General features: G+C 47.5%; 1 protein-coding gene and 1 long non-coding RNA gene across 2 annotated transcripts; both read right to left on the bottom strand.

Annotated features, from left to right (window-relative positions):
• Positions 1-30,827: 30,827 nt before the first annotated feature.
• On the bottom strand, positions 30,828-62,085 carry LOC138283395 (uncharacterized). Its single transcript, XR_011201234.1, has 3 exons — positions 62,021-62,085; positions 57,228-57,296; positions 30,828-31,891 (listed from the first exon to the last, which is right to left on the bottom strand). It is a non-coding gene; the product is annotated as an uncharacterized lncRNA (long non-coding RNA).
• A 4,859-nt stretch (positions 62,086-66,944) lies between these two features.
• On the bottom strand, positions 66,945-67,424 carry LOC138283611 (protein LDOC1-like). The gene has a single exon (XM_069221548.1). The coding sequence runs from the start codon at positions 67,422-67,424 to the stop codon at positions 66,945-66,947; it is 480 nt and encodes a 159-aa protein (XP_069077649.1).
• Positions 67,425-144,179: the final 76,755 nt, after the last annotated feature.

The raw sequence follows: 144,179 nt of genomic DNA, 5'->3' as shown, positions 1-144,179 counted from the left end.
TGGCGGTCTGTGTTGGCGGTTCCCGCCAGGGTCAGAATTGCATTTTTTGGACCGCCTGCCTGTTGGCGGGTTGGCCGCCGCTTTATCACCGACCGCCAGGGTTGGAATCACCCCCATAATGTCTGCTGCAGAAGAGATAGTGATGGAACTCAACCTCACCCCTTCCCTGCATCTTAGGATGTCAGAGTTAAGGTCTCTCTGCAAAATAAAAAAGATAAAGACAGGTTCAAACTCTACCAAAGTACAGCTCCAGGAGCTTTTGGCAGAGTTTGCTAAAAACAACCCCTCTGAGGATACCCTCCCAGAGGGGGAAGCTAGTGATGTGAAGGATTTCCCACCCCCACTCCTAGTTAGGGAGACCAGGGTTCCTCAAACCCTGTCTCCACAAGTGATAGTCAGAGATGCTGCTTCTCTCACAAGAGAGTCCAGCAACTCTGGAAGCATCGAGGGCAGCCTCAATGAAGATGACCTCCTGTTAGCCAGGATGGTCAAAAGATTGGCTTTGGAAAGACAGATCCTAGCCATAGAAAGGGAAAGACAAGAGATGGGCCTAGGACCCATCAATGGTGGCAGCAACATAAATAGGGTCAGAGATTCTCCTGACATGTTGAAAATCCCAAAAGGGATTGTAACTCAATATGAAGATGGTGATGACATCACCAAATGGTTCACAGCTTTTGAGAGGGCTTGTGCAACCACAAAAGTAAACAGATCTCACTGGGGTGCTCTCCTTTGGGAAATGTTCACTGGAAAGTGTAGGGATAGACTCCTCACACTCTCTGGAAAAGATGCAGAATCCTATGACCTCATGAAGGCTTCCCTGATTGAGGGCTTGGGATTCTCAACTGAGGAGTACAGGATTAGGTTCAGGGTGGCTCAAAAATGCTTGAGCCAGACCTGGGTTGATTTTGTTAAAACAACTGACTCAGTTAAAACACTGGATGGTTGGATTCATGGCAGTGGTGTAAATGATTATGATGGGCTGTACAATTTATTTGTGAAAGAACACCTGTTAAGTAATTGTTTCAATGGTAAACTGCATCAGCATCTGGTAGACCTAGGACCAATTTCTCCCCAAGAATTGGGAAAGAAGGCGGACCAATGGGTCAAGACTACGGTGACCAAGACTTCCACAGGGGGTGATGAAAAGAAAGGGGTCACAAAGACTCCCCAGGGGAAGAGTGTTGAGATATCCAAGGGAAAAAGTAAAGAGTCTTCTATAGGGCCCCAAAAACCTGCTCAGGAGGGAGGGTCCAAAGCCTCTTCACAAGCCAATTTTGGGTACAAGGGTAAAAACTTTGATCCCAAAAAGGCCTGGTGTCGTAGCTGTAATCAGCAGGGACACCAAACTGGAGACAAGGCCTGTCCCAAGAAAGGTTCCACTTCTAACTCTACTCCAGCTAACACTGGAATGGTCAGTCTCCAAGTGGGATCAACAGTGTGCCCAGAGCAAATCAGGGTTCACACTGAAGCTACATTAGTCTCTGAGGGTGGGGTGGACTTAGCCACACTGGCTGCCTGGCCCCCTAATATGCAAAAATACAGGCAGCAACTCTTAATTAATGGGACTAGTGTAGAAGGCCTGAGGGATACAGGTGCCAGTGTCACCATGGTGACAGAGAAACTGGTTTCCCCTGGTCAATACCTGGCTGGACAAACTTATACAGTCACCAACGCTGACAATCAGACTAAAGTACTTCCCATGGCTATGGTAACTTTAGAGTTGGAAGGGGTCAATGGCCTGAAACAGATGGTGGTCTCCTCAAATATCCCTGTAGGCTGTTTGCTTGGAAATTACCTGGAGTCCTCAGCATAGGCTGAGGTAGAACTCAAAACCCATGCAGCCATGCTGGGTATCCCTGAACTGGTGTGTGTCAAGACAAGGGCACAGTGCAAGGCTCAGGGTGAAAAAGTGGTGTTGGAGCCTGGAAAAAGGGCCCAGCCCTCCAAGAGAAAAGGAAAGAAGACTGGGGAACCAGCTTAAACACAACAAGAGAAAGAGAACCTCTCTTTCCAGGAAGACGTTCTGCCCTCTGAGGGAACTGAGCCCATGGAGTTAGAACCTTATCAGGTTGAGCTCCTAGGCCCAGGGGGACCCACAAGGGAACAGTAGTGTAAGGGGCAAGAAACCTGTCCCTCTCTTGAAGGCCTTAGGCAGCAAGCTGCTGAAGAATCCAAAGGAAAAATCACTGGAACACATAGAGTCTATTGGGAAGATGGACTCCTCTACACTGAGGCCAGAGATCCCAAACCTGGTGCCACTAGGAGAGTGGTAGTGCCTCAGGAGTTTAGGAAGTTCATTCTGACCTTAGCTCATGATATTCCACTTGCTGGGCATTTGGGACAGACCAAGACTTGGGAGAGGTTAGCCAACCATTTCTATTGGCCCAACATGTCCCAGAAAGTAAAGGAGTTTTGTGTCTCCTGTGCCACCTGTCAAGCCAGTGGTACGACAGGTGGACACCCAAAGGACCCCCTCATTCCACTTCCAGTGGTGGGGGTCCCCTTTGAAAGAGTGGGTGTGGACATAGTGGGTCCACTTGAACCTCCCACAGCCTCAGGGAACCAATACATTCTAGTAGTAGTGGATCATGTTACTAGATACCCTGAAGCAGTTCCCATTAGGTCCACTACTGCCCCTGCAGTAGCTAAAGCACTCATTGGTATTTTTACCAGAGTGGGATTTCCTAAGGAGGTGGTGTCTGTCAGAGGTACCAACTTCATGTCAGCATACCTGAAGCATATGTGGAATGAGTATGGGGTGACTTACAAATTCACCACACCATACCATCCACAAACCAATGGTCTTGTAGAAAGATTTAACAAGACATTGAAAGGCATGATCATGGGGCTCCCTGAAAAACTCAAAAGGAGATGGGATGTCCTCTTGCCATGTCTGCTTTTCGCCTACAGAGAGGTGCCTCAGAAGGGAGTAGGGTTTTCCCCCTTTGAACTTCTGTTTGGCCATCCTGTCAGGGGACCACTGGCTCTTGTAAAAGAAGGCTGGGAGAGACCTCTTCATGAGCCTAAACAAGATATAATGGACTATGTACTAGGCCTACGTTCAAGGATGGCCGAGTAGATGGAAAAGGCAAGCAAAAACCTTGAGGCCAGCCAACAGCTCCAGAAGATGTGGTATGACCAAAAGGCTGCTATGGTTGAATTTCAGCCAGGGCAGAAAGTCTGGGTTCTGGAGCCTGTGGCTCCCAGGGCACTTCAGGACAGATGGATTGGCCCTTACCCAGTGCTAGAGAGGAAGAGTCAGGTCACCTACCTGGTAGACCTAGGCACTAGCACGACCCCCAAAAGGGTGATCCATGTGAACCGCCTCAAACTCTTCCATGACAGGGCGGATGTGAATCTGTTGATGGTAACAGATGAGGACCAGGAAGCTGAGAGTGAACCTCTCCCTGATCTCCTCACCACAGACCCTAAAGATGGCTCAGTTGATGGAGTGATCTATTCAGACACCCTCTCTGGCCAATAGCAATCTGACTGTAGGAAGGTCCTACAACAGTTTGCTGAGCTCTTTTCCCTAACCCCTGGTCAGACACACCTGTGTACCCATGATGTGGACACAGGAGACAGCATGCCTGTCAAAAAACAAAATTTTCAGACAGTCTGACCAAGTTAAGGAAAGCATCAAGGTGGAAGTCCACAAGATGCTGGAATTGGGAGTCATTGATCACTCTGACAGCCCCTGGGCTAGCCCAGTGGTCTTAGTCCCCAAACCTCACACCAAAGATGGGAAGAGAGAGATGAGGTTTTGTGTGGACTACAGAGGACTTAATTCTGTCACCAAGACAGATGCCCATCCCATTCCAAGGGCAGATGAATTGATTGATAAGCTAGGTGCTGCCAGATACTTAAGTACCTTTGACTTGACAGCAGGGTATTGGCAAATCAAAATGGCACCAGGAGCAAAAGAAAAGACAGCATTCTCCACACCTGATGGGCACTATCAGTTCACTGTGATGCCCTTTGGTTTAAAGAATGCCCCTGCCACCTTCCAAAGGTTGGTGAATCAAGTCCTTGCTGGCTTGGAGTCCTTTAGTGCAGTTTATCTTGACGATATTGCTGTCTTTAGCTCCAGCTGGCAGGATCACCTGGTCCACCTGAAGAAGGTTTTGAAGGCCCTGCAAGCAGCAGGACTCCCTATCAAGGCATCCAAATGCCAGATAGGGCAGGGAACTGTGGTTTACATGGGACACCTTGTAGGTGGAGGCCAAGTTCAGCCACTCCAGCCGAAGATCCAGACTATTCTGGACTGGGCAGCTCCAAAAACCCAGACTCAAGTCAGGGCATTCCTTGGCTTGACTGGGTACTACAGGAGGTTTGTGAAGGGATATGAATCAATAGTGACACCCCTCACAGAACCTACCTCCAAGAAAATGCCCAAGAAGGTAAACTGGACTGTAGAATGCCAACAGGCCTTTGACACCCTGAAACAAGCTATGTGCACAGCACCAGTTCTCAAAGCTCCAGATTACTCCAAGCAGTTCATTGTGCAGACTGATGCCTCTGAACATGGGATAGGGGCAGTTTTGTCCCAAACAAATGATGATGGCCTTGACCAGCCTGTTGCTTTCATTAGCAGGAGGTTACTCCCCAGGGAGCAGCGTTGGAGTGCCATTGAGAGGGAGGCCTTTGCTGTGGTTTGGTCCCTGAAGAAGCTGAGACCATACCTCTTTGGTACTCACTTTGTAGTTCAAACTGACCACAGACCTCTCAGATGGCTAATGCAAATGAAAGGTGAAAATCCAAAACTGTTGAGGGAATGGACTTTATAGTGGAACACAGACCTGGGACTGCCCATGCCAATGCAGATGGCCTTTCCAGGTTCTTCCACTTAGAAAATGAAGACTCTCTTGGGAAAGGTTAGTCTCATCCTCTTTCGTTTGGGGGGGAGAGGTGGAGGGGGTGGGGTTGTAAGGAAATGCCTCCTTGGCATGGTTACCCCCTGACTTTTTGCATTTGCTGATGCCAAGTTATGATTTGAAAGTGTGCTGAGGCCTGCTAACCAGGCCCCAGCACCAGTGTTCTTTCCCTAACCTGTACCTTTGTTCCCACAATTGGCACACCCTGGCATCCAGGTAAGTCCCTTGTAACTGGTACCCCTGGTACCAAGGGCCCTGATGCCAGGGAAGGTCTCTAAGGGCTGCAGCATGTCTTATGCCACCCTGTAGACCCCTCACTCAGCACAGACACACTGCTTGCCAGCTTGTGTGTGCTGGTGGGGAGAAAATGACTAAGTCGACATGGCACTCCCCTCAGGGTGCCATGCCAACCTCACACTGCCTATGGCATAGATAAGTCACCCCTCTAGCAGGCCTTACAGCCCTACGGCAGGGTGCACTATACCACCGGTGAGGGCACAGGTGCATGAGCCCTATGCCCCTACAGTGTCTAAGCAAAACCTTAGACATTGTAAGTGCAGGGTAGCCATAAGAGTATATGGTCTGGGAGTCTGTCATACACAAACTCCACAGCACCATAATGGCTACACTGAAAACTGGGAAGTTTGGTATCAAACTTCTCAGCACAATAAATGCACACTGATGCCAGTGTACATTTTATTGTGAAATACACCCCAGAGGGCATCTTAGAGATGCCCCCTGAAACCATACCCGACTTCCAGTGTGGGCTGACTAGTTTTACCAGCCTGTCACACACCAGACATGTTGCTGGCCACATGGGGAGAGTGCCTTTGTCACTCTGTGGCTAGTAACAAAGCCTGTACTGGGTGGAGGTGCTTCTCACCTCCCCCTGCAGGAACTGTAACACCTGGTGGTGAGCCTCAAAGGCTCACCCCCTTTGTTACAGCACCCCCAGGGCACTCCAGCTAGTGGAGTTGCCCGCCCCCTCCGGCCACGGCCCCACTTTTGGCGGCAAGGCCGGAGGAGATAATGAGAAAAACAAGGAGGAGTCACTGGCCAGTCAGGACAGCCCCTAAGGTGTCCTGAGCTGAGGTGACTCTGACTTTTAGAAATCCTCCATCTTGCAGCTGGAGGATTCCCCCAATAGGATTAGGGATGTGCCCCCCTCCCCTCAGGGAGGAGGCACAAAGAGGGTGTAGCCACCCTCAGGGCTAGTAGCCATTGGCTACTAACCCCCCAGACCTAAACACCCCCCTAAATTGAGTATTTAGGGGCTCCCAGAACCTAGCAAGATAGATTCCTGCAACCTAAGACGAAGAAGGACTGCTGACCTGAAAGCCCTGCAGAGAACACGGAGACACCAACTGCTTTGGCCCCAGCTCTACCGGCCTGTATCCCCACTTGTAGAAAACTGCAACAGCGACGCGTTCCACAGGGTCCAGCGACCTCTGAAGCCTCAGAGGATTACCCTGCATCTAAAAGGACCAAGAACTCCCGAGGACAGCGGCTCTGCTCCAAAGAAGAAACATCCTTGCAACAAAGAAGCAACTTTTAAAGACAACACGTTTCCCGCCGGAAGCGTGAGACTTTGCACTCTGCACCCGACACCCCCGGCTCGACACTACAGGGAGGACTCCCCAGCGACTGCGACCCTGTGAGTAGCCAGAGTTGACCCCCCTGAGCCCCCCCAGCGACGCCTGCAGAGGGAATCCAGAGGCTCCCCCTGACCGCGACTGCCTGCTTCAAAGAACTCGATGCCTGGTAAAGCCACTGCACCCGCAGCCCCCAGGACCTGAAGGATCCGACCTCCAGTGCAGAAGCGACCCCCAGGTGGCCCTCTCCCTTGCCCAGGTGGTGGCTACCCCGAGGAGCCCCCCCCTTGCCTGCCTGCTTCGCTGAAGAGACCCTTGGGTCTCCCATTGAACTCCATTGCAAACCCGACACCTGTTTGCACTCTGCACCCGGCCGCCCCGTGCCGCTGAGGGTGTACTTTTTGTGCTGACTTGTGTCCCCCCGGTGACCTACAAAACCCCCCTGGTCTGCCCTCCGAAGACGTGGGTACTTACCTGCTGGCAGACTGGAACCGGGGCACCCCCTTCTCCATTGAAGCCTATGCGTTTTGGGCACCACTTTGACCTCTGCACCTGACCGGCCTTGAGCTGCTGGTGTGGTAACTTTGGGGTTGCTCTGAACCCCCAACGGTGGGCTACCTTGGACCTCTTGGTGGTTTACTGTAGGTGGTTTACTTACCTGCAAAACTAACAAACACTTACCTCCCCCAGGAACTGTTGAAAATTGCACTGTCTAGTTTTAAAATAGCTCATTGCCCTTTGTGTGAAAACTGTATATGCTATTTTGCTAATTCAAAGTTCCTAAAGTTCCTAAGTTAAATACCTTTCATTTGAAGTATTACTTGTAAATCTTGAACCTGTGGTTCTTAAAATAAACTAAGAAAATATATTTTTCTATACAAAAACCTATTGGCCTGAAATTGTCTTTGAGTGTGTGTTCCTCATTTATTGCCTGTGTGTGTACAACAAATGCTTAATACTACCCTCTGATAAGCCTACTGCTCGACCACACTACCACAAAATAGTGCATTAGAATTATCTCTTTTTGCCACTATCTTACCTCTAAGGTTAACCCTTGGACTCTGTGCATGCTAATTCTTACTTTGAAATAGTGCATACAGAGCCAACTTCCTACAGACAGTATGAGCCAATTCTACAGAACAGGGAGAGGGTGGGTCAGTGAAGAATCTGTGATTAAAAAGAGTACTAAAAGTAAGTTCTTCTGAACGAGACTTCTAACTGCAGATTCCTCACCTTGTGAATAAACACCAAAGCAGTATCTCGCTATGGATGGTTGTCCAGCAATAGTTCTTTGTGAACGTTTGGAGGGACGCACACTCAGTAGCCTGGTAGATGTCCAAAACATGCACGCCATCCACCAGTACAGTGGTAGCAGCCTTCACTCTGGTTGGATGAGCGAGCAAGCCTTCTTGGGGCTGTTTCTTGGCTAGTCTGTAGTGGGTCTTAATGAAAAAAATCCATTAGGAAATGGTTCTCTTTTTGACCGCTTTAACCTTTTGTTATGAGAGACAGTAGTTTTTGGTCCACTACATGCAAAAACTGGTCCACTACATGCATAAACTGGTCCACTACATGTAAAAACTGAGGGCCTCCTTAAGGTCAAGATGGTGAAGGCATTCCTCCTTCTTAGAGGGATGATGTGGAGTGTAAAATGGCAAAAGGGTGATGTATTGCCTGATATAAAAGGTCATAACTACCTGTGGCAGATATGCTGCTTTTACTCTGAGAATTTTGCTTGGAAAGAACAATGTGTATGGCTGTTGAATGAACAGGACCTGGAGCTCACTCATTCACCTTGCAGAGCTAATGGTGATGAGAAGACAGTCTCAATGGTCAACAGTTATGGAGGACAGCTGTACATCAGTTAAAAGGAAGTGCACATAAGGCACATGAGAACCAAATTAAAGTCCCACTGCAGCATCACAAAAAGTGTTTGTGGGAACATGTGGATCATTCCTTTCAAGAAGTTGGACATTTGAAAAGTAATGGCTGATCTGGCAAACACAAAAAGATCGAAAGATAAACTTTAACTGTTGCCACAGCAAGGCATTTGTGGGCTAAAGATAGATAAAACAACATGATGTCAGACAATTTTGCATTCAAAAGTTGGATGTCACAGGCGGAACACTATGCAGCAAACTTCTCCCAGAGACCTGCATACAGAGTTTTGGTGGTTAGTTGTATGGATGCCAAGATGACACCAACCACATCGGGATGGAGATAAAAAGATATCAACTGTTGCCATTCATTCTGCAGACATGGAGGTGTAAATTGTGTAGGCCTGGACGTAGGACCCGGTCCTGCTGCTGTGACAGGAAGTCCTCCCAAAGAGCAGTATCATAGGTGGGCAAATGCCCTTTGCCAGATGTTCTGAATGCCACACTCTCCTCACCCAGCCTAAAGCCACTAGGACAACTTTGGACCAGTCTTTCTTGATCTTTTTCAGTACTTTGTGCAGGAGAGGCAGGGGCAGAAAGGTAGACAGGAGTCTTGCGCTACAGTTGAAATGGAAGGTGTCTCTGAAGGAGTAATGCTTTGAGAAATCCAACATGAAAAATTCTGGACAATGAACGTTCCCTGCAGTGGTGACTAGGATAAGCCAGGGTTCTTCCCATTGCTGGAAGATGCTTTGCGCCACTTTTGAGTGCTACTGCCATTCATGACCCGCTAGACATTAGCGGGCGAATTTGACTGCCGTGAAATTTAAACATCCTGTCAGGTGCTGAGCAATCAGGGAAATGCCTTAAGTAGTGTTCAGCCACTTCCAGAGACAGAGGGCCTCTTGGCACAAGACCCATGACCCCCAACCTGCCCTGTTTGTTGCAATACCACATGACTGTAGTGTTTTCCATGAGAACCTTCACCCATTCACCCTCTTGATGATCAGGAGGAACACCTTTAGGGCCAATGAGAGTGCCTGCAACTCCAGCAGGTTGATGTGCAGGTGAGCTTCTTCCAGAGAACAGAGTCCTATGATCTACACCTCTCCCAGGTGGCCTCTTTAACCCAGTAATAATCCTTCAGTCACAATCTGTAGCTCGGGGTGGGGTAGGGAGAGAGGTCTGCCACTAATCCAATTGTGCTGAGCAGCCACCACTGCATGTCTTTTGCAGTCTCCTATTACACCTGAATGGATTGTGGTAGATTCCCTTGGTGCTAAGCCCACTGAGAATTCAGATCCCACTGCAGAGCCCACATGTGCTACCTGGTGTGGTACATGAGAAGAATACAGGAGGGAAAGAGGCCTGGAAGCATTAGAGACAGTCTCACTGAGTGCCAGTCAAGTGTTGAAATATTGGGATCATAGCTCAAATGTCCTAAACTCATTGAGGCAGAGAGAAGGCTCAGAAAAGCATTGTGTCTAGGATGGCTCCAATGAAGGGAAGCTGTTGTAAAGGAGTCAGGTGTGACTTCAGTAGGTTTCTGAAAAAGCTAACAATGTCAACAAGTTGTCTGGTGGTGGTCTGCAACTGCTTGAGGTAAGCTGGCCTTCAGTATACAGTTGTCGAGGCACTAGAAGAGTGCTATTTCCAACGTCTGCAGAGGAGGATCTAAACTTGGGCCCATATGTATACTTTTTGACGCTGAACTGCACTAACACAGTTCAGCATCAAAAGGTTTACCACCGGCTAGCGTCATACCAAGATGCCGGCTAGCGTAGTAGAAAAGGACGCTAGCCAGGTGGGGGAGGCGTAGGGGGAACAGGGGGTTTAGCATCAGAGGCAAAAAAAATGCCTCTGCCCAGACTAGCATCATTTTCTGACGTTAAAACCCCATGGACATGATTCCTGTCTCAGTTAAGACAGGAGTCATGCCCCCCAGCCCAATGGCCATGCCCAGGGGACAGCCCCTGGGCATGGCCATTGGGCCCAGTGCCACGTAGGGAGGCCCAAGTTTGCCCCCCATGGCACTTCAAAAACTAAATATATATATGTACCCATAGCTACCTCTACCTACCTGGGATGGGGTCCCCCCCATCCTTAGGTGTCTTCCTGGTGTGGGTGGGGGTGGGAGAGGGTGTCCCTGGGGGCAGGGAAGAGAACCTGTGGGCTCTTTCCATGGTCTCTGCCAATGGAAAAAGGCCCCCAGGTCCCCTAACGCCTGCCCTGACCCAGGCATTAAATAATGGCGCTAAGCAAGCTTAGCGCCATTATTTAAGGCCCCCGTGCTAGATTTTAGCACAGGGGGATAACTATGGCACAATTGCCATACCGTCATTTTCTGGATGGGAACGCCTACCTTGCAACTCATTGACGCAAGGTAGGTTTTCACGTCCAGAAAATGACGCTAACTCCATAACTTTGGCGCTAGGCATGTCTAGCGCCAAAGTATAAATATGGAGTTAGGTTTGCGCTGAATTAGCGTAAAAAAAAAATGAGGCGAATTCGGCACAAACCGAGTATAAATATGGGCCTTGGTTAGTGGCTGCTGTGGCTGGGAGGACTAGAGTATGGGTAGAACATTGCCACTGGGGGCCTAGACGCTGTTGGCTTGCTCCCTGGCCTCTTCCTTGAAAGGTCTGAATGACCTGTTGGTCAAAGGGGCGATGCTGTTAGGGGGTCTGCTGAACAGGTGGAACAGGTGGAGCCAGGCCCAAGGAGTGATTAGTACCTTGTCTCTCCTTTAATCTCTCCAGGGATGAGTCCACCTTTGCTCCAAAAAGCCTTTAGCCATCAAAGGGCATTTCCATGTCTAGGCTTGGCCAAAGCACCATGCTGATTACGACTGCCCTACCCAGACAGTCTGTTGTGTCCAAGCCCAAGCGAATGGAGATTTTGCTGCCTGTTGGCCATCTGTAATTAAACATTGGAGGGTACATCTTATATCATCTGGGACAGCTGATAAGATGTCCACTATCCTGTCCCACAATGCATACCAATATTTCCCCAGGAGGCAAGAAGTGTTGACGGATCAGAGGGCAAGGCTGGTAGAGAACACCTGCTTTGCAAATGTTTCCATCTGTTTTAACTCCCTGTCACAGGGAGTAGTAGGGAATGTGTTGGGCTTCAGGTGGCTCGTGGACGCCTGCACTACCAAGCTGTCCAAGGTGGGGTGCTGGAGTAGAAAATCAGGATCCTCAGGATCAGGCCTATGTCAACTTAACACCTATCTATTCACTAAGGGGCAAGATCCTTGCTTTTGCCTAGGTGCTCATTATCAGTTAGGACCTCATTAAAAGGCAGTAGAGATTCTTGATTAGTTTGTCCAGGATTGAGAACCTCCTTAAGGATGTTTGTCTTATATTCCATCCTCCAGATAACAGTTGCAAAGGAGACAAACTCCTCTATTGCCATGGCTGAGTTTGGGGAAGAAAGGACAATATCTGGTGAGCTGCCTAAGCCACTGGCCTTCTCTAGATAATCAAAAAGGTTGCTATCATCGAAAGGGTCATCAGTATTGTCCTGAGAAGCATCGTCATCATCATGATAAGGATAAGTTTCTGGGACTGAATGGACACACTGAAGTGGTCCTAGTTGTTTTCAGAGTATGACAGAAGTATCAGCTCCGTTTCTGGCATCGGTGAAGTCGGAGCTGCTGCTGGGGTGCAGACTGGAGGCGTCAGTCACAGCATTGGGGATGGTGTCAGACACTGTGCCGGAGTGAGATTCGGTGGAGCCAAGCTCAAGGAGGGGACCATAATCGAATCAAGACTATGTGGTGCTGTCAGCATCAGGGACAGATCTGCTGGCGGCAACCTGATTGGAGGCTATCTCAGACCCTTGTACACAGAGATCCTATTTTCCTAGCCCTAGCTCCCAACACATTACAGGGGTAATCAGCCCTTTGGTTGGAAACAGGCCACTACCCTTTCCGGTGTAAATGTTAGCTCCTCTCTCATACCCTGCCCAGAATGAGCCATCAGGATGCAGATGGGCACTCAGGCACACCTACTCTTCCTTTGTGGGTGGCTGTCTAGAGGGGATACACGCTGTCACCTACCCCATAGGTGGACTGGAGACATACTACAGTCACACAGAACTTTAACAGCAGAGAAATGCCAACTTTCTAAAAGTACCATTTCAAAAATAGTAATGTTAACTTCAACTTTGCCAGAAATGAGGATTTATTATTACCATTCTAATGATATGAAACACGAAAGAGCTACTCCTTCTCAGTCAGGAATCACAACTTAAAAGTGCAATAAGGAATTCTCAATGTTAACCAATGAGAGGAATAGCCCCCCCCAATAGTAAAAAACTAATTTAGGTGCTTTTCACTACCAGGACATGCAAAACCTAAAAGTACTTGTCCTACCTTTTACTTACACAGCACCCTGCCCTACCTAGGGCCTACCTTAAGGATGACTTATATGTATGTCACATGGTCTGACAAACAGCTCGGTAGGCAGATAACAAAATGTATTGCACGCCTTAGTTATTTGCTTATTGGTCTCTTTATTATTCTCTATACGTCCTGTGTTTTCCTCCTTTGACTTTTATTTTGTCACAATCGTCTTCGTTTTCCTCTTCCCTCCAGGATCGACTGGACCGGTCCACCATGGTTGCGTGTCCCTCAGATAGAAGAGGAAAGAACCACAGGTAAGTGGATGTTCCTTAATGTTAGCTATAGTATGGGGGTGGGGGTGAAGGATATAATCACCGATTTTCCCTATCCCATCACCATGTTGTGGTGCATTCCTTTCTTTGCATTCTATTGGTTACAAGTGGGGCATGGACTCTTATTCCCATCTCCTACACAAGATGGGGAATCCTCCACTTAGACGAGTGACCCCTCTCTGGTTAAAACATTTCCATCCCCGCAGCTACACCCACCAGTTAGTCCCAGTAGATGCTCACGTACCTGGGCTAGACACGCTCCTCCGGGAGCATGACAGGGCGATATAAGAAACGGTGGCCTCACGGCTTACTCCGTTGACTCTCGTCTGGGCCCCTGGTGCTCTCAGATGGAAGGCTGCGGCTTCTCGAGGCTTCCTGCCCCGGTTGGCATTGTTCTGGGTCTATTTCCTCCGGTGTCTTCCTCTGGTGCTCCTCTCTCCTGCACTCGTTGGTACTCCTCACTTCCGGTTAGTCCCGCTTTCTATTTCAGGCCACCATTCATCAGGGGGCTGATCAGCACCACACACAATACCATGCTCTTCCACCTCCTGTATCCCTATAGCAGCTTTAAAGGGACAGGCGTCCCAGGTAGTACACAAAAAAAAAACACAGGTGCATCTTGGGGTACAGAAAGAGAAGGGAAGGGCCAGGTTAAAGCCCCATCAATACTGTCGTCCACATCACGCAGTAATACAAAAGGAGGTTAAGGCATGGTGAGAGGTTTTAAACTGCACACAGACGCTGCACTGGCAGGCCTGAGACAAGTTTAAAGGGCTGTGAGTGTGGGTGGCAAAATCAGTGCTGCAGGCCCACTAGTAGCTTTTAATTTACTGGCCCTGGGAACAGGTAGTGCTCTCTACTAGGGACTTACAGATAAATGAAATATCCCAAATGTGGATGAAGCAATGTTACCATGTCTTAGAGGAGATGCACATGTACTTAAGATGTGGTCAGCAGTGGTAAAGTGCTCAGGCTCTAAGGCCAATAAAAAGAATCAGCAAAAAGAGAAGGTAAACAGGCAAAATGTTTGGCGGAAGACCACCCTAAGGCGGGCAGGTCTAACAACTCCCTTCTTCTAGTCTCAGAGAATCATGCTGGTAGAGAGAGATAAGTTGATAGTATTGATCAAAATAGGTACAGGTGTCTGAGTGCAGCACTATAAGGTGGACACCAGGCAGAGCTAATAAGGGGAGCCAGACTTGATTATTTTTGTTAAGGATGTAACTTCTTATTGATTAATGGAGGAAAAGTTGAAGAAGTAACTTCATAAGTCACAAAGGCCCTCATTATGACTTTGGTGGTAAATCCCGCTTACCGCCACACTGACGGCCGCCAACATACTGCCGCGTGGCAGATATCAGTTAACCATATTATGACACACACACACCAATCTGGCAGAATAAAGCCACACACACAAATCCGGCAGAACAAAGGTCAGTGCTAAAGTGGCAGTACCAACACCCATACTGTTACGCCAACAAAACGCCAACAAAACAATGCCCACCACATTATGACCCACGAATCACCACAGTGGACATTCAACTGCGGTAAACCATTGGCAGTATATACCGCCACGCTCACAATTGACACCCACATACAAAACAACACCACATTGACCAATATGAAAAACAAACACCTGGCATCCATACACACACCACACCTCGATAAAACATACACCTACAGTACCCACAACCCTTTGCCAACACCAAAAGACTCTACAAACACATCATTGACACCCATACATCCCTCACGCACCCCACATCACACACCCCACCATATCACCCAACCCAGTCTCACCAACACACACCATACAGCACCCATAGAACCACAAAGGCACCCCCGTTTCACCGAGGAGGAGTTAAGGGTCATGATGGAGGAAATTGTCAGGGTAGAGCCACAGCTGTTCAGAACACAGGTACAGCAGATTTCACCTGCTCCGAAGATGGACCAATGGCAGAGAATCATGGACAGGGTGAACGCTGTGGGACAGTATCCAAGAACAAGAGAAGACATCAGGAAGATGTGGAACGACCTACGGGGGAAGGTACGTTCCAAAGCTGCAGGACTCGCCATACAGATGACTGGCAGTGGACCCCCGCCTTCTCCCCCACAGCTCAGTACATGGGAGAAGCAAGTCTTGGCATTACTGCATCCTGAGGGACTCGCTGGAGTTGCCGGAGGACTGGACACTGGTAAGTCAACATTTAACACTTATCACCCCCCATACCTGCATGCCATTTCACACCCTCACTTCCGACACCACTATAATCCATGCACTGCACCTACACATATGACTAACCCCAATGCCAAATCCTGCATGCTATACCAATGCATGGACACCCCTCCCAACCCTGCATGGACACCCATCATCAAAGCATGCACAGCATAGGGAAACTAACAATCCCACAATACATCACCATACACAAACAGAAGGTGGCAGGGCAACAGAATCCATAGAGGGGAGGATAGGGATGTACAATATGTCATACACATGAAGCATAATACATCACTTACATTCCCACAGGTACCCCTGCCAATGTCAGCGGAGAGGAGGTGCCACGTCTATCCAGTCCCCCAACAGAAGATGCCCGCAGTGATGAAAGTAACTCTGGACTTTTGGATCTGGCCCATCAGAGACCACTGGACAGCTGGTCGCCCAAACCCACTCACAGACTACCACACAGCCTCCCCCATCAGGATCCAACACCACAGCACCCACCCAGCATACCCACACCTCTGTCCGCAGGACATGTCAATCAACAATGTGCCCACCTGTACAGGGATCCCAGGCCAACACCACAGCACCCACCCAGCGTGCCCAAACCTCTGTCCCGAGGACACGTCAATTAGCAGTGTGCCCACCTGTACAGGGATCCCAGACCACACCTCGCCCCCAAGACAATCAGCGACCTGGGGTCAGTGGCAGTGGGCACACCGTTCAGGGGACAGAGGCACAGGCTAAGAGGGACACTGGGAGGACTGCACCTGTGCTACAAACAGACTGGAACAATACCCTGGACTTTCCTCCATCATCACCCCATTCCATTGCGCTTTCCCCTCAATTTTTAGCACTACAATAAACACCCTTGGACACAACTCGACTACTTGTATGTCATGTGTTGAAAATGTGCATTCATGGAAACAGTTACATCCATTGCAATGTACTGTACAGTGTGAGAGCATAGACATAATTACCTGTAGCTGGCTGTAGTCAGGACATCAGTACACAGTTGTTATATCACCAACATCTGCAATATGACAAACCACAGGTGACAGTAAGTAGAGGTAAAAGGAAGTGAATGTCATCTTGCCACACAGAATACACCAATAGTCATAGAAATGTTAATCTACACTGTCTCACCTGTGTGTTATTGGCAGTACTGACGGATTACTGATGTCCTGTTGTCCTCATCCTCATCCTCATCCTCAGCATCTTCATCCTCACTGTCCTCAGGATCCACTGCTGCCACAGGGGCATCTCCAGTCTCCTTCTCTTGCACAAAAGGTACATGGTGTCTGAGGGCCAGGTTCTGCAACATGCAGCATGCCACTACTATGTGGCAGACCTTCTCAGGTGAGTAGCACAGGGATCCACCTGTCAGATGGAGGCACCTGAACCGGGCCTTCAGGAGGCCGAAGGTTCTCTTGATTATCCATCTGGTTTGCCCATGTGCCTCATTATAACGTTCTTCAGCCCTTGTCCTGGCATTCTTCACAGAGGTCAGAAGCCAGGATAGGTTTGGGTAGCCAGAGTCACCTGCAAGTATTGAGGGACAACATTAGCCATACACATGGGGTTGACACCAGAGGCATACACTAACATACACTGGGTGGGGACCAAGGCTCACCTATTAGCCACACCCTGTGGCTCTGTAGTTGGGCCATCACATTTGGGATGCTGCTATCCCTCAGAAAGAAGGCATCATGCACTGACCCAGGATACTTAGCATTGACGTGGGAGATGTATTGGTCTGCTAGGCACACCATTTACACATTCATTAAGTGGAAATTCTTACGATTCCTGAACACCTGTTCATTCTGGTGGGTGGAGGGACAAACGCAATATTTGTCCCGTTAATCGAACCAATAATATTGGGGATATGTCCCATTGCATAGAATCCGGCCTTCACTGTGGCCAAATCTTACACCTGTGGTAAAGAAATGTAGCTGCACATGTGTTTTACCAAGGCAGACAAAACTCTTGCCAGCACAATTCAAAACATTGGCTGTGACATGCCTGCTGCCAAGCCCACTGTCACTTGGAAAGACCCAGTTGCCAGGAAATGGAGCACTGATAGCACTTGCACAAGAGGGAGGATTCCATTGGGATGACGGATAGCTGATATCAGGTCAGGCTCCAACTGGGCACACAGCTCTGTGATTGTGGCCTTGTCCAGTCTATAGGTCAGTATTATGTGCCTGTCCTCCAGTGTAGCCAAGTCCACCAGAGGTCTGTACATGGGTTTATGTCTCCACCTCCTATTCATCCGCAGTGGTAGATATCTAAGGGACACAAGAGTGAGTAGGCTGTCACAGTTGGAACAACAAAACCATAAATGCAGTCCACATGGTGCACTTATCTATTGGGGCAGTGTAAATGGCGAAGTATGTGGCAATATAATCTGTGATGCAGTAATTGTCGATAGGCCTGACCCCCCTCCCCCCCACCTGAAATGCGGACTGCCTGTCCTGGATGGAGGGACAGGTGGAAGTGAGGTAATTCTGCCGACATTGGGCGTTGTGGCAGAAGGCGGTCTTGCACCGCCGTGCAATTCCTCAATGGATAATATGGGTCTCTATGGAGTACAGTGGCCAATGGGGATCTATGCCGGCGGTGACGGTGTACACCGCTGCGGATGTGACCGCCATTTTCTATCTGATTCCTCTCTTGTTTCCTGACCTTCAACAGGAGAACACCTACACTGCGTGTGCTGCTGTGACCTGTGTCTGGAACCTACCATGGATCGTGTGACCGGGGAAAGGGCCCCAGCCTTCACTTTGAATGAGTTGGAGCAACTGGTGGACGGGGTCCTACCCCAGGACGGGCAGCTGTATGGGCCCCCAGACCAACAGGTGAGTACACTCTGGCCACGATGCATGTGGCAAAGATGCATGGAGATGTGTGTGTAAGCATCGTGTAAGGGTGGGTGGGGGTGGGGGTGGGGGCATTGTCAGTTGGCGGTGTACATGTTGTACGCTGGCCTATGTGTGTGCCAATGGTGATGGAAAGGGGTATGGTGGGCCATTTGTGTGACAGGCTGGACTGTCTGTTTAATGGTGTTCTCTTGTCTGTCTTGCCCCTGCACGTCAGAGCCCATCAGTAGAAGGGACTATGGCGTGCCATCGCCAAGGACGTGCGGACCCTGAGGGTCTATAGCAGGCAGAGCACCCACTGCCAGACCGGTGGGAGGACCTGAGACGCTGGGTACGGAAGACCGCGGAAGCCCAGCTGGGCATGGCCTCCCAACGAGGAAGGGGTGCCCGTCGGACGCTGACCCCCCCGGTGGCCCGCATACTGGCAGTAGCCTACCCTGAGCTGGATGGGCGCTTGAGGGAATCACAGCAGCCACAAGGGGGTGAGTACAATGGATTTCATAACATATTTTTGCTGGTGGGGTGGTATCCGGGTGGTGGATGTGTGTTAGTGGGTGCCCCTAAGGCCGGCCAGACATTGCAGTGTGGATCAACTGAAGGGTAATGGCTGCATGGCAAATACAGGTAACCTGCTTGTTAGTAGTACATTTCAGGCAGGCATCGTGGGTTCCAGGTGTGCTGCAGTTGGCGGTGTGTGGTCCTCATCTTGCCTTAGTGACTAGCCTTATCACTGGTAGTGCAATGCATAGTGCTTAAGCCTGTTCCCTGTGTGTGACGGTGATGTGCATGCCAATAGTGGTATTGGTGCAGTCATTGACCAAGTGTATCCTTTGTCTCCCCCACTTTCTTATTTTGTCATCCTGTCCTTGTGTGCATTAGCATCATCTAGTGGAGGAGCAGGAGCACGGGTGACAGAGGGATCTGCATCCCACAGGACCCTGGAGGCAAAGTCCAGTGACGCCGAGGGAACCAGTAGGACGGAGGGCGAGGGGAGCACCGCGGCGGAGACTGCAGGAGACAACACAGACTCAGATACCTCCTCCGATGGGAGCTCCCTGGTAGAGGCAGACACCTTTGTGACCACCCCAGCTGCAGGTACAGGCACCACCCCGTACCAGCACTGCCCTCCCAGTAGCCCCTCAGCGAGTTGCCCATGCCCACTCACCCAGGAGGGTGGGCATCACCTTCGCCCCAGGCACCTCAGGCCCTGCCCCAGTGAGCCCTGCTGCCCTGAGTGAGGAGGCTATCGACCTCCTGAGATCCATCTCTGTAGGGCAATCAACCATTGTGAATGCCATCCGGGGGCTGACATCCTAGATGCAGCAATGCAATGCATTCCTGGAGGGCATTCACAGTGGATTGGTGGCCCAACAGGGATCGATTCAGGCTCTGGCCTCCTCTCTGGTGGCAGCCATTGTCCCTGTTTCTACCGTCCCCCTCCAACTACCATTTCCCAGTACCATTGTCCTCAACCACAACCCATCACAGGCACACATACAGACGAGCATCCACACAAGACAACACCCAAGAGTGGCACAGGCAGACACAAGCACCACATTTGATCCCACAAGCACCCACGCAAACACCATACAGTTGCGGACACAACCACATCCATTACCTCCACTTTCTTCCCCTCCCCCTCCTCCTCCACCTCCCTCCCAATCACATCCATACTCACACCTGCATGCACTGCCTCAACATCCACCACCAGCATCACCACACCAAGCAGCACACAAACCTCACTAGCAGGCACCTCCACAACATCCATCCACTTGTCCCCTGTGTCCTCTCCCACCGTGTCTGTCCCCCCCTCCTAAGGGACACAAACGCAAGCACTCAGACACCCAACAGCCATCCACTTCACACATGCACACTGACCGTGCACCTGCACCCGAGTCCAGGAGACGTACACCTCCAACAACCACTCTCTCAACCTCCACTCCCATCCCACATCCCTCCACTCGCCCTACTGTCCCTAAAAAGCATTTCCTTGCCCAACTTAACCTCTTCCCTACCCCTACCCCTGTCCTGCCCATAGAACCAGGGTGCCAACCAGCCAGCCCAGCACCTCAGCCAAACAGTCCACGGGGACAGTGAAGGCACTTCCTGGTCGTGGAGGCTGGACTGTGAGGGATTCCACTGCAACAGCCAGAAAGGGGAAGGAACCCACGTCACCTGCAGCCAGGAAGAGAAAGGAGCCCACAACACCCACAGTCAGGAAGGGGAAGGAGCCCACAACACCCAGAGCCAGGAAGAGAAAGGAGCCCACAACACCCACAGCCAGGAAGGGGAAGGAGCCTACAACAACTACAGCCAGGAGGGGACAGAGTCCACAACTACAGCCAGGAAGGGGAGAGAGTCCACACCTCCTGCCATGGAGGGAATGAAGCACTCAACTCCAGCAGAGGCTGGGAGGGTGAAACCACCAACACCACTACCACCACCTGTGGTAAAGAAGCACTAACCGCCAGCAGAGGCAGCCCAGGAGGCACCCTCACCTGTTGCCACAGAGCAGCACTCCACACCAGCTGAGGTAGTGCAGCTATCACGGCCAGCAGAGGGAGGCCAGGAGGCACCATCACCTGTTGCCACAGAGCAGCACTCCACACCAGCTGAAGCAGTACAGCTATCACCACCAGCAGAGGACATGTAGGCCACCCGCCAGGGACTGCTGCACGAGGGGCCCCCTCCAGAACCAGTGGGCATGTTCCCCAGCTCAGAGACTGTAACCTTGCACTCCCCAGCAAAGAGAAATGGGCATGAAGCCCCCTCCAGAACCAGTAGGCATGTTCCCCAGCTCAGAGACTGTAACCTTGAACTCCCCAGCAAAGAGAAATGGGCATGGAGCCCCCTCCAGAACCCGTGGGCATGTTCCCCAGCTCAGAGACTGTAACCTTGAACTCCCCAGCAAAGAGAAATGGGCATGGAGCCCCCTCCAGAACCCGTGGGCATGTTCCCCAGCTCAGAGACTGTAACCTTGCACTCCCCAGCAAAGAGAAATGGGCATGGAGCCCCCTCCAGAACCAGTAGGCATGTTCCCCAGCTCAGAGACTGTAACCTTGCACTCCCCAGCAAAGAGAAACAGGCATGGAGCCCCCTCCAGAACCAGTGGGCAAGTCACCCACTCCAGAGACTGTGGCCTTGCACTCCCCAGCACAGAGAAATGGGCATGGAGCCCCCTCCAGAACCAGTGGGGAAGTAGTTCCTGTATCCGGCTGAGGTGCCCCCCCCCATCCCCCTGAGGTGCCTGCCCACTTGCAAAATGATGCCCCTGCAGTGTTCTCTCCAGATGTGTCAGGATACAAGTTGGGCCTTGGACTGTGGCCTTGTGTGCCCTTATGACTTTGGACTGGGCATTGGCCCTTTATGAACATTTGTATATATAAGGTTCGTGTGGTGGGTTTTGCTATGCTAATACATTGTCAGTACTTCCGACATCTGATCCTTGTTTTATTAGTCTGTGTGCCATTGGTTTACGTGTGCAGCTGGTTGTGTGTATGGTGTGTGTGTGTCGGGTGTATGTTGTGCGTGTGTGTGTCACTCTCGTTTTCCTCCCTCCCTCCCTTGTGTGCTAGGCGGCTGTACTCACCGTCGTCGTCTTCATCGGCTTTGGTGTTCCAGGTGGAGCATAACATAGAAAATCATCGGGAACATTTGCAGTTCGAGTTCCATGGCGGCGTAGTTCCTCCCTGTATCTCCAATGGTGAGTCCTTTCACTTCTGAGCCCTGTTTCCACCAGGCTTTTGCTGGTGTTGGTACCGCCCCAGAAAAGGTGGTGGTTTGCAGTGTCTTAATATGGTGGGTGGTACTTTGTCTTCCGCCTGGCTGTTGGCTGCTACTGCCTTGGTGAGTGTTGTTTCCGCCCTGGCGGTTGAGTTATCACCGCCATGGTCATAATTTGGCGGAACTTACCACCAGTCTGTTGGCGGTATTACTGCCACTTTATCACTCACTGCCATGGTCGTAATGAGGGCCAAAATGTTTGAGAAAGAAACTATAGCAGGCTGTTACATGTATTGAAGGGCTAAAATGTCTTAAATAGGTCTCTGGTCATGTTAGTAGAATCCAGACTGTAAGTTCATAGGTAACCTGGTTTAGCTACAAAAAAAGGTTTTCATTTGGAGGTTTTAAATTGAAGTTTGGACATAGTGCGTCTTGTTTGGAATAGGAAGCCCTCCACTTGTGTAAGCTATTTTAAGGTTAGGCAGTGACTCTATAAAGCTTCTGAGAACCATTTTTAGGGGGTTTGTATGAAAAAAACATTGTGTGATTTGAATGGAATTTCAAGGTCCACTACGGTGATTTAAATGCAGTTGAAGAGTGACAGCGCTTCAGAGGCTGAGTAAAAAGTTAGGAGTAATGCACAAGAAAGATTCTAAACCAGCAACAGTGGTGCAGGTTTATGTTTCTTTCAGAGATGATTGCTTTAATCCTGTACTCAGTGGGTAACTTCTTACCAAGGTCAGTCTGAAAACAAATTACATTGTTGTCTGACCAAGGGAGAGAAAACATGTCTGAAATGCAAAGGGGATTATTTGACGTCTATATAGTGGCTAAAGTGTGGTCTTTAATGTATTTGGCTTGGGTATAATTATGAAGATCCCAAAGGAAGTCGTGGGGTTGCATTTTTCACACAAGGAGAACTTGAAGCGTATCAGTGTGAACACTGAAATCATCTAGTACGGGGTACTTTACAAATCGTCAAAGTACTTTAGGAAATCACAGGTCAGAAAATGTTTTACTTCATAACTGGGTAGGCAAAAGATCAATAGGAAGAACAAGGAATGTTCTGGAGAAATTAGGAAGATGCATATTAAAGCCTTAAAGTTTTAATTTGTAAAAGAATGTCATAGAAGCACCAACATGCCTTGATGCTAAGGGCTACCTTGTCTGCCCCACAGGATTTGTGGTCAAAGTGCTATATAGTATTTCATCACCAACAGTGCTTTCTAAACTAGGCACTGAGATTTCCCTCAACCTCATTTCGGTGATATAGGCGGAGAATCACCTGAGCACACAGATACATGGCCATCAATGACTTCAAGATGGTGGCTCGCACAGGTCCTAATGGGCCAGGTTACTTTCCAGCTGGCAGTACATAGGCACAGGGTAAGTGACACAATGCCCACCTGAAAACATTTTATGATGGAGAATTCTAACCACATATTCTTCACCTTTTGAATTTACCCAGACGCCAAACTCGATCAGCAGATCTTTAATAGCAATTCCCTTGTATGTCAGAAGGCAGCATTGTGCGGCTCTGTGTCAGATCCACCTCACCCCAGATATGACACCAGGTCCTCTAAATCGGCACCACCTCTGTGCCCTGACATCAGTCCCTTTCTTTCCATTGTTTCCAATGTGTATCTGTAGCCTCTAGAATCCTGTCTTCTCTGTGACAGAATTTTCCCTCAGAACTTCAGTATGCAGACAAGTCTCCCTCTAAAGCTACATGGTTTAAGTGGTTTAAATCATATCACGACTGTCATCAACAGATGCCAGTGACCAACATCTACAATGTCTGGGGTGTCTTGGATCCAGACATGACTGAGCTTTGTGCATGTGCTGGGCAAAGTTGAATTTTAAGGCCATCCATGACCTCTAAACCAAACTTGCCGTCACCAAACTCAGCAAGTAGTCCAAAAACTGTCCTGGTTAAAGTTGAAGGTGCCCTGTCCAGGCTAAACCCATGACCGCTCGTCATCTAAGTCATGGAGTTCGGGTAGGTCAGAAAAGTCAAAGCATAAGCAGTCCAAGCATGGATCTCTGTGATTCTGTCACTCCCACCACTTGGAATCACCCAATACCCCAGGCTCCTCAAAGCTAAGAAGCGCTCCCCCACTTCAGAAGCAGTTCCAGCATTGATTCTGATGTGCCCAGGTTTCCGCAGGCCATCAACAACACCTAAACAGCTTTGAAAGCTGAAGCATGCCTTAGACCCCATCTTCAGTGCCCCACCGGGACCCTCTGGTGCACCTTCACAGTTTCAGGAGCAGGATCGGCGCATTGATTCAGAACCAGCGTTTCACCCAAAGAACTGATGCATTGGAACCACCCTATCACCACCACTACAGTGTGGGAAGATCGACGCATCCCCTGGACTGCGTGGAGAAACCCGGCGCATCATCTACAGAACCAAAACTTCTAAACTCGGAACGGATACATCACCATCACTGCATGAAGAAAACAGATGCATCATCTTGACTGCGAGATCAACACTAACATGTTCTTCGGCTGTACCCGCCATCTCGGTATTGCAACCAAGATCAAGGTGCTGTGTTCAGCAGGCCTGTGTGGCTCCTGTATCTGGACCGTTTTCCATTGTGGTCGATATGAACTCTTGACTTTGCCCCGGTCTAGCACAACAAGATAACCCCCCACTGATGCGTATTGCTTCTAAGTTCTACAGACACTTTTATGCTTTAAAAATTCATATCTCAACTTCTACTTCTTGGATGTTTGTCATTTTGCTCTTGATTTATTTATAAAATCATAGTCTGATTTTCCAACCTGGTGTGGTGTCTTTTTGTGGTGTTTTCACTGTATTACAGTGCATTGTGTTGCACAAATACTTTACACATTGCCTCTTAAGTTAAGCCTGCTCTGGGCCAAGGTACCAGAGGCTGAGCACAGGTTAACTTTTAGTGTGTATCTGACTTACCCTGGCTAGGATTGTGGTTACTGCTTGGACAGAGTGCATACCTCTGCCAGCCAGAAACCCAACTTCTAACAGGGATTGTCACCCCCTTCCCTCAAAAAAGACAATATAGGGTGCATGGCTTAGCCAAGCAAGCTTGCATATGTGTAGCTCTGCCCAGATAGATTTTGTCCTTTGGTTACCAAGGAGGGAAGTGGGTAAAGCATCTGCAATTCTACTCTGGAAGACAGGGATTTCGCTGAGCTATCTGGGGTGCTTTATGAATGGCTTGATCGGCACTTCGACAGAGTGACTGGAGCCTCGATAGAGTGATTGGAGGCTCATAACCGGAGCCTAAAATTGCATCCTCCTTTTCTGCATGGTGGGCGGGCCCGGCATAGTTGGGTGTCTTCTGGCTTAAAGTGCCATTTCACTGGGCTCAAGAGACTGGCTGGCGACCTAGAGGCACCCTGGTGTCAATAACCAACACCTCAGGGGCCTGCTGTGACAAGGGACTGGTCTTGAGACAGGGCACCATCACGTCTGGATTTCATTTTAGCCTGAAACTGGCACCTACACTTCAGCCTGTAAACCTGGGGCTCTGACTCTGGGAGGCTACCTGAATTTATCTGGGCCCTCCACAATATCCTTACATTTCTTGAGAAGGCACCTTAAAAGAGGGACCTGAGGCTTGCCTCATCATCTTTGTTTCCCTGAGGCGATGACCAGTGCCTTGATGTGTTGTCACTACTTGGGCGCATCTATTTGGGCAGCCTTGCCTTGGGCCCAGAGGACTGACTGGCAGTGTTGAGATTGTATAGCCTTTTCAGGGGGGGCCTAAAATCCCTGAATTAGAGTCATACTTCTGCCAAAGTGGCAGTAATTGGCAGGGCTCCTTGAGGCTCAGCCATGTGGAGCTGGCACAGTGAATGTGTTGCAGGATCTCAGGCCCCCACGGTCTGAGATCTACCACACAAAGGATTGGCTGTCCTAGCTTTCATACATCGCTTTGAAGATTAAGAAGAAATAATGACTAAGACAGGGCAAGAGGATCCCCTTTCCTTTAGCAACATGCAGCTCCTTCTGTTCCAAGACCTTTTGGAAGCCATATTGGCAAAACGATGAGTCTTCAAACCTTCTATGGATTTTCTTGTCTCCCACGAAACAAACTACAGATGGGTCCACCCATTCCACATTACTTTCTCCTAGGAAGGCCGACCCACAAAATAGGCTCACTTTGAGAAGCAAGACCTCTTTGAGAAGCGAGACAAACCCTGGAGCTGTTGTTGGAGGACGTGGAGGGTTGGCTATGGGGCCTTTTGGGGAATGCCTCAGGCCTGGTGGCCAGAATAGCAGACTGTGACCAGATGCCCCAGAAAACTACGAGTTCTACAGAAATGGAAACCAGCAAGGCCCAGCTCCTGGAATACCTCTGTTGCATGAATGAAGATGGCAAGTAGGATGGTGATTAAGGGAGACATGGAATTGTGTTGTTCCCTACCTCAGTCTGTTGAACTCGACCCACTGTGTTTTTGGATAAGGCTTTGTTCTTTATCTCCTTGGTTAGGGGATGGGTAGGGGGCATGAGCCTATTTTATTGCAATCATAGCAGAGGCTCTATTTCCAGTGCTCTTACTGTAAGGGGCTATGAGTGCCTCCTTTAGAGGTATTACAATTTCAGTGTACAGTTGTGTGATATTTTGCTGCACCCACTGTTAGGTTTTAAGAATTGAGGTTTTGCAGTTTGGGGTTTTTGGGAGGAGGGAAATGTTAACTACTGGAGGCCACTCATAACTCCTCTCAGGGTTGATGTGGTGTCATTAGTAATGAGTGTAAAAGTTTTGCAGCTGCTGCTGCGGGCAGGGGTTGGGGTGGGGCAACCCTCCTCCGCCATAGCGAAGGAGTCACCCCTGATGATTAGGTGCGAGGTGCATGGTCCGTAAGAAGTGTAAAGGTTCGCCCACTGAGATAATAGCGCAATGCTTCAACAGCCCGTTTAATAGCCAAACATTCCTTCTCAATAGTGGGGTAGTGCGTCTCTCTCGGGAGCAGCTTCTACTAATGTACAATAAAGGGTGGATCGACCCATCCATCTGAGTTTGAGATAACACAGCCCCAAGTCCTACATCAGATGCGTCTGTCTGTAAAAAAAAAAGGTTTTTGGAAATCCGGACAGCATAATACCGGGTTGGTGGTTAGGGCGTGTTTTAGATGGTCAAAACTGTGGCGGCCAGCTTCGGAAAGCGAGGAGAAGGTTTTAGGAGTAGTATTTTTAAGTAAGTTGGTGAGAGGTTCGGCCACTATTGAAAATTGTGGAATAAACCGCCGGTAGTACCCCACAAGACAGAGGAAAGCACGTACGTCCTTTTTTGACTTTGGCACAGGTATCTGTTGGATAGCGTCTACTTTTTCTATCTGGGGACGAACCATTCCCTCCCCCAAGACATATCCTAGATACCTGATCGTTGTAAACCCTAGTCTGCATTTCTCAGGGTTAGCTGTTAAATGGGCTTCCCTCAATGCCTGTAAGATCGCCCTCAAGTGTTCTAGATGATAAGTCCATGTCTGGCTATATACCACTATATCATCTAGATACGCGGCTGCATATGGCTGATGGGGACGTAGTACCTTATCCATTAGTCTTTGAAACGTGGCGGGGACCCCATGCAACCCAAAAGGGAGAACAGTAAATTGGTATAAACCTGATGGGGCCACGAAGGCGGTCTTTTCCTTATCAACTGCTTTCAAGGGGATCTGCCAATATCCCTTTGTTAAATCCAGGGTGGACATGAACCTGGCTTGTCCCAATTTTTCCAACAGCTCATCAATGTGGGGCATGGGGTAGGCATCAAAATAAGTCAGTTCATTGACGCAAAACCGAGTACTCCCATCCGGTTTTGGGACCAGTACTACCGGAGAACACCATGGGCTGTTCTATGATTCCCGCTTTCAACATGGTTTGGACCTCTTGTTCTATTAAGGCTTTTTTTGCCTCTGGGATACGATAGGGTCTTTATCTCGATATTGACTCATTCTTAGTTTGAATTATGTGTTCAGCTAACTGGGTATGTATGGGCTGTTTGGAAAAAATATCCGTATATGCATCAATAATATTTAAGAGGGATACCAGTTGTGTATCCGGGAAGGAAGTATTATTTTGGGGTCTAGACTCCTCCTGACAGTGTGGGACGGAAAGGGCTGGGTATGGGATATCCTCTGTACTGTTATTTGTGATGTATCGGACTGGCTGGACACTAACGGGTTCCTCCCACTTTTTTAAGATGTTTATGTGATATATTTGTTCCCTACCGTGGCCGTGGGGAAGAGCCAGTTTATAGGTAGTGGGGTTGATCTGTTCAAGCACCTCGTATGGTCCCTGCCATCGTGCCAATAATTTGTGCTCACTACTGGGAAGGAGGACCAGTGCCTTATCCCATATTTTTAAACTACGGAGCACACTCCTGGTGTCATACCCCTTCTTCTGTTTTTCTTGGGCGTTGCGTAAGGTGGTGTGGGCCTTTTCCCAAACTGACTGTAGGCTCTCTCTCAATTCCTTGGTATAGGTAAGGAGGTCTTTAATCTCATCGTCAGTCTCTTCCCATTGTTCAGCTAGCATTTCGAGAAGGGTTCGGGGTGGCCGCCCAAATAACAATTCAAATGGACTATGACCTAGGGAAGATTGAACATGCGTGCGTATTGCATACAACACCAGGGGTCGTTTTTTTTCCCAATTCCGCCCATCTTCAGTGATGCTCTTTCGGAGCAAGGACTTAATAGTCCGATTATATCTTTCCACAAGACTGTTGGTTTGTGGATGATATACTGAAGTTCTGATCTGCTTTACTCCCAAGGTCTTGCTTACTTCACCCATGAGTCTGGACATAAACGGTGTGCCTTGGTCGGTTAAGATCTCCTTAGGAAAACCCACCCTCGAAAAAAACTCAATCATGGCTTGTGCGATTACTTTTGTGTGCATGCTGGGGAGGGGAATAGCTTCTGGATACCGGGTGGCATAATCAACCAACACCAGGACATACTGTCTTCCTTTACTGGATGGGTTGAGAGGGCCAATGATATCCATGACTACGCGGGAGAAAGGGGTCTCTATGATTGGTAGCGGCTGTAATGGAGCAGGTGGGTGTGCAACGGGATTATATAGTTGACATTTTGGACAATTCGAACAATGTCTACGGATATCCCCGAAAACCCCGGGCCAGTAGAACCGCTGGAGTACGGCCTCCTCGGTCTTCTCCCTACCTAGATGCCCTTCCCCTTTGTCCCCATGAGCCAGATGTAGGACTTGTTGTCTGTGACTACTGGGAACTAGCAATTGTTTCTGCCTTTCATCGTTAGACTGGGGAATTCTGTACAAGAGATGGTTCTGGGCGAGGAATTTTGGACCTACCACATGTTCCTCGTGATTCAAGGCCTGCTGCCATGCGTTCTTTAAGGAGGGATTGTCCCTCTGACTCTGTCTAAAATCTCCTGCCACCGTATATATACCTTGCCTGTGGCTCCTGGATCCATCTTGGTGACTTCATAGTCTTTTACCGCGTACTGTTGCCGTTGTATTGTTTTCTGTCGTTTACTTAGATGCTTTCTAGGTTGCTGACGAGCTGTCTCCCCAGCGTCATAAGGGATCTCTTTCCACCACATTTTCAAAGTGTGTTCTTGTCCTGCTTTTGTCAACAAAAGGGAAAAGGCCGCATAGTCAGTTCCAATGATAATGTCCTCCTCCAGGTGAGGTAACACACCCACCTTGAGGTTCTCTTTATCTTCTCTCCACTGGAAGTTGATGACTGCTACTGGATAGTACCTCTGATCCCCGTGGACACAGGCGATCAATACTTGTGCCTGGGGTAACCCTTGTCCGGGTTCGATCAATTCCTGATGGAAAACACTCTGGCTGCATCCTGAGTCCACCAGGGTCACCCTTTCCCTGCCATTGAGAAGGATAGGGAGGGTGTATGTAGGTTTGGTTTCCCCGGCACAGAAATCCCTTCCCTTTGCAACTCCAATCTCCATTGGTTCTTCCATGTCCTTTTTCTGGGGGCAATATCGTGCTATGTGACCCCACTCCGAGCAGTGGTAACACTGAGGACCTGTAGTGAGAAAAGTCGTTTGTACAGGATGGGCATCCGTATCCTTTCTGGATCATGCGTCCCCAGTGGTCTTGGGGCTGCTCATTTTCCTATGGTGGGCCGCACAGGGGAGGGGACTGGGGTTCTACTGGAGGTAGCTCTAAAGTCTGGACTTCTGTGGAAAGCGCAAGCCAGGTCAATGGCTGTGTCATTGGTCAACCCTGGGTGTTGGCGAACCCAATTACGGGTCGTGTTGGGTAGGGCGTCTAAAAATTGTTCCAAGACGATTACATCAAACATCTCTTCTCTGGTTTTTTCGGTGGGATGTAACCATCAACCAGCAGCATGTTGTACCCTGTAGTAGAGGGTACGTGGGTTCTCCTGTGGTTGCCACTTAGTATGGCGGAATTTGGACCGATAGCTCTCACTGTCAAGCCCTACCCTTTCTAGGATGGTCTTTTTGATCTCTTTATAGGGGAGAGTACCACTAGGATTGATTGTTTGGTATGTTGCTTGGAGATGCCCCGTTAGTAACGGGGCAATATATTGCCCCCACTTGTCTTCTGGCCAACTAGCCGTGCTTGCCACTCTTTCGAAATTAAGGAAAAAGGAGTCTGGATCTTCCTGGTCCTGATATTTTTGTAAGACACTGCTTGGTACTTTGGGATGCACCTTAGTGTGGGCTATTGTGTCAGTTAGTTTTCCTAGGGCTGTTTCATGGATTAGTTGGTTGTTTGCCATGATTGTGGCCTGGCTCTTAAGGGCTGTCTGTAGGGCCTCGCGTTCTTCTTGTGCTTCCTTCATCTGTTGTTCCCACATTAATTGGAGGTGTCGTTGCCCTTCCGCTAACTGCGCTATAACGTCCGCCATGGTGTGTTTTTCCTCCATTATGGGAGTCTTCCAGTTATCCCACTTCCGATACCACTTTGTCGTAGGCTGGCCGATATCAAGTACACAAGACTGATTGGATCTATAGGTAAGTATGGTTTATTTGTGTTCTACAGAGTACTTTATGGTGAGTAAGTCCGTGGTAGTTGGTTTCAGATGTCTCCTCCCGTCTTTGTGGACTAATCTCGTCTTCTTCTTTCTGTTCTCTCCATAGGCCTCTCGGGAAGCATGTGGGGACAGAAGAAGAATAGGCACAGTAAGTGTTTGAGTAAATCGCTCTCTTTTCCCTTCCTCTCTCTATTTCTCTCTCCTAGTCTCCGATTCTCTGCTCCCTCTTTTTTCCTTTCCCTGTCTTCCACTCTTTTCTCCTCTTTTCTTGCTTGCTCTTTCTCTCTTTCTTCCTTAGCCCTGGGTTCTGCTCTTTTCTTTCTTATTCTATCTTCTGTCTTTTCTCAGTCCTATCTGTTTGGGCTTTTCTTCTGGCTGTTTTCTCTTTATCTCCTGTATGTCTCTCCTCTTTCCCTTCTTCTTAGGCTCTTGAGTCTTCTTTTCTTTATATTTTTAGTTTTCTCTGTTTGGTCCTTCCTGCCGGTTGCTGACCCTGTTTCTTTCCTAACTGTCACCTGTTTTGTGCTCACAGTGCTTTCCCGTTCGTGTTTTCCCACCCTTTTCAATATACCTCCCGCCCAGTGCCCGTGCTCGTGTTCTTTCCCTGTGTACAAACTCCTCCTCCCCCTTCCCGACCTCCCGACCCGTCCCTAGCTCCGTACCTGGCTTGGCCACGCTTCTCTTGAAGCGTGGCGGGTCCTAGGCGTCTGCTTCCCGGGGCCGGCGGTCTTCGTCCCGGCTTGGGACCGTGAGGATTCTGTGTTCCAGTCAGGGTCTGTCCTCGGGGATTCCCGATGGTCGTAGACTCCTCTCCTCCTGGTTCCTTTCGAGCCTTTGGGTTCGCTCCGCTGCCGCTTCCTGGAAGTCTCCGCTCCGTCCAACCGGGCTCTTTTGGAACACCGGGACTTTCCCTTTTACATCCCTCGCGTCCCGTGGGTACAGTGCAGCACCAATCGGAAGGGCAGCCCTCTGGGTCGCTTCCGGGTCATCCCAAGCAGAGGTAACACTGGGCGCAATTGTGTGCGGTCTGATCGGTCCGACCCGTCACAGGGACCAACTTTCATGAGGGAGGGAACAAGCCAGACACCATGTTGGCACACAATTTATAAGCTTATCAGGCATGTGTATACATTAATGAAGCTAGAGACGGCACTGGCACCATACACAGCACCACCAAGGGTAAATTGCAAGCATTCTCGGCTTTCTATCAAACACTGTATGTAGCTCATCATAGCCTTCAGGAGGTAAGAGACACGTACCTGGACTGTATCACTCCCCCTAAACTTTCACTGAATCCCTTGTGTTGACAGATGATACCATCACCGCCGCAGCTATATTGGGCACCATTAACCAATTTAAACTTTCAAAGATGCCAGGCCCGGAGGGGTTGCTTCAACTATTTTTATAAGTGATTTTTATAAGTGATCAGCCCCCAGATCTTTCCTATCCTAACCGCCTCATTCAATGACCTGAACATAAGTAAGAGGTGTTCTCCGAATATGAGTGGTCTTTTACAGATTGATATCTGTCCTTCCTACAGGTCTATTTCTTTACATAATTTAGATCTCGAGCTCTTTGCCTTAATCATAGTTTTTCAGCTATTTAATTTACTTCCTGATCAGGGAGGCTTTATCTTCAAACAAGCAACCAGTGATAAAACTAAATAGGCCATACATATTATTAATATAGCCAAGAAGAATGGTAAGATGGCAGTGCTCATGTCACTTGAAGCTATGAAAGAGTTTGACAGAATGGACTGGGGTACGCTGTTTGCTGTCCAGAGAAAATGTTGTTTTGGTACTATGGACCTTCGTTGGATCACTGCCTCTGCTGCAATCTTCGGGTGAGAAGCAAGGTCAGTGGCCAAGCCTTGTGCTGTATACACACACAAGGGTCTTCGCCAGGGCTGCCCACTTATCCCACTCTTCTTTTTGAGCTTTAAGAACCGCTTCTACAGAAAACTGGCGATCACCCCAGGATACACGGCATTTCTTTCTGCTGTGACACATTTAAAGTGTCTGCCTTTATGGATGATATACTTCTCACCCTCACTGAGTCTACCCAAACTTTTACCCCTCCACTGGAGGAGTTCTGAGCTGTAGCAGGCCTCCAGATTAATGAAATCTGTATTTATGGTTTGGGTGGGGAGGTGGGGGCCTTGGGCAGATTCCCTGAAAAGCTAAATGTGATTTTGATGGTCCATGCATGATATCAAATATTTGTCAATCCAGTTGACACCTAGAGCCAGATTTAGAGTTTGGCAGATGGGTTACTCCATCACAAACATGACTGATGTCCCGTCCATAATATTGCGATTCCAATAGGATAAAATGGGATCGTAATATGGCAGACAGGATATCCGTCCCATTTGTGATGGACTAACCCCATCCGCTAATCTCTAAATCAGGCCCCTTGTATCCCAACGTGTGCCAGGATAAACTATAAACGTCTCTTGAGTAAGACCAAATTCACCCTGGCAGTGTGGAAAAAATCATGGACTCTCTGGGGTGGGACACCTAGCTGTGCTAAAAATGACACTGCTGCCAAACATTCTTTTTCTGGACCATGTCTCTCCCTCGTGGCAATGTGCATATCTTGCACCTAAAGGTGGCTTGCATGAATTACATTTGGGAATGGTGATCGAGAATTGCCTTAAAGACTTGCATGAAACACTTTAGAGAGAGAGGACTCTGTGTTCCCCACCTTCTACGTTATTGCCAAGCTGCACTGCTTCCCTATATGCTTGAATGGCTAAAAGGGGAAACAGACTAACAGTGGTGCTATGTGGACAACAATGTGGCAGCCAGGCTGTTAGTGGAGTTACTATGGGCCCTTTACAGAATCAGAGTTTGACTCCTTTAGGTTTCCCTAGTTACTTGGGCTATGCTTGAGGTCTGGGAATAAATTGCATGTTTTGGGGGATGGGGGAGGGGGCGTCACAATATCCTACTTTCTCCCTTCATGTCACTAATTAATAATATGGATTTTTCACTAGGAATGGCGACTTGTGACTTTCATATCCAGCTCTGATCAGATGAAGGTGTGCTTTAGCCTTTGGGAATTTTACTACAGAGGCAGATAGAAGTCCTCTGAGGAAATGAGACATGAGTACGAGATCCCTGAGACCAAACACTTCTGTTATCTATAGATTTGGCACTGTGTAACCCAGAGATGTATCCAACAAATTCTACTAAACCATTCAAAAACATCTTACAAAATCTTACGTTCCCTAAGCACCTTAGGTCATGTATACTGAGCCCTTGCATTACCCTGTGCCATGCAAGGTGATACAAGGCATTACAAGGGATGAAGTGAAATTTATTAAGTCATGCAAAGCCATCTTGCGTGGCTCTGCATAATTAAGTAAATCCAGAGCAACGCAAGGTAGTGGAAAGCACTGCCTGGGATCACTTTGTGTTCCATGGGGGGAGCATGGGCATTTTCATGCATCCACCCACGGATTTTGGCACATTCCCAGATTTACAGATAATTGTAAACCTGGGAATGCGTCCAAATGGTACGCCTTCCCAACAGAGGTGTAATGAGGAGAAATATATTTATTTCTCCTCTTTATTCCTTCCTCTATGTGTGGTAGACTCTGCAGCTTAGGGGAAAAAGAGGAAATGCTTCAAATGATTGTTTTTGGCAGGAAAGTGTCTCTCTTTGACAGAAAGAGAACATTCTACAAATGCAAATAGTTTCATACATGGTTCTCTGAATCCCACCACAGGGTAATGCTGAAACAATAGCCCTAACCATGCTCACCACAAGAGTATAGGCGCTGAAGAGAACAGTTAGTAAGAGGGTGTTTACTCTAAGATGGCAGCCAGATGATGACATTTTTGTTTCGAACATGCGGTATAGTCCTGCCGGTTACATGGCATGGTTTAAATTGTGGCGAGTTTGGTTAGCGTAAGTGCAAAGATTGGGTGAACATTGTTACGGCTGTTATTGGGGTCCAGAAAAGTAAGTATGTTTGAGTTTATGTTGTCATTTCAAGTAGTGACAAGTGAAGTTGCTATATGCTAATCGATTTGCACAATGTTGTCGTGGAGTGTTAGTAGCGTGCATCGCATACAATTTCAGTACACGTGTTCATCAAGGCATTCCAGTGTGCTGATCCATCATAAATGAGAGACACTATCTTATCCTTCGGGTGAAGGCATGGAGCACACATGGACATTGTTCTCTTACTAAAGTTTCGGCTTCACATTTCAGTTTACCACAGTTTGGTTAGGTAAGGTTTCACTTCGGGTGGGGATGGCACGGAGATACTATGAACTGGAAGGCTGTTGTGTGAGGGTATTTTGGCTTTGTGTTACGGGACGCACATAAGGAGTCTTGTCATTCCCAATCACAAAACAGGTGACTTCGAATATCTCTCTTGTATTCGGATGGATACACATGTGTATTTTTTTGTTTTTTGAAATATTTTTTAATTAACATTTTGCTGTTATACATATACGTTATGATTTGTGGTATCGTCTAGTTCTCCCTTCAGTATTTCGGGGTATTACAAGGTTCAAGAGGTTATTACATAATTCGTTACATCATTACTTTGCATTCAGATACTCTTAATTCAATCCTAGTAGGCCTCGTGTCTATACCTGTGAAACGTGTAAATGCCACACTATCAGTCTTTTTGTTTTCCCATAATTCTAAAACAGTCTTTAACTAATTTTAAACCAACTAATAATGTGATGGTACTTGTGTGGACCGGCGGTTGCACTTTCGGGGTTAGGACCGGGTTGATTCCTTTTGTGCTATTCGTCCCTATTAAAACAGTATCTCCTTCATGCCTTGCCCAACTCCATCTATCTTCGACCCCTCACCTTGTGCCCTTAGGCTTTATCTCCGATGCCTGTGGCGGTTTCCCTCCCATTGTTCGTTTAGGGTTAAGGTCCCCGGTTTGTTCCTTTCCAGTGTGGGTATTGTGTCTCTGTTTCCTTCTATTGCTGTCCCCCATTCAGTTCCTATGTCATTCACTCTGTAGTCATGTCTACTCCCTTTACTATCCCTTCCCATTTCATCAGTATCTCTTCCCAGGCTGGGGCAATGGGTGTTGGCAAATTACACGTTCTTCCTCTCTTTTCAATACCTGCAATTCAGCTCTAGACCATTTCTCCACCTCCCGCATCCACTCCGTCAATGTGGGGGGCCTGGGGGACTTCTGTCCCATTGCTATCAATCTCCTGTAGAGAACCAGAGCCAAGTCTACAAATCGACTCCTCACCTTCCCACGTGGCAGTCCCGTTCTAATACCCAGGAGGCACACAGTAAGTGATAGGGTCAATTCCTTTTCGATCACTCTAGTTAGATCTGCGAACACACTGCCCCAACCTCGTTGTATTTCGGGGCAATGCCACACCATGTGGTCAAAATCTGCATCTACGTTACTGCACCTGGGACACGTCCTGGGCTCTCCCCCATACTTTAAGAATAAGCAATGTGGGGTGAGGTACGTCCTGTGGGTATAATTATACTGGGCATATCTCAGCCTTTTTTTTTCTCGAGACCTCTTTAGAGTGCGCTAGTACCCTACTCCACTCTGGGTCTGTTATTTCGCATTCCAGGGATCTTTCCCATCTCTCTCTTAAAGGTTGCATTGGGTCAAGTGCCTCCTCTTGTTGGGCTCGGTACAAGTTTGTGATGCGGTGGGAATCGTCTCCTAGTGTCAAGAGGAGGTGTAATATTTGATGAGTAGTGGGTTCTGCATTCACTGTCTCCCAGTGTTCTCGTAAGTTATGTGTTAACGTCTGATATAGAAGAAATTGCCCTGGCGGGATTCCCTCTCTAACAACTAGGTTAGTAAAGGGTTTCAGCACCCCGTCTCGGAAAAGGTCACCCACCGTTTCCACTCCCGCTCTTTTCCAGATCCCGAGACCCGTGCCTATCAAGCCCTCTTCTCCCGAATCTATTAATAGCACGGTCAAAGGTAAAGCCGGAGAGCAAGGGGATCCCACCCCCACTCGTTTGGTGCACCTCCTCCAGTTTGATATGGCAACTTTCATCATCCTACTGTCCACCTGTTTGGCCACCTTCCTTTCAATCATTCGCGCTAGACCCAGTCCATACCCTTATCGCCGGTGGTGACCCATCTTTCCAGACATCCCTTCCCAGCGAGCCAACTGGCAACCCATTGCGGTTGACAAGATAGGTAATAAATCTCGAAGTCTGGGACCCCCAGTCCTCCCGATAGCGTTGGTCTACAGAGGGTCACGAGTGCAGTACGTCTGCGGCCATCGTCCCAGATAAGTTCCCTAAGTAATGTATTCAGTTCACGGAACCAGGTCGGAGAGATCAATATCGGTAGATTGGCAAAATAATAAAGGAGGCGGGGGAGCATAATCATTTTGGATAAGGAAATTCTGGCCATTATGGATAATTTTAGTGAGCGCCAGAACCCAACCGACGCCCTCAGGGAACGGAGCGCCCTCCCAATGTTTCCGTCCCGCAAATCCCCGATCTCATGGTATATTTGTATGCCCAGGTATTTTAAGGTGCATGGGGACCAAACCACGTCCTCTGGGCAAGAGGAGGGCCGCCCCAGGTTTTGTGTTAGAGGGAAGACACATGTCTTACTTCTATTAAGGTGTAGTCCTGATAATGCACCGAATCGGTCCAACATCATCAGGGCCCAGGCAAGATCCGACTCCCCATCTCTGGCATATATAAGATTGTCGTCTGCATACAGTGATATGATATGTTCTGATTGACCCCATCTTATTCCCCTGCCTACACCCCTGCATCGCATCTCAGCCGCAAGTGGTTCTATGGCCAGGGCGAACAGTAATAGTGACAGCGGGCAGCCCTGTCGCGTACCCCTATCAATCGGGTAAGTGTCCGATATCACTCTGCCCGTCCTCACCCTTGCCAATGGCGCCGAATACAGTAAATCTACCCATTTTATCCAGCTCTCACCCATGCCCATCCGATGCATCACTTTTCTAAGATAGTCCCATCTAATTGAGACGAAGGCTTTCTCAAAGTCTACTGCTAGCAGTACCCCCACCTTGGGTTTCTCTTCTTCTGGCATGTGCAAGATAGCGAATAAGCACCTCAGGTTCATGGAGGTACTGGGGTTCAGTACAAAGCCATTTTGATCTTTATGTACTAACCCGGTGATGTAACGTAATAATCTGTTGCCCAGGGTTTTACTAAGGATCTTAAAATCGTTATTCAGCATTGATAACGGGCGAAGGTCAGTCACTGAAACTTCCTTTGACTTCGACTTGGGTAGGGGGATTACCAGAGCTTCTCTCAATGAGTCTGGTAAAGCTCCTCGTTGCAGCGCTTCCATATACATTTCCACTAATTGGGGGGTCAATAGTGTGGAGTATTTCTTGTAAAAGTCCATTGGAAGCCCATCTGTGCCCGGGGTCTTACCTGGAGCCAACGGCTTAATAGCTTCTTGTACCTCATCTTCTGTTAGTGGGCCACCTACACTGTCTTGTTCCTCGGGTGGCAGTGTGGTCAGAGGAAGTGGACTCAAAAAATCATCCAAGTCATCCGCCTCAAGTTCCCCCGGGGCCCTATAGAGGTGAGAGTAATAATCCTTAAAGGCGTTGTTTATGGGTCCCGGTCTACATAGGCATTCTCCCCCCCTGTCATGCATGCATACTCGTAATGGGGGCATTCTCCCCCTCCGCTCTCACCAACCACGCCAGCATTCTGCCTGAGCGTCCCTCCTCCGCCTGGAGCGAAGCCCGGTACCTCCGGAGACTGTGACAACGAAGCTGCTCTTCCACTTGAGCATAGGACATTCGTGCCTGATCATACTTTTCCTGTTCTACTCCCCCCAGTCCCACTATTATGCTCCCCTCCATGCATTATCGTCTCCAAGTTATTTAATTTCCGTTCTAGGGTGCGCCTCACTCCAGCTGTTTGACTTAGACAGAAACCGCTGGTTGCCACTTTACGGGCCTCCCATTCCAGTGATCTTGAGGAGGCAGATCCCTTGTTAATTTTAATGTGGTCAGATAGGTATAGGCGCAGGGACTCTATGCATGCTTGATCTTCTAGTGAGCCAGGGGTCAATCTCCATGTTGGGACGGGGGGTCTGTCCAGTGTCACCCTCCAGGTGACCAGTAGGGGGTTATGATCTGATAGTGTCCGAGCAAGGTATTCTGAACGAGTCATGCCCTGTGCTAATTCCGCTGTGCACACTACTCTATCTATTCTAGTAATCACTTTGTGTATTCCCGAATAGAATGAGTAGTCTCTATCTGTGGGGTGCTGTTCCCACCATACATCTATAAAGCCCCATGCCTTCATCCACTCCCTTAAATGTTTCGCTACCCTATGTGTCGCTGCACCTGTAAGTGGTGGGGAGGAGCGGTCCAAATTCACATCTAATACTCCATTGAAATCTCCTCCTATTAATATCCCCCGAGCTGTTGATATGTGAGGCGGCTCGACAGTTGTGTTATAAAGGGGACTTGATCCTGATTGGGGGCGTACACACTGCCCAGCACAATTGGGGTTCCATTAAGCCTCCCCTCCATGATCACAAACCTTCCCTCACGGTCTACTTCTTTGGATATTAGTTCAAAGGGGACCCCCGCACGTATCGAGATCAAAGCGCCCCTAGCGTATGCTGAGTAGCCAGTAGCAAACACTTGCCCTCTCCATCTGCGTCTTCATTTCTCTACCTCTCCCATGGTTAAGTGGGTCTCCTGAAGCATTGCCACTTGTACCCCCTTTGTTTCAAGAAGGACAGTATTCTATGTCGTTTGGACGGGGACCCCATACCACGTATATTCCGTGTTAGTATGTTATGTTCCGTCATGGACATGTCTTATTAGCGTTACCCATTGCCAGTCCCCGCGCTGCTTACATAACCCCCTTCATTCTGAGTGCGTGTCTAAGATCCTCTCTCCAACCCGTCCAGTGTACCATCAAACTTTGTAACTGTAAACCCCAAATCCCTCTCCCAGGGCGCCTTGTAAACAGAAGGTTGCCCAGCAAACTTTGCAACAATGCAACATATTGAACAAAGTATCTGAGATTCTCGCCAGTCTAACTGGTTGGGCAAGAATTCAGGTGGGGGGGACACGTCCGGAGGGGCCGCATAAATATTCAAATCACCTCACCCCAGGGCCAGTGCACCTCTTCTATTATCCAAGTTCGTCTGATGTCTGAGGGGTCACCCTCGGGGCTCTCAATGAAGATTCCGAGCATCCTATGGAGGACACGGCCGTGTCGTCTGACTCCACCCCAGAGACCCCCGGAGGGACGCCTCTCTGCTCAAGGATGCCACCGCTTCCAGGGCCGCCTGCCTTCCGATCTCTTTCTGTGTCTGCGTTGGCATCCCCCGGGAGCGGCCTCCGTTTCTCCATCTCCTCGGTTCCCTGTGCCTTCCGTTCTCTTCGGTATTGACCCTTGTCCTCTGGGATGATTGACCCCCTTGGGCTTTAAGCCATTCCCACACTTCCTCCGGTTTCTGAAAGAACAGAGATTTACCCTCGTGCATTACTCTCAGGCGAGCCGGAAAGAGGAGTGAGTACTGGATCCCCTCCGCTCTGAGGGCCTTCTTGACTGCCATATATGAGTTTCGCTTGACCAGGACCTCAAACGTGAAATCCGGGAACAACGTCACCTCTCTGTTCGCCACTCTGAAGGGGCCCGCCTCCCTCGCTCTCTGGAGTAGGGTGTCTCTGTCTCTGTAATGCAGTACTCTGGCAATTACCGCTCTGGGCGGTCTGCCCGGGGCGAGGGGTCTTGAGGGTACTTGGTGCGCTCGTTCAAGTGTGAAAAACGGGGTCAGGCCCTCAGGTGCCACCACCGTGCGCAACCAGTCTTCCAGGAATGCCACCATGTTCGTCCCCTCCGGTAGACCCACTACACGCACATTATTCCTTCAGTTTCTCCCTGCCGCGTCCTCCGCTCTCTGTTCCAGTCGCTTCACTCTGTCGCTAAGGCTTTCTACAGTGGCTGTTAGTTCTCTTTGCTTGGGAGTAATGTCTGCCAGTGTTGTCTCCGTCTCCTTGACTGTGTCTGAGAGTTTCTGATGATCTGCTCTCAAGAGTCCCACCTCCACTGCTACTTGATTAATATCATGCTGCAATGTGGCTTTAGTGTCCTCAATTGCCTCAAGGATTTTATCAAGGGTATCCTGGACTTTCGTTTGCAATAGGTTCTGAGAGTCCCCCTCTTTGAAGTCAGTAGTTGTCAGACGCTCCATGGTTTTGGTCTTGTGTCGATTTTTGGATGACATCAGGGAAGCTGTGGTTTACTTTGACCGTGATAAAAGAGTGAGCCGCTCCGTTACAGTCCGTGCGGGTTTAGAAGTCTGTCCCTCGTCGTTCTCTTCGGCATATGGGATCAGGGCAGCCCAACCATCCAGCACTAGCTCTGCCCATTCAGAGAGTTCCCTCTCACCTAGTTCTCTCTCTCAGGGGGCTTCGCAGGCTTCGCTGCTGCCTTTTTCAGCTCCACGTCATGGTCTTTGCTGCCATTGGCATCCGGTATTACCTTGGTTAAGCACAGAATAGCTCTCGGAGCGATAGCTGCAATTCTAGGTCTTCCCTATGTTCTTCTTCACATTGCTCGCAATGCACTACCTCTTCTCCGTGCAGCAGGATGGGTCCCACTCCACCGCTACTCTCCTGCGGCCCCACCGGAGCAGGGGCTCTCAGCCAGTGTCTTCCGTTCCTGGTCAATGCGCTGCCACCACGTGCGTCAAGGTTACCTCCTTTGCCCTTGCCAGGGCACTGTCCCAACTTTCAGATGCCAGCTTGATCGCCTCTATGAGGGCCGGTCTCCCATCTCCACACTGTTCTGCCCGTGCTCCCCGCCACTGCCTGTCCATCTCCATACAGGGGGCCTCCCAAGTGGCAGAACACAGTTGCTGCAGGGTTGCCCCGGTGGCAGAGGGCACTTCCACACATCCTCTGGGGCCAGACTCTGTCTCCCGCTCCTCGGAGACTCTCCTTGTTGGGAGGGGGCCGGGTCCGCCCTCCGTTGTTTCACCGGCGCGCGGGGGTGCCACTCCTCATCGTTCGAAGCGTGTCCTTACTCGGGCCTGGTCCTGTCCCCCCCCCCCGTCCTCCACAGCCGGGCGCTGAGCCACCCGCCGGTCCGGGCCGTCACTCCGCCCCCAGCCGCAGTGCCGGCCGCGGGCCCAGCCAAGCCAGACCAGCCGCGTCCTTAATTCTCATGGAAGTGTCTTCACTTTAGTCCCCGGCTCCGGCGCCAGCCGCAGGTCCAGCGAAGTCGGCCAGCCTGCACTTCCCAGATTTCAGGGTCGGATCCCCACGTGGTTCTCCTGGGCTCAGCCCCCTCAGGTACTGGCCTTAGGAGCCGATGGGCCAGGGGTACGAGCAATATCAACGGATTAATTGTAGGCCCCTCCGGAGCCGAGCGCTTAAGCGTGCGCCATTTTAGCTGCTTGGCCACGCTCCCCCACACATGTCTATTTTGATTGTATCATTTTTGGTTTTACAGGAATTACCACAGAGGAAGGGCTCAGAGGCCCGAAACACCTTGGGGTTAGATGAGAGTGGCATTTGTGGATAATGTTAAAAGAAGGATTCCTTGTTTCATTCTTTCAAACAATCAAAGTTACAATGTGACCTTTTTTAGTGCATTGATTATTCAGAGAAATATTCTAAAAAAGTAATAATAAATTTCAACGAAAACAAACTCTGAAACCACATGTTTAATATACTATTCTTTAAGATTCAAAATGGTGGGAGTCTGTGGTTAGAAGTATCAATGAGAAGCTTGCTTTTCAAATACCCTGCACAACATCTATACAACATGTCTTTACAACTTCAAAACTGCCTAAATTTGCAGAACGAAGGCTACTTTTTTAGCTATCTTATTTGCTAATGGGGGCCACTTTTATTGTAGTGCCCAAGCCTATTTTCTATTCGGCCTTGGCAACTGGGAGGTAGAGGGGCTGTTTGCTTGCTTTCCTTGTATAGGTGGTTGTGCCATCTCTAGAGACTCGAGCATTTCATCTCAACACATAGCTCTAGTCATCTCATTTATACACTAGCGAAAAACACTGCAAACTGGGCTGTCTAGATGTAACCCAGCGTCTGTCTCTATGGGGTGTTATTTAGCTTCTTAACAACAATTTTGCCTTACTCTATAAAATAACCCATTTTAAGAGCATGATGACAGTTTGTGATGTGAAGGCATCATAGTATCACTTCACATCCTTTCCACTGGTATGATCTGCTATGGAAAGCAATACAGTATAAACCCTGGCTTTTAAAGACGGCAATCTTTCAGCAGTGGGGAGGGCAACTCCCTACCTTTATTCAAACTATTCAGGACAAGTTGTTAAGCCCTCAAAATAATATAGAAGCGATTCTGAAAGAAAAAAATACACATAGTGGAACTCTTTCCAGGTATAATTAAAAGGATGACTTGAGGGGTATCTCAATGTCAGAAGCTGTTCACATTCCAATGAAGTTCTGACTATGTGGCCACCAAGCTGCACAACGTATTAAAACAGCAGGCTTTCAACTGGACATAAATAGAAGATGTAATAAGAAGCAATAGTGTGGAATGAAAAAAGGAGAGGAAAAATATTTGGTTGCTAGCATTTCGTGCTTTGATATGTGTATAATGTAATTGAATTGCAGATATGCGTTTTATTGGACATAACTCATGTCACTGAGGTAACTAATGAAACATCAGATGGACCTTTTTGTCTTGAGCACTTTTTGGAGCAGGTGCATCCTCAAAAGGTCTCTCAGCTATGCCTTGTGGTCATACTCTGTTGTGCAACATTTCTAAAAAGGTCATCTTTAAAATAAAATATATATTTGGGAATTTATTACCAATGGATGTTTTGGCACTGTAGCCACATACACTATAAAGCAAAACCTACCTGGAGCACCTGAGTTCAGGAGACTTTACTTCAAAAATCTCTATTTGGCTCAAACAATTTGACCATAAACTAGCACAATAATATACAACAGCAGTAATTTAAATAGAGCCATAATTTGTACAATCTAATCATATTAGGTCGAATAAAACAAAGAACAACCATACCTTAAATTAAATACAGTATCAATAAAAAGAATCCATATCCATCTTCCATACTATCAGCTAAAATGTAATATTTTTCCCATTCCAACCACTCCCCAAATATATACAGCAATACAAACACATAAAAAGGCCCAGCAGTGCACACAAACATCTGAAAAGGGCAATGTAAATCCTGTTGATATTTGCTAGAGAGGATGTTTCAAGCAGTATTCCTTTGGCACATCATAAAAACAGCACAGTAAGAAAATGCGCTAAATGATTTGTGATTAAAAAAAAACGAAAATTGATACATTTCCTAATACGAACTGCTCTCCATATATGTGAAGCATTAAGCAGCATAAAAAAAGGATCCACGAGTGCATACAGAAATCTTAGAGCAGCATTATAATCCATAACATTATTTGATTTAAAAAAGATCTCAAATTGTATCTCCCTAGCACATCATAAAAACTACAAACTAGGATAAAGTTTTCAGGCTTAGCCCAGATTCAGCCCCAGAGCAAGATCAGCTTTAGTGAAAATAAATCCTCCAAAAAGGTTATCTCTTTGTGAGCAATATAAGTCAAAGCAAAGGTACAAATACAAAGCAGATGCTTAAGAAAGGCATTCTACTCAATCTGAAGAGGCATATTGCCCCATAGGCCCCCTCCATACATAGCACCTGACAAAGCTTTGACTTTGTAGCTGTTAATTAATTTGTTTAACTGCCTATTTTGCAGTGAAACCTGAAAACACCCTTGCACACTCTGCTCATTTTAAAGCCAGCGTTTTGTACATGATTAACCCATAAACCATTATTAGAAAATAAAATCCCCAAATAATTAAATGGGTCAACCCATACAGTATGAGAATCCTTAAAGTGGAATGTTCTGCACTTCTGGATCTTTTTGCCACATATTATCGTAAATGTCTTAGCATTGTTAATCTTCATCCATAAAATCAACGAAGGTATCCATCAGTCTCTGCAGGCTGAAGGCAGTTCTTGACATCAGTACTGTATCAATCAATCAGGGGTCTTGTATAGGGTGACTTGTGACCCGAGGGGTTTCCAGGTGCTGGTGGGTTGCTGCAAGCCTCGTCTGGAGGGTGATGGCGGTTGAAGAGCCAAGTCTTAAGCTGCATTCTGAAGTCCGTCAGAGAAGAGGAGGTGCGCAGGTGGAGAGGGAAGTAGTTCCAGGACTTGGCGGCGAGATGGGAGAAGGAGTGACCTCCGAAGTGGTTGCAACAGATACAGGGGAAGTGGGTCCGGATGAGGGAGGCTGAGCGGAGTTATCTTGTCGGTCGGGGAATGTGAAGTAGTTGTTGATGTAGGTGGGTCTGGAGTTGTGCAGGGCTTTGTGTGCAGGCGTGAAGACCTTAAAGAAGCATCTTTGATGGACGGGGAACCAGTGGATAGCCCTGAGGTGAGGAGTGATGCTGGTTCTTCTGGAGAGGTCGAGGATGAGTCTAGCTGCCGTGTTCTGGATGGTCTGGCGGTGGCTCAGGAGTTATTTCATCGTTCCAGCATAGAGCGTGTTGCGTAGTCCAATTGGCTGCAGATAAGGGCCTGAATGACTGTCTTCCTGATGGAGATGGGGATCCATCGGAAGATCTTGCAGAGCATGTGGAGGATGTGGAAGCAGATGGAAGAGACGGCATTGATCTGTTGCTTCATGGTCAGTTGGGTGTCCAGGATAATTCCGAGGTTGCTTGTGTGGCTGGGGGGGGCCGAGGGAGGTGGGCTACCACGTGTCGTCCCAGGAAGAGGGCTTTTTCCAGAAGATGAGGATCTCTGTTTTGTCTGAATTGAGCTTGTGGCAGTTGGTCTTCATCCAGGTAGCAACGTCACTCATGGTGTTTTGGAAGATGGTTGTTGTGGTGGCGGCATCGTCAATAAGGGATAGGAAAAGCTGGGTATCATCGGCGCAGGAGACAATGTTGAGTCCGTGGGTGCAAGCAATGTCTGCTGGCAGTGTCATGCAGGTGTTGAAGAGGGTGGGGCTGAGGGATGAGCCCGGGGGAACGCCGCAGATGAGGTCTTTGGGTGTGGAGACGAAGGGTGGTAGGTGGATCCTTTGTGTTCAACCAGAGAGGAAGGAGGAGATCCAGTTGAGTGCATTGTCTTGGATGCCGATGCAGTGGAGTCTGGTGAGGAGAGTGTGGTGGGAAACAGTCAAAAGCTGCCCATAAGTCGAGGAGGTTTCTGATGTTGGTTGCTGCGATCGGGGCGGTCTCGGTGCTGTGATTCAGCCGGTATCCAGATTGGGACGGGTCCATCAGGTTGTTGACCTGAAGGAGTTGAGGTTGGTGGGGGTCTTGTTGGAGCGCAAGTGTCTCTCTAGTTTCTTGCAGTGATAGTTGAGGGTCAGACGTTCTGGGGTGAACCACCTGTTTGCCTGGTGGCTTTGCTGCTGGTTGGTGTCGGCGCCTTAGGAGATTCAGGTGGTGAAGTTTTAATGATGAGGTCCGGTGTACTTGCGGAGATGGGTCTGGATTCTTTGAGGGCAGAGATCCAGGGGGGTTTCATGACTTTTCCCCAGTTGTGGCGTGGAAGGCTTCTGACTGTGCATCAATGGTGAAGCAGACGATGTTGTGGTCTGTCCAGGTTACCTTGGTGTGGGAGAATTTGGCTTAGCACTAGTGGAGAAAATGGGGTCTAGTGTGTGTGCTGCGCTGTGCGTGGTGGTGACCAATTGTGAGAGGCCAATGATTCTCATGTTTTGAAGGAGCGAGGTGGAGTTGACGTCATCTGGGTCTTCAAGGTGGAAGTTCAGGTCCCCTAGGAAGAGGTAGTGGCTGAAGTGGATAGCCAGGGGGGCAATGAAGTCCGAGCTGGAGTTGCAGAAGCTGTGGCGGAGGCAGGAGATCTGTTGGTGAGAGTTCCTTCATTGGTGGTTTTGGCATCAGGTTTGATCTGGAAGTTGAGATGTTGCAAGATCGATGTGTCATTCGAGGCAGTGCAGCTGAGGGAGTTCTTGTGGATGATGGCGATGCCTCTGCAGTGTATGTTGGGGCAGTCGTGGTGCGGAGTTGAGTAGCGCACATTGTAGTTGTGGCTTGTGACCGGGAGTCTTCTGGGTGGTAATTGTGGTGGTTCCTATGTTGCTGGAGAAGTGGCATTTGTGGCAGGAGAAGGGGCCTTCTGTGGATTGAGATGCTGCAATGCTGCAGTTGGTGTTCCAGGTCTTAGGTATGAGGTTTCAGATCTTGTCGGAGGAGGACCGGTGGCGGGCTGCAGATCCAGGCGTCCTGGCGCTGGGCCTGGTCCAGGCACGGACGGGGCAGATGGGCTTGTGTTTGGTGTGCATTTGGCACACCCGATGCCTGGGTGTGCAGCGACTGCCATTAAGTAGATCCTGGGGGTGTAGGGCTCAGTGGGAGGAGGGCATAAGGGATACACAGTAGAAAAATAGCAGGAAACAGGTGGCCGGGGAAAGTTACACATAGGAGCAAAACTAAGTTACACTAAGCCAGCAGTGACTACGAGCAGACAAATGAATGAGGACTAACAGTAGTGGGCGGCGGGGACATCTATGCGCAGGGAGCAACAATAAGCAAACAAAAGCAACACTAAGCCAAAAACAAAGCCAACAGCAATGATGAGCAGACTAGTGGACGAACGGATGGGGACTAACAATAGCAATGACAATCTTGGGAGACAGGAGGCACCACAACGCATCAGACCTGGGGAAGCTCAGCACAGAGTGAGCTGCAGCTGGGGGAACAGGGCTCAGCATAGAGTAACACGGGGACTGAAGAGCAGGCAGTGATAGGTGTCAGCCTGTAGAGCTCTAGGGACATAATCAACCCCATTAATGTATAATGAAAATAAAAATGGGGCCAAAACACAGCTTTATCTGATTCCTCTCTTGATTTTAAATGATTGAGTACATTTCACATTCAGACCAAAACGTACATTGGTAGACAGGCTCCGATACAGTTTGGATAGAAAAATAACAATATTCTCAGGTGCCCCAAGTGAAAAAAGTGTATGCCACAGAATCAAACGATCCACCAAATCAAATGCACACATATAGGGCACCTGGGTTAAAATTAGTGTATTTCCCAATTAGCAAGTTCAAGTTTTCACACTGTTCTACTTTCCCAAAACCACTCCTAAAACCATATTGGGCTAATCAAAGGATAGAATTATAGGTGGCCCACTTTTCTAATCTTTGTAAAGGGACTGTACCCATCAATTTTTCGGAAGAATCCAGGTGGGAAATGGGGCGATAACACTTCGGCTCAAAACCCCTTCTTGGAAATAGGCACTATGATAGAATTGACCGAACCGGAGTGATCATGCCCTCAGCAGCTGCATTAAGCACATGAGTAAGGATGGGGCCCCACAACTCACTTATTGCCCTAAAGACATAAACTGGGACACAATCTGGACTGGGCGCTTCACCCCTACACTACAGTCTAGGGCAAGAAGGACCTCCTCCAAAGTCAATTCCAAGGGTCTACTACAAGTTTGCTTGACTTTCGTTCCTATATCCCATGATACAGAGGCAAAAATGCTTGAAAAATTATCAACCCATGCATTGAGGGGCAAGTGTGAGATAAATTCTTGAGCAGTATCATCGTTTAGAAAAGGGGCATTGACAGTGTTTCAGAACAGAGTGGCATTGTTGGTCTCAACTGCCAGGGCCAAATTAGACCATGCCTCTTCCATGAGTACCTTTTTCCTAGTGGTTAGCACCAAGTTATAGCCCTTTCTTAGGTGCTTAATGGTGAGTTGATCCTTAGGTGACCTATGAAAAGGAATCCATAGCAAGTTGGCTGCCTTAGCCCAAGAGTTCAGGAGACAAACAGCATTTCACAGGAGGAGAACTGTAGTTTCAAGCAAAACTATGTGGTGTTTGAGGATTTGGTATTTTAGTACATTTTCCACATAGTAATCTACTGAAGTAGTAAATTCTTTCATAAATGACAATTATAGTTCATTAGCTGGTAACAACTGTGATATCTGGCCTTCTTATTGCTGCCCCAGACATGTTGTTTACCACACCTATATATACCATCAGTAAGAAGTTAACACTGCGGTATCCTGTGGACAGAATATGCAGGTGCACATGTAGCCTGTTTGAATTGAAGGGGCTCTGTAGCATGGGTGAAAGCTCAACAACGACAGAACAGATTGATTACACAGAGTCTCCTTCATCATCTCTCTGACAAATAACCTGCCATCGTCAGTCACCGATGTGACTCGATGCTCATCAGGAAAAATTAGCTGCCCTCTGCAGGAAATGATTACAACTGTCCAGGGCTCACCTTGCAGATGTATAGAGAGGTTTTTGGAGTTCAGTGTCACAGGCAACTGCACAGATAGGGAGAAGGAAAACCCTCATCTAATCAATGTTTTGCACACAATGAGACCCCCTAAGACTCCAAATTAGTTGTCAAACTTCAAAATTACAGTAAAATGCAATGGCCTGAAAATGCCAGACATGACTTGTTTAATGTTTTGCACAGTCCCAACAGGATTTTTCTTTTTTATTTCAACCAACAAGGAGATTGAAGTGAGTGAACATGTGAGGTGTTAGTCCCTTCTTGTGAGGTTGTATTATTGAGAGTCCCCTATGAAGAGTCTTGAAAAATGTGATGTGGGCGCCAGATCTATTCTTAGCAGCAAACACTTTAAGTGATGATGTACAAGGACTAATTCAACATAAGTACAGAGCAATGCTCTGTCCTTGTTTACATATGTAGTCGCTATTGAGTGGTGCTTGCAGGTTCATGATGTGTGTGTGTGTGTGTGTGTGTGTGTGTGTGTAAAAGGACCAGCCGTTGTATTATGGGGACCGATCCTCATAGTGTGTTTAGGCACTTTCGGGCAAGTGTATAGATAAACTAAAAGTGCACTTAAATTTGCCTCGGTCTGCTCTATAACCAACCCCAGTATCAAAGCGTGCTTGGTGTTAGAACAGTAAATACACACTTTATTACAGTCAGTAGCTGGTCCTCATAATGATACGTATGTGTATTCACACACATACACACACACACTTTCTACTCTCTCTCTCCCTCCCTTTACCTCTCCTTCTCCCTGGTATTCCTAGGAATCTTGATAGGTAGGACAGTATGATCGTAAAAATACCCCCTCAGAAGTATTTGAGAACAAAGTCGAACATTTAAGGTATCAATTAAGACTCATCACAACTGTTACTGTTTGATCAAATTATCAACATCGTAAAACTGAGTAAATTGAGAATTTAAAGAATGACCACCTCATTGCTTTAAATTGAGTTGATTTATATTTTCAATATAAGTATACAGAGGTAATAGTAATGATGTCCTTCTAGACTGATTTAAGTAACCCCTCACAAGTGCCATCCAGAGTCATACCTATGGTACTATACATAACTATTACCTTTTTTCTGCTGATTCATTGCATGGCGCTACCTACCATGACTAGATGACAATCTCCAGGTAAATGTTGGAAAGATTTATTCTTCAGTCACACAGTACACCAACCATTCCAGGACAGCTCCAACTTCAACTGCCATCCCAAGAATTCTATAGGGCACAGGGTTCTAGAGAACTGTACATGCTTCTGGAAGGTGGTAAACAAGTACACCCTTCCACTTTCATGAACCATAACACGTTCCTAAATGTTGTCTTATGCAACATTTGTGAAATTTTGGGCAATTTTATGTCAAGACCGGAGGCTCCTGTTATGCTGTACTTTTCTTGCTTTAATTTTAACAGCAGCAGTCAACAACAATAAAAAACTACAAATCCCAGATGGTAAAAGAAATAAGCCAATGGGAAGAGAATCATGGTCCTTAAGATATGACCAATCAGCAAGGTATGCACCTTATAATGACCTCCCTTAACTATGAACAGCCCTCTTTTCTTGCTGCTCGCAGTCAAGTTAAGTACTTCACCTTGTATTTATTTATATTTACTGGCATTACTGTTTCTTTATTACATTATTGGCATTCAGTGTTATCCTAGCTTTCACACGCTACGCGCTGCCCTTTTATTCACCTTTGTCTTTGCTTAGATAGCACGTTGCCGCATTGCCCCGAGCGCGCTTTCCCTTATGCCTAATTTGTTTTGTCCGTTTGGAGTTCGTTCCTCAGATAGCGGTCGCCATTTTATGTCGCTTCTGAGGAATGACTGCTGTTTACTTACTGCGCTCCATCGAACGCTTATTTAGTCAGGTGTTTCTCTCCTTTTATCGCTGAGCCTCCTGCTTTCAACTCGCAGTGAGGACTTGCTTGACACGCGTTTTTCAACTCCCCTTTTTGCCCTCACTCACTTTATAGGCTAGGGTTTGGCCTGTCAAGTCCACTCCCTCGGGTTTTAACCCTTTAATTACTGAATTATTGGATATTTCAACAATGTTTGGTTTGGTCATGGATATTGATAACTCTCCTCTGATTCAGAAAGCTCCAGAGGAGGAAAATAATATTAAAGGGGAATTGAATAATTTTATTCAAGCCTCAGTACAACAGGCAGTTTCTGCCTCAATGAATAAAATCTCAAACAAATTGGAAACTTCTGTTTTTAAGATGATGTCCAAAACAGTTTTGGCCCATTCTGCAGTGGAAGGCCGAAAGGGCCCTTCAGTTAATTTACAATCTAAAGAACATCATAACGTGGCGCTATTGGCTGTACAACAAAATATAAACATATTTCTGCTCCCATGTTGGTCTCCTCTATTCCGGATACAGATGAGGATTTGGCTGATGTGGATTCAGATGATGACTTATCTGATAATGATAATGGAGGACTTTTATCTCCACCTCCGGCAAAGAAACCTAAAATAGCGCATCAGGATGTTTCTAAACTTAAGGTTGTAATGGACTCGGATGGTGTCCCTATGTTTGATGCCATCCATATCCACCATCCAAATTCTACAGAGTGGGTTCCTGCAGATCATGTTGGTGAATACGTACCTACCAGACTACTTTTTCCCTTGGACAAACAAACCAGGTCAAAGTTAAGATCTGAATGCCCCCGTCCTTCTCTCCCTCCGTTACTGATTCAGCTCTTTCAACATTTTTTACTAAATATGGCAAAGATCCTCGCAAGGGTGTAGATAAAGCATGGTCCTTTTGTCAGAACAAACTTTTGGATGTGGTTGGTCCACTTACTCGAATTTTGACCTGGCAGAGGCTGCTAGGTTGGACAACATTGCCATCGATCCTGAAGAACTTTCACTTTCGGTCCAACGTGCTTTTTGTCTTCTGGCCAATTCTAATTCTGCCCTCACACATGAACGCAGGAAGGAGCTCCTGTTCAAATTGGATCCCAAATTGCTTAACCTTGCAACTGTGCATCCGAGTATCAAGGTGGAAGGTCTTCTTTTCGGCGACTCTTTTGTCAAAGAGTTGAGTAAATACGTCTCTACCTTCTCTTCGCTAGATAAAGCACAGCAATCCCTGAAGAAAATGTTTTCTCAACAGGTTTTTGCCAGGGCTGGCAGAGAAAAGAACTGCTTTGCCGGCCGTGGTTACAACAACCAAGGTTCCAGCGGATCTTACAATACCTCCTACCAGGAATATAAAGCTCACTTCTACCCACAAAGAGGCAGGGTTTTCCGTGGCAGAGGCTCCAGAGTTTCCAGATACTCTAACCAAACAGGTGATTGTACATTCTGGCCTTCCTCCTATAGGGGGTCATCTTTGTATTTTTTCTTCCAAAATGGTTGTCAATCACAGCAGACCCTTGTGTTTTAAACACGGTTCAAGGTTATGCTATCAAACTCTACTCAGAACCTTTTGAGTCCTCCCCTCCTCTTCCACCAAAGGTCTCAACAGAAATGTTTGGTCTCATTTCTTTAGAAGTTCAGTCCCCTAAAACAAGCTATTGCCCGTTGTCATCCCGACTCGTCAGGTTTTACCAGCTCCATCTTTTTAGTTCAAAAGAAAAACAAAAAGATGTGGTCAGTAATCAACCTCAGGTATTTCAATCAATTTGTAGTTTACCAACATTTCAAAATGGAAACGATTCTTCACCTCAGGGTCACCCTTCTTCAAAACGACTGAATGGTTTGTTTGGATTCGCAAGATGCATATCTTACTGTCCCGATTCATACAAATTACAGAAAATGTCTTCAATTTCAGTGGCTAGATCAATACTTCCTTTTTACATCCCTTCCATTCGGTCTTTTTTCAGTTCCTTGGTGTTTTACAAAGTTAATGAAGCCGGTGGTAGCTCTACTCAGAGCTCAGGGCGTCAGACTCATAATTTATCTGGACGACATACTCATAATGAACCAGAGTATTCCATCCCTTCAGTCCTACATCTCTCTTGCCTGCTCCCTTTTAGAGAATCTAGGCTTCGTTCTCAACAAAGACAAATCTTTTCTGTCTCCAACCCAATGAATAGAATTTTGGGGCTTGAAATAAATTTGGTTTCTGCCACTCTACATCTCCCTTCAGCAAAGGTAAAATCTTTAAAATCAGAAATTCTTCAGGTTCTACGCAATTCTTTTATTTCTCTCAGATCTCTTGCTTGAATAGTAGGTCTTCTCTCCTCTCCTATCCAAGCCATCTTTCCAGGTCCTCTACATTATCGGGCTCTCCAGAGGTTAAAAATCCTACATTTAAGAAAGGGCCTTGCGTATTCAGACTCCATTTCGCTAGATCAAGACTCTCGCGTGGAACTTCAATGGTGGATTCTCCATTTAGATGCCTGGAACGGCAGAACAATATTTGCATCAGACCCAGATCTTGTATTAGAATCAGATGCAAGCCTCACGGGTTGGGGGCCCACTGTGGTCCAATATCGACTGGAGGTACATAGTCACCAGAGGAGTCCAGATTGCATATAAATTGTTTAGAGATGTTTGCGGCTCCTTTGCAATCAGAAGCCTTGCTATCCTTCTCAGGATGGACAACATTTCAGCTGTAAGGTATATAAACAATTTAGGGGGTATGAAATCCAAACCTTTAGCGGAGCTAGCCCAAGCCTTCTGGGAATATTGCCTTCCAAACCAAGTTTCTGTTCATGCAGAATATCTCCCAGGCGATCTCAATACTGTAGTGGATTGGCACTCAGAACACTTTCTGGATACAAGCGACTGGAAACTCCATCCCTCGATTTTCCATTCTATTCAGGAGAAATGGGGTCTGCTGATAATAGATCTTTTTGCCTCTCGTCTCAACTCCCAACTTCCTCAGTTTTACAGTTGGCATCCAGATCCATTAGCATTAGCCTCAGATGCCTTCTTACAGGATTGGTCAATCTCCCTAAATTATGCCTTTCCTCCCTTTCTCATGATCGGCAGATTACTTGTGCAGGTCAGGCGTCAAAAGGCAACACTAGCGCTCATAGCTCCCATTTGGCAGTCCCAGGAATGGTTCCCAGCCCTTGTGAGTTATCCATAGATTTCCCCTTTCTCCTTTCTTCCTTTCCCCATTTCCTTTTGGACCCCCTGAATCGTCCTCACAACCTAATTTTAGACAATCTTCTTGTCTTTTCAACGTGGAAGATTTCCAGAGTAACCAATCTCTCCCTCTCATTTTGTCAGAAGCTTCAAAATATATCACACAGTCCTGGCCTCCAGGAAGTACAAAGGCCTACAAGTCAGCTTGTTCTTTATGGTACAGCTGGTGTTTGGGAAACAATATCAGTCCCCTTTCAACGGATGTAATCTTCGTTATCAATTTCCTCGCATCAGAACCTAGCAAAGGAAAATCTTTTCGTACTATAAACCTCTATAGGTCAGCAATTTCTTCAAATCATTTGTATATCAATGGAAAACCTGCAGGAGAACATCCTCTTGTTAGCCGGCTTTTGAAGGGAGTAAAATTCTCTAACCCCCCTCTTCCCAAATAGAGTAAGTTATGAGATGTCAATATTGTTTTGAATTTGTTTTTGTCATGGTCTGATAAATGCTCTTCTTTCCCTAAAAATGCTTTCTGCAAAATTAAAAATGTTGTTATGTCTCATTTCGATCAAACATTGTCTGATGTTAGAGCTTTAGACATTTCTTATCGTCAATTTACTCGAAAAGGGTGTTATTCACTGTGATTCGACGTTCCAAAACAAACCTCATGTCAGTGTTTTACCCCTATTTCCCCGATCATCCCATATTGTGTGTTGGGCAATGTTTAAAGGTTTATGCACATAAAACTGTTGATTTAAGAACGTCCTCTGTTTCTCAACTACTCATATCTTTTAGGAAACCTTACAAACCAGTGTCTTCTCCTACTCTTGCTCATTGGGTCAGATGGATCATGTCCCTTGCTGGTAGTGATACTTCCACTTTTGGGGCCCATTCCTCCAGGGAAGCCATGGCCTCCAAAGCCTTCTGGGCTGGTTCCCTCTTAGAGGATATTCTTAGATCAGCTGATTGGTCTAATGACAATGTGTTTAGAGTTTTCTTTATTGTAAACTGTTAACAATTCCTCTTCAACTGTTATTAATGTGCTTTAAAAAAGCATACTGGAGCCTCCAGACTTGACATAAAATGTAGTAATTTATGAAGGAGTCTTTATTTTATTAAAGACACGAGGCAAGTATTATCCCATCCACAATTTTATAACTTTATTGTTCTTTCGCACCCTCACATCGACTCGGACTCCATCGCAACAGGCCTCATAACGCTGAGGACCCTCTGCTTGCTTCTTCCTATGTAGCTACCTCCTCTTCAAACTGCCTTGGGAATCCAGTTTGTTCCGTCCCTCCACACATCTTACTATTTCCAGGATTGATGAACTTTTGTCATAAACTGCTTTCTCTCATTATGGCTCTTTTGATTTTATTATCTATTTTACCTTTATTTCATTCTTATTAACTTCTCGAGCAAGAAAAGAGGGCTGTTCACAATCAAGTGAGGTAATTATATGGTGCATACATTGCTGATTGGTTATATCTTAAGGACTACGTTTCTCTTCCCATTGGCTTATTTCTTTTGCCATCTGTGATTCGTAGTTTTTTATTGTTGTTGACTGCTGCTGTTAAAATTAAAGCAAGAAAAGTACAGCATAATACTTGCCTCTGTGTCTTTAATAAAATTAATACTTTCCATCATAAATTACTAGGAAAATCTACATTTTCACCCACAGGAGACTAGTTCATGGAAACGTCGAACCAAAAGACATTTTCTTCTTGAACCTGTCTTCTTCTGGTATCTTGTGTGACTTTACTATGTCAAGTATGGACTCGTGTGAAAAAGTCGGACAAGGTACTAACAAACTACAAATTGCTCCAAAAGAATAATTTTTTTTTTTTACTCTCTGATTTTAGTAAAAAGTATGCATCATGTGTTGTGCTGGCTTTCTGGAAACTGGATATTTCTTCCACATTTTTAGGATTTATGTACTCAACACAGTTTTGGCATTGACCTGATACAAATGAAGGAGAGTATTTTAATAAACCTTCATACTGACATGATACTTCGCCCTCTTATCATACTAGAGGAAGCAGATACAGGTCCCATTCCACTACTCGGAGCTGTACAGAGGACAAAATAGAATTGGTCATTAATTTGGGAAAAGTAATAAAGTTCAAATAATTTTTAGGTAATCTAAATTGAAGGCAAACCTTCAGTGAGTCTTCTCCAAAAATGTTGAGATACACCAAGCACTAATCTTCATCTAATACAGGAAAAAGTTAAAATGTCTTTTGTTCAAATCACATTTCAAGCTGTGTCCTTCACCGACCCTCTCTCTATAATATTTAACTGTCTGTGATGAGGCGGAGGGTTTATCAATCTGGGCAACACTTTCTCTTCCGCCTCCTGTGAAGTTGGGCGACAGCCGTCTTCTCACCCGCAGGACAAAGAGTACGGGCCTTTATCCCAGAAGAAAAGGGGCAGGAGCAGGAGGAGTACTGTCTGGACATCTATGCCCATAATCCTTTCGGCAGCTGGAGGAAGGAAGAAGAAGAGGAGGGCCCCGGAGAGGAGGGGCAGGGCGTGACCTGAACAAAGTGGACACAGAACCAGAATGCTGAAAAAGGACTGACGGGGGAGAGTGCTGAATGTGAAGCAGCCAAGGAGTTTCCCATACCTCTGGAGACTTACGAGCGGGAGAACACGCTGAACGACACCACTATGGAGGCAGCACAGGGAGGAGACCATCTAGACGCCCACAAACCCAGCCATGTTTCAGGAGGGACATGGCTTTCGGTACGTATGTACTAGGCTGCAAGCATGGAAAATACGGTTGGGTCTGGGCACAACAGTTCATAGCAGAAAGTTTTTTTGGGGGGGGGGTTATTCACTTTCAACTGCTTATTTCTCTGTGACATTGCCCCCCCCACACTTTTTAGGACTTTTAGTGAGTGAAAAAGTGCATCACTAGGAGAACCTATGATTTAAAAGGTTCCTAATAAAGATAAGGGGTGCACATTTTGGGGCATTAGGGTGTGTTCCCTGGATTGCACATATATGTTTATAGACACCGGGTGACTGATCTAACAATAACAAACCGAGGAGAAGGACTTACCTGCCATACTCTTGTTCTCCACCCCCCTTAAGGTACTCTGCGTGGTGTTTCTTGGCATGGAGCCCCTATCTGAAAAGAAAGAAGAAAATCACTAATGACCTCGCAGTCCCTTTGTTTACAAGAATCCTGCAACTAAAGTTGTTGAACATTTAATCAAGCTTTCGGTCCCTTATTTAAGGAAGACATACAGCCTGACATGTGGTGAAGAATACATGCAGTCTAGCCTTCTGCATAAGATGAAGCGTGTGGTGCAAGAACTTGAGGAAGGCCAAACAATATCCTATGCCCACCACCACAATACATTTACAGAAATATGTCCCAAGTGTGGACCCTTTGGCCTTCTTCCTCATCTTTAAACGTAGCGCGAGGGCCAGTGGAACGATGGCCTTTCTACCTTGCCCATTTGCTTACCGGAGAAGTCCAGGTTGCATATCATATAGCCAACATGGACGGAGCCTCCTCCTATAAAGACATTAAGAAAATGATCCTGGACTGGTTGGGAGTTGACGATGAGAGCTATTGCCTCTGCTTCCATAAGGAGAGAGGGATGCCCAGTGATACGCCCAAGATGCTGTTTTATAAGATTAAGGAAGTGGGGGACAGGTGTCTAAAACCCCAGGAATCAAACAAGGACAAAATATTCAAGAACATTTATCTTGAGCAATATCTAGAAGCTCTGCTCTTTCCCACCCAAAGGTAGTTAAGACAGCATGCGGGACTCACTCTGGAAACGACAGGGGAGATGGCTACCTCGTTTTCCTGAGTCCACACCAACAGCGGCTCATTAGAGCTAGATAAACATGAGAGGGCGCCTCTTGACCCTCATTCTAAAATGAAGAAGAAGCCACTTATGGTTCAAGAGGTTGTCATGAATAAGAACCCTCGTCAAGAGACAGTATCAACATCAGGGCCACAATGTTATGAGTGTGGGGAATGGTGACGAATAGCCCGTTTTTGTGCACAAAAGAAAGAAAGGAACGAAGAAGAACTGATGGATATTAGCTATGCACCCCAGTTAATTTTACTTACAAAGGAAATGGCAACCATCTATTATGTAAGTCTGCAGGTCAATGGTCACTGGGTAAGGAGCCCTGTTAGATTTGGGTTGCATATAGCCCATTGTCCACACTGATTGAATTCAACCCACGCAGGTAATTCTGCATAAGGCAGTTGGGATTCGTTGTGTACATGGGGACATAAAAACATATCCGCTGGCACATTTGCTGTTAAAAAATGCCTCAAGACAACAATGTCTCGTGGGGGTAGGGATATTGCCAGGTTAGCAACACAAAATGATGATGAACGGAGTGCTTAAACCTTTCAAACACTCAACCCCAGTCACAGATCTGGGTTTAATCCATTGTTCTTTAGTTCACCATACCCCCCCATTTAGGACCCAGCCATATGCAAATCAGTCTTGACCCTGTTACCCGTGGGAACAGTCCAGCCGGAACTGCCAGATCAGGTCTTCCATTGACCTGAAACAAGCATCCTGGGAACGATTTCAGGGTATCACCCTTCATCAGCCAGGCTAGCCGGAATCCAGCAGCACAGTCAGCACAGGACTCACGTCTGGGCATACCCTTACCACTTAAGGCAACTTTAGCAACACAAAATAATGATGGATGGAGTGCTGAAACTTTTCAAACATCACCCCCAGTCATATTGCCAACCTTACCTGAGGAACTCATTCTTGGTATTGATAATCCCTTCTTTTTAAACCTATTGCTTGCAAAATTGAAGGCGTTACCATCTGGTTATGGACCTACTAATGAATGCTTTTCTTACTCCCAAACCCTGGGTCCTTAATAGTAACTTCAGAACAGCTCAGCTGAATGATATTACCTTGACTAATGCCAAAACTCAACAAAACACGACTGATTCTCCCTACCATACATTTGATGTATAAGGGGGTCTGTTATATCAGATAGGTCATATTAATGAGGAAGCCCAGCTATTAGTACCCACTGACTTTATGGATCACGTGCTCTTTTTTGCTCACTCTCATTTGTTGGGTTGTCACTGCGGTGCTGAAAAGACCAGTAAAGAGATCCTGAAACATTTCTATTGACCACACCCAAGTAAAGACTTACTGTCAGACCTGCGATGAGTGTCAGAATAAGAACCCTTATAGACCGTCGGGGATTTCCTTACAACCCCTCCCCATCATTGGGAAACCTTTCGATAGGGTAGGGATGGATCTGATACGTCCCTTGCCGCGTTACACAAGAGGTTTCCAAAATGCATTGGTCCTTGTAGACTATGCATTGTGGTAGCCTGCGGCCATATCCCTGCGGGCCCCAAAACACCAAGGTCATAGCACAACATCTCATTGAAATATTTTCCTGCAGGGTTTTCTGAAAGAGATTCTTATGGATCACAGGACTCCCCTTGATTCCCGACTGATGAAACAGGCATGCGAACAACTGAATATAAAACACCTGAAAACCTCGGTATATCATCCTCACACCGATGGGCCGGTTGAGAGGTACAACAGGAACCTTAAGTTGATGTTAAAAAAAAATGTTGGCTGGGAATGGCCGGGATGGGGATCAACTTCTACCCCTAGCCCTTTCTGTTCTTCAGGGACAAATATAAAGCAGTCTCAGTACGTTCCCTTTCGAACTCCTGTTTGGACATCCCCATCATACCCTCCTGGAAATCACAAAGGAGGCGTGGGAGAAAGAAGCTGAAGGAGAAGCAGAATCGTTATTGGAATATTCAAAACACCTCAAATCTCGTGTAGGTAAACTACGAGCCCTGGCACAAGAAAATCTGGAGACGAGCCAACGGATGCAGAAACAGTTCTATGACGGGGCAAGAAATGAAGGGAATATCAGGTCGGGGACTGTGTCTCAGTTCTCATGCTTACTTCTTCTGCCAAGTTAAAAGGTGAGTGGCAGGGACCCTACAAAATTGTGAGCTGATTGAGTCAAACCACTTACCGTCTACAAGTCTCCCCCTAAGGGGAACAGGTGTATCATATTAATCTTCTTAAGAAATGGTTGGGTTCACTACCTAAAGCAATCCACACTACAACACCTACCTCTTCTACAATAACCAACCTTAACATCAACTTACTAAGGACAGAGAGGAAAAAACTGAACGGTCTCCTACAGGCCTTTGCTGAGATCTTCTCCGATTTGCCAGGGAGGACTCCTCTTGTGGTCCATTCTACCCCCACTGAAGATGGAATCATTAAAAAACAAAGACTTACTAGAGTCCCATGGGGCCCACCACCAGGCTCTAGAAAATTAAATACAACAAATATTACAGATGGGGGTTATCGTTCTTTCCACCAGCAACTGGTGTTCCTCAATTGTGTTGGTGCCTAAACCAGACAGCAGTATCTGTTTTTGTATTGATTTTCAGGCAGTGAACAAAATCTCTAAATTAGACAGCTATCCTCTCCCCAGAGAAGACAAAATGTTGGAACAATTAAGTGAGGCCCAGTATATCACCACAATTGATCTAACAAAAAGTTACTGGCACGTTCCCTTAGAGCCTTGCGATCAGGAAAAAACAGCCTTCGCAACCGCTGACAAACTCTATCATTTTACTGTGTTACCATTTGGGCTTCACAGGACTCCCACAGCATTCAAAGGCTCATGAATACTCTACTCCAGAAGCACAGTGGGTATTCCTCAGCCTACTTAGATGATATTATGGTCTGTAGCAAGAGTTGGTCGGAGCATCTCTATCACCTACAAGCCATTCTCTCTGAATTACGAGAAGCCAGATTACACATCAACACCAAGAAATCAAAGCTAGCCTATCGAAAGGTGAAATACCCAGGGTATCTCTTTGGGAAGGGCCTGATTGAACCACAGTCCACTAAAAGTAAACCCCATTGCTAAAACTCCATTCCCAGCCCCCAGAAGGAATCTCAGAGCATTTCTGGGGCTCCTAGGTTACTGTTGGATGTTGATACTCCAATTTTCAGACTTAGCAGCTCCTCTCACTGACCTCTTAAAGAAAAACAATTCTCCAAAGGCTCTGACGTCACCATCAGAGCTCGTCAGTGAGGCTGTTCAGAAACTGAAAGATGCCCTCACCTGCAGCCCAGGTCTTGTCTCCCTGGACTTTACCAAAACATTAATCTTGCAAACTGATTTTTTGGAGGACGAAGAGAACAGGTTCTTTAACCCAGGAGGAAAGGGGAGGAGTGTGAGAAGTCTCTTCTGGACTTGTAAGCCCCTAATCCTTTGGTCACCTGGAGGAAAGAAGAAGAAGAGCAGGGCCCTGGAGAGGAGGGGTGGGACAGGAATGATGCGGACATAGAATTCCGAAAAAGGACCTGCTGGAGAGAGTGCGGAACGCCAGGCAGCCGAGGACTTCCCAATACCTGTGGAAACTTACCAGCCGTAAAACACACAGAGCAACACCACTATAAAGGCAGCCCGGGGAAGAGCCCGTCAGAATGCCCATGAACCCAGCCATGTTCCAGGAGGGACATGGCTTCGGCAGGTGTGTATGGGGCTGCAAACCTCGAAAATGCAGGGTCGGTCTGGGCATAACAATTCATAGCAGGGCGTTGTTTCTTGAGGGGTTTATTCACTCTCACCTGCTTATCACTTTAATCTCTCTTTGAAACTGGTCCCCCCCACACACCCCAACCTTTTAGTGAGGGAATAGTTTGTGACTAAGACAACTTATGATGTAAATGGTTCCTAATAAAGATAAGGGGTGCACATCTTTGAGGCATTGGGTTGTGTTCCGTGGACTGCACATATAATTGACAGTGGGTGACTGGTGACGGATCTAACAATAACAAACCGAATAGAAGGACTTACCTGCCATACTCTTGTTCTCCCCCACTCCCCCGAGGTACTCGCCGTGGTGCTACTTCGCCTGGAGCACCCAGCTAGGAAGAAAGAAGAAAATGATGAAGGACCTCGCAGTCTCTTTGTTTACAAGAATCCTGCTGTAACATTTGTTGAACACTTTACCAAGCTGTTGGTCTCTCATTTATGGAAGACTTATAATGGAAGACACTGCCTGTACTCATTTTCATAACCATCGTTGCATTTGTATCTAGAATGTGCAATGCAAACAAACACAAGACTGGGGGTGAATGTTTGATTGGGTCCACATTCTGTCCATCATTTGTGTTTGTGTCACGACTTACGCGTTGCTTGAGCCTGGAGTCCGCTGAACGAGTGACAAAGTTCTTGTTCTTGAATGTTCTGCCTTGGCCCAGGTAGGGGCGACTCTTTCTGGTAGCCACGGTGCTGCAGGCGATAGGAATGCCAAGGGCAGTCCGTGTCCTTCAGAAGTAGTGCCAGAGGGAAAAAAAAACTAAAAAGGGGAAAAAACCTCAAAATAGGAAAATCCTGGAATAAGAGCAAAAGATCAATACTTAGAATACAAGACCAAAAATGAACAGGAAAACACTGGAACAAAAAGCATAACCAGTATCTGACACAAGGGAGAAGGAACAAAGACACCAACCAACATGAAGTGTTGCAGCGCAAGGAGGAAATTAATCACAGCCCTTAAATACTCATAGAACAGGAAGCGACCAGCAGGAAGTGCAAGGACACCATATTGGATAGGGATAAATACATAGAAAGCAGTGGACAAGGCACCATAGTGAGTAAGGAACCAAGGTATGCTGGGAAAAGAAGGGACTAATGGGAAAAAGGAAAAACATAAAGGGGAGAACAAACGAGGGCGACAGCAAAGAAGGACACAATAGCAGGTGAGTGGGGGGAGAGGTTATTTGTGAATGGAGGCGCGCCGCGCCAGAAAGAAACAAGGCCCCATGCCCAATTTGGGGCCTCGAGTACTGCAGGAGAGGCTGGGGGCGTGGCGCGTCTCAGCACCGCGGCCCGAGCCGAGTGTTCGGGTTGTTCTATGCGCCGCAGCGCGACAGTAGGTCCCCCCCCCCGGAGCACCAGGTTTATGTGGAAACAAGCAGATAAAGTGACGAATCAGAAGAGTGGCGTGAACAGAAGACGCATCTTCCCAAGAGCATTCGCTAAGAGGATAACCCTTCCAGTGAATCAGATACTGAAGACGGTTTCGAAAGACACGAGAGTCACAAATTTCTTGTACCTCATATTCAGGTTCATCATTCACCAACAAGGGAGGAGGACAAGGAAACTGCTGGGAGAAAAGATCAGGCATATAGGGTTTTAGCTGGGAAACATGAAAGACCGGATGGATCTTCCAGGTACGAGGTAAGTGAAGACGGACAGTGACAGGATTAATTAACTGAAGAATACGGAAAGGACCGTAGTAACTAGGTGTAAACTTATTCTGAGAGAGCCGCAAGGGCAGAAATTTCGAAGAAAGCCAGACTTTATACTGGATGTGATACACTGGAGTCTCACTGCGCGTTTTATCAGCCATTCTTTTCATGTATCTATTAGTGTCCAGCAGATTAGATTGAATCATTCTATGGATCTTCCGAAGTCACTTGGAAAAGGAAGTGATAGCAGGAAGGGAAGAGGTAGACTTAGGAGTAGTAGGAAAAGAGGTAGGATGATAGCCGTAGGAACAGAAAAAGGGGGTGATCTTGGAGGCTCTATGGACAGTGTTGTTGTAAGAGAATTCTGCGATAGAAAGGGAAGTGTTCCAGTTACTCTGAGTAGAATTACAGAAGCAGCGAAGGTACTGCTCTAGTACTTGGTTGAGACGTTCGGTCTGCCCATTGGTTTGGGGATGGAATCCAGATGACAATGCTACATTGATGTTCAAGGTCCTACAGAAATGTTTCCAAAACCGAGAGATATACTGAGGTCCCCTGTCTGATACAATGCTGTGTGGGAGTCCATGTAGACAAAAAATATGGTGGATGAATATCTGACTTAGTTCTTGTGAGGTAGGTAATTTCTTCAGGGCAGTGAAGTGAGCCATCTTAGTAAAGGAATCTACCGTTACCATGATAACCCGATTCTCTGCTGATGGAGGTAGTGAGCACATGAAATCGGTGGAGATTGTGTGCCAGGGAGCTGGTGGAACAGGTAACGGTTGCAGTAATCCCGCTGGCCTGGTACGGGGTATCTTTACTTGGGCACATATGGGACAGGCCTGTACATAACTTTTGACATCCGGTTTCCAAGTAGGCCACCAAAAAGATCACAAGAGTAATTCCTGCGTGACCTTGATACCTCTATGACCAGCAATCGGAGAATCATGGCACATCTGCAGCGCCCTTTCTTGTACTCTTTTTGTAGGGAGGAACAAAAGGTCCCTATAATAATAATATCCCTTCTGTTTATGTATTTGGGGGTTTAAGTCCTCAAGTTCTTGTTCAGAAAGGTTTGCATATTCCAGTTGTACCTCATCCAGGAATGATTGAGCTAAACCAATGATCTTGCTAGGCTCAAGTAGATACTGTGATGGGGTAAGAGTACAATCAGGATAACGGTAAGACAGGGCATCGGCCAGAATGTTTTGGGATCCAGGAATGTAGGTGACATAGAAGTCCTACTGACTAAAGAAAAAGGCCCAACGAGCCTGACGACTGTTCTGGCATTGAAAGTTATGTAAACATTGTAGATTCTGATGGTCCGTTCTCACCTCAAAAGGTTCTTTGTAACCCATAAGGAATTGTCTCCACTCTTGGCAGGCAGTCTTAAGGGCTAAATATTCCCTTTCCAATACTGAGTAATGTTGTTCAGACACAGAGAGTACATGGGACAGATAAAAAACTGGATGTTCTAAACCATTGTCATCTTGTTGTTGGAGTAATACTGCTCTGATGGCTCTTTCGAATGCGTCAGTAACAACAACAAATTGTTTGTTGGTGTCTGGATATCTCAGTACCGGTGCTTGAGTGAAGGCCTTTTTGAGACTTTGAAAAGCTGCTTCAGCCGCCTTTGTCCAGATAAATCCATTGCGTAGATTCTCCTTTTTTAATGTTTGGGTAATCTAGCTGGTCTGTTCCGCAAAGTCTAAGATAAACTGACGATAGAAGTTGGCCAGTCCTAGAAAACATTGGGTTTCCTTGATGGAGGAAGGGGAAGGCCAGTCTAGAATGGCTTGTACCTTTTCTGGATCCATTGATATTCCAGTGGGACTGATGTGATAACCCAGATACTTGACTTTGGTTTTATCAAACTCACATTTCTCTGGCTTACAGTACTGTTGATGTTGCCTGAGTCTTTGGAGAACTTGTTTAACATGTGTCGAATGAAATTCAGGACGTCTAGAATATATAAGGATATTGTCTAAGTATATCACTACTGTATGGTTCAATAAATCAGAGAACACAGAGTCCATAAATCTTTGGAATATTGAGGGGGCATTAGTGAGGCCAAAAGGCATAACCCTGTATTCATAATGACCAAATGGGGTTCGAAAGGCAGTCTTCCACTCGTCTCCTTTCTTGATGCGCAAAAGGTGGTAGGCTCCACGAAGATCTAATTTGGTAAATCGTTGTGCCCCTCTGAAAGCTTCCAGAATATCTTTGATAAGATGTAAAGGATAACGACCCTTTATAGTGATCTTATTCAAACCACGAAAGTCCAAGCAGGGACAAAGATTTTTTGTTTTTTTGGGTACAAAAAACAGGGGAGCCCCCGCCGGAGAGGAAGATGGTACAATAAGCCGGCTGTGAAGATTTTCTTGGAGGTAATCTTTGAGAACTTCCCTTTCAGGTTCAGTGAGAGAATACATTCTCCCAAAGGGAACGATCGCCCCAAGTTCCAGGGGAATTGTACAATCATAATCTCGATGTGGGGGCAAAACAGGTCTGGATGGTTTTTGGAATACATCTTGAAAGTCCAGATAGTGGTCAGGAACCCCTTGGACTGTATTGATGGAACAACCTGTAGTGGGTTCAGAAGGTATCATTTTCTTGTGTGACCAGTAAGTGTCTGAGGCATAACAATGTTCATGATAAAGCTGAGAGGACAAAGAAATAGTCCTGGTTTCCCAATTTACATAAGGATTATGTCTTATGAACCACGGAATTCCTAGAATTATAGAATGATTGGGAGATAATATTAAGTCAAAGGAGACGTGTTCTTGGTGGTTCCCAAATTGTAGACTTAGAATCGGGGTAGTAGTATCAACTGGACCAGAGGATATTAAGGACCCATCAACAGTGTGTACTTGTTCGGAACTTCCTTGGGTCGTGTTGGTATTCGTTGTGTTGTGGTCCAGGACATGTCCATATAAATGCCACTAGCACCACAATCCAGTAAGGCCATTGTCCTCTCCTCACGACCGTCAGGTAACTGCAGGGTCCCAGGTAACAAGAACAAATTGGTGGCATTGTTCTTGAATGAGCTGATGGAAGGTATAGCAGATGATCCCGTCTCCTCCCTTCTTACAGAGGACGGGAAGTAGCGTTTCCTGATGGCTTTAGAGGATGAACAGGGCATGTACAGCGCATATGACCAGCAGCACCACAATACAGGCACAATCCTTTTTTCCGTCTTTCTTCACGTTCACTGAATGAAAGTGGGCCATGAGTAGTACCCACCTGCATAGGTTCACCTTCGGTTTCTCTTACGGGAGGGCGAGGTTCCTCCGGACGGTGCACAAAGACACGTGAGGTGCTTGACTGGGAAGGTCCTCTATTTCTTCTTTTCTCCAAACGTCATTCTTGGAGACGATATTCGATGGAAAGAGCTAAATCCATCAGACCGCGAAGATATTCTACTCGGGTGGAGTGCACTAATTCGTCTTTGATCTCCTCTTTTAGCCCTCTACATAAAGAGTAACCAGAGTACGCTCCACCCAAGTTGTTTCGGCAGCCAGTTGTCAAAAGCGTGTTATGTATTGGAGGACATCTTGAGAGCCTTGTTGGATGTCACAGAGTGCTTCTTCAGCGGAGGCCTCTAATCCTAGACGACCAAACATCTGTTTGAAACGATTCACGAAGGATGGATAATCAAACAATACTGGGTCATTGGAGGATACAATCGGATTCGCCCAGGCCAAGGCAGGACCGGATAGGGCACTGATAAGATAACCCACCTTTGTCTTGTTGTGAGAAAACTGTGTGGGTCGGAAGGCAAAGTAAACAGTCAACGCATCCAAAAACTCTTGCAGCTTCGTTGGTTCACCGGAAAACCGAGGAGTTGAGGTGGAAACGGTAGGAACATCCGTACTGCGGAAGGCCAAAGCTTGTCGTATTGCAGCATTCTCGTTTCGTAATTGTTGCAGTTCCTGAGCCTGTTGCTTAATGGTTGCCAGAAGGGACTGGTCAGGGTCTGCAGCCGCCGCTACGGTATCATCCATTCTGCTAGACGAAGTTGGGTTTATTTGGCGCTGCAATCTGTCACGACTTACGCGTTGCTTGAGCCTGGAGTCCGCTGAACGAGTGACGAGGTTCTTGTTCTTGAATGTTCTGCCTTGGCCCAGGTAGGGCGATTCTTTCTGGTAGCCACGGTGCTGCAGGCGATAGGAACGCCAAGGGCAGCCCGTGTCCTTCAGAAGTAGTGCCAGAGGGAAAAAAAAACTAAAAAGGGGAAAAAAACTCAAAAAAGGAAAATCCTGGAATAAGAGCAAAAGATCAATACTTAGAATACAAGACCAAAAATGAACAGGAAAACAATGGAACAAAAAGCGTAACCAGTATCTGACGCAAGGGAGAAGGAGCGAAGACACCAACCAACAGGAAGTGTTGCAGCGCAAGGAGGAAATTAATCACAGCCCTTAAATACCCATAGAACAGGAAGCGACCAGCAGGAAGTGCAAGGACACCTTATTGGATAGGGAAAAATACATAGAAAGCAATGGACAAGGCACCATAGTGAGTAAGGAACCAAGGTATGCTGGGAAGAGAGGGGAATAATGGGAAAAAGGAAAAACATAAAGGGGAGAACAAACGAGGGCGACAGCAAAGAAGGACCTGGCCTGGCAGTTTGGGCTGGACTGTTCCCCTGGGGAACAGGGACAAGACACATTTGAACATGGCTGGGTCCAAACTGGGGTGGCGGGGTGAGCAAAAGAATTGATGGATTAAACCCAGATCTGTGACTGGGGGTGAATGTTTGGTTGGTTCCACATTCCTTCCATTGTTTGTATTTGTTTGCGTTTGTCGCCCTAAGTGCACCAGGTATGCACAGACGTGGGTCCCGGGCTCACTATGCCACTTGATTCAAGCTAGCCTGGCTAATGAATGGTGATACCCTGAAAACGGTCCCAGGATGCTTGTTTCTGGTCCAGGGAGGACCTGGCCTGGCAGTTCGGGCTGGGCTGTTCCCATGGGCAACAGGGTCAAGACTGATTTGCATATGGCTGGGTCCAAACTGGGGTGGCAATCTAAGCAAAATAATTGGTGAATTGGTGAATTAAACCCAGATCTATGACTGGGGATGAATATTTGATTGGTTCCACATTCTGTCCATCATTTGTGTTTGTTTGCTTTTGTTGCCCTAAGTACGCCGGGTATGCCCAGACGTAGGATCCGGGCTCACTATGCAACTGGAGTCAAGCTAACCTGGCTGATGAAGGGTGTTACTCTGAAACCAGTTCCAGGATGCTTGTTTCCGGTCCAGGGAAGGCCTGGCCTGGCAGTTAGGGCTGAACTGTTCTCCTGGAGAACAGGGTCAAGGCTGATTTGCATATGGCCGGGTACAAACTGGGGTGGCGTGGTGAGCAAAAGAATTGATGGATTAAACCCAGATCTATGACTGGGGATTAATGTTTGACTGGTTCCACATTCCATCCATCATTTGTGTTTGTTTGCTTTTGTAGAATTCGTAATAGACCAGTGTCTTGTGCTAGGAAGCACTGAATAAATACGGTCGTGGCATAAATGACAAAAAGGACCCTGCCTAGCACATATTAGACCATTTAAATGTCAATTAAAACTTGGGAAGTATTTAGAAAGAGAATATTTTGATTTTTGACTCCTTTCTGCTGTGAATGTTGTTTTTGGCAAGCACCAGAGAGCGTGGGGTACGAGACAAAGCTACTGATATGTGTGTAATTGTATTGCTAGTGTTGAACAAACTGCTGGCCTATTTGTGAGTGCAGCTAATATATTCACTTGTTATATTTTCCAGTGATATGGAGGTTTGTCTTGCCACATTGTCAGATGTTGTTTGTCTGAATTAGGTTTCTGCTAACCCCTATATAAAGATGCTTTTTATATTACCTATTCAGGCCCTCTCATCCTTGGTAGTAAGTATATCAACTTTTCTCAGTTCCGTTTCACAAAGACACTGATCTCTGATCAGGGACAATCTACCCCCCATATTTATACTTGCTTTGCGCCACATTTGTGTCATTTTTTAGTACGCAAATTCAGCTCAAACTTAACTCCAAATTTATACTTTGGCGCTAGACCCGTCTAGCGCCAAGGTTTTGAAATTAAAGAAATTTTTTGGTAGCGGGAAACTACCTTGTGTCAATGAGATGCAAGATAGGCATTCCCGGGCAAAAAATTATGAGATAGCCCTAGCGCCATATTTATCTTCCCATGCTAAAATCAAGCACGGGGTGAAGGGGGCCTTAAATAATGGTGCTGAGTTTGCTTAGCGCCATTGTTTAACGCCTGGGTCAGGGCAGGCGTTAGGGGACCTGTGCGCCTATTCCCATGGTCAAAGACTGTGGAATGAGCCCACAGGTTCCCTTCCCTAGCCCCAGGGACACCCCCACCCACACCAGAGGGATGCCATAGGATGGGGTACCCCATCCTAGGTAAGTAAGGTAAGTATAGATAAGTATTGTTTTTTTATTTTTAAAAGTGCCATGGGGGGCCTAACTTGCCCCCCCTCACATGGCACTGGGCCCAGTGTCCATGCCATTGGGGTGGTGGGCATGACTCCTGTCTTTACTAAGACAGGAGTCATGTCCATGTGGGTTTTACATCAAAAAATGACACTAGTCTGGTTTGAGGCATTTTTATGCTTCTGCCTATACTAGCGTCATCCTTTGACGCACAACCTCCTGTTCCCCCTAGCCTCCGCCCCCAGGCTAGCGTCCTTTTTTATGATGCTAGCCAGCCCTTAACGCTGGCTACCGGCCTTCCATAAATATGACACCCGGCCGGCGTCTTGGAATGGCGCTAGCCGGCAGTATATTTTTTCACACAAAATTGCGTTGGCACAGTCTTGCGTGAAAAAGTATACATTTGCCCCTACATGTCTACCAGGCTGTGTGGGTAAATACAATTTCACCACAACAAAAAATCAATCAAGCCAATGATTTGCTGCAGCCTTTTAAGAAAACTGCTGAAAAGCCTGATCACTGCCTTTTAGGAGGAAACGGTTTGTCATCCTGTTATGCTTGTTCTTTGTCTATTGATGGTGTCACACAGGAAGGAGTGGTTTTCAGACCATCTGCATTTCCATTTGCTTATCTCATCTATAGTCTCCTAACTTTAGTATAGAAGTCTTGAGAATAAAACCAGAGGTCTCCCACCCACTACCGATGGTCTGTGTGCTACACCATGAGCTAAAGATGGCCCACTTGATTTGTAAGGTAAAGGGCACACTTCAGGCAGTCAACAACTCCAGAAGCAACTCTTGCTAGCAGAGCCACTGGGACCTGATCCTTAAACTGATTAACCTAAGGGTTCTGAAAAACAAATGGTTTATTCCATATCACATGAAGAAAACGTCAGTGATGTCAACCCCGTAGTTAACATTGGTGCCATCAGGAACCCTGATTAATATTCCATGTCCATCAACTCAATTCATACTTCAAGACCTCAAGAAAGAGGATCTGGCAATAATGATTGTGGCCACTGAACAGGGTACAGAAGAGTGTGAGCCACTCCCTGGCTACTTCATAAATCTAAGAAAGATAGTTTGGTATAATCTTGCTTCTAAACCCATTCCTGAGCAGCAAGAAGATAATAGGGTACTGTTAAGCCACTTTGCCTAGGTATTCTCAGTGATTACGTTGCTGAGATCTGTCTGTAACCATAGCACTGTCTCAGAGGACAGCTGCCCTGTCAGATTGAGGTTTACAAGAAGTTGTAGAAAGAACAGAAATATAACAAAGCCAAAGTCACCAAGATGAAAGCCATGTGTAGAGTGACTCAGTGCCGCCATAGTCCATGGTCCAATCCATTTGAGTGATTCTTAAACAATATTCAATGGACCTACGCCTTTGCTTTGAGCATCATGCTTTCATACAGTTAGCAAGGTGAATACCCATCCTATTCTTACAGCTGCACATTGGCAGGATAAGTTGGTTGAAGCCAAGTGTTTAAGTATCTTTCATCGGACCACTGGAGGTGGTTTTGCTTCCAGGATCCATGAAGTAGTCAGTAGTCCTGACCCTTAAGGGACTCCACTGGTTTAAGAAAATGCTCTTTGGATTAAAGGAGTGCCCTTACAGATAATGAGATACTAGATGGCTTGGGAACTATGTGATCTGTTAAAGAGCAAAGCAGTAATTCATCACAGTTGGAAGGGCCACTTGAGGGGGATTGAAGTAAATCAATTTCCATAGTGGAGGTAATAAGGAAACATCTAGAACTGGTAGGGGTGTGGGAGAAGAATTTGGAGAAAATGCTAGGCACAATTATATATGTGAAAAACTGCCTTTATATGTACGACTGGCCTAGGTTTCAGATGTTTTGATTCAAATAATTTGTAAATCTGCACCAATGCAAGCAAGCAGATGTATGTGTTTTGCTAAGAATCAGGCCAATTGTCTTTGGACAGGTACCATATGGCACTGAGGGGGTCATTCTGACCCTGGCGGTCATGGACCGCCAGGGCCAACGACCCCGGAAGCACCGCCAACAGGCTGGCGGTGCTTCCTGGCCAATTCCACCGCGGTCAGAAAAGAGAAACCGGCGGTTTCCCGCCGGTTTTCCCCTGGCCATAGGAATCCTCCATGGCGGCGCTGCAAGCAGCGCCGCCATGGGGATTCCAACCCCCTTCCCGCCATCCTGTTCCTGGCGGTTCTTACTGCCAGGAACAGGATGGCGGGAACGGGTGTCGTGGGGCCCCTGGGGGCCCCTGCACTGCCCATGCCACTGGCATGGGCAGTGCAGGGGCCCCCTAACAGGGCCCCATAATGATTTTCAGTGTCTGCTTAGCAGACACTGAAAATCGCGACGGGTGCCACTGCACCCGTCGCACCCCAGCAACTCCGCCGGCTCCATTCGGAGCCGGCTTCATCGTTGCTGGGTCTTTCCCGCTGGGCGGGCGGGCGGCCTTCTGGCGGTCGCCCGCACGCCCAGCGGGAAAGTCAGAATGACCGCCGCGGTCATTTGACCGCAGTGCGGTCTTCTGGCGGGGGAACTTTGGCGGGCGGCCTCCGCCGCCCGCCGAAGTTGGAATGACCCCCTGAATGTCAATAATTTAAAGGTATAACAACAGATGTATAAAAGATTGCAAGGTAGAAACTTAACACTCATGACACCCAGCAGGGTGCTCTAGGTTTATTAGGATATATTACATAGGCGTCTCTCCATAGTCGTGGAATATGAAGATTGCAGCTGGTTTCCATGACCTCTTTTCAGGATCAAAAACCTTCCAATCAACCGAATATTGCAATTTCACTTGTGCAACTCTTGCATCCAAAATTCCTATGTGCCTCACACCTCTCTTGTGAATCAAACTCAAGTGACAGAATGTGAACAAAGACGTTTTTTGCAGGACAAGGTCTTAACAGTTACATGCAAAATTGGAAAGGTCTTCATATACGGTGGCAATTTCAACCTTACAGTTACTGGGTTCACGATTTGCCTTATTACAAATTTCTCCACAAATGTAGGCTGTCATTTAGAAGCTCTTTTCAACTGCATGTTCTTTGTAAGTAACCACACTTTCATCTCTACAACATACCGAGGAACAGGGTTAGAGTGCCTGCAGCTTTTTTATGGTCTTATGTGCAGATTTCTGAATCTCAATTGACTCATGCATAGAGGTTGATTTGGGCTGATCTATTGAAAATATGTGCAGATAATGACCATACCTTCAAAAGTAGTTAACAACATAATAGGTTATTGCTCTGTGTTATTGTATGTTTAATCAGCTAAATACAGGGTCTTGCTCCAATCATTCTTTTTTTGCTAATCCTCAATATCTTAGATACTGCTCAAAACACTAATTCAGTCATCCTTTTAACGATCCTTCTTTATCTAGGCATTGACTACGTACGCACTTTACCCAAAAATGAATCAATATTCGTTAATAGAACAGATTGATCATGCAGTCCCTTTGAAGACAAAATTAATGATAGATTCTCAGTCTCTTGATTTTCATTCTCTAGCGGATCTTTACTTGGTAAGGCATTTACATTCAAATTCTTAGGAGCTGGTCTATAGTTCAGCATAAAATCATAGTCAGAGAAAAACATAGTCCATCTGAGTTGGTCAGGAATGAATGACGAAACTGACTTCAAAAACTGTGGATTTGTTTGGTCTATATGTGCTGCTATAGTGGGCCTGGTTCAAAAAGGTAAACTTACACTTTTGAGTAAGTTTACAATTGTTTGGTATTCACAAAGGGATATACGAGTAGTATATTTAAGAGAGCTTAGTCTCCACACATTAAAAGATAGAACAGTCCTGTCTTTTTATGTGAGGAGACTGTGCAGTCCTAAAGATACTACTAGTAAATCCCTTTGTGAATACCAAACATTTGTAAACGTACACAGAAGTGTAAGTTGACCTTTGTGAATCAGGCCCAGTATGCTTACATCATAAGAGATCATCTCTCCAGTATTCAAAAACCTATATTATGGCCAACAGGTCCTCCTCAGTGATGGTATAATTATGCTCTGCTGTTGAAAATTACTTAGAAAAATAAGCTAATGGATGAAACTGGCCAGTATTTGGATATCTCTGAGACATAACACCTCGCATTGCATGATAAGAAGCATCCGTGTCCAAAAAAGAAAAGGATATACTACATTTGAGTTTTGCAAAATTGAAGCACCGGAAAAATATTCTTTTAAAAGAACAAAATGTCTGGTCTACTTCTGTCGTCCAAACAAAAGGCACTCCTTACTGCAGTAGCTTAGTAATGAGCCTTAACCTTTGAGAAAACTCATTAAAAAACGGCTATAAACTTTTGTAAAGTCTAAAAATAAAAACTCTTATTTGCTTGAACTGAAATGGGTGTCCTTTTGGTCCTGCACACTAAGTAAGCAAACTACACTCTACTCCAAGGAGTTTCTGGTATGCCTCTTCCCACTCTCTGGACCACAGTCCATTCTCTTCACTCACATTGACATGCCTCCAAAAGAGAACAAGGACTTCATAGAATAATTCTGTAATCTCATCCATCCAAAATGTCCACAACACCCTCCTCCGTGAATTGAACCCCACGGACAGCTTAAAGCATGAACAAAAATAAAAGACGCACTCCTCTTTTTTATCAACACAGTGTGGTAGAGCATATCACTTAACCAGCAGACACCAAAAGATAAATTTTCAACCACGTCTTCTTGACACTACCATCCATATGAGGCAAATTTATAAAATCCCTAACCATAACCTGCTCAACTCTAAACCAACATACTGCGATCCACCCCGAAGAGAAAAAAAACCTTCACATTATTCAAAGACGTCCCCTTTGACAATCTAATGTTAGGATGCAGGGGCTGGAAGTGAGGCCATCTGGAAGTATTAATGTCAGGACGCAGGAAGGAGGAGATGCGGGAAAGCGAGTCGGCCGGCTGAAAGGCTTTGGGAGTTGTTGACAGGCAAGAGCTGAGCTACAGCTTCGGGGCCATAGTGATGCTGAGAGGCGTGACGCAGGACGTGTCGGCTGCACTTGGCGGCTGCACTTGGTGGCCCAGGCGGCCAACAGAGCGGAGACACAGTGAGCAACAGTGAGCAGAATAGGAGTGGTAGAGTGCCTGCTCAGGTGGGGAGGCTTGACGGCCGAAACAAGTGCTGCCACGAGTGCCGCCATTCTTCTTTTGGTTTCTTGTGGCGGCAATGGGCCAGACTGGGCTACTCCACCAGTTCCATTCTGTTGCTGCACCTTCCACTCTGTCTGCGACACAGGGCCCAGCCCGTCTTCTGTGTGCGTGCCTCGGTGTGCTAGACGCTGTTGGTGCTGCAGTAGGTGGGCGCCATGTCAGAGACGGCAGCTCGCAGCTTGTGCCCCGCGCCCCTCAATCTGGTATCCGACCATTCTCTCCACACAGCTGCCTATACCTTCCTGTTGATTGTGTAAACCTCCGCACTCACTCATCAACTTTTTGAATACCTCTACTGGAGCTCTTTTGATTACTTCTGCGATACTGGGGGGCATCACATTCTTTTATTGGTTTCTTGCCACTCTGCAGCACTAGAAGATTGGGCTTGTTGCTGCTTGTTGATGTAGTTTGGAACAGTTTATTGTGGTTGATCATGTAAGCAAGGTAGATATTGTAAGCATCAGACCTTAATTTGTAAAAAAAAAAATGTAGGTACGAGTGCGCAAAGTATTTCGCAGGAGTGCTCTGCAATTGTTACTACCATAGCTCCTGCTACTGCCAGCATTAGCTTTCTAACCACCCCACTCTGACAAGTGTGACATTTTGGAAAAGTCCAGGTCAGCTCAATCAGTATGGGCGGCCTGGATGTGCTAGTTTTATTATATTTTAAAAAGTTATTGATGTTTTAATATGCTGCTGTGTCCCTAAATAGGGTAGACTGTGCCTCCATATGGTGTTTTTGGATAGAAAGCGCAGGTATTCAGAAAAAGGAGCTAGGGCCGAGCACCGAAGACACAAGCACAAATTAAGGACTGATACCAATTGAATATCGAACATTGAGCTTTTGCCTGAAGTACTTCCCAATGCTGCCAACAATAGCCCCCCAAGCTCCCCTAGGTAATCCTGTTGGCCACACAGTTGGATCACTGATGCAGGGAGGCATAGGGATGCCAGAACTCAGTTTTTGGTTGGACCCCGGTCTTGGACACTGGGAGACACCACTACTGCATTTGTGGTGATCTGTGGTGGTCCGGAGGGGACAGTGGAAACTGCTAGGGTGTTTGTGCCATGCCCCTGGGTCCCATGCTTTTGTATTAGTTTGGATCTGCCACCATGGCCTTCGGACTCCCCTGTTATTGCTGTCCCTGACCCTTACCCTGGGACCTTGCTAACAATGAAGATTACTGATATGCCCTGGTAGAAGATGATGGTGTAGGTGTGTTAAGTAGCGTGATGAAAGGATGGGACGCTTCAGTTTTGCCTTGTGATCACGAGGCATGTAAGGTAAGGGTGTCATGTCAGGCAGCCTTAGTGGGGCCTGCTGCTTTTCCGTGATCTTTTGAGTCTCACTGGGGCCTGTGGTGTTGCGAAGGGCCTCGTAGTAGGGTTGTAAGGAATGAACTGAAGTTTCTCTACAAACACATTATGGGGGTCATTCTGACCCCGGCGGTCTAAGACCGCCAGGGCCAGGGTCGGCGGGAGCACCGCCGACAGGCCGGCGGTGCTCCCAAGGGCATTCCGACCGCGGCGGTAAAGCCGCGGTCGCCGCGGTCGGACCGGCAACACTGGCGGTCTCCCGCCAGTGTACCGCCACCCTTTGGAATCCTCCAAGGCGGCGCAGCTAGCTGCGCCGCCGAGGGGATTCTGACCCCCCCCTACCGCCATCCAGTTCCCGGCGGTCCGCCCGCCGGGAACCGGATGGCGGTAGGGGGGGTCGCGGGGCATGGGCACTGCAGGGGCCCCCGTAAGAGGGCCCCTACAAGTATTTCACTGTCTGCTTGGCAGACAGTGAAATACGCGACGGGTGCAACAGCACCCGTCGCACCTTCCCACTCCGCCGGCTCGATTACGAGCCGGCATCCTCGTGGGAAGGGAGTTTTTCCCTGGGCTGGCGGGCGGTCTTTTGGCGACCGCCCGCCAGCCCAGGGAAAAACTTAGAATACCCTCCGCGGTCTACTGACCGCGGTGCGGTATTTCGGAGGGGGGAACTCTGGCGGGCGGCCTCCGCCGCCCGCCAGAGTTAGAATGACCCCCTATGTGTGTGTTTTGTCAAAATGTGCTGAAGCACCGTAATGATGACCAGAAAGCTCTGCTCTGGAAGAATGATTCTACAAGAATTAAGTAAGCTAACATAGTTAAATCTATTACTTAAAAAAAAAAAATGGAGGTATAAAGCAGTAGTCCTTAATTGTAAGTGATGGAAGATTGGTCCTGGAGTCCAAAAAAACGATGGAGTGTTCACCTGTTTCTGATTTATCAGTAAATCTGCTGAGTCGGTCACAACTCCAGTGAACCTCCCTGTACTTGTGGACAATGGTGTAGTATTGGTACCACTGCATGTTAATTTCATAATGCTTGATATCGACATTGAATCTATACGTAAACCCGCATTGGGCCATTGTCCTGAAATTCCGGCTATCTCTCCTCTTAACCTGCACTAAGCTATGATGAAACTTTTAAGTAGTGCAACCAGTGATAAATCTTCCAGTTTCCAAAACATCTGTGAGGCCGGATCTTGACTTGCAAATATTTTGTAACCAGCCAGAGAATTAGGTAGAGTACTCTGAATCCTTACAATGTTTGGAAACAATCAATTTTAAATTCTAACCTTAACCCCTTGGGTGCGGGCGTCGGCCAGTGCGGGTCACGACCAGTGGCTGACACCAGGGAGGGGGTTAAAAATCGTCCGGAGGGTTTTATTTTTTTTCCCTTGTGGGAGATGCGGAACAACTTCCGCGTCCCCCACCCTCCCCCTCCAGCCCCTCCGTGACGTCAGCGCCCCCCAGATTAAAAAAAAAACTGTTTTTTTGTAAAAAAAAAAGAAATTGCGGTATCGGCCCTCCGACCAGGGGCCGACCCCTGGGGCAAAAATTTGTTGTAGTTTTCCCTGGAGCTGCGATCGGGCTCCCCCAGGGAATATTTAAAAAAAAAAATTGAAAATGTTGGGGGTCAGTCCTTAGGCTGACCCCCCATGGGGCCTTTTTATTTTTATACATGTGTGGTTTGCCAAGGGAAAGCACACATGTATGAAAAAAAAAAGTGATGTAGAGAGTCAGTCTCTTTCTCTCTCTCTCTCTATATATATATATATAAATATATATATATTTATATACATATCTTTATATATATATATATATATATATATAAAACAAATCTCGTTGTGTGAAGGCATTCGCTTAGTAAAGACATTTGGATCACGCATTGGTGTCCGGGTATTCTCCAAATATTTGGAGGAAGTGTGGACTTATATATGTGATTGCTGGAAACCACACTCTGACTGCCCTGCAATTGAGCCTTGGGATATTCCAGCAGTCTTGGGTGGTGTTTTATATATATATATATATATATATATATATATATATATATATATATATATATATGTTTTTTTTTTTGGGAGCCACAATGGGCCCCCCAGGGAAACCACACATATATAAAATATATATATATATATATACATATATATATCTGTCTTTTGTCTAGTGGCAGTTTTGATGACATAAAGCAGCGCAGATGGTTTATTGTCTTGCTGCAAAGGATATACATTTATATGTATTTAGCTGACTGTCGCATGGATGCCACCAGCGCTAAAGGCTGTGATGATGGGTGTGTGGTAAGGTGAAGTAATACTATCTTTATTGTTTTTTCCAGTGTCTTCAGAGAATCTGCTGAATTGGAGAAGAAGCGAAGGTAAGGTGACAACATTTCCTATTGGACACATACCCAGGAGCAATTTTGTGACTCTATCTGCCTTCTACGTAGGCTAGTACTCTAGAGGGACAGTTTAGCCAGTAGTAGAGATGGCGTCTCGTTGGATGACTGCTGCTCAAGCCCTAACTCGGGTTATAGAGGACAGCTCTGATGTAGGATCAGAGACTGAGACAGCAGATACTGAGACAGCATCTGAGGGAGAGGACAATGGGGTAGAATCTGGGAGTGATTTTTCAGTCGGCGGAGTCCCATCTGACGACACCTCTTCCAGTGATTCCGAAGGAGAGGATGACGACAGCTGTGCTGTCCCTTCGCAAGCACAGTCTGTGCAGTGGGACAATATCGGGTTAGTCGAACCCAGAGAGCAGGTGAATGCGGCCACTAGCACAGAGAGTGTACTCTCTTGGCAGCCCCCCTGTTTAGTTCAGCCCCAAATTCCACCTTTTACTGGTGACGCTGGATGTAAAGTCGATACAGCTAATTTTTGCCAGTCGACTACGTCCATCTATTTTTGGATGTTGACTTCCTTCAGGAAATTGTGCAGCAAACAAATTTGCGTGCAGACCAATTTCTGAGGGAGCGTGGAGGCACCTCAGGGCCCCGTTCTAGGGCACGCCAGTGGACTCCCACTCCGCTGGCAGAGTTGAAGATATTTTTGGACCTTACACTCAAAATGGGGTTAGTGCAGAAACCCACCTTGCAGTCCTACAGGATGACTCGCACGGTTTGGGTAACCCCCATCTTCGCACCATAAATGAGCAGATATCGTTTTGTGCTACTGCAGCGCATGCTGCATTTCAATGACAATTCTGCTGCATTGCCCCAGGACCATCCAGACCATGACAGGTTGTTCAAAATTCGGTCTGTCGTGGAACATTTGTCTGCCAGGTTTCCAGAGATCTATACTCCTGGAAAGAATATAGCAGTCGATGAGTCCCTGATCCTGTACAAAGGACGGCTGCTTTTCAGACAGTACATTGCGAGCAAAAGAGCTCGCTATGGCATAAAGCTGTACATGCTGTGTGAGAGCTCTTCTGGCTATGTGTACAGCTTGAGAGTGTATACAGGGAAGGACTCTACCCTAAACCCTGTAGGTTGCCCTCCCGTGTTAGGGGTCACAGGTAAGATTGTATGGGAACTTGTCCAGCCACTTCTTCACAAAGGTTATAACCTTTATATGGACAATTTCTATACAGTAGTAGAGCTGTTCGGTGAGCTCTACAAAGCTGGCACTGTGGCCTGCGGTACAGTTTGTTGTAACCGCAAAGGATTCCCACAGGAGCTTGTTTGCAAGAAGCTCCAGAAATCCCAGAGTACTGCATTGTGTTCTAACGAACTGCTCGCAGTCAAGTTCTTAGATAGGCCTGATGTATACATGCTCACTACAATTCATGATGAGAGCACTTCTCCCATCACGGTTTGGGGTCAGATGGCCGAAGTCCACAAGCCCATCTGTATACTTGATTACAATAAGTACATGGGCGGAGTGGACAAGAACGACCAGGTTCTTCAACCATACAATGCGTGTCGTAAAACTCGCACTTGGTACAAGAAACTGTTCACCCACCTGATTCAGATGGCAACATATAATGTGTATGTTGTTTACCGTCAGACAACCACAGGAAGACTCATGACTTTCCTTGACTTCCAGTTGTCTGTAATTGAGAGCCTCACTGCTGTTACAGAAGCAGCAGCAGCCTCCACCTCATATGTTCTGGAGGATGTGGCAAGGCTGCAGGAGCGACACTTTGCTGATCGCATTCCTAAAACACCCAAAAAGGATTGTCCATGTCGTCGCTGTAAAGTATGCTCGAAGCATGGCAAGCAGCAGGAGAGTCGGTATTACTGTCCCCAGTGTCCATCACAACCAGGCCTCTGTATCCCTACTTGCTTTATGTTGTATCATACTAAAGCAAAGTTCTGGGAAATCGACTGAGGCTGACCTGCCGTTGGGTAATCCTTTCAGTGGCAGTGCATGGATACCGAACGTCCATGGGCCACTGATTCGTTAGGCAAGGAGCCACAGAATTTTACTTCATCATGGACTTCCTTTTGGACTGCTTGAAAGCTAAATCCACCGTCAGAACGTGGTTGGTGTTCTGTTCAATTAACATGCATTATATTCCCCCTACTGCATATACAAGTGGACAGAACATATGCCACATTGTCACAGAGTACCCTTTCTTCACCAGCATGTCTACCTTACTTTCAACAGTAGATATGCTCTCTCAGTTCGAGGAATCACTTTGTACGGCATACTTGGAAACCCCCAACTTGCATCCACAAACTAGTATAGGTTCACTTGGCAATTATACAGGATTAGCCAGGACTCTGATGAGAACAGAGACATGAATGGGTAAGGAAAGCTTATGGTAGGTGTGCCTTCACAGGGTTATTGCACAGGTAGAAGGCAGATAGTAAAGGTAGTGCAGATGTACATCATCTACATCTATGGATTCAAACCCATTGGTGCCATCCCAGCACTGAAGGAGAATGACTTGTATAGGTCATTGTTTGACCTGCTTTTCATGTTCATCCTCCATCAGAACTTAGTAGATGTTTAGTTTGCTGTATAAGTGCATTACAGTCACATCACTGCACATAATGTTGGCTGGGACATATGCTACATTCTCATGGACTCCCCTATGTACCAAACACTACCCTTTTTCATAGCCTATGACCTTCTCTTTAGGGAACATCATGACAAATCCCCAGCATGTCTCCCTTAGTTTCAAAGGTAGATATGCTCACTCAAGTTCGAGGAATCGCTTTGTACGGCATACTCGGACCCCCCCAACTTGCATCCACAAACTGGAAGGAGTTGGATTTAGCACAGAGAGTGCGTTAAAGGCGCATGAAAAACAGGTCTTCCATAGCCTCAGGTGGCTGTCACAGGACTCATTAGTAAAGGTTCGTTATGCATGCATTTGGTAATGTTAAGGAAGAAGGAGGCAGTTGGCCTATGACCTTCTCTTTAGGTAACATCATGAGAAATCCCCAGCATGTCTCCCTTAGTTTCAAAGGTAGATATGCTCACTCAGTTCGAGGAATCGCTTTGTACGGCATACTCGGACACCCCCAACTTGCATCCACAAACTGGAAGGTGCTGGATTTAGCACAGAGAGTGCGTTAAAGGCACATGAAAAACATGTCTTCCATAGCCCCAGGTGGCTGTCACATTAGTAAAGGTTTGTTACGCATGCATTTGGTAATGTTAAGGAAGAAGGAGGCAGTTACTTGACAAGTGGTAAAATGTAGTCAAACTTATTCCGTTCTGTGGCGTGTGAATGTGATGGGCCCTTGTCTGGCAGCGGTAAGTTAATATGAGTGCAGTGATTGGTTGGACTGGGCCCATGGCTGGCGACATGAAAGGGTTGTTTGTTGTGCGTGAATGGCGTGCAAATTGACCATAAAGAGGTTGGTGCATGGACGCGGCTTTATGGCCCACCTTCAGAAGGCTTGGTTTCAATATTTAGACACTTTGATAAGTATTCATGCTTTGAAACCATAATTTCTGGACGTGCTAAAACCAACCAGTGTGAGTGGTGGGTTAACTTTAACAAACTAGTACCAGGGGAGTCCAAGGGTGAAGGACTTGCGTGGCTGGCTCTCACCAGTTTTCCTTCACCCAGAATCCCCTTGAAATCACAAAATGTGCTTAAAAAACACATTTGCCTTGCGTTCCAATGAGCAGAAGTCCAGAGATCTGCAGGGAGCCCCAAGTTCCACTAAGTCTCCAGCGAAAAACTGCCTCACTTTAGTGAGTGGGCAAGTGACCACAACAGGGAAGTACCCAAAACGGATTGTGGAGACATTAAAATTACCTACCACAAAACAGCCTCGTTTTTTAAGACAGCCACCTAAGTATTTGGTCCTGGGCTCTGCAGCCATATAGGGAAACCTACAAAACGCAGACATATCTGAAAACTAGAGACCCAAGGCAGCCCACGTAAATGTGGCGTGTTTGGATTTAACAAAGTTTTCTTACCCAGAATACTCTGCAAAAGTGAAACGTTGATTAAAACCACTATTTTTCCTCTCTTTTTTATCACAGAAACTACAGGTATGTGCAGGGATCCTCAAAATTCCTACCACCCAGTGTTTTCCCACTTGTCCGGATAAAAACACAACCCCGCTTGTGTGCCTGCGCCTAGTGCCTGCTTCAGGAATGGATCACTCCAGGGTTAACAGTAGACCTCATGCAAGGACTACCATTGACCCTTGTGTGATCCATTCCTGTTGCGGGTGCTAGGCCTACCCACACAAGTGAAGTATCATTTTTATCGGGAGACTTGGGGGAATGCTGGGTGGAAGGAAACTTGTGGCTCCTCTCAGATTCCAGAACTTTCTGTCACCGAAATGTGAGGAAAACATGTTTTTTTAGCCAAATTTTGAGGTTTGGAAAGGATTCTGGGTAACAGAACCTGGTCAGAGCCCCACAAGTCACCCCATCTTGGATTCCCCTAGGTCTCTAGTTTTAAAAAATGCAGAGGTTTAGTAGGTTTCCTAAGGTGTCGGCTGAGCTAGAGGCCAAAATCTACAAGTAGGCACTTTGCAAAAAACACCTCTGTTTTCTGTCAAAAAATGGGATGTGTCCACGTTGTGTTTTGGGGCATTTCCTGTCGCAGGCGCTAGGCCTACCCACACAAGTGAGGTATCATTTTTATTGGGAGACTTGGGGGAACACTGGGTGGAAGGTAATTTGTGGCTCCTCTCAGATTCTAGAACATTCTGTCACCGAAATGTGAGGAAAACTTGTTTTTTTAGCCAAATTTTGTGATTTGCAAAGGATTCTGGGTAACAGAACCTGGTCAGAGCCCCACAAGTCACCCCATCTTGGATTCCCCTATGTCTCTAGTTTTCAAACATGCACTGGTTTGGTAGGTTTCCCTAGGTGCCGGCTGAGCTAGAGGCCAAAATCTACAGGTAGGCACTTTGCAAAAAACACCTCTGTTTTCTGTCAAAAAATGGGATGTGTCCACGTTGTGTTTTGGGGCATCTCCTGTCGGGGGCGCTAGGCCTACCCACACAAGTGAGGTATCATTTTTATCGGGAGACTTGGGGGAACGCTGGGTGGAAGGAAATTTGTGGCTCCTCTCAGATTCCAGAACTCTCTGTCACCAAAATGTGAGGAAAACGTGTTTTTTTAACAAAAAGTTTGCGGTTTGCAAAGGATTCTGCGTAACAGAACCTGGTCAGAGCACAAGTCACCCCATCTTGGATTCCCCAAGGTCGCTAGTTTTCAAAACTGCACAGGTTTGGTAGGTGTCCACAGATGCCGGCTGAGCTAGAGGCCAAAATCTACAGGTAGGCACTTTGCAAAAAACACCTCTGTTTTCTGTCAAAAAATGGGATGTGTCCATGTTGTGTTTTGGGGCATTTCCTGTCGGGGGTGCTAGGCCTACCCACACAAGTGAGGTATCATTTTTATCTGGAGACTTGGGGGAACGCTGGGTGGAAGGAAACTTGTGGCTCCTCTAAGATTCCAGAACTTTCTGTCACCGAAATGTGAGGAAAACTTGTTTTTTTTAGCCAAATTGTTAGGTTTGCAAAGGATTCTGAGTAACAGAACCTGGTCAGAGCCCCACAAGTCACCCCATCTTGGATTCCCCTAGGTCTCTAGTTTTCAAAAATGCACAGGTTTGGTAGGTTTCCCTAGGTGCCGGCTGAGCTAGAGGCCAAAATCTACAAGTAGGCACTTTGCAAAAAACACCTCTGTTTTCTGTCAAAAAATGGGATGTGTCCACGTTGTGTTTTGGGGCATTTCCTGTCGCGGGCGCTAGGCCTACCCACACAAGTGAGGTGTCATTTTTATTGGGAGACTTGGGGGAACGCTGGGTGGAAGGAAATTTGTGGCTCCTCTCAGATTCCAGAACTTTCTGTCACCGAAATGTGAGGAAAATGTGTTTTTTTAGCCAAATTTTGAGGTTTGCAAAGGATTCTGGGTAACAGAACCTGGTCAGAGCACAAGTCATCCCATCTTGGATTCCCCTAGGTCTCTAGTTTTTCAAAACTGCACAGGTTTGGTAGGTGTCCATAGATGCCGGCTGAGCTAGAGGCCAAAATCTACAGGTAGGCACTTTGCAAAAAACACCTCTGTTTTCTGTCAAAAAATGGGATGTGTCCACGTTGTGTTTTGGGGCATTTCCTGTTGCGGGCGCTAAGCCTACCCACACAAGTGAGGTATCATTTTTATCGGGAGACTTGGGGGAACGCTGGGTGGTAGGAAATTTGAGGCTCCTCTCAGATTCCAGAACTTTCTGTCACCGAAATGAGAGGAAAACCTGTTTTTTTAGCCAAATTGTTAGGTTTGCAAAGGATTCTGAGTAACAGAACCTGGTCAGAGCCCCACAATTGACCCCATCTTGGATTTCCCTAGGTCTCTAGTTTTCAAAAATGCACAGGTTTGGTAGGTATCCCTAGGTGCCGGCTGAGCTAGAGGCCAAAATCTACAGGTAGGCACTTTGCAAAAAACACCTCTATTTTCTGTAAAAAAAATGGGATGTGTCCACGTTGTGTTTTGGGGCATTTCCTGTCGCGGGCGCTAGGCCTACCCACACAAGTGGGGTATCATTTTTATTGGGAGACTTGGGGGAACACTGGGTGGAAGGAAATTTGTGGCTCCTCTCAGATTCCAGAACTTTCTGTCACCGAAATGTGAGGAAAACGTGTTTTTTGAGCCAAATTTTGAGGTTTGCAAAGGATTCTGGGTAACAGAACCTAGTCAGAGCCCCACAAGTCACCCCATCTTGGATTCCCCTAGGTCTCTAGTTTTCAAACATGCACAGGTTTGGTAGATTTCCCTAGGTGCCGGCTGAGCTAGAGGCAAAAACCTACATGTAGGCACTTTGCAAAAAACACCTCTGTTTTCTGTCAAAAATAGGATGTGTCCATGTTGTGTTTTGGGGCATCTCCTGTCGGGGGCGCTAGGCCTACCCACACAAGTGAGGTATCATTTTTATCGGGAGACTTGGGGGAACGCTGGGTGGAAGGAAATTTGTGGCTCCTCTCAGATTCCAGAACTCTCTGTCACCGAAATGTGAGGAAAACGTGTTTTTTTAACAAAAAGTTTGCGGTTTGCAAAGGATTCTGCGTAACAGAACCTGGTCAGAGCACAAGTCACCCCATCTTGGATTCCCCTAGGTCGCTAGTTTTCAAAACTGCACAGGTTTGGTAGGTGTCCACAGATGCCGGCTGAGCTAGAGGCCAAAATCTACAGGTAGGCACTTTGCAAAAAACACCTCTGTTTTCTGTCAAAAAATGGGATGTGTCCATGTTGTGTTTTGGGGCATTTCCTGTCGGGGGTGCTAGGCCTACCCACACAAGTGAGGTATCATTTTTATCTGGAGACTTGGGGGAACGCTGGGTGGAAGGAAACTTGTGGTTCCTCTAAGATTCCAGAACTTTCTGTCACCGAAATGTGAGGAAAACTTGTTTTTTTTAGCCAAATTGTTAGGTTTGCAAAGGATTCTGAGTAACAGAACCTGGTCAGAGCCCCACAAGTCACCCCATCTTGGATTCCCCTAGGTCTCTAGTTTTCAAAAATGCACAGGTTTGGTAGGTTTCCCTAGGTGCCGGCTGAGCTAGAGGCCAAAATCTACAAGTAGGCACTTTGCAAAAAACACCTCTGTTTTCTGTCAAAAAATGGGATGTGTCCACGTTGTGTTTTGGGGCATTTCCTGTCGCGGGCGCTAGGCCTACCCACACAAGTGAGGTGTCATTTTTATTGGGAGACTTGGGGGAACGCTGGGTGGAAGGAAATTTGTGGCTCCTCTCAGATTCCAGAACTTTCTGTCACCGAAATGTGAGGAAAATGTGTTTTTTTAGCCAAATTTTGAGGTTTGCAAAGGATTCTGGGTAACAGAACCTGGTCAGAGCACAAGTCATCCCATCTTGGATTCCCCTAGGTCTCTAGTTTTTCAAAACTGCACAGGTTTGGTAGGTGTCCATAGATGCCGGCTGAGCTAGAGGCCAAAATCTACAGGTAGGCACTTTGCAAAAAACACCTCTGTTTTCTGTCAAAAAATGGGATGTGTCCACGTTGTGTTTTGGGGCATTTCCTGTTGCGGGCGCTAAGCCTACCCACACAAGTGAGGTATCATTTTTATCGGGAGACTTGGGGGAACGCTGGGTGGTAGGAAATTTGAGGCTCCTCTCAGATTCCAGAACTTTCTGTCACCGAAATGAGAGGAAAACCTGTTTTTTTAGCCAAATTGTTAGGTTTGCAAAGGATTCTGAGTAACAGAACCTGGTCAGAGCCCCACAATTGACCCCATCTTGGATTTCCCTAGGTCTCTAGTTTTCAAAAATGCACAGGTTTGGTAGGTATCCCTAGGTGCCGGCTGAGCTAGAGGCCAAAATCTACAGGTAGGCACTTTGCAAAAAACACCTCTATTTTCTGTAAAAAAATGGGATGTGTCCACGTTGTGTTTTGGGGCATTTCCTGTCGCGGGCGCTAGGCCTACCCACACAAGTGGGGTATCATTTTTATTGGGAGACTTGGGGGAACACTGGGTGGAAGGAAATTTGTGGCTCCTCTCAGATTCCAGAACTTTCTGTCACCGAAATGTGAGGAAAACGTGTTTTTTGAGCCAAATTTTGAGGTTTGCAAAGGATTCTGGGTAACAGAACCTAGTCAGAGCCCCACAAGTCACCCCATCTTGGATTCCCCTAGGTCTCTAGTTTTCAAACATGCACAGGTTTGGTAGATTTCCCTAGGTGCCGGCTGAGCTAGAGGCAAAAACCTACATGTAGGCACTTTGCAAAAAACACCTCTGTTTTCTGTCAAAAATAGGATGTGTCCATGTTGTGTTTTGGGGCATTTCCTGTCGTGGGCGCTAGGCCTACCCACACAAGTGAGGTATCATTTTTATCGGGAGACTTGGGGAAATGCTGGATGGAAGGAAATTTGTGGCTCCTCTCAGATTCCAGAACTTTCTGTCACCGAAATGTGAGGAAAACGTGTTTATTTAGCCAAATTTTGAGGTTTGCAAAGGATTCTGGGTAACAGGACCTGGTCAGAGCCCCACTAGTCACCCCATCTTGGATTCCCCTAGGACTCTAGTGATCAAAGATGCACAGGTTTGGTAGGTTTCCCTAGGTGCCGGCTGAGCTAGAGGCAAAAATCTACAGGTAGGCACTTTGCAAAAAACACCTCTGTTTTCTGTCAAAAAATGGGATGTGTCCACGTTGTGTTTTGGGGCATTTTCTGTCGCAGGCGCTAGGCCTACCCACACAAGTGAGGTACCATTTCTATCGGGAGACTTGGGGGAAGGCTGGGTGGAAGGAAATTTGTGGCTCCTCTCAGATTCCAGAACTCTCTGTCACCGAAATGTGAGGAAAACGTGTTTTTTAGCCACATTTTGAGGTTTGCAAAGGATTCTGGGAAACAGAACCTAGTGAGAGCCCCACAAGTCACCCCATCTTGGATTCCCCTAGGACTCTAGTTTTCAAAGATGCACAGGTTTGGTAGGTTTCACCAGGTGCCAGCTGAGCTAGAGACCAAAATCTACAGGTAGGCACTTTGCAAAAAACACCTCTGTTTTCTGTCAAAAAAAGAGATGTGTCCACGTTGTGTTTTGGGGCATTTCCTGTCGCAGGCACTAGGCTTACCCACACAAGTGAGGTACCATTTTTATCGGAAGACTTAGGGGAACATAGAATATCAAAACAAGTGTTATTGCCCCTTGTCTTTCTCTAAATTTTTTCCTTCCAAATATAAGAGAGTGTGTAAAAAAGACATCTATTTGAGAAATGCCCTGCAATTCACATGCTAGTATGGGCACCCCGGAATTCGGAGATGTGCAAATATCCACTGCTAATCAATACCTTATCTTGAGCCCATTTTGGAAATACAAAGGTTTTCTTGATACCTATTTTTCACTCTTCATATTTCAGAAAATGAATTGCTGTATACCCAGTATAGAATGAAAACCAACTGCAGGGTGCAGCTCATTTATTGGCTCTGGGTACCTACGGTTCTTGATGAACCTAAAAGCCCTATATATCCGCGCAACCAGAAGAGTCCAGCAGACATAACGGTATATTGCTTTAAAAAATCTGACATCGCAGGAAAAAGTTAGAGTAAAACATAAAGAAAAATGGCTGTTGTTTTCTGCTCAATTTCAATATTTTTTTATTTCTGCTGTTATTTTCTGTAGGAAACCCTTGTAGGATCTACACAAATGAACCTTTGCTGAATTCAGAATTTTGTTTATTTTTCAAAAATAGTTAGCTTTTCGGGATCCAGCATTGGTTTCGCACCCATTTCTGTCACTAACTGGAAGGAGGCTGAAAGCACAAAAAATAGTAAAAATGGGGTATGTCTCAGAAAAATGCCAAAATTGTGTTGAAAAATGTGGTTTTCTGATTCAAGTCTGCCTTTTCCTGAAAGCTGGGAAGCTGGTGATTTTAGCACCGCAAACCCTTTGTTGGTGCCATTTTCAGGGGAAAAACCACAAGCCTTCTTCGACAGCCCTTTTTGCAATTTTGTTGAAAAAAACTAATTTTTTGCTCTATTTTGGCAAATTTCTTGGTCTCCTCCAGGGGAAACCACAAACTCTGGGTACCTTTAAAATCCCTGGGATGTTGGAAAAGAAGGACGCAAATTTGGCATGGATAGCTTACGTGGACAAAAAGTTATGAAGACCTAAGTGCGAACTACCCCAAATAGCCAAAAAAGGTCTCAGCACTTAACGGCCCAGCAGCTAAGAGGTTAACTAAAAAAAATCAGAAAATAACTCTGATCTCATCTTGGATTCTCTTTTGATGATTTTCCAGTGCATGGGTCGTAAAGAAGCAGAGGATGGTACTAGGAATTCAAATCTACAATCTGAATCTTGAAAGATAGGCACAAGTGGCGGTCTAATCGCACTTCAGCAAAACCATCCTTTATCTCCAAAATCATTCCAAAGAGACAAAATCAACCAAATGTGGAAGAAGGAAGGAGAAAAGCGATGAGAGTCATAACGGAGAGAGAATGCAGACTGTGAGGGTCATTTTGACTCTAGTGGTCAATAGACCACCAGGGTCAAGGTGACGGTTGAATTGCCGCAGTCGTGGCGGTCCAAACGCCACATTATGACCGTGGTAGATACGCCACGGTCCAACCGCCTACATCGCCAAGCTGCCTGCAGCCTGGCGGTCCCTACGGTTGTAATCCTTCAGGGCGGCGCTGCAAGCAGCGCTGCCCTGGGGATTACGAGTCCCCAGCCACCAGACTGTCCATGGCGGTAAACACTGCCATGGAAAGGCTGTCGGAATGGGGGACTAAGGGGACAGGGCAGGGGCCCCCATGCACAACCCCATCACGCATTCCACTGCCCGAATTACAGGCAGTGGAATGCATGACAGGTGCTGCTGCACCCGCTGCACCGCCACATTGCAGCCGGCTCCATTAGGAGCTGGCTGTAATGTTAGGTCCCTGTTCCCCGCTGGGCCAGTGGGCGGAAGCACTGTTTCTGTCCGCCGGCCCAGCGGGAAAACCATAATAGGGTCAGTGGGGTTCAGGCCGCCTGTGTGGCCTGAAGGTAGTATGGCATGGGGGGTTGGGCTCTGCCGCCCGCCAATGTCATAATGAGGGCCTTACTTTCTAAAAACCTATTTGATACTCCTTTGGAGTCAACTTACTCAGTGCCTGCCTTCTCAGATGCAGACTGTAAGGGCAGTATATTTTCAATCTGTCAGAACAAAGGGGCTTTTGAAAGCCTGCTCAGCAAAGCCCCACAAAAAAAGGTGGAAAAAATAAAAATGGTCTAAACAATTACACTTTGCCTGTATCTGGCACTGACTCTGTTGACTGACCGTGCTTCACACTCCGTTCAGTCCATATTATTATTGGTCCTTTAAATAGTGGAGCGATTTCTTTTAACTTCAATGGCTCTTTTAATCTGCAAACAAAAGTCTTTTTTCAGTGTACACAGATAACAATGTTGTAGAAATTGTGAAAAAAATCACTTGCACAATCAATCCATTATAAACTCAATGTACCATTTATTTTGGACTTTATTGTTCTTCTTGGTGATCAGGAAGCACCACTAAATAAGTTGTTCTATTATTTCTCTGAAATTGAGGTATTAAAGATGGTGCAAATTTGTGATATGCTTTTAGTCCAAATAATGAATTTGCTTTCAGACAACAGATCGACAGTCACATTTAATTCACAGTAGCGGTGGATCTAATTTTGCTATAGACATCCATTGTCCTGAGTACTGCTGTTTGATTACAGACAATGCCCTGTAAAGATGTAATGCCCATTACTACAGCAATCTTCCTGTGGATGATTACATAAATTAGCTACTGGAAATTACATGTAGCTATACAGTTCTAATTATTTTTCTTCCCTAAAAGTGAACACTGGGCAGATGATGTAATCAGTAATGTAATCAGTGATGACATCAATTATGTGATTTGAGATGTAATCAGTGATGTTATCAATGAGGTAATTACAATTTTCATGAGTGATATAATATGTAAGGTCATAACAGTGCATGGCGGGGGCGCAAAATATAATGAACACGGTGAACTATAACTGTTTTTAAAACAGAAGCATATCACTCAAATTTGTCATCGAACTATAATCTCCCTTTAACCTTTAGTTTTTTTTAGTTAATTTATTTTTTGTTCCTTAGAATACACAAACAAGTATTTAAGGTGCACCTAAATGTAATGTTACTTTAATCATTAGTTTTTTAAGTGACTAGCAAGGTTTTTTTTTTAATTATTATGATTTAACTTAATATTTACTAGGCATGTAAGTAGTTTAGCAAATTTACTTGGTTTTACTTTTTTTTTAAAAAATCCAAGGTTCTATTTGGAAATTATAAGAGCAATGGTTCTAATTTACATTTTTAGGAACAAAATAACTATAACAATGATATCCTAAAGAAGGAAAAAATGTGTGTTTGGCTCTTTTTTCGATCTGCCGTCCAGTTCAAGGCACAGCAATAGATCTGCAGATCCAACATGTTTTTTAATGCAGAGTTCTTAATATGGGAGATATGAGTAGGTTTGAGGCAAGAGGTTCACTATTAGACACACAAAACTACAATATCATGATTCCATCAGTGATTTTATTTTAGTTTTGTGAGCTTTTTGTGGATCCACCAACTCATCATGGCTGTTAGACCTGTCAGATCTTGTAGTTGTTTTCCCTGTCTTTTTGGCTTCTGACCTCCTGTTTTGTTTCTGTGCTGAATTTCGCTTTTGCTGGCTTTAGGACTCTAGGCACTTTACCACTGCTGACCAGTACTAAAGTGCAAGTGCCCTCTGTCTAAATTGGATTGGTAATTGGTTATCCATGATTGCCATATTTTATTTAATAGTAAGTCCCCAGTAAAGTGAACTAGAGGTGCCCAGGGCCTGTAAATCAAATGCTACTAGTGGGCCTGCAGCACTGATTGTGCCATACACATGAGTAGCCCAGTAAACATGTCTCAGATCTGCCACTGCAGTGTCTGTGTGGGCAGTTTGGAACTACCAGTTCGACCTAGCAAGTGCGCCCACTTGCCTACTACATGTAAGTCACCCCTAAGGCAGGCCCAGGCCAGCCCCATGGGCAAGGTGCAGTATATTTAAAAGGTAGGACATGTGCTACTTTGTTTTACATGTCCTAAAAGTGAAATAATGCTAAAATCGTTTTTCACTATTACAAGGCCTATCCCTCCTATAGGTTAACATGGGTATTGCCTTGAAATATCTTTTAAGTGTAACTTCCCATTGGGAGCAGATAGAGATTTGGAGATTGGGGTCTCTGAACTCACAATTTATATGTGTATGTGCATGTGAGCTCATGTTTGTGTCTCTCTAGTCCTGAATACCTGTTTAAGCACTTTGAAAATGGTGGCAAATGTTTATAGTAAGTTCTTACCTTTACCTTGAATTTTGGTATGTATAGATAAGAGGTTATAATAAAAACACAATTATTAAATAATGACGAAAAGGAAACTCATCATAATATTACTAGCTCTTCAACGATTAAACTCCATTTTTGTTCTTTAAACTTCCTTTCTCATGTTGTTGGCAGAATTTGAACCTTATAAAAAAAGGGGACGGGTGGCCTAGCCACCGACTGAAATGGCCGCACTCTGAAGCTCCTGTGATGCTCCTGCACTATCAGCAAGAATGGGCACCTAGAACATGAAGACAAGCTGCCAGAGCTCCTGAAGCGGTGAGGATTACAGGGAGGGAACGACGGCCATGGTATTGCGGTGCGCGGGCACTGTTGTAGGTTTGGCCCGCACCCCCCCTGGCAGAGTGGGTCTGCCTGGGACAGTCAACTGATGGCCTCTCTCCCCTCCTCCCTCCGTGGCCAGAAGACACCGGGAGAGCATGGCTGACTCTCCCAGACCCACATGACAATATTAGCTGGGCGGCACGGCCTAGCACGGACTTCCCTACTGCCTTGTTGGCTCCGGTGAGAGGTGGCTGACGGCGGGACCTGCTCCAGCGGGCCTGGCTGCCCTGGCTGGGGCTATTGATGGTGTGAGGAGTGGCAACTTTTGACCCCACCCTTCCTGGTTGCATTGCTGGGCCACCAGTGGGGTTAAGCCCTATTGAAATTGTGCATTGACGTAGGACCTTATCTTAACACCTGACAAAAATGACGGGCAGGCTGCCCATTCTTCCTCACCTCACCACAAATCCACATGGCGGTCTTGTCCGTGCTGGGTAGCCCGGGTGGGCTGCGCTGCTGTGTCCCCCCCCTCATGTGGGTGATCGCTGGTGCGCATCCGGTGACCTGAGAGAGATTTGGCTTCCCCAGTGCTGCTTCCTATTTCGGCTATCGTGCAGTGCGGTGCTTGGCCTGCTGGTTCCTGGCGTGTTTTTGGACGGTCTGTGGCTGAGGGGCAGCCCTGGGAGGACATTGGCTGGGGGGCCCCAAGTAGCGGAAACTTTAATTTGAGAAGAGGCAGCAGAGCGATATGGCTGTCGCTCTGGCGAGGGATTTGGATGACGCCCGTGGTGGCCCAGTGCGCGATCAGACTGTTGGAACGGAGAACATACTGATGAAGTTGCGGCCCGGATTCCGCTCCATTGATGGCAGATTTTACTTGTTGACCTCCAGGCTTGACAGCATGGGCAGTAGATGGATAAACAACAAACACACCTGGAGGGGGCGGAAGGTTGCATCTCTGCCATCGAGGATGACACAGCTACATTGAGAAAGCGCCTTGAGAAGGTCGAGAGGAGGTTGAAAACTGTGGCTATAAAAAATGACTTGGAGGCCAGACGGTGCCGTAATAACCTGCGCATAGCTGGAATCTTAGAATCCTCCAACACTGGCTGGCTCAACTTGTTTGTGGAGAATCTACTGGTGGAATTGTTGGGGCGCCAAGACTTCACCTCGATCTTTGTGATAGAAAGGGCGCTTCGTACCTTAGGCCCGCAACCTCCCCGCAGGGCCCCTTCCCGCTTTATAAGTGCACACCTACTGAAATATAGAGACTGAGACACTGCCCTTCACCTTGCCAGGGAGAAGGTCCATTGCTTTATCAGGGAGTGGCAGTGTCCCTCTTTCCTGACTTCACACCCACGGTACAGGAAGCCAGGTGTAAATTCTCTGAAGACAAAACCACCCCTTGCTCTCTTGGCGTTCGTTATGGCATGTTATATCCTGCAAGGTTGAGAGTGGAGGTGACCAGTAAACCATGATAGTTTGACAATAATAATGATGCCATGGCGTTCTGCAAACAAGATCCTGAACTGGGTAGGTTGCCTTGCGGCTCCTCCCGAAGGCGTGACGGTTCGGACGCTGGGCCCACTTCGAGCATGGAAATGTTTCCTTCAGAGTAGTTGGGCCCGTTCAGTTAATGGACTCCTCTGTGTTTGCCTGGTCAGTGTATTTTTCTCAGATTATATACTGTATGATGATTGCTGTTTTGCTACTCTAGGGCCTTTGTTACTGGTTTTCTAGATGGGTCTCCCTCTCCTATACCACTCAGACATTCCGATTGCAGTCTTGAAGTACTCTGTGGCTGCGTTGTCATGCTCCCATTGCTTATACCAAGATATGTTCTTCTGATGTAATGATCACTGTTTAGGATGTTACGGGTTTCGCTTGGTGCTTGTGGGAGGTGGGAGAGTTGTTTTACCCCTGTGGGATATATGATGTTCTTTTGTTAAGTTATGCAGTGCAGCTCACATACATAAATACCTTTCCTAAATATGCCCACACATTACTAACAAGCAGGGGCTACCACCTCTACAGTGAAAAACTCTCTAAACCTTACACTCATTTACTGGAACATACGTGGCCTGAACAACCCCCGTAAAGGCAGAATGGTGTTACAGTACCATTGCAGACATGGAGTTTAGATCGCTTTCCTGCAAGAGACACATCTACTCTTTGCCTCTGCGTGGGGTACGGACCGCTACTTTGCTAACTACAGCACCTACTCACAGGGGTTTGTATTCTAATTCATAAAACAGTACCATTCAAGACATTATCGATTAGGACGGGTGGTGATGGCAGATACATGATGGTTGCGGGGCTCTTGGATAGTCGCTTGTGAACGTCTATGCACACAATATTGACGCTCCCAAACTTTTTCAGGACATTCACTCACATATTGACCGCTTTGATGTGGATCACATCCTGGTGGGGTGTGACTTTAATCTGGCCATGGACCCAGCACTGGACACTTCCTCCCATGCCCGATGTTTAAGTCGCGCTCCATTCGGGCTCTGAAGGACCTTTTCAACACTTTTACTCTGCTTGATCCTTGGACACTGTTTGGCTCAGATACCTTGACTTACACCTTCTGATCAGCGCCCTGTGGCATCTGGTCGTGTATTGATTACTGGTTGTGCACCGGTGCTGCTGCGCAGTGGGTCACAGCTGTTAGGCACCTACCTCAGACATTGTCAGATCACTCCCCAGTGCTAGTTATACTTTCTATTCCTGCCGCCTGTGGTGACAGGAGGTTTTGGAGGTTCCCGGACATGGCACTGTTGGACAAACCATTCTGCGCATCCTTAAAGGAAGTAATAGTTGACGTTTTTAAGTTAAACAAGGGCTCGTGAGTACATGGGCGGTGCTGTGGAAGGCCTTTAGGGCTTATACCAGCGGTATCTGCCTTTCCACACATTCTGGTGTCCTGCGTGACATAGGTAGGGATTTAGCACAGTTAGAGGTGCCACTTGCGGATTTGGACCATCTCTCTACTTAGTCACCGCAAGCTCTTGCTTGATAAGTTTAACCGCAGATATGGAGAGAGGTCAGGCCTGGAAAGTTGTTGGCCAGACTGATCCGACCCAGCTGTTATGTGTCCCATATACTTGAAATTGAGAGATCTGACTGTAATGCTGCCGTCGGTACTGCCGAGGTCCAGGCGGAGCTTCTTAAATACTACTCCAGTCTGTACACAGCGCATCCTATACCACGGCGTTCTGTACTGCAAAAATACCTGGAGGACATTGCTATGGTCTGGTTGACGTCCACCCAGCAGCAGTTCCTTGGCGAACCCTTCTCTGCTGAGGAGGATTTGCAGGCAATAGATTTGCTGGCTGGGATGCACGCCCCAGGGCTGGATGGGTTTACCGGAGCTTTCTAAAAGAAATATAAGCATATACTTAGCCCTCACCTTGTATCGGTGTATGCAGAAGCTTTGGAGGCTGGAGTTCTCCCAGTTTCAATGCATGAGGCGGTTATCACCCTTTTGCTTAAACTTGGTAAGGACCCTCTGTATTGTGGATAATATCGCCCCCTTCCCTATTAAAATTCAACAATAAGATTCTGGCCAAATTGCTCACCACATCCCTCTCCCTTTTGTAAGAAGAGATCATATCCCCTGCTCAGTCCGTCTTTGTTCTGCACCGCTCCACCTCCATCAGTCTTTGCACTGTTTTTGCAGTGCTTGACAGAGTATTCCCTGAAGTTCTGGTGGCGATTGCCCTGTTGGATGCCGAAAAGGCATTTGATTCACGCTAGTGTCCCTTTTTGCATGCAATACTGGGTAAGGTCATGTTCCCTCGAGGCTTTACTAATGTGATCTCCCTGCTATATTCACAGCCTACTGCTGCTATATGACTTAATGGTGAACTTTCCCCTTTTTTCTCTATAACATGCAGTACATGTTGACCCGTTTGCTCTTCATACTAGCAATGGACCCCCTGGTGCGCCACCTATGTGGTGGACACCAACACAGGGGACTACAATTTACCAGTGGACCGCTCCTGGTGTCGCTATATGCAGACAATATATTGCTATTATTTTGCCACCCGGACACTAATCTTGCACCCATACTGGAGGAAGTGACTCGCTTTGGCGAATTCTCCGGGGTGCATATAAATTGGATCAAGTCAAAGCTTTGTCTGCTGATGGACATTACCTGTCCACCTGTGACAGAGTTCCTATTATGCCTGTGCTCTGACTCTGCGAAATATTTGGGTATTATTATACATAGAGACAAAGAACAGGTGCTACAGCTAAATTATGGTCTGGCGGTGGAGAAACTCACCATCCAGGTGGACAGATGGGTGAAGCCGCTGCTCTCCGTGATATTGCGCATTAAAATGGTGCTTCTCCCACAATTCTTGTATCTTTTTATGAATATTCTGATCCCGCTTACTAATTCCTTTTTTACAACACTTAGAGCCCTGATCATTCAGCTGGTATGGGCGGATAGACATCCACGACCCTCTCTTATGAGCGGGCCAGTTTTAGGGCCCCCCACTTTCAGCTGTATTACCTAGTGACACAGTGCCAGAATATGTTGCGCTGGTACCAGCCTGACGCTCGCCTTCCTCACTCCATTCCTGAGCGTGATCTGTCGGCTCCCGTCACATTGAACGCTGTTGCCTGGGGGTGTTCCACGGCATAGCAAAGATATCCAAACACTATCCACAACTAGTTGGGCTTGGCGTAAAGTGACTCGCCTGCTCCACTGTGACGCACAATGCTCCCCAGCACTGACATTGATTAACAATCCTTCTATACCCATTGCGCAGGAGATGTTGGTTCAGCATACATTACGCACTTTTCAGGTTCATACTTTAGGGGACGTCTTCCCACGTGACCACATATTTTCCCATACCACAGACACACGTTTTACTGATGCTACACCTATGCAACACTTCCTATTATGTTGATTACAACGCGCTTTGAGTGCACTTTACCCCACATACCCACTGGCTCCTACTGAGTTTGCACCACTCACCTTGGTCGCTACTGCGGACTCAGGCGCTCGATTGGCATCCAAACTGTATCAAGCTTGTATTAAGGTTTTTCTCATTTCAGATGCTTGGCTCAGGGTATTCTGGGAAAGGGATCTGGGTTGTATGCTGTCCAAAAACGTTTGGGATGCATGCTGTGCACAGAGCAGGTTTGATTCACTCAATCAAAGACACAAATTGATTCACTTTAAATTCCTAAGGAGGGCCTATTTCACCCCCAGGGACAGGGCCCACATTGATCCAAGCCGTTCCTCCACATGCCCCAAATGTTGTGAACTGATTGCTGACTTTTAACACATGACTTGGCTATGTCCAAGTGTCAGTCGCTTCTGGAATGAGGTGTATGATCGTTTGTCAGTTATTGTTAGTTGGCCACTGCGTCCTGACCTACTTATGGCCCTTCTCGGCTACACCGGTGATCTGGCAGAATCCATTAGACACCTTACTGCGATTTCGTTCCTGCTGGCTAAACTGGAGATATCACTTCGGTTGGTCTCCAAAAATGCACCTAACTGCACTTCCTGGCTAGCTAGCCTTACATATTGTGACACTAACAGCGAGCTTTATGCCTCACCACAGCCTGTGGCATCTAGGCCTAAAGACATATGGCAACCGTTACAGTATTATTTTATTACATTTACCACATCCCCGCCAACATCACACTCTTCTAATGGCACAATTCAGGCTGTAACCTACCCCTCCATGTCACTATATTTGTCCCAGTCTAATTGTAATTTACCGCCCATTACCCGTATGTTTGTTGTTGGGCAACAGTAATAACATTTATGATTTGTATTGCTGGTCTATTGTCTGCATGTTGCAGTGTTTTTCTGATTGTACTGCATCGCTTTTTATTTGCTCTTTCGAAAATAATAAATACAATTTAAAAAATAAAAATAAAACCTTGTAAAAATCACCATAAATGTCATTTTTATTCTCATATGTTTCTAAAATATAAGGTAAGAAAAATTTCAGCAGCAGCTCTTGGTCTACCATAGTTTATGTGTAAGAAGTATCTTTAGTTCACTGAAAAATACATGAAAAATAATGTAGAACCAGAAAACTGTAATATAGGTCTTGATTCAGATTTCGGTGGAGGGGTTACTCCATCACAATAGTGATGGATATCCCCTTCGCTGGAATCTAAATCCCATTGTTTCCTCTCCATTGTGATTGAATAGCCCCTCCACCGAAATCTAAATCAGGCCCATAATTTTTTTATTTGCACTAACAAGCTCTGTGTAAAGAAGAGCCTTTCTCATTTAATTGGCCTTCTTACCCTACAAAACTAAATTGTCTCTAAAATATTTAACTGCACTTAAGTGCTTGGGACCACTCCTGCTGGCTGGGCGGGGAAGATGGTGGCCATGCACTAGGCTGCTGTGGGCACCCGGGGAGGGAAGTTTTCCCAGCTGCGGTATGTGCGCCTTTTCTCCCACTGTCTCACTCATACATGGGGAAAGCAACTGCATTTTAGGGTGGCCCATCAGGAGGGGTAGAGGGCGTTGGGGGGATCACCCCTCCTGTTTTGTGGCACTTAATGTCAGAGGTGCTTCCCCAGCTGGGAGGAAGCCATGCAGAAGCTCCAGCGTGGCAGGACAGTCCTTGCCCGGGTCCTGTGAGGCAGCGTCAGCACAAGCCTTGAGGAGCAGATCTGGATTGGGAGTCAGACGACTCGGGGAGGATTACTTCTTTGATTACTGCAATGTGTAACAGTCCCCAGCTCCGAGGACAGAGAGGTGGAGGAGATGGGAGGCTGTTTATGTGGCTAAGAGGAGCCAGAGCCCTGTTTCTATGGGTAAGAAAGTTAACAGCCTGGGTAAAACTTGAAGATACGTGCTTCACACTTACACTACATCCATCTCTGGGGTAAGTCATGAAACAGATTTCTCCTCAGCGGCTCCTCAAGCCATTGTAAAACCCCAACGTAGCACTGCTGGGGGCAGGTTCTAGGGCCTCAAATCTTAAGATTAGGAAGCCAGCAAGACTGCCTAACAAGATATTAGGGTCAAGAGACATGAAAGTACCTGCTATCCAGATTAAAATGACACTGTTCCTCCACTCCTTCTTCAAAGTAATGGCCTCACCGGCTGTTCGTCAGAATGTTGAAGGGGCCCCTGAGGGGTCCATGGGAAGATGAAGCCAGGATACAGAATCTCCTCACATATCCTCAGGGTGAATAGTATGAGTAGTATGGATATACTTAGTGCAGTAACCAGTCCAGGCAAGAGTGACTCTTCCCAGCACATTCCACAGACAACTACGAGGAACAGGTTTAAGGCCTTCACTGCCCTAACGAGTTCTGAGCAGGCGGGTGAGCTCTGCCAGGGAGATCAGCAGGAGAAGGTTTCCCCCTCGGGGTCCCTCAACGGATCAGATGGGATTGAGATGCTTGGGGTACAGGCAGGAAACTCTCTGGCAGGTATCTTTCTAGGCCTTAAGGCAGAGATTGAGTGGGTTTGAGGTACCCGATGCTAATTAATCAGGGATTCAAGCTTTTTGAATCCCTGCCTAGCTTTAACCCAGAAATTGGACAAGGAAGTTGCAGTAGAGGAAGAGGTTGTCTTGGTCAAGCAAGATATACAGAAAAATGCAACTGGAATCAGCCCGCTGACCAAACAAAATCAAGGTCTGTGCGAGGACTTAGAGAGGATTGAGAATCATTCTCAGAGGAATAACCTTTGGAACCTAAATGTTCCAGTGGCAGAGGATGGTGGTTACATGAAAACCTTTATCATAGCACTATTATGGGATATAGTTCTCAAAGATAGGCCCAATATCAATGTAGAACACGTGAGATACAGAGGGCACACAGGGATTCATTTAAAAGGAATCTCAAGCACCAAAAACCCAGGCAGATCTTGGTAAATTTTTAAAGCAGTGAAAGAGGCCATCTTGGATATTGCTTTGAAGTGTGGGTCTTTCACCTCCAAAGATTATTGCTTCACTACCAGGTCCAATGTATGTAAGGCTACAGACAGCGTCAGTGGGAGGCCGGTAGAAGACTGGAAGAGCTCCACAAGCTGTGGGCCAAGGCGCAATGAACATTCCCGGCGATGCTTCATATTATGTGCAACAATCAGATGTATATCTATTGTTCCTTGGAAAATGTGGTGCTGAGTTTTTTAAAAAAAAATATTGCGGTCAGGCTTCATGTAAGGTCTAGGTGTGGTGGGGAGGTGCACATTGCAGTCTAGTTTATAGTTTTTGCTCATACCATTCCCTCCTGGGGTATGCTTTTAGGCATACAACATGCCAGCTAGTACTGGGAGGATTCCCATGGTGGGGTCTGTGAAGGGGCAATGAGTGGGGAGAAGTGGGGAAAAAAAACAATAGAAATGTCCTCAAGATCAACAAACTGCTGTCTTTCTAATCACATACATCAATAAACATTATACTGCAGGAAGAAGGGGGTGGGCACGGAGATGTGCTTGTCAACTTAGAATGTTAATGGCATTAAGTCAAAGGGGAGGCAGAGATTGGTGCTTTGGTATCTCAAAGAGAGCATGGCCCATGCCATGATCCTGCAGGAGACCTATTTAACTGCAATTGAGAGCAGAGTTCTCTATTCTAAATATATGTAGTTTGAGAATTATGTAGTCTCAGATCAAGCTGAGCAATACAAAGGAGTTGCAGGGGTGGAGGTACAGTCCTCAAAAACCTATTGCTCAGGCAGGTGTGTCCTGACAGGTATGAGATGTTCTGATTATGAATTCATATGTGCGGTTAATTATGGCCCGACTGCTGATGCTGAACAAAATCTGAGTAGAAGGGACTTTAAAACATCACATACTTTTGGGGCAGTGAAAACTGCTTAGTTACTTACTAACACTGTGATTTGCTTCATTCTAGTTAGATCTATTAGTTAATTAGAATCATTCTTTACTATTATACATATTCTAAAACATTTTTTATCACAAATGTACTAATGACCAGTAAAATTTAACTTTTATTATACTTTAAAAGGTATGTGTTTTGGTGTTATCAGACTGTGCTACCACACTGAGTGGATTCTCATACAGATTATAAGAAACCAGAATTGCCTAGCTCTGGCACCCAAGGGTAGGTCGCTCCCCCTGCCGCTGCAGCTCCTCCAAGTTCCCGAGTTCCTGTGTTCCTGAGACCCACCTAACTGTAAGTACCCCCCTCCTCCCAGCCCCTCGCCCTGCCCCGCGCCACTCACCTTCTCTCCTGCTCCTGCTTCTTTTCCTCCTCTCTGTCTCTTCCTCCTCGCCCCCCCTCTGCAATCTTCTTCTGTGTTCTTCTGTTCTTCCCTTCTGTTCTTCTGTGTTCTTCCGGTCTTCTGTGTTCTTCTTCTCTGTTCTTCTCGGTGCTTCTGTGTTCTTCTTCTCGGTTCTTCTGTGTTCTTCTCTGTTCTTCTCTGTTCTTCTCTGTTCTTCTGCTCTTCCGATCTTCTGTGCTTCTGTCTTCTGTTCTTCTGTCTTCTGTTCTCCTGTCTTCGGCTCTTCTACCTCCTCCGTCTTCTTCCCCCGAGCCTGCCCTCCTGCTCCTTCCTCATCCCCCTCCCTCACTCGCCTCCCCCTCTCTCACCCCTAGCTAACCCGTTCGCTATCTACCTCCCTCACTCCTCCTATCTTCCTATCTCTCTAGCTCCCTATCTCACTATCTAACTCCCCCACTCTCCACCTCCTCCTACCTACCTATCTGTCTATCTATCTATTTCCCTATCTATCGACTTCTCTATCTATTTTCTCTATCTATTTCTCTATCTCTCCCCCCTCCCGCCACCCCCTCTACTACCTATCTCCCTATCCTCTCACTCTACCTCTCTCCCTCACCCACCTCTACAACCCCCCTCCCCTATCTTCACAACCCTACTCCTATCTCTCTCCCTAACCTCCAAACCTCCTAACACTCACCCTCCTCCACCCTAAACCCCCTCCCCCAGCTCCTCTCACTCTACCTGTCCCCCCCCTCCCTCGCGCTTTCCCGCCGCGACCTCCTGCACGCCCCCGCCCCCCAGCTCCCATTCGCCCCCAGCTGACCCCTCCCCCCCCCTCCTACCTCTTATGGCGGCCGCTGCGCGACAGTGGTAGCGACCCTTGACCCAAGGGTAGGTCGCTCCCCCTGCCGCTGCAGCTCCTCCAAGTTCCTGTGTTCCTGAGACCCACCTAACTGTAAGTACCCCCCTCCTCCCAGCCCCTCGCCCTGCCCCGCGCCACTCACCTTCTCTCCTGCTCCTGCTTCTTTTCCTCCTCTCTGTCTCTTCCTCCTCGCCCCCCCTCTGCAATCTTCTTCTGTGTTCTTCTGTTCTTCTCTTCTGTTCTTCTGTTCTTCCCTTCTGTTCTTCTGTGTTCTTCCGGTCTTCTGTGTTCTTCTTCTCTGTTCTTCTCGGTGCTTCTGTGTTCTTCTTCTCGGTTCTTCTGTGTTCTTCTGTGTTCTTCTCTGTTCTTCTCTGTTCTTCTGCTCTTCCGATCTTCTGTGCTTCTGTCTTCTGTTCTTCTGTCTTCTGTTCTCCTGTCTTCGGCTCTTCTACCTCCTCCGTCTTCTTCCCCCGAGCCTGCCCTCCTGCTCCTTCCTCATCCCCCTCCCTCACTCGCCTCCCCCTCTCTCACCCCTAGCTAACCCGTTCGCTATCTACCTCCCTCACTCCTCCTATCTTCCTATCTCTCTAGCTCCCTATCTCACTATCTAACTCCCCCACTCTCCACCTCCTCCTACCTACCTATCTGTCTATCTATCTATTTCCCTATCTATCGACTTCTCTATCTATTTTCTCTATCTATTTCTCTATCTCTCCCCCCCTCCCGCCACCCCCTCTACTACCTATCTCCCTATCCTCTCACTCTACCTCTCTCCCTCACCCACCTCTACAACCCCCCCTCCCCTATCTTCACAACCCTACTCCTATCTCTCTCCCTAACCTCCAAACCTCCTAACACTCACCCTCCTCCACCCTAAACCCCCTCCCCCAGCTCCTCTCACTCTACCTGTCCCCCCCCCTCCCTCGCGCTTTCCCGCCGCGACCTCCTGCACGCCCCCGCCCCCCAGCTCCCATTCGCCCCCAGCTGACCCCTCCCCCCCCCTCCTACCTCTTATGGCGGCCGCTGCGCGACAGTGGTAGCGACCCTTGACCCAAGGGTAGGTCGCTCCCCCTGCCGCTGCAGCTCCTCCAAGTTCCCGAGTTCCTGTGTTCCTGAGACCCACCTAACTGTAAGTACCCCCCTCCTCCCAGCCCCTCGCCCTGCCCCGCGCCACTCACCTTCTCTCCTGCTCCTGCTTCTTTTCCTCCTCTCTGTCTCTTCCTCCTCGCCCCCCCTCTGCAATCTTCTTCTGTGTTCTTCTGTTCTTCTCTTCTGTTCTTCCCTTCTGTTCTTCTGTGTTCTTCCGGTCTTCTGTGTTCTTCTTCTCTGTTCTTCTCGGTGCTTCTGTGTTCTTCTTCTCGGTTCTTCTGTGTTCTTCTCTGTTCTTCTCTGTTCTTCTCTGTTCTTCTGCTCTTCCGATCTTCTGTGCTTCTGTCTTCTGTTCTTCTGTCTTCTGTTCCCCTGTCTTCGGCTCTTCTACCTCCTCCGTCTTCTTCCCCCGAGCCTGCCCTCCTGCTCCTTCCTCATCCCCCTCCCTCACTCGCCTCCCCCTCTCTCACCCCTAGCTAACCCGTTCGCTATCTATCTCCCTCACTCCTCCTATCTTCCTATCTCTCTAGCTCCCTATCTCACTATCTAACTCCCCCACTCTCCACCTCCTCCTACCTACCTATCTGTCTATCTATCTATTTCCCTATCTATCGACTTCTCTATCTATTTTCTCTATCTATTTCTCTATCTCTCCCCCCCTCCCGCCTCCCCCTCTACTACCTATCTCCCTATCCTCTCACTCTACCTCTCTCCCTCACCCACCTCTACAACCCCCCCTCCCCTATCTTCACAACCCTACTCCTATCTCTCTCCCTAACCTCCAAACCTCCTAACACTCACCCTCCTCCACCCTAAACCCCCTCCCCCAGCTCCTCTCACTCTACCTGTCCACCCCCCTCCCTCGCACTTTCCCGCCGCGACCTCCTGCACGCCCCCGCCCCCCAGCTCCCATTCGCCCCCAGCTGACCCCTCCCCCCCCCTCCTACCTCTTATGGCGGCCGCTGCGCGACAGTGGTAGCGACCTTTGACCCAAGGGTAGGTCGCTCCCCCTGCCGCTGCAGCTCCTCCAAGTTCCCGAGTTCCTGTGTTCCTGAGACCCACCTAACTGTAAGTACCCCCCTCCTCCCAGCCCCTCGCCCTGCCCCGCGCCACTCACCTTCTCTCCTGCTCCTGCTTCTTTTCCTCCTCTCTGTCTCTTCCTCCTCGCCCCCCCTCTGCAATCTTCTTCTGTGTTCTTCTGTTCTTCTCTTCTGTTCTTCTGTTCTTCCCTTCTGTTCTTCTGTGTTCTTCCGGTCTTCTGTGTTCTTCTTCTCTGTTCTTCTCGGTGCTTCTGTGTTCTTCTTCTCGGTTCTTCTCTGTTCTTCTCTGTTCTTCTCTGTTCTTCTGCTCTTCCGATCTTCTGTGCTTCTGTCTTCTGTTCTTCTGTCTTCTGTTCTCCTGTCTTCGGCTCTTCTACCTCCTCCGTCTTCTTCCCCCGAGCCTGCCCTCCTGCTCCTTCCTCATCCCCCTCCCTCACTCGCCTCCCCCTCTCTCACCCCTAGCTAACCCGTTCGCTATCTACCTCCCTCACTCCTCCTATCTTCCTATCTCTCTAGCTCCTTATCTCACTATCTAACTCCCCCACTCTCCACCTCCTCCTACCTACCTATCTGTCTATCTATCTATTTCCCTATCTATAGACTTCTCTATCTATTTTCTCTATCTATTTCTCTATCTCTCCCCCCCTCCCGCCACCCCCTCTACTACCTATCTCCCTATCCTCTCACTCTACCTCTCTCCCTCACCCACCTCTACAACCCCCCCTCCCCTATCTTCACAACCCTACTCCTATCTCTCTCCCTAACCTCCAAACCTCCTAACACTCACCCTCCTCCACCCTAAACCCCCTCCCCCAGCTCCTCTCACTCTACCTGTCCCCCCCCCTCCCTCGCGCTTTCCCGCCGCGACCTCCTGCACGCCCCCGCCCCCCAGCTCCCATTCGCCCCCAGCTGACCCCTCCCCCCCCTCCTACCTCTTATGGCGGCCGCTGCGCGACAGTGGTAGCGACCCTTGACCCAAGGGTAGGTCGCTCCCCCTGCCGCTGCAGCTCCTCCAAGTTCCCAAGTTCCTGTGTTCCTGAGACCCACCTAACTGTAAGTACCCCCCTCCTCCCAGCCCCTCGCCCTGCCCCGCGCCACTCACCTTCTCTCCTGCTCCTGCTTCTTTTCCTCCTCTCTGTCTCTTCCTCCTCACCCCCCCTCTGCAATCTTCTTCTGTGTTCTTCTGTTCTTCTCTTCTGTTCTTCTCTTCTGTTCTTCTGTGTTCTTCCGGTCTTCTGTGTTCTTCTTCTCTGTTCTTCTCGGTGCTTCTGTGTTCTTCTTCTCGGTTCTTCTGTGTTCTTCTCTGTTCTTCTCTGTTCTTCTCTGTTCTTCTGCTCTTCCGATCTTCTGTGCTTCTGTCTTCTGTTCTCCTGTCTTCGGCTCTTCTACCTCCTCCGTCTTCTTCCCCCGAGCCTGCCCTCCTGCTCCTTCCTCATCCCCCTCCCTCACTCGCCTCCCCTCTCTCACCCCTAGCTAACCCGTTCGCTATCTACCTCCCTCACTCCTCCTATCTTCCTATCTCTCTTGCTCCCTATCTCACTATCTAACTCCCCCACTCTCCACCTCCTCCTACCTACCTATCTGTCTATCTATTTCCCTATCTATCGACTTCTCTATCTATTTCTCTATCTCTCCCCCCCTCCCGCCACCCCCTCTACTACCTATCTCCCTATCCTCTCACTCTACCTCTCTCCCTCACCCACCTCTACAACCCCCCCTCCCCTATCTTCACAACCCTACTCCTATCTCTCTCCCTAACCTCCAAACCTCCTAACACTCACCCTCCTCCACCCTAAACCCCCTCCCCCAGCTCCTCTCACTCTACCTGTCCCCCCCCTCCCTCGCGCTTTCCCGCCGCGACCTCCTGCACGCCCCGCCCCCCAGCTCCCATTCGCCCCCAGCTGACCCCTCCCCCCCCCTCCTACCTCTTATGGCGGCCGCTGCGCGACAGTGGTAGCGACCCTTGACCCAAGGGTAGGTCGCTCCCCCTGCCGCTGCAGCTCCTCCAAGTTCCCGAGTTCCTGTGTTCCTGAGACCCACCTAACTGTAAGTACCCCCCTCCTCCCAGCCCCTCGCCCTGCCCCGCGCCACTCACCTTCTCTCCTGCTCCTGCTTCTTTTCCTCCTCTCTGTCTCTTCCTCCTCGCCCCCCCTCTGCAATCTTCTTCTGTGTTCTTCTGTTCTTCTCTTCTGTTCTTCCCTTCTGTTCTTCTGTGTTCTTCCGGTCTTCTGTGTTCTTCTTCTCTGTTCTTCTCGGTGCTTCTGTGTTCTTCTGTGTTCTTCTGTGTTCTTCTCTGTTCTTCTCTGTTCTTCTGCTCTTCCGATCTTCTGTGCTTCTGTCTTCTGTTCTTCTGTCTTCTGTTCTCCTGTCTTCGGCTCTTCTACCTCCTCCGTCTTCTTCCCCCGAGCCTGCCCTCCTGCTCCTTCCTCATCCCCCTCCCTCACTCGCCTCCCCCTCTCTCACCCCTAGCTAACCCGTTCGCTATCTACCTCCCTCACTCCTCCTATCTTCCTATCTCTCTAGCTCCCTATCTCACTATCTAACTCCCCCACTCTCCACCTCCTCCTACCTACCTATCTGTCTATCTATCTATTTCCCTATCTATCGACTTCTCTATCTATTTTCTCTATCTATTTCTCTATCTCTCCCCCCCTCCCGCCACCCCCTCTACTACCTATCTCCCTATCCTCTCACTCTACCTCTCTCCCTCACCCACCTCTACAACCCCCCCTCCCCTATCTTCACAACCCTACTCCTATCTCTCTCCCTAACCTCCAAACCTCCTAACACTCACCCTCCTCCACCCTAAACCCCCTCCCCCAGCTCCTCTCACTCTACCTGTCCCCCCCCCTCCCTCGTGCTTTCCCGCCGCGACCTCCTGCACGCCCCCGCCCCCCAGCTCCCATTCGCCCCCAGCTGACCCCTCCTACCTCTTATGGCGGCCGCTGCGCGACAGTGGTAGCGACCCTTGACCCAAGGGTAGGTCGCTCCCCCTGCCGCTGCAGCTCCTCCAAGTTCCCGAGTTCCTGTGTTCCTGAGACCCACCTAACTGTAAGTACCCCCCCTCCTCCCAGCCCCTCGCCCTGCCCCGCGCCACTCACCTTCTCTCCTGCTCCTGCTTCTTTTCCTCCTCTCTGTCTCTTCCTCCTCGCCCCCCCTCTGCAATCTTCTTCTGTGTTCTTCTGTTCTTCTCTTCTGTTCTTCTGTTCTTCCCTTCTGTTCTTCTGTGTTCTTCCGGTCTTCTGTGTTCTTCTTCTCTGTTCTTCTCGGTGCTTCTGTGTTCTTCTTCTCGGTTCTTCTCGGTTCTTCTCTGTTCTTCTCTGTTCTTCTCTGTTCTTCTGCTCTTCCGATCTTCTGTGCTTCTGTCTTCTGTTCTTCTGTCTTCTGTTCTCCTGTCTTCGGCTCTTCTACCTCCTCCGTCTTCTTCCCCCGAGCCTGCCCTCCTGCTCCTTCCTCATCCCCCTCCCTCACTCGCCTCCCCCTCTCTCACCGCTAGCTAACCCGTTCGCTATCTACCTCCCTCACTCCTCCTATCTTCCTATCTCTCTAGCTCCCTATCTCACTATCTAACTCCCCCACTCTCCACCTCCTCCTACCTACCTATCTGTCTATCTATCTATTTCCCTATCTATCGACTTCTCTATCTATTTTCTCTATCTATTTCTCTATCTCTCCCCCCCTCCCGCCACCCCCTCTACTACCTATCTCCCTATCCTCTCACTCTACCTCTCTCCCTCACCCACCTCTACAACCCCCCCTCCCCTATCTTCACAACCCTACTCCTATCTCTCTCCCTAACCTCCAAACCTCCTAACACTCACCCTCCTCCACCCTAAACCCCCTCCCCCAGCTCCTCTCACTCTACCTGTCCCCCCCCTCCCTCGCGCTTTCCCGCCGCGACCTCCTGCACGCCCCCGCCCCCCAGCTCCCATTCGCCCCCAGCTGACCCCTCCCCCCCCCTCCTACCTCTTATGGCGGCCGCTGCGTGACTGCGCAGCGGGCGCGCGCAGTGGGCACGCCGCTGGCGCGCCGGAGGCGCGCCAGAGGCAAGCCCGTCTGCGCCCGTCTGCGCCTGGCCCGCGCCCAGCGCCACGACCCCTGGTCCCCAGCTCCCCCAAGCCCCGCTGATCCGCTACGACCCCACCACCCTCCACGCCCTCAACCCAGGGCGCTCCAAAACCTGCTTCCTAGCTCACCCCAAACGCACCCATGGACCCTTCGCCTGCAACTCCTGCAAACGCATCTTCCACCACGCAACTACCACGACCACAAGCCCACGCGCCATCAACCACCTCAAGTGCATCCTGATCAACGCTCGTTCCGTCCACAAGCACGCCGTTGAACTTTGGGACCTCCTGGACTCCACAGCCCCGGACGTCGCCTTCATCACGGAGACATGGATGAACGCCTCCTCTGCTCCAGACATCGCTACCGCCATCCCCGAAGGCTACAAGATCTCCAGAAAAGACCGCACCAACCAAGTAGGAGGAGGTGTCGCCATCATCTTCAAAGACTCCATCAGCGTCACCACCTCCACCGAAGACCCCCCCCTCGCCGCTGAACACCTGCATTTTCAGATTCGCACCGACCCAAGGACCACCCTCAGAGGATCCCTCGTCTACCGTCCTCCCGGACCTCGCGCCTCTTTCAGCGACGCCATCGCCGACTTCATCTCCCCGCACGCCCTCGCCTCACCGGACTACATCCTCCTAGGCGACCTCAACTTCCATCTGGAACAAAACAACGACCCCAACACCACCACCCTGCTCGACAACCTCGCCAACCTCGGCCTCAAACAACTGGTGAACACCGCCACCCACATCGCCGGACACACGCTCGACCCTATCTTCTCCGCCAGCAAACACGTCTTCTTCAGCCACACCTCTGCCCTACACTGGACCGACCACAGCTGCGTCCACTTCACATTCCGACGCGAGACCTCCCACCTCCGCACTCAACCCATCCCTCATCGACAGTGGAACAAGATCCCTGAAGAGCAACTCTTCTCCGCTCTCGCCGCCAACCAACCCACCCTCACCACCGACCCCAACGACGCAGCTCTCAACCTCACAAACTGGATCTCCAACTGCGCTGACAACCTTGCTCCCCTCAAACGCACGCATCGACAGACCAACACCAAAAAACCTCTCTGGTTCTCTGACACCCTCAAAGAATCAAAGAAAACTTGTCGTGCCCTTGAGAAGGCCTGGCGCAAGGACCACACCGCTGACAACATGACCGCCCTCAAGAACGCTACACGCGAACACCACCACCTGATCCGCACTGCCAAAAGGAACTTTTTCACCGACAGACTAGACAAAAACAGCCACAACAGCAGAGAACTCTTCAGCATCGTCAAAGAGTTCTCCAACCCCAGCGCCAGCGCCAACGCCGTCACGCCCTCACAGGATTTGTGCGAATCCCTCGCCACTTTCTTCCATCGCAAGATCAGCGACCTCCACGACAGCTTCGGACACCAGACCCAACCATACACCACTGAACCCGCTTCCCCGGACATCACCCTCAACAACTGGACCCACATCAACACGGAAGAAACCAAATCCATCATGAACTCTATCCACTCCGGCGCCCCTTCGGACCCCTGCCCGCACTTCATCTTTAACAAAGCCGACGACATCATCGCCCCGCACCTCCAGACCGTCATCAACTCTTCTTTTTCTTCTGCTACCTTCCCCGAATGCTGGAAGCACGCTGAAGTCAACGCCCTACTAAAGAAACCTACGGCTGACCCAAGCGACCTGAAAAACTTCCGCCCCATCTCTCTTCTACCTTTCCCAGCCAAGGTAATAGAAAAGACCGTCAACAAACAGCTGACCACCTTCCTGGAAGACAACAACCTGCTCGACCCTTCACAAACCGGATTCCGAACCAACCACAGCACGGAAACCGCCCTCATCTCAGTCACGGACGACATCAGAACCCTGATGGACAACGGTGAAACAGTCGCCCTCATTCTCCTCGACCTCTCGGCTGCCTTTGACACCGTCTGTCACCGCACCCTAATCACCCGCCTACGCTCCACCGGGATCCAAGGCCAGGCCCTGGACTGGATCGCCTCCTTCCTCGCTAACCGCTCCCAAAGAGTTTACCTCCCTCCGTTTCGCTCAGAACCCACCAAGATCATCTGCGGCGTACCTCAAGGCTCATCGCTCAGCCCGACACTCTTCAATGTCTACATGAGCCCCCTCGCCGACATCGTACGCAAGCACGACATCATCATCACCTCCTACGCCGACGACACCCAACTTGTACTCTCCCTCACCAAGGACCCCGCCAGCGCCAAGACCAACCTACAAGAGGGTATGAAGGACGTCGCAGATTGGATGAGGCTCAGCCGCCTAAAGCTGAACTCTGAAAAAACGGAAGTCCTCATCCTCGGCAACACCCCGTCCGCCTGGGACGACTCCTGGTGGCCCACGGCCCTCGGCACCGCACCGACCCCCGCAGACCACGCCCGCAACCTCGGCTTCATCTTGGACCCTCTTCTCACCATGACCAAGCAAGTCAACGCCGTGTCCTCCGCCTGCTTCCTCACTCTCCGCATGCTCCGTAAGATCTTCCGCTGGATCCCCGCCGACACCAGAAAAACCGTGACCCACGCCCTCGTCACGAGCCGCCTGGACTACGGCAACACCCTCTACGCCGGGACCACAGCCAAACTCCAAAACCGCCTGCAACGCATCCAAAACGCCTCGGCCCGCCTCATCCTCGACGTACCCCGCAACAGCCACATCTCCGCACACCTGAGACACCTGCATTGGCTCCCAGTCAGCAAAAGGATCACCTTCCGTCTTCTCACCCACGCACACAAAGCCCTCCACAACAAGGGACCGGAATACCTCAACAGACGCCTCAGCTTCTACGTCCCCACCCGCCCCCTCCGCTCCGCTGGCCTCGCACTTGCTGCCGTCCCTCGCACCCGCCGCTCCACGGCGGGTGGGAGATCTTTCTCCTTCCTGGCGGCCAAGACCTGGAACTCCCTCCCCACCAGCCTCAGGACCACCCAGGACCACTCCGCTTTCCGGAGACTCCTAAAGACTTGGCTGTTCGAGCAGCGATTACCCCCCCTTTCCCCCCTAGCGCCTTGAGACCCGCACGGGTGAGTAGCGCGCTTTATAAATGTTAATGATTTGATTTGATTTGACAAAAAATGTTTGTCATCCTTGAACTATAGGGAAAAAATCATGTTGGTTTTGAAAAAATACCATGAATACTGTGCATGATGGAGTATAATTTGTAAAGAGCAGAAACTCCACACCACCATCAGTCAATAATGATGAAAAGCAAACTGTTTCATCATAATATTACTACGTCTTTAACCATTTTTAAACTCTTCTTCTTTAAACTTGACTTCTCATGTAGTTGGCAGCGTTTCAACCTTATAAAAATCACCATCCATGTTATTTTTTCCTCATATGTTTGTAGAATATAGGGTAAGGAAAATTTCAGCTGTGGTTATCTGTCTTCCATAGTTGAGATGAAAGACATATCTTTAGTGCACTAAAAGAATACATGAAAAATAATGTGAGAAACAGAAAATTATAATACAATTTATTAATTTACAAGAACAAGCTCTGTGCAGAGTTGAGCCATCCTCTTTCAATTGGCCTTCTATATCTTAAGTAACTAAATTGTGTCTAAAGGGCTTTAAGGAGATGACAGCTTACATATATTAAGTGATTAACTATGGCATGGGGATTGTCTACAGAAACTATGAGCTGTCAAAAGCATTGTACAGTGTAAACACTGTAGTTGGTATTTGACTCTCATATAACATGGGTTCAGTAAGAGGAAAGAAAAGATTTCAGATGAAGAGTTATCCACAGAACAAAGTGTGAGTAGTAAGGCTTTTTAGACATCATGTATGTTTGGAACAGTGAGAAACTGCTGAGTTGCTAACACTGTGATCAGCTTCAGCCTAGTTAAATCAATAGGTTAATTAGAATCATTCATAACTATCATGCACATTCTAAAACATTTTTATCACAAATGTACTAATAACCAGTACAATTAAACTTGTAATATACTTTCAATTATCTGTTTTTTGGTGTTACCAGACCATGCGTCCGCACTGAGTGGATTCTTATACTAACTACAAGAAACTAGGTGTGCACAGCACTGGCAACATTTCAAAGAAATGTTTATTATTCTTGAACTATGGGGAACAAAATCATGTTGATTTTTTAAAAAACACATTAATACTGTGAGTGCCAGGCTATAACCTGTAAAGAGCAGAAACTGCAGACCGCCATCAGTCACACATCATTTTCAATCACTATTCCTTATTAGTCAATGTTACAAAAAGTGACACTATAATGGACGCATCACTACATTGAATAAGGCAAGTCCTAAAGTGTTTGCCACCGTTGCTAGGCCACATGACAACATATATACAGAATATACACAATATATACAACACCTACCTCTAATTCTGACAAAACTTTATTTTCTAGAACTTTGATTCAAGAAAAATGAGATCGGAGTTTGGCAATTTCCAAGACAATATCTTTTTGAATGTAAGGCAACTGTCATTACATTTTGTCCATCCAGATCTATTTTTCGAATGGACTGTGTAGTGACCTGATCTAGTACTCTTTCCCATATGAAAAATTATGGCAATTGTAATGTATGTTTTCAATAAAAGTGAAATCTGACCAGCTTCAAAGTTGGCTATTTCATTTTTTATTTTAGTGCCCTCTGCTCTGCACCTTTGTCGTATTAAGATGACATTAATTGCTGCGATCAATAATTAAAGTTGGTAGAACTTCTGCTCTACATTCTAGCCATACTTTTTTTTGCACAGCTTTTTTTTCACTAATTTATCAAAAGGCACCAATTTACAATCTGGCATGGGTATATACACACATTGCTGTGAGTGAATGTTAGATGTTGTGGTGTATTGACAATTCCTACCTTCATGTTACCATAAGAAGTTTATTCCCAATAAATAATTTATTGGTATTTGCTTATTTTCTGGAACGACTAACTTTACCATTAGAATTCTTGAGCATCTTCTTGAGAACTTACATTGTGTGTCAACACAATTACGTATACCTGTTGCAAAGTGACAAACATCTTTCTGGGTTCTCACAGTCCACACAAGAGTTGACAGTGCTCTACATAAAGGTTTGTCCAGGTTTTCATTAATTCCCTGTGTCACTAGGAGGTAACATAAAGGGGGCTTTGAGAACTACACTGCAATAATGGTTAACTCCAGATACATTGGAGAACTGACACCAAAGCATTTCGGCTATGCGTTTCACTTTCCTCTTTTTAAATAATTTTTCTTTAACATTCTTCTCTTTTCAGCCTTTCTTTTCCTCACACACGTTAATAAGCTTATATTTTGGACAGATGGCAAGTTTTTCATAGATTGGGTAATGACCCACATGACGAGCATACAGACTTCTCAATTGATTATTCTCTCAAGCACATGAGCTGTCTGCATTTACTTTGCTCTCATCAAGATTTACAAAGTACAGCCCTGAAAGTGGCCTAACATGTGATAGTGTAACATAGGACATCCCCTCTCTTGAAAACCTATTGGCCTATATTTATATGTGCTCCATCCAGGCTTAAACCTTGAGATTTATGGATAGTGTCAGCATAGGCCAAACACAGGTGAAAATGTTCACACATACACATCTTTCACTAACAGGAAGCTAGAATGACATCTACCTATTTGTTTTGGCTCTTCTATATGGTCAAACCTTATCAAAATACACTTAAACTCACTTTTATTGGGATATGTGCAAAGTCTATCACATGTCTTACAGCACAATTCACTAAGCCGTCTCCAACATTCAAATTCCGATGCAGAATGATTATATTATTAAGCCTGCTGTTTGAGACACTGACTTTTCAAGTCCCTCAAGCTTCTTAACAACTTTTATGGATTCAGTGGTAAATTTAACCCTTGATCCTCCATCTTGCCTTTATGTGGACGTTTAATACTATCGTCCTTCTCTACCTTCAACATTTCTGTTTTAAACTGTGCACATTCATTCAATGTTGGCATGAGACACAGAAACAGTTTGTAACATTTAAGGAGCTTCTCTATTACAGCCCCTGCCGCCTTGTGGTATGGGTAAAGGATAGATAAAATATGACTCTCAAGAATCAACATAGCATTTTTGTGACTACTCCTATTCTAATGTCCATCAATATATTTTCATAGTCTACCTCTGCAGCCTGTCTCATATTCTTAGTTATTTCTTTGTATTGGGCATCCAACCGAATATGAACATTTCCAGTGTTCCCTAAAGAACTTCTAGTTTGCTCATGCAGCTGTTCATTGAAATCTGGCTGAACTTCTTTTCACGGGGTCAGCTGAAGTAGATCTCCAAATGCTATAACATGTTTCTGTCTACACAGAGGATCATAGATCATTCTGAGAATGTCTTGCAATCCCAGATGAACAAAGGCTAGCATTAAGTTTGAAACCATGCTAACCTCACATATAACCTTCAATTTCTTAAGAACCCATGATACTTCATGACAAGGCTTGAATGTGGTACATGAATTCCATGATTCACTGATGCATTTATTTCCTGGTAAATATGCAGCTACTATTAATTTAATTGAGCTACTAAATTGTCTAAAGCCCTGATTTAGTGTTTGGCAGAGGGGGTTACTCCCTCACACACGTGACGGATCTCCTGTCCACTGTATTACAATTCCATTATAGCTTAGGGAACTTGTAATTCTGCGGATGGGACATCTGTCATGTTTTAACGTTTGTGAGGGAGTAACCCTCCACCAAACTCTAAATCAGGCCCTAAATCAATAGATTGAAAGATTGAACCTTCACTTGATCGATAGCAACTTGCACCTCATTCGTAGCAATGACTGCCGTATTCTCTGTGATAGGTTGGGCAAGAGGATCTTGACTAAGAAGTCTTTAACTCTGGCTGCCTTGTGAGCTATTCTTTGCAACCTCAGCTACTATTGGTTCCTCTTGTTTAATCTCATCATTAAACATTTTCAAATGAGTAGGAAACTGCACATACAATGTTCTTTTTACCTGCATTAGAAGCAACTTCATAGCGGTTGTATTGGCCTAACAGTTAGTCTTCATGACTCCAAAGTTTGAACAGTTGCAGAATAGACAAATAAAATATTTATCTTCTATCTGCAATTTGATGGCTTAGTTTAAGTTGGTTGGTGAGACTTGGTTTATTATCTTTCACCAAACACCCATTATACCCAGAGACTGCAAATGTATCACTTTCAAAGTTTTCTTCAACATTGTTTCTGTATGTTTAGAACTGAACTACTTACTTCACACAAGCAGAGGTTTTCTAAATTAACACTTCCATCTGGGTAGTAAGTGTCCAGTGTATTTGTTTTCACAATGTCTGTGCTATCAGGATCAGAGTTTCCAAGACATTCAGGTACTCATTACAACTTTGGCGGTCTAAGCAGAAGACAGCAGTCTGTGCGTGGGTAAGGCAGAAATTCAACACCGTCGGCCTGACCGAGGGTAGGAGAGAGGGGGTTCCACTGGCAACTCTGCCACACCGGCAACATCCCGCCCTCCAAATTACGACCCCCAAATCAGCACAGCGGTCTTTGCACGGCAGTAGCCACCAGAACACAACACCACATTGGACAGTAGGAATACCCCACTGACACACATACACACACCACACACACCTGATCACTGCTCTATAAAACACCCCCCAACAAATACCCTTGCATCCTGATTTTTGTTACTGAGAAACAGAAGAACGCACAAATAGAAGACACTGCACTTGGATACCATAGGCACCACCACACCTAACACGCTGGACACACTACACAACTGCAGCCCTGCACACAACAAACACGTTGCTACTGCATTCAACCACCACATACTACAAGCACACCGAATCACACAACTCCACAGCACTAAACAGCACCCCCCCAACCCTGCACATTACACAACCCCCACCCACAACACGTCCACCATGTCTTGACAGAAACATCCACGAATCACAGACGAGGAGTTGAGGGTCATGGTAGATGAAATTGTGAGAGTGGAGCCACAACTGGTTGGAGCACAGGTCCAGCATACATCCATAGCCAGGAAAACTGAGTCATGGCTGAGGATTGTCGACAGAGTGAACTCAGTGGGAAACCATGCACGCACAAGGGAGCACCTCAGGAAGAGGTGGAATGACCTACGGGGGACGGTCTGGTCCATGGCGGCAAGACACCAAATAGCCATCAACAAGACTGGTGGTGGACATCCACCTCATCCCCCAGAGTTAATATCGTAGGAGGAGAAGGTCTTTTGCTGAAATACTAGGAGGACTGGACTCTGGTAAGTCAACAACACTCCCCAGGCACCATGTACTCCTGCACAGCATGTACCCCTACCAGCTTACACACCCTCACAGCATCCTTACGTGCAACAATCTACCCTCCCTTGCATGCCACACCTCCCCACTACCACAAATCTCACACAGGCCCACCAAGTGCACGGATGTCTCCCACTGTAGCAAGTACTACAACTACCACAAGGCAGCACTCCCCACCCTTGATTAACTGCTAATTCCAGTCCACATAAGGACATCTGCACGTATAAACATGTCACCCCCTTCACCTACAGGATACTTGGACTGCTCACTAGTACATGGCAATGATAGCATTGGTGACCACAACCTTCTATACTACAAGCACACAACACTATCCATCAGCCCGTAAACATTGCCAGTGGTCAAGCAGCTGTCATTGCCATCACTGGAAAGCATGCGAAGGCTATGATTGCAAACAACCATGTGAACAACAAGTACATTTCAACAATGTAACACACTTCCTCTCCATCCATAGGTATCCCTATACTGCCACCCAGCAGAGGATGCCAGTGACAGACATTCAGCCTCTGGAAATAGGCCCAATTGAGGACTACAGCTCTGGATTTCTGGAAGGGGACGCCTCACCTGGCCTATCCTAAATGACTAGTCAGTCCACCACCACCAGCCCCACTCTGCCCACATCTGAGTCCCCCACCTCTCTGTTTTCTACGGCACAGGAAACCCTTCCTCCCCAAACCTGTGTCCCAAGGACAGATCAATCTATAAAGTGCCCCACAGTACATGGATCTGAGTCGACACCTAACATCCAAGACGATGAAGGTCCTGGTGTCAGTGGGAGTAGACACACTTTGCCAGAGTCACCGGCACAGGGGGCAAGGGGCAGTGGGAGGGCAACTGTGGGTCAAGGGATGAGGCACCAATGGGACATGACTGGCCAGCAGGCCACCTCCAGATTCCCGGGAGCATACCAGCAATCCCCGGACAGGATGGGTCAAATACTGAAAACCTCGCAGGAGAACTAGAGGCTGCAGGGGGAATACCACCAGAAGGCCATGCAGCAGTTGCAGACACTTAGGGGGTCATTCTGACTCCCGCCGGGCGCGGTCACCGCGCGCCCGGCGGGAGCCGCCAAAATACTGTACCGCGGTCGGAAGACCGCGGCGGGTATTTTGAGTTTTCCCCTGGGCTGGCGGGCGGCCTCCAAAAGGCCGCCCGCCAGCCCAGGGGAAAACGACCTTCCCACCATGAAGCCGGCTCGTAATCGAGCCGGCGGAGTGGGAAGGTGCGACGGGTGCTACTGCACCCGTCGCGTATTTCACTGTCTGCTATGCAGACAGTGAAATACAAGCGGGGCCCTCTTACGGGGGCCCCTGCAGTGCCCATGCCATTGGCATGGGCACTGCAGGGGCCCCCAGGGGCCCCGCGACACCCCCTACCGCCATCCTGTTCCTGGCGGGCGAACCGCCAGGAACAGGATGGCGGTAGGGGGTGTCAGAATCCCCAAGGCGGCGCAGCATGCTGCGCCGCCTTGGAGGATTCTGACGGGCAGCGGAAAACCTGCGGGAGACCGCCGGTTTTCCTGCACTGACCGCGGCCAAAGCGCCGCGGTCAGAATGCCCTGCGGGGCACCGCCGGTCTGTCGGCGGTGCTCCCGCCGACCCTGGCCCCGGCGGTCTGAGACCGCCGGGGTCAGAATGACCCCCTTAATGCCATCATGGCCTCCATTTGTGGGGTGCTTACTGAACTTACAGCATCCTGCATGCTTCCTCCACCCAGCAACAGGTCCCACCAGTAGCCAATCAACACCTGTGCCATTCACATCTGCCACAGCTACTGCAATGGAGGCCCAGGCAGAGGACCTACAGGCTATGAGCACCCCGCAGCTGAGGAATCCCCACGCAAACGAGGTCATCCATCCAGGCATCCTGCAGGACCTGATGCCAAGACAAAAAGCACCGCCAGGAAGTGATTTCTCTCTTGAACATTCTCCCTTATGTGTCACTGAGACACTGTAGGAGGCTGGACTGGCTTGTAGTGGGTACCAATAGGTACTTACACCTTGCACCAGGCCCAGATATCCCTTATTAGTGTAGAGCGGTGTCTAGCAGCTTAGGCTGATAGAAAAGGTAGCTTAGCAGAGTAGCTTAGGCTGAACTAGGAGACGAGTGAAGCTCCTACAGTACCACTAGTATCACTTGCACAATATCATAAGAAAACACAATACACAGATATACTAAAAATAAAGGTACTTTATTTTTATGACAATATGCCAAAGTATCTCAGTGAGTACCCTCAGTATGAGGATAGCAAATATATACAAGATATATGTACACAATACCAAAATATGCAGTAATAGCAATAGAAAACAGTGCAAACAATGTATAGTCACAATAGAATGCAATGGGGGCACATAGGGATAGGGGCAACACAAACCATATACTCTAGAAGTGGAATGCGAACCACGAATGGACCCCAAACCTATGTGACCTTGTAGAGGGTCGCTGGGACTGTAAGAAAACAGTGAGGGTTAGAACATTAGCCCACCCCAAGACCCTGAAAAGTGGGTGCAAAGTGCGCCTAAGTTCCCCAAAGAGCACAGAAGTAGTGATAGGGGAATTCTGCAAGGAAGACCAACACCAGCAATGCAACAACAATGGATTTCCTGACGAGAGTACCTGTGGAACAAGGGGACCAAGTCCAAGAGTCACGATCAAGTCGGGAGTGGGCAGATGCCCAGGAAATGCCAGCTGTGGGTGCAAAGAAGCTGCTACTGGATGGTAGGAGCTGTGGATTCTGCAAGAACGACAAGGGCTAGACACTTCCCCTTTGGAGGATGGATGTCCCACGTTGTGAAGAGCCGTGCAGAGGTGTTTCCGTGCAGAAAGACCGCAAACAAGCCTTGCTAGCTGCAAGGGTCGCGGTTAGGGTTTTTGGATGCTGCTGTGGCCCAGGAGGGACCAGGATGTCCCCAGTTGCGTGAGGAGACAGAGGGGGCGTCCAGGAAGACAAGGAGCCCACTCAGAAGCAAGCAGCACCCGCAGAAGTGCCAGAACAGGCACTACGAAGTGGAGTGAATCAGAGCTCACCCGAAGTCACAAAGGAGGGTCCCACGACGCCGGAGGACAACTCAGGAGGTCGTGCACTGCAGGTTAGAGTGCCGGGGACCCAGGCTTGGCTGTGCACAAAGGAAATCCTGGAAGAGTGCACAGGAGCTGGAGTAGCTGCAAAACATGCGGTTCCCAGCAATGCAGTCTAGTGTGGGGAGGCAAGGACTTACCTTCCCCAAACTTGGACTGAAGAGTCACTGGACTGTGGGAGTCACTTGGACAAAGTTGCTGAGTTCAAGGGACCTCGCTCGTCGTGCTGAGAGGAGACCCAGAGGACCGGTGATGCAGTTCTTTGGTGCCTGCGGTTGCAGGGGGAAGATTCCGTCGACCCACCAGAGATTTCTTCAGAGCTTCTAGTGCAGAGAGGAGGCAGACTACCCCCACAGCATGCACCACCAGGAAAACAGTCGAGAAGGCGGCCGGATCAGCATTACAAGGTCGCAGTAGTCGTCTTTGCTACTTTGTTGCAGTTTTGCAGGCGTCCAGAGCAGTCAGCGGTCAATTCCTTGGCAGAAGGGGAAGAGAGAGATGCAGAGGAACTCTGATGAGCTCTTGCATTCGTTATCTAAGGAATTCCCAAAAGCATAGACCCTAAATAGCAAGAAAAGGAGGTTTGGCTACCTAGGAGAGAGGATAGGCTAGCAACACCTGGAGGAGCCTATCAGAAGGAGTCTCTGACGTCACCTACTGGCACTGGCCACTCAGAGCAGTCCAGTGTGCCAGCAGCACCTCTGTTTCCAAGATGGCAGAGGTCTGGAGCACACTGGAGGAGCTCTGGGCACCTCCCAGGGGAGGTGCAGGTCAAGGGAGTGGTCACTCCCCTTTCCTTTGTCCAGTTTCGCGCCAGAGCAGGGCTGGGGGATCCCTGAACCGGTGTAGACTGGCTTATGCAGAAATGGGCACCATCGGTGCCCATGAAAGCATTTCCAGAGGCTGGGGGAGGCTACTCCTCCCAAGCCCTAACACCTTTTTCCAAAGGGAGAGTCCCTCTCTCTGAGGAAGTCCTTTGTTCTGCCTTCCTGGGCCAAGCCTGGCTGGACCCCAGGAGGGCAGAAACCTGTCTGAGGGGTTGGCAGCAGCAGCAGCTGCAGTGAAACCCCGGGAAAGGCAGTTTGGCAGTACCCAGGTCTGTGCTAGAGACTTGGGGGATCATGGAATTGTCTCCCCAATGCCAGGGTGGCATTGGGGTGACAATTCCATGATCTTAGACATGTTACATGGCCATGTTCGGAGTTACCATTGTGACGCTATACATATGTCGTGACATATGTATAGTGCACGCGTGTAATGGTGTCCCCGCACTCACAAAGTCCGGGGAATTTGCCCTGAACGATGTGGGGGCACCTTGGCTAGTGCCAGGGTGTCCACACACTAAGTAACTTAGCACTCAACCTTTACCAGGTAAAGGTTAGACATATAGGTGACTTAGAAGTTACTTAAGTGCAGTGGTAAATGGCTGTGAAATAACGTGGACGTTATTTCACTCAGGCTGCACTGGCAGGCCTGTGTAAGAATTGTCAGATCTCCCTATGGGTGGCACAAGAAATGCTGCAGCCCATAGGGATCTCCTGGAACCCCAATACCCTGGGTACCTCAGTACCATATACTAGGGAATTATAAGGGTGTTCCAGTATGCCAATGTAAATTGGTGAAATTGGTCACTAGCCTGCTAGTGACAATTTGGAAAGATAAAGATAGCATAACCACTGAGGTTATGGATAGCAGAGCCTCAGTGAGACAGTTAGTCATAACACAGGTAACACATACAGGGCACACTTATGAGCACTGGGGCCCTGGCTGGCAGGGTCCCAGTGACACATACAACTAAAACAACATATATACAGTGAAATATGGGGGTAACATGCCAGGCAAGATGGTACTTTCCTACACAACCCTCCCCCCCAAACGAAGGACAATAAGACTAGCCATGACCTGATGAGTCTTCATTGTCTAAGTGGAAATATCTGGAGAGTCCATCTGCATTGGAGTGGGTACTCCCAGGTCTATGTCCCACTGTATAGTCCATCCCCTGTAGGGATATGGACCACCTCAACAATTTAGGGTTTTCACCTTTCATTTGTTTTAGCAAAAGTAGAGGTTTGTGGTCTGTCTGAACAATGAAGTGAGTGCCAAACAGGTATGGCCTCAACTTCTTCAGTGCCCAGACCACAGCAAAGGCCTCCCTCTCTATGGCAGACCAACGCTTTTCTCTAGGGGTCAACCTCCTGCTGATAAAAGCAACAGGTTGATCCTGGCCCTCAGAATTAAGTTGTGATAAGACTGCCCCTACCCCTAATTCAGATGCATCAGTTTGGACAATGAATTTTTTGGAGTAACAGGGGCTTTTCAGGACAGGTGCAGAGCACATGGCCTGCTTCAGCTCCTCAAAAGCTTTCTGACAGTTTGCTGTCCATAATACCTTCTTAGGCATTTTCTTAGATGTGAGGTCATTAAGAGGGGCTGCAATGGAGCCATAGTTCTTTATGAACCTCCTGTAGTACCCAGTGAGGCCTAGAAAGGCTCTCACCTGAGTCTGAGTTGTAGGGGGAACCCAATCTATAATAGTTTGGATTTTCCCCTGAAGTGATGCAATCTGCTCTCCACCTACCAGGTGTCCCAGATAAACCACTTTCCCCTACCCTATCTGGCACTTTGAAGCCTTGATAGTGAGGCCTGCCTTTTGCAGGGCCTCCAAAACTTTCCATAGGTGGACCAGGTGATCATCCCAGCTGGAGCTAAAGACAGCTATATCATCTAGATATGCTGCACTAAAAGCTTCCAGCCCTTGCAGGACTGTGTTCACCAACCTTTGAAAAGTGGCAGGTGCAATCCAAAAGGCATTACTGTGAATTGGTAATGGCCTCCAATGGTTGAAAATGCAGTTTTTGCTTTTGCATCTTCTGATAACTTGATCTGCCAATATCCTGCAGTCAAATCAAAAGTGCTTAGGTACTTTGCAGATGCAAGTTATCTATGAGCTCATCTGCCCTGGGTATAGGGTGAGCATCAGTTTTGGTTACCTGGTTGAGACCTCTGTAATCAACACAAAATCTCATTTCCCTTTTACCATCTTTGGAATGAGGTTTTGGTACAAGAACCACAGGAGAGGCCCATGGACTTTCAGAGTGCTCAACCACTCCTAGTTCAAGCATTTTCTGTACTTCTTGCTTTATGCAGTCTCTGACATGGTCAGGCTGCCTATAGATCTTACTTTTGACAGGCAAGCTGTCTCCAGTATCTATAGTGTGCTCACACCAAGAAGTGGTGCCTGGCACAGTAGAGAAGAGTTCAGAAAACTGACCCAGGAGATTTATGCAGTGGTCTTTCTGCTCAGCAGTAAGACAATCTGCCAAAACTACACCTTCCACTAGAGCATCTTGTTCTGTGGAAGAGAACAGATCAGGGAGAGGGTCACTCTCTTCTTCCTGTCCCTCATCTGTTGCCATGAGCAGGGTGAGATCAGCCCTGTCATAGTAGAGTTTCAGGCGATTGACATGGAGCACCCTAAGGGGACTCCTGGCAGTGCCTAAGTCAACTAAGTAGGTGACTTCACCCTTCTTTTCAACAATAATGTGGGGTCCACTCCATTTGTCTTGGAGTGCTCTTGGGGCCACAGGCTCCAAGACCCACACTTTCTGCCCTGGTTGGTACAGAACCAAAACAGCCTTCTGGTCATGCCATTGCTTTTAGAGCTCTTGGCTGGCCTGAAGGTTTTTACTGGCCTTTTTCATGTACTCAGCCATCCTAGATCTTAGGCCAAGTACATAGTCCACTATGTCTTGCTTTGGAGCTTTTAAAGGTTGTTCCCAACCCTCCTTAACAAGTGTTAGAGGACCTCTTACAGGGTCTCCAAATAGGAGTTCAAAGGGGCTGAAGCCCACTCCTTTTTGGGGTACCTCCCTGTAAGCAAAAAGGAGGCAAGGTAACAGGATATCCCATCTCCTGCGGAGTTTTTCAGGGAGTCCCATTGTCATTCCTTTGAGAGTTTTATTAAACCTCTCAACCAGTCCATTTGTTTGTGGATGATAGGGTGTGGTGAACTTGTATGTCACACCACATTCCTTCCACATGGCCTTTAAGTAAGCAGACATGAAATTGCTTCCCCTGTCTGATACCACCTCTTTTGGGAAGCCCACTCTGGAAAAGATTCCCAGGAGGGCCTTTGCCACTGCAGGAGCTGTAGTGGTCCTTAGAGGAATTGCTTCAGGGTATCTGGTGGCGTGGTCCACCACCACCAAGATAAACCTATTGCCTGAAGCAGTAGGAGGGTCAAGGGGGCCAACTATGTCAACCCCTACCCTTTCAAAGGGAACCCCAACCACAGGTAGTGGAATAAGGGGTGCCTTTGGAGTGCCACCTGTCTTGCCACTGGCTTGACAGGTTTCACAGGACTTACAAAATTCCTTTGTGTCCTCTGACATTCTTGGCCAATGAAACAAGGGGACAAGCCCGTCCCAAGTTTTCATTTGCCCCAAATGTCCAGCTAAGGGAATGTCGTGGGCTAGAGTTAGGAGGAACTTTCTGTATTCCTGAGGAATCACCAATCTCCTGGCAGCTCCAGGTTTTGGATCCCTTGCTTCAGTATACAAAAGGTTGTCCTCCCAGTAAACTCTGTGAGAGTCACTGACATCCCCATTTGCTTGTTTGACAGCTTGCTGCCTTAGACCCTCTAGTGTGGGACAGGTATGCTGTGCCACACTCAGCTCCTCCCTGGCAGGCCCCCCTTCACCCAAAAGCTCAGCAGTGTCTGCTTCCAGCTCCTCTGGTGTAGGTTCTGCACAGGGTGGAAATTCTTCTTCCTCAGAAGTAGAATCCACTGTAGAGGGAGGGATAGTAGGTAGTGTTTTACCTTTACTAACCCTAGCTTTAGGGAGCACTTGGTCCATTCTTCCAGGATCCAAGTCACCCTGTCCTTTTTGCTTTTTGGCCTGAGCCCTAGTCAAAGCAAAAATATGCCCTGGAATGCCCAGCATTGCTGCATGAGCCTCCAACTCCACTTCTGCCCAAGCTGATGTCTCTAAATCGTTCCCTAGTAGACAGTCTACAGGTAAATCTGAGGCAACCACAACTTTCTTTGGACCAGTAACCCCCCCCCAGTTGAGATTCACAACAGCCATGGGGTTGCTAAGAGTGTTGTTATGAGCATCAGTCACTTGGTACTGGTGTCCAAGTAGGTGTTGTTCAGGGTGGATCAGTTTCTCTATTACCATTGTAACACTGGCACCTGTGTCCCTGTAGGCCTGAACCTCAACACCATTTATTAGGGGTAGTTGCTTGTACTTATCCATATTAAGGGGACAAGCAACCAAGGTGGCCAAATCAATGGCCCCCTCAGAGACTAACACAGCCTCTGTGGGCTCCCTAACAAGACCAACCCCAACTAAATTACCAAAAGTGAGCCCAGCTACTCCCTTGGATTGGCTATTAGTAGGTTTGCTCCCACCACCACTGCTATTACTAGGGGCACTAGGTGTAGCAGCAGGGGTTGTAGTGGTAGGAGGCTTGGTGCTTTTCTTTGGGCAACTGGGATCAGTTGTCCAATGGCCTTTTATTTTACATGAATAGCACCATGGTTTCTTTTCTTTGTTTTGATTTGAAGAGGATTTGGGCCCACCACCCCACCAGAGTGTTTTGTGGGTCTGATGAAGACTCATTTTTAGATTTGTCCCCACCCTTGTCAGAAGACTTACCATCCTTCTTCTTGCCATCCTTGTCACCCCCTGTATGAACTTTTCTGCTCACCCTTGTTCTGACCCATTTGTCTGCCTTCTTTCCCAATTCTTGGGGAGAGGTCAGATCAGAGTCTACCAGGTACTGGTGTAACAAATCAGACACACAATTATTAAGAATATGCTCTCTCAGGATTAAGTTATACGGGCTTTCATAGTCAGAAACTTTACTGCCATGTAACCACCCCTCCAAGGCCTTCACTGAATGGTCAACAAAGTCTACCCAGTCTTGTGAAGACTCCTTTTTGGTTTCTCTGAACTTGATCCTGTACTGTTCAGTGGTTAAGCCATAACCATCAAGGAGTGCATTCTTAAGAACTGCAAAATTATTGGCATCACTTTCCTTAACAGTAAGGAGCCTATCCTTACCCTTTCCAGTGAAAGATAGCCATAGGATAGCAGCCCACAGCCTTTGAGGGAGCCCTGTACATTACAGGCCCTCTCAAGTGCAGCAAACCACTTGTTAATGTCATCCCCCTCCTTGTAAGGGGGAACTATCTTATGCAGATTCCTAGAATCATGCTCTTTAACAGGATTACTATCTGTAATACTGCTGCTGCCACCATGGGGTCCTAACCCCAACCTCTGTCTTTCTTTTTCTAAATCAAAGGACTGCCTATCTAAATCCAGCTGTTGCTTCTTGAGCTTCAGGCTGGATTCTTCCACTCTCAATCTATTCAGCTCCCTTTCTAACACTCTGTCATCAGGGTGGGTGGGTGGGGCATGCCTTGAAACAGAAGTATGGTGAGAATGAACAGAGGGAGACCTGGCCCTAACAGATGGCACTCTAACAACCTGGCTAACAGAAGTAACACTCCTACTGTGATGAGAACTCACATTAGTACCAGCATTGCTAGGTGGCCTGCTAATGGGCAGGTTGGAAAGGTTCCCTTCTAAATCTTTTGCTAGGGGTGCCCCAGGGTCAGATTGGGAACCATCAGCTAATTTCTCAACAGAAGTGCCAACTAAGGTCCTATCTTGTTCAATGAGCATATTAACCAACAGTTCTCTAGAGGGATTCTTCCCTAAACCTCTTTCAATGCAGAGACTCCTTGCTCCTTTCCAGCTAAGGTGATCATAAGCAAGTTTGGACAGATCAACAGTTTGACCTGTGCCAGACATTATAGAAAGTGTTTAAGGGACAGAAAAAGAAAGAAAACGTTTTTTAGAACTTTTTAAGCAACAGAAAAAAAACTTTTTTAACTTTTTAAGAACTTTTAGAAAGTTTAGAGGTACTTTTCAGCACTTAGGAAAGAAGTGATAGAAGAAAAGCAAAACTTTTTGGTTAGGTGTACATACACTGAACTTGTTTTGTATATTTTTCTCTTATGAAAAGTACAATATGACAAAGTGGTAAGTAGTTGCAAAGTACTTATCCCACCGCTGCACAACCAATGTAGCAGGCTGGACTGGCTTGTAGTGGGTACCAAGAGGTACTTACACCTTGCACCAGGCCCAGGTATCCCTTATTAGTGTAGAGGGGTGTCTGGCAGCTTAGGCTGATAGAAAAGGTAGCTTAGCAGAGCAGCTTAGGCTGAACTAGGAGACGAGTGAAGCTCCTACAGTACCACTAGTCTCACTTGAACAATATCATAAGAAAACACAATAAACAGATATACTAAAAATAAAGGTACTTTATTTTTATGACAATATGCCAAAGTATCTCAGTGAGTACCCTCAGTATGAGGATAGCAAATATACACAAGATATATGTACACAATACCAAAATATGGATCGAGGAACATGACGGTCAGCTAATGAGCTGCCCGTGAACTCCCGTCGGACGGAGGTGATTCCAAACATCGCGCGACTTGGATTGTGAGCAGACCTTCCCTCGGTCTCTGCTCGGGAAAGCTGCGGGAAAGCTGCGGAAGTTTTCCCCCCGGATACGAGTTTGTTTGTGCCCCCGGCCCCCCCCTGGCGATGGCGTGTCGATAGGAAAGCGAGGGCGAGGATTCCCTCCTCGCGCCTTCGCGCGCCGGATTAGAAGCCGGGGAGCCTGAGATTCGGAGCTCCCGCTTTAGCGTTTCTTTGGGGGAAACCCCTGGAGCTGTGTCAGCGGAGCAAGGAGCGGCAAAAGGAGCGGCAAAAAGACGGTGACAATATATTTCTGGCGGCGTGGGGGGGGGAGCCTGGGTGATTCAGTCCATTGACTACAGCTTGGTTATAACTTGTTGTTAGCAGGCAGAGATTGTTAGTAATATCGAGGCTGCCCTCCCAGGAGTATTGGGGGGCTTAAAGAAAACGCGTACACATATGAAAAGTGTTGCTTATGGTAAAAGTAAGCAAGCGCTAGAGTTTTCTACTAGAAGTTTGTACCAGAGGAACTGCGTGCCTAATATCGCGTTTTACAGCTGCATATTCGCCAGGAATTGTTATGTCTCAGCGCTTCTCACGCCATAAGCACAAAAAACCTGTGTAAATCTTGCTGCTCTACACAGAAGGGAGGTGAGATACAGATGGACGCCAAATATTCAACACCCCTGTACTCGTGGTGGTTCGCCGTTTGCTGGAAGGGCTGAGAAGTAAACTGTTGTTTCAATTGAGGATTCCTCAAGTTTAAAGGTTTAAAGGTTTTGAGAAGATAGGTGGACCATCGTATAGATAGGTACCCCGTTGGGTGGGGGTACTTGGTCCCTCACACCTTGTGCTGTGTCTCCCCGGATTTTCAGGCGTTAGAAGGAGGAAGAGAGAAAGAGAGGGGGCTAAGAAGAATACTTCTGTTACTGCGCCTTGTTAATTTCATTCTTCCTCTCTACAGTGTTTTCCCTTTTCTGACTCTTGTCGGGAAAACTAGGAAGGAAAACGGGGAACAAGAAGGGAGGGTCATTGAATACAGGGAGGGGTGGAGGGGTGTTTTGGAAACAGGCTCTAAATTCCAGTATTTGGACAGAAGCGGCAAGGGGCGTGCGACGTGGGAGATCTTATACCGCCCGTTGCTCTCTTCGTGGGAGCCTCCCGGAGACCCCAGGGGGCCTCTTCAGAACCAACTTAAGTGGGAAGGGGGTAAGAAAGGAGTGTGAGAGTGCCGGAACCCTGCAGTTCATGTCATTAATTAAGCGTCGCCCCAGGGGTGCTCGGGCAGAAGTTAACGATGTGATTGTGGCCAGGAAAAGTAAGCCCGGCACCCGTGGTGCAAGTGCTAATCTTCGGACTCAGGTGTCTGGACCTACAATAACAGGCATAGCGGACTTAAGTCCTAAGACCGATGGTGAAGGGTCATCCTATACAACATTACTCGTGGATCATCCTTTACCCCACCGGGAGGAGAGTCAAATTGACATCCAGGGGAGGAGCGACTCGTTGATCACAAGGTACTTTCAGACCACAATTCCTCCACCACAGGACATGGCAAACGTTCAACCAGCCTTAGGCAAGTTGGGGGTTTCTAAGCTAGCTGAAGGCGTTTCAGCTGTCGGCCCAGCACAAGAACTATTAGATATGGATCCAGTTACACTGAGAGAGGGCCCCTCTAAGACATTACCCTTGCTGGAAGTTGATGGTAATTTCTCCAGTGGATCAACACCACATGACTTGGATGTACAGACTTTGTTAATTTCTCTTACTAAAGAAATTAGAGGGAAATTTGAAATTTCAGAAACTAATCAAACCAGGATTCGGGAAGCCTGTGAAGTCTTGGAAAGTAAAATCAACCTGTTATCAGACCGGCTGGGGAATCTAGAGGCTGTGGTGGAGGCCCACGAGAAGCGAGTGTTAGCTCAATCTAAGGACATTTTACAATTGAAAAGGGGGGAAAAGTTGTTGCAAGATAAATTGGAAGTGTTGGAGAATAACATGAGGAGAAACAATATCAGGCTCCTGGGAGTTCCAGAGGGCTTGGAAGGGGAAAATATTAAGAGCTATGTGATCTCGCTGATTAGGGAGGTCCTCCCCAGTATGGTAGGGATCAATCTGGAAGAGGACATTCAGAGAGTCCACCGTGATCCTTTCAAGAAAAATCCAGGAAGGAAAACCCCCAGGAGGATTTTGATGAATTTCAACACATACTCTATTAAGGAAAGAATCTTGTCCGAAGCCCTCAAGGTTGGGGCTTTTCCCAAGGGGGAATGGTCTCTTAGGATAAGATCAGATCTGTCTAAGGCAACGTTAGATAGGCAGTGGGAGCTGGGAAATTTTATGCGGGAGCTCCGTGAACTAGGGGCGACAGTCCAACTAAGGTTCCCGGCAGCTCTCCGTATAATGTGGAAGAATAAAATGTACAATATGAGAGACCCTGGGGAGGTCAGTACATTTATAGACCAGATCAAGGCGTCTCAATAAGACCTAGTGGAAAGCCTCCGTCCGACATGGGGTTCGAAGATAGGATAACAGGATGGTTATCCCAGTAGAAACAGGGAGGGTTCCTCTGGGGGGGGGAGGGGGTTTGGGGGCATGTTGGTATTGAGTGCAGGGGTGGGTGGCACGGGGGGTTGGGGTTTGTTTTGGGTTTGGTGGGTTGAAAAGGATAAAATAAGAAAGTCCTCATATGTTACTAATTTAGGTCGGGGAGGTTGGTGTTCTTCTTCTTTTCTCCTTTTTGTTATGAACGGTCATGCAGGGTAAAGATAAGTTGAGATTCCTCTCTTGGAATGTGAATGGGCTAAGGGTGTCTGGTAGGAGAAGGAAGATCTTTGAGTACTTACGTTTGGTTGAGGAAGAGATTATTATACTGCAGGAAACCCATCTCCACCAAACTGAATGGGAGACCTGGCTTAAAACACTGAATTGGGCTGCGTTCAGCGTATGTTCTTCTCAAACTAGTACAATAAAAGGTGTGGCAGTTTTGATTAAGAAATCCATGAGGTTCAGGGTTGGAATAGTACATGTTGACCCCAGAGGGAGGTGGGTAGTGGTGGAGCTGTGTGTAGGTGGTCACTGGATTACAGTGTCGGGTTATTACGGGCCGAATATTGACGACCCATCGCCATTTCAAGACTTATTTAATATTCTACTTTCAGCTAGGTACCCAGTGGTGTTGGGTGGGGATTTTAATATATTGCTAGACCCTGCACAGGACAAGTCAACCCCTCGGGGTACGGTTAATTCACCTAATACAAGGGCATTGGTGAAGCAAGCGATGCAGGATTTAGGCTTGGTAGATGCTTGGCACTGGGGAAGGGGAGAAGGAGATAGATACACATTTCACAATAAAAAATATGGGCATAGATCCAGAATAGATTTTTTTTTAATTCATAAAAGTTTATGCCCGGAGGTAAGAAGGGTGGCTCACAACACAGCACACTTGTCAGACCATTCTGCAGTAATATTACACTTAGATATTAGGGTTAGTAATAGGACAACTAGGAGCACAATCAATCGTGCTCTATTTTTAGATGACGCATCAGTAGAAGTGTTAAAAAAAGATACTAGAGAATTGTTTCAGGTGAATCAAGGAACAGCAAGTTTGTGGTGTGTTTGGGATGCGTTTAAGGCTTTTATAAGAGGGAGGCTAGTTAACCTGGCAGCTCATAAGTACCGTGAAGAGAGGGAAAAGTTGGGAAACATGGAATCGTCATTGAAAACCTTTCAAGTAGCAAAGAATAATGCACAGTTAGAAGGGAAAACGGACTTAGTAATGGAGCTGTCTTGTCAAGAAGAAAAGGTCCGGTCTAGTCTAGACGCTTTTTTGGAAAATCGCTGTAGGTTAAAATGGGAAAGTAGTCAGTATGCTAATTTTGAATATGGAGAAGGTTGTAGTAAACTGTTAGCATGGAAGGTTAAGTCAGACCTTTCCAAAAGGCACATTTTATCTGTCAAATCAGAGCCTATGAATCAGGTCTGTACGGAGCAAGAGGAGATAGAGGGGGCATTCGTATCTTTCTTTCAGGAGATATATTCAGAGAGTTCGGTTAACTTGGAAGAGCTGGTAAGAGAATTCTTAGATAAGGTAGATCTCCCAGTTTTAGAGGAGTCTAAGATGCTCCTACTGAATGATAAGTTAAATGAGGCTGAGTTAGCGGAAGGTTTAAAGGCCCTAAAAAAAGGTAAGGCAGCGGGGCCAGATAGTCTTCCTAATGAATTATATAAGGCTTTGGGGGAGGAACTTACCCCATTTTTATTAGAGCTATTTAACTCTATGCTGATAGAAGGGGCCCAAATTCCCAATTCTTCGAGAGAGGCGACAATTTGCTTATTGTTAAAGCCTGGTAAGGATTCCACGTTTTGTTCCTCCTATAGGCCCATCTCCTTGCTGAACGCAGACTATAAACTTTATACAGGAATTTTAGCCAAGAGATTGGGGAGAGTCGTTGGTAATCTAATCCATCCGGACCAAAAGGGTTTCATGAAGGGGAGGCAGCTTCACGAGATAACTCACGAGTTATTTGCTGCAGTCGATTTGGCGGCACACGAAAAGGCACCATTGGCGATTTTGTCCTTTGACGCGGCCAAGGCCTTTGACCGTGTTAATTGGCTGTTTTTAAAGGTGGTTCTGGAAAAAGCGGGCTTTGGATTCCCTTTTATTAGGGCGATAGGGGAACTGTATAGTTGTCCCCTAGCGAGAATTTTGATCAATGGCCAATTAACACAAGAATTTAGGATCAGGCGAGGTACGAGACAGGGATGCCCTCTATCTCCGTTGCTTTTTAACTTATATATTGAACCTTTGGCTACTTTACTTCGGTCTTCTAAAGAGATTATCCCATTCTGAACTGGGGGATGGGAAAAAAAACTAGCTTTATACGCAGATGATTTGATGATATACACGAGTGATGTTAGGTCTACTCTACCTAGGGTGATTGCCTTGATGGAACAATTTGGTAGACTATCTGGGTACAGCATAAAAGCAGAAAAGACAGAAATAATGTGCTGGAATTTGTTGTGTGCTTCCCCTTTAGTTAAACAAGAGATCAGATATCTGGGTATTCGAATAGCAGCTGATCTTAATAAGGTAGCTAAAGTGAACTTTGATATAGTATATAGGGAAACCAAAAAACTGTTAAAAGCATGGGCTGCTCTTCCTCTTACGATAATTGGGAAATCTAATATCTTGAAGATGTGTATTCTTCCAAAATTTACTTTTCTGTTTAATACTATCCCATTAGAGTATGAGAAGAGCTGGTTTAAAAAACTACAAGGGGAGTTATCCTCATTTGTAGGGGCTTCCAAGGGAGTTAGGATTGCTTGGAAGAAGTTGAGTAGAAAAAGGGAATGGGGAGGTGTTAGACTTTTCATCCTTGGCGTGGTCTCCCTTAACTTTTTGCCTCTGTTCCCCAGGTTGTTGATGTGTGCTGGACTCTGATTTTGCTGTTTTTGTTACTCTGGGCACTTTACCACTGCTAACCAGTGCTAAAGTGCAAGTGCTCCTGTTTAAATTATATGTAAGTGGTTCATCCATGATTGGCATATTTGAATTGCTAGTAAGTCCCTAGTAATGTGCACTAGAGGTGCCAGGGCCTGTAAATCAAATGCTACTAGTGGGCCTGCAGCACTGGTTGTGCCACCCACATAAGTAGCTCTGTAATCATGTCTCAGACCTGCCACTGCAGTGTCTGTATGTGTATTTTTACACTGTAAATTCGACTTGGCAAGTGTACCCACTTGCCAGGCCTAAACCTTCCCTTTCCTTACATGTAAGGCACCCCTAAGGTAGGCCCTAGGTAGCCCCAAGGGCAGGGTGCAGTGTATGGATAAGGTAGGACATATAGTAATGTGGTTTATATGTCCTGACAGTGAAATACTGCCAATTTCGTTTTCACTGTTGCAAGGTCTGTCTCTCTCATAGGATAATATGGGGGCTACCTTTAAATATGATTAAAGTGTAGATTCCCCTAGAGAGTAGATGGACAGGTGGAGTTTGGGATCCCTGAACTCACAATTTAAAAATGCATCTTTTAGTAAAGTTGATTTTGAGATTGTGAGTTTGGAAATGCCACTTTTAGAAAGTGAGCATTTTCTTGCTTAAACCATTCTGTGACTCTGCCTTGTTTGTGGATTCCCTGTCTGGGTCAGTTTGACAGTTGGGTTGTTTTTCACCTCACACCAGACAGTGACACAAAGGGAGCTGGGGTGTGATCTGCATTCCTGATTAGCCATCTCTGCTAGGAGGGAGGGGTGGAGTGGTCACTCTCATCTGAAAGGACTGTGCCTGCCTCTGACAATGCTGTCTCCAGCCCCCTGGTGTGTGTCTGAGGCCTTGCCTGGGCAAGGCATGATTTCACAAGAAGGTGTGAGTCCCCTTTGAAGGAAGGTGACTTCAAAGACTAAAATGGGTATAAGAAGGGCACCCAAACTTACAAACTTTAGAAACACTTCTGGAATCAAGGGGAACCTCTGCCTGGAGAAGAGCTGATCGCTGAGGAACAAGTGCTGCCCTGCCTGTGACTGTGCTTTGTGGAGCTTTCCTGCAGTGCTGCTTCTGCCAGAGTAAGAGGGCAAAGACTGGACTTTGTGTGCCTTCCATCTTGAAGAAGAAATCTCCAAGGGCTTGATGTAGAGCTTGCCTCCTGTTATTGAAGTCTCAGGGATAGCAAAGACTTCTTCCTGCCAGCACCTGGAGTCTCTGGAGAGACCCCTACTCTGCTCTGTGGTGCCCTTCCAGTTCCTGGGACCCTGAAAGGAGAGGCTGGCAGCCTAAGGACAAAAATACACGCACCAAGCACCGTGCGGAGAAAAGATCGACGCGAATCCGATCGCGGCTGAGAAAACGACGCGACGCCGGCTCCGCAGCTGAGAAACGACGCCGCTGGAAACGCGACCGGAGAATCGACGCCCGGAGCAGGAGAAACGACGCGCAGCATCGCTGACGAAGGCTGAGAGATCGCAACCAGCGCCGCGGGACTTCGGACCGTCGCGTGGCTGGCTTTTTCGACGCGCCTCGCCGAGCCGAGCTGTTTTCGACGCATATACCCGTGCCGGGTTATTTTCGACGCACACCGCCCGTGCGGGGTTATTTTTGCCGCAAACCAGGTACATTTTCACGCTAGCAGCGCTAGTGTGGTGTTACAACTACCTAAAGACTCTTTTTATTTTAAACCTTTAAAAAATCATAACTTGACTTGTGTATGTTGGATTTTTGTCGTTTTGGTCTTGTTTTGTCTAGATAAATATTTCCTATTTTTCTAAACTGGTGTTGTGTCATTTTGTAGTGTTTTCATTAAGTTACTGTGTGTGTTGGTACAAATACTTTACGCCCAGCACTCTGAGGTTAAGCCTACTGCTCTGCCAAGCTACCAAGGGGGTAAGCAGGGGTTAGCTGAGGGTGATTCTCTTTTATCCTAACTAGAGTGAGGGTCCTTGCTTGAACAGGGGGTAACCTGACTGTCAACCAAAGACCCCATTTCTAACATTGGAAGCAGCGACGGGATTTGGACTTGTATTTGTACTTGACATACAGTAATTGAGTGTGCACTACTGTTTTGATCTCAGACCACTACGTGACCACATACTACTAGTCTTGTGATTTTTGTTTTTTACTTGGACTGTTTTTCTCTGCATTCAGTTTCTTTTTTTCGCTGATCCCGGGATTGACTTTGCTGAAACTTCATTTGAGAACTTGCTTTTCTGTTTTTGGAACTGTGCATATTTTTTTTTAACCTCTCATCATGTCTCAGTCTGGAGATGCCCTAGCTGAAACTGCTTTTGATTTGGAGAAATTGGAGAGCTACAAGGTGGCTCAATTGAAGCAGTTTTGTAGGAATGTTGGCTGTCCCATTGAGAGCTCATCCAAGAAGGTTGAGCTGCAAAAGGCGCTGAGGGCCTGGGTGGCAGCCAAAGCAGCTGAGGGGCACACAGATGAGGAGCCAGAGGGGGAAGAGGAGTTGCAAGTCACTCACACTGATGTAGTGGGTGGGCCTGCTATGTCTCAAGGGAGAATCTCTAGGGCAAGTAGCAGTGTATCCTCCAAGGGTCTGACACCTGAAGAGTTGCAGGACAGACAGGCAGAAAGGGAGTACCAATTGGAGCAGAGAAGGCTAGCCCTTGAGGAGAAGAAGATAACAATGGCTCATGAGCTTAGCTTGAAAGAGATAGATCATAGAAACCAGTCCAGTAGGGATGGTGGCAGCAATTCTACAGTGCAGCCTGAGAGAAGGGTACACATCCCAAAAGACCTTGTGAGGGATTATAAAAGGGAGGATGATATCTACTTGTGGTTCAAGGGTTATGAGTCAGCTCTCCACATGAACCTGGTCCCTGAAGCTCATTGGGGGGCAGCCCTGTGGAAGCATTTTGAGGCAGAGGGGAGGGACACACTGACGGCCTTAGGGGATGCTCAGAGTCTCACCTACCCTGCCATGAAGGAGGCCTTACTTACCAGGTATGGTCTCACCCCTGAGCAGTACAAAGAGAAGTTTAGATCCTACAAGAGAAAGGAATCCCAAACATGGTTGGAATGTGTTGATTCTTGTTGCAGGTCACTGGATGGTTGGGTGAAGGGCAGTAAGGTAAACACGTATGAGGGGCTTTACAATTTAATTGCTTGGGAGCACTTGTACAGTTTATGTTTTCCAGAGCTGCGCCAGCACCTCATTGACAGCAAGCTGACTGACCCCAGGAAGCTTGCACAGGAAGCGGACCGCTGGGAGAGCACCAGGGTCCAAAAGAGGTATGGGGGAGACCACGCCAAGGGTGGGCAGGGTCCCTCTCAGAAGAAAGGGGGGGGTAAGGGCAAACAGGATGAGTTCTCTAAAGGGCCCCAAACTGATTCCCCGGGTAAGGATTCCCAACCCCCCAGTGAAAAGAGGCCATGGTTCTCCAAAGGGAAGCCAATGGCAGGTGGTCCCCTACGTAAGTGCTATTCATGTGACCAGGTGGGTCATGTGAGGGGGGACCCCAAATGCCCCAAAAGTACACCGGCACCCACTGGTGCACCGTCCCAGGGTTTGGCCAGTGTAGCGCTTGGGGAGGAGTTGGTTTCAGGTGGGTGGGAACCAGCAGAAATGACCCTTGTCTCACTAGGGGACAGTGAGATGGTCCAGAGAAACCTAGTGCCTGATAACACTAAGAAGTACAGGCAATGGGTGACCATCAATGGACAGAGGGTGGAGGCTCTGAGAGACACGGGAGCCAGTGTGACTACAGTGAGGAGTCACCTGGTGTCTGAAGAGCAGATTGATCCCCGGGTACTTCACCAAGTAGTTGCAGTAGACAACTCTGAGCGCCTCTGCAGAGTGGCGCAGGTTCCCTTTGAATGGGGGGGGGTCTCAGGTTCCTGGAAAGTAGCTGTGAGTCCAACCATGCCTGTTGATTGTTTGCTAGGCAACGACCTGGAGGATTCCCCTTGGAAGGAGGTGGAACACAGGTCTCACTTGGAGATGTTGGGTCTGCCTGGGTGGGTATGCGTATCCACCCGGTCTATGGCAGCCAATCAGGGTAGTCAAGAGCCCCTGGAGCCTGAAACAGTGGCCCAGGGGACCGCCAAGAAGAGGAAAGGCAGGAGGCGCGGGAAACCCGCCCCAGAAGTTCCCACGGTCTGGGAGGAGGCAGAGCCTGAGGGTGATGCCCCGGAACCTACAGGGGAACAGGTGGCTGAACTGGGGGAGGTCCCTGAGCTGTCGCAGTGGCAGCAGGAAGGGGGACCCACCAGGGAAGTATTCTGCACAGCGCAGAAGGAATGCCCTACTCTTGAGGGACTGCGGCAGCAGGCTGCAGCCCAGGCGGCTGGCGGGGCGCCAGGTACTCACCTGATTTATTGGGAGGATGGCCTCCTGTATAGTGAGCCTAAGGTTCCTGAGCCGGGGTCAGCTCGCATGCTGGTGGTACCCCAGGGCTTCAGGACCTTCCTACTGGGTCTGGCTCATGATGTGCCTTTGGCAGGACATCTAGGGCAGGACAAGACCTATAAGAGGCTTGTCTCCCACTTTTACTGGCCCTTGATGAACAAGCAGTCAGCTGCTTATTGTAGATCTTGTCAGACTTGTCAGGCAAGTGGCAAGAGTGGGGGGAAATGCAAAGCTCCCCTCCAACCTTTACCGGTAGTCAGTACTCCCTTTGAAAGGGTAGGAATTGACATTGTGGGGCCTCTGGATCCCAAGACAGCCCTGGGCAACAGGTTCATCCTGGTCTTGGTGGACCATGCCACACGGTACCCAGAAGCTATTCCTCTAAGGACGGTCACCGCCCCCGTGGTGGGACGTGCCTTGATGGGGGTTTTTACCCGCATGGGGTTCCCCAAGGAGGTAGTATCTGATAGGGGTACAAACTTCATATCCACTTATATGAAGTCTCTGTGGAAGGTGTGTGGGGTAACCTACAAGTTCACCACCCCTTACCACCCCCAAAGTAATGGTCTGGTTGAGAGATTCAACCGCACCTTGAAAGGCATGATTCAGGGCCTGTCAGAGCCCTTGAGGCGTAAGTGGGACGTCCTCTTGCCATGCCTTCTGTTCGCTTACAGGGAGGTGCCTCAAAAGGGACTTGGCTTTAGCCCCTTTGAGCTCATCTATGGCCACCCTGTGAGGGGACCGCTCAGTCTGGTGAAGGAGGCTTTGGAGAAAGCTCCTAGTAAACCACCCCAGGATGTATTTAGCTACATGCTGGCACTAAGAAACCAGACTGCCCGCTTCAGGCGTCTCGCTCAGGAGAACCTGGAAGCAAGCCAGGAGGACATGAAACGGTGGTACGACCAGAATGCCACTCTGGTTGAGTTTCAGCCTGGACAAAAAGTGTGGGTCATGGCACCAGTAGAGCCTAGGGCTCTCCAAGATAAGTGGACTGGGCCTTTTGAGGTGGTGGAAAGAAAGAGCGAGGTCACCTATCTGGTAGACTTGCAATCCCCCAGGAACCCCTTGAGGGTCCTACATGTCAACCGCCTCAAACCACACTTTGAGCGAACTGAGCTATCCATGCTCCTAGCGACAGATGACGGGGTGGAGGAAGAGAGTGAGCCTCTTCCTGACCTCCTGTCTGCAGGAGAGAAAGATGGGTCTGTGGAGGGAGTGATCCTCTCCCCCTCCCTGACTGAGGAACAGCAGAGGGACTGTCGCCACGTGCTGGGACAGTTCGCCTCACTGTTTTCCCTGATCCCAGGAGTCACACACCTGTGCACACATGATGTGGACACTGGGGACAGTACACCTGTTAAACATAAGGTTTACAGGGTGACTGACAGGGTGAGGGCTTGCATTAAGGAGGAAGTCTCCAAAATGTTAGCCCTAAGGGTTATTGAGCACTCCAGCAGTCCTTGGGCCAGCCCAGTGGTCTTGGTCCCAAAGGCTACTGCTCCTGGTGCCACCCCAGAACTTAGGTTCTGTGTGGACTACCGGGGTCTCAATGCGGTCAGCAAGACTGACGCACACCCCATCCCCCGAGCTGATGAGCTCATTGATCGGTTAGGAGCTGCCAAGTACCTCAGTACGTTTGATTTAACATCTGGGTACTGGCAGATTGCCTTAACTGAAGGGGCAAAGGAGAGGTCAGCATTCTCTACCCCCGATGGGCACTTCCACTTCAATGTGATGCCCTTTGGGATGAAGAATGCCCCTGCCACCTTTCAGAGGTTGGTCAACCAGGTGTTGGCAGGACTGGATGAGTTCAGTGCCGCCTACCTGGATGACATTGCTGTGTTTAGTTCCACATGGGAGGAACACCTGCAACACCTCTGGAGAGTGTTAGAGGCCCTGCAGAAGGCAGGCCTCACTATTAAGGCGAGCAAGTGCCAAATAGGGCAGGGTTCTGTTGTGTACTTAGGACACCAGGTGGGGAGTGGCCAGGTGGCCCCCCTACAGCCTAAGATTGACACGATTCTGGCTTGGGAGCCTCCCAAGACCCAGACTGAAGTGAGAGCCTTTTTAGGTCTCACAGGATACTATCGGAGGTTCGTTAAGGGATATGGTACCATTGTTACCCCCTTAACTGAGTTGACTTCTAAGAAGCAACCCAAGAAAGTGATCTGGACAGAGGCTTGCCAGAACGCTTTTGATGCCCTGAAGGCTGCCATGTGCACAGCACCGGTGCTGAAGGCACCTGACTACTCCACGGAGTTTGTTGTACAGACAGACGCCTCAGAGCATGGTATTGGAGCAGTACTCTCACAGCTGAATGAAGAGGGCCTAGATCAACCCGTAGCCTTCATTAGCAGGAGGTTACTACCCAGGGAACGTAGGTGGAGTGCCATAGAACGTGAAGCGTTTGCTGTGGTCTGGGCACTGAAGAAGCTAAGACCCTACTTGTTTGGGACTCACTTCCGAGTTCAGACCGACCACAGACCCCTCAGATGGTTAATGCAGATGAGGGGTGAGAACCCAAAACTGTTGAGGTGGTCCATTTCCCTACAGGGGATGGACTTTACGGTGGAACATCGACCCGGTACAGAGCACGCCAATGCTGATGGTCTGTCCAGGTTCTTCCGCCTTAGTGATGAGAACTCCCATGAGGTTGGGTAGTTGCTCCCCACTTTTAGCTGGGGGGGACACGTGTTAGACTTTTCATCCTTGGCGTGGTCTCCCTTAACTTTTTGCCTCTGTTCCCCAGGTTGTTGATGTGTGCTGGACTCTGATTTTGCTGTTTTTGTTACTCTGGGCACTTTACCACTGCTAACCAGTGCTAAAGTGCAAGTGCTCCTGTTTAAATTATATGTAAGTGGTTCATCCATGATTGGCATATTTGAATTGCTAGTAAGTCCCTAGTAATGTGCACTAGAGGTGCCAGGGCCTGTAAATCAAATGCTACTAGTGGGCCTGCAGCACTGGTTGTGCCACCCACATAAGTAGCTCTGTAATCATGTCTCAGACCTGCCACTGCAGTGTCTGTATGTGTATTTTTACACTGTAAATTCGACTTGGCAAGTGTACCCACTTGCCAGGCCTAAACCTTCCCTTTCCTTACATGTAAGGCACCCCTAAGGTAGGCCCTAGGTAGCCCCAAGGGCAGGGTGCAGTGTATGGATAAGGTAGGACATATAGTAATGTGGTTTATATGTCCTGACAGTGAAATACTGCCAATTTCGTTTTCACTGTTGCAAGGTCTGTCTCTCTCATAGGATAATATGGGGGCTACCTTTAAATATGATTAAAGTGTAGATTCCCCTAGAGAGTAGATGGACAGGTGGAGTTTGGGATCCCTGAACTCACAATTTAAAAATGCATCTTTTAGTAAAGTTGATTTTGAGATTGTGAGTTTGGAAATGCCACTTTTAGAAAGTGAGCATTTTCTTGCTTAAACCATTCTGTGACTCTGCCTTGTTTGTGGATTCCCTGTCTGGGTCAGTTTGACAGTTGGGTTGTTTTTCACCTCACACCAGACAGTGACACAAAGGGAGCTGGGGTGTGATCTGCATTCCTGATTAGCCATCTCTGCTAGGAGGGAGGGGTGGAGTGGTCACTCTCATCTGAAAGGACTGTGCCTGCCTCTGACAATGCTGTCTCCAGCCCCCTGGTGTGTGTCTGAGGCCTTGCCTGGGCAAGGCATGATTTCACAAGAAGGTGTGAGTCCCCTTTGAAGGAAGGTGACTTCAAAGACTAAAATGGGTATAAGAAGGGCACCCAAACTTACAAACTTTAGAAACACTTCTGGAATCAAGGGGAACCTCTGCCTGGAGAAGAGCTGATCGCTGAGGAACAAGTGCTGCCCTGCCTGTGACTGTGCTTTGTGGAGCTTTCCTGCAGTGCTGCTTCTGCCAGAGTAAGAGGGCAAAGACTGGACTTTGTGTGCCTTCCATCTTGAAGAAGAAATCTCCAAGGGCTTGATGTAGAGCTTGCCTCCTGTTATTGAAGTCTCAGGGATAGCAAAGACTTCTTCCTGCCAGCACCTGGAGTCTCTGGAGAGACCCCTACTCTGCTCTGTGGTGCCCTTCCAGTTCCTGGGACCCTGAAAGGAGAGGCTGGCAGCCTAAGGACAAAAATACACGCACCAAGCACCGTGCGGAGAAAAGATCGACGCGAATCCGATCGCGGCTGAGAAAACGACGCGACGCCGGCTCCGCAGCTGAGAAACGACGCCGCTGGAAACGCGACCGGAGAATCGACGCCCGGAGCAGGAGAAACGACGCGCAGCATCGCTGACGAAGGCTGAGAGATCGCAACCAGCGCCGCGGGACTTCGGACCGTCGCGTGGCTGGCTTTTTCGACGCGCCTCGCCGAGCCGAGCTGTTTTCGACGCATATACCCGTGCCGGGTTATTTTCGACGCACACCGCCCGTGCGGGGTTATTTTTGCCGCAAACCAGGTACATTTTCACGCTAGCAGCGCTAGTGTGGTGTTACAACTACCTAAAGACTCTTTTTATTTTAAACCTTTAAAAAATCATAACTTGACTTGTGTATGTTGGATTTTTGTCGTTTTGGTCTTGTTTTGTCTAGATAAATATTTCCTATTTTTCTAAACTGGTGTTGTGTCATTTTGTAGTGTTTTCATTAAGTTACTGTGTGTGTTGGTACAAATACTTTACGCCCAGCACTCTGAGGTTAAGCCTACTGCTCTGCCAAGCTACCAAGGGGGTAAGCAGGGGTTAGCTGAGGGTGATTCTCTTTTATCCTAACTAGAGTGAGGGTCCTTGCTTGAACAGGGGGTAACCTGACTGTCAACCAAAGACCCCATTTCTAACAGGAGGTATTGCGTCTCCAGACTTTTTTAAGTACTATTTGGCTTTTCAGTTAAAAAATATTAGATTTTTATTGAATAAAAAGTCTGAGCACGATTCAGTCTGGGGAGCATTAACGGTTCACCTTGAAGAAGGAGCAGACCATTTTCTATATAAATTTGGACATCCCAGCTACTTCAAGAAAGTTCGTTTGAAACTCCCCAGTCACGCATGCAATGTTTGGATGCATTTTCGGAGGACGTTAGATTTACCTTATTTTTGTAGTTCAGCTCCCATTTCGGACTCGCCTGGCACTCCGGAATGCCTTATAGACAAACTATCAACTCCTCTGAGAACAAGTGGGGTGGAAAGATGGGGTCAGTTAATAGAAGGAGTTGAAGTGTTAAGTTGGGGCGCATTCCAGGAAGGTACCGGTGGGATGGTTTCTAGATTTAAGTATCTTCAAATATCTAGTTGGGTAAAGTCCCGCCGAAATGGAGAAATAGGGAGGAGTATATGGGAAGGGAAGCTAAATCAGAGAACCATCAACAAAGAGGTTGCAGTGTGGTACCACGCTTTGTTAGAAACATCAGATGATAGCGCTTCCCTTCCCTTATCGAAGTGGGGAGCGATCTTTCCAACTTTAGATGTTACAACAATGTGGCAAAAGTCTTGTTCAATATTGTGGCTTACTACCAGTCCTGCGGGGCTGAAGAAAAATCATTTGTTCACACTCCATAGGGCTTATTGGACTCCGGCTAAATTAACAGCTGTTGGGAAGACTCAGAAAAACTGCCCAAGGTACGGGGATGATAAGGCGGATGATATCCATATGTTTTGGCATTGCGCTAAGTTGTCGAATTATTGGGGGGAGATAGAGAGTATTTTCAAAATAATCTTTAATGTAAACTTAGTTGTAAACCCAGCATTAGTGGTGTTTGGGGTGCGGGAACAGGATACAAACTACCAGAAATTGTCAGTTCAGCAGGAGCATTTGCTGTTCATATTAATTCTTCTAGCTAGGCGAGAAATTTGTCGTAAATGGATTGATCCTCTTCCTCCTCGTGTGTTGGATTGGCAGATATCTGTAAATCGAACCTGTACATTGGAACAACGGGGTCCCCTGTCTAGAAAAGATAATTTTTGGTTATTTTGGGAAAATGTGTATCAATAATATATTATTTCTTTGTCATATAAGCTCCTTATACCTTTGAATTTTTTAAAAAAGTCCAATGATTAAGATCTTCCCCACGCTCTTTGGAGGTGCTGCTTTGGCTATGATTGAAAGTGACAACTTTTGATCAATGACACCCGTACGAGAAAGTATAATCAGTAGATCAGAGGGGATGATCTACTAAGGTTTGGACTATGTACTTGGTGGCATGTTGTCGTCTGTCACGCCAATGCCTTTCCTACTTAACCAAAGCAGGGGCGAGGCATATGAGGACAAAAAAAAAACAAAAAAAAACAAAATATGCAGTAATAGC

The sequence above is a fragment of the Pleurodeles waltl genome, chromosome 3_1 (assembly GCF_031143425.1).
Source record: "Pleurodeles waltl isolate 20211129_DDA chromosome 3_1, aPleWal1.hap1.20221129, whole genome shotgun sequence".
NCBI lineage: Eukaryota > Metazoa > Chordata > Amphibia > Caudata > Salamandridae > Pleurodeles > Pleurodeles waltl.
This window is presented reverse-complemented; position numbering and strand designations above follow the sequence as displayed.

Bases quoted from the DNA above. Each gene is read 5' to 3' on its own strand.
- LOC138283611 (XM_069221548.1), bottom strand. From the start codon at position 67,424: ATGGATGATACCGTAGCGGCGGCTGCAGACCCTGACCAGTCCCTTCTG.